This window comes from Eleginops maclovinus, chromosome 4 (assembly GCF_036324505.1).
Source record: "Eleginops maclovinus isolate JMC-PN-2008 ecotype Puerto Natales chromosome 4, JC_Emac_rtc_rv5, whole genome shotgun sequence".
Lineage (NCBI taxonomy): Eukaryota > Metazoa > Chordata > Actinopteri > Perciformes > Eleginopidae > Eleginops > Eleginops maclovinus.
In genome coordinates this window covers 2089366-2230856 of record NC_086352.1, presented here as the reverse complement: position 1 = coordinate 2230856, position 141491 = coordinate 2089366, and the positions used below count along the sequence as shown (strand labels likewise).

Here is a 141491-nt window from a genome sequence, read left to right as displayed (position 1 = left end):
AGAGCACACACAGTGAAATGTGTCCTCTGCATTTAACCCATCCTAGTGCTGGGAGCAGTGGGCAGCTATGGTGCAGCACCCGGGAAGCAATGGGGAGGGGGGATTGGAGGTGTCCGGTGCCTTGCTCAAGGGCACCACAGCAGGGCCTAGGAGGTGAACTGGGACCTCTCCAAGTAGCAGTCCACTTTCCATATTTCAAGTCTGTTTGGGGACTTGAACCGGCGACCCTACGATTCCCAGTCCAAGCCCCTACTGACTGAGCCACTGCTGGACAATAGTGGGGTTAAGGGAAAGCGGCAAAAGAAATGGATAACAAATTACAACCCTGCAACCTTTGTGATACATTAAGTGTAGTACTGTACAGGAGTGTGTGTGTGTGTGTGTGTGTGTGTGTGTGTGTGTGTGTGTGTGTGTGTGTGTGTGTGTGTGTGTGTGTGTGTGTGTGTGTGTGTGTGTGTGTGTGTGTGTGTGTGTGTGTGTGTGTGTGTGTGTGGTTAGTATGAGAGGCTTTCCACCTAGAAGACAATTTGCTCTGACAGCACATGTCAATAAAAACGAGGAGATAGGGTTAAAACAAATATGATGGAGGAGGAGGGGGAGGGGGAGGAAGAGGAGGAAGGGGGAGTTTGGTGCAAAGCCAACTCTGAGGTCACCTTAGTATTCTGCTTTAGTGAACCATCTCAGCATGCCCCTTTTTTATTGTCCCATGGGCAAAGCAGTAAACACCTGCTCTTCTTTTGTAATTTAACTCGATCTTGCTCGTTTTGAGCTGTCGTTTTTATAAGTGTTGACAATATTGAACCTCAAACACCAAAGAACCACAGCACTTGGAACAGGTTTTAGACAAGCCAAGAGTTTCACCGTTTTGTAAGTCGTCCAAATCAGCAAGTTTCCTGCAGTTGTTGCACTGTACAGTTTATCAGTTGTTCTGTGCTGTTATTGTTAAATGGTAAATGGGCTAAAGTATAAAGGGCTTGTAGAGGAGGAGGAGGAGGGGGAGGAGGAGGAGGAGAAGAAGAAGTAGAACGAGAAGAGGAAGAAAGCACTTTATTAATTTCCCCCCTCTGTAGTGTTTACACACATTGAACACAGAGAGGGTACATGCTCTATATGTCCTCTGCAACAGTAATGTAGGACTAATGACTGACAATTACTTGTGTCCAGGCGCTGTACGAGCCTCCAGTATCTTCCCCATCCTGAGTGTGATCCTGCTCTTCATGGGGGGGCTGTGCATCGCTGCCAGCGAGTTCTACAAATCACGCCACAACATCATCCTCAGCGCCGGCATCCTCTTCGTCTCTGCAGGTAGGAAGGGAAGGAGGAAGAGGGGGAGGGAATGGCAGAATAAGCAAGGTATTGGTGTGAGGGGGGCAACAGTTCAGGAGGAAGATGAAGGAAACAATTGGCGTAAAGGACGGGGAAAGAGATGACCTGTACGAATGAAAAATATCTTTCATGGAAAAGGAAAAAAGAGGCATCTTCAGAAAGGGACTTTTTCTTTTGGAACATATTTTCCTTTGGTGCAAATGTTTGGAACCTGATGTTAAACATGTAAAACTTCAACCTGCAATCATAGAATTGTGTCGGGCTGTAAATGCACCCCAGGGACTTGGCTTGGGAACCAGAGGACCCCGGTTCAAGTCCCTGAGGTGTCCCTTAGCAAGGCACCGTTCCCTACACTGCCGGGCGCATTAAGGGTATATTCTTCTTCTTCTGAAGAGGGACTGATTTACCTCTTTGGTGGTAATGTTAGCGTGACCTGATGAATCTAAGTCTACTGATTGACATAGAGTTGTGGCGTGGGAAGCGTTACCTCGACAAAAAGCAATGGGATGTTTCCATTGGATGTTGGTTCATCGCAAAAACTACCATTTCTATAACAGCATAAATGCAATAACCGGAATTCAAAGTTACTAACAACACGTTAAAAAAACAGTAGATGGGGGACAGGAAGCGCAGACATGGTGCCTCATATGCAGGTTTTAGGATTCATTCCAGCAGCTCTCTAATGACACATGCACATCATTCACAGGCATCTTAGTTGTGAAGCAACAGAAAATATAAACGTGGTGCTATGGGACCACAGCGTGGCGCTCATTTGACCGACAGGTGATGTCTTACGCAGCTTTCAATGTGTGTAGCTTACAAAAATCACCTCAGGAAGAAGAACAAGGAGAGCTCAGGTTGTATTTTTTTGCCAGAGCATTTTTGTGTCTTTGTGAATGCATGTGTGTGTTTGTACTGGTTCTGGGCCATGGCCTACTGTGCTGAGCTAGATAACTAGTTCCCCTCCAAGTCAGAAGTGAGAGCTGCACTTCTCCCTCTCTCCCTCTCTTTCTCACCGTCTGTGTCTGTCTCTCTCGCCCTGTTGCTAGGCTAAGAGGAGACCACTGGGATTACACTCTAAAAATAAGGCGTCCCTGATAGTCTCTGCTTCTGATCCATCTCAATCACAGTCCTCACACCTCAGTCTAAAGCGCCTCTCTACACTGAATTGTTTGGACTGTATATCTATCTGTCCTTTTTGTCTTCCTATCCCTGTGCTTACTTTGGGCTAGGCACAGACAGAGTGATGATGGATGTCAAGAATGACAGCTGATCAAAATAAGGGGAGGGATAGAAAAGTCGAAAAGCAGATGAAAAAGATGGCAGGGAATTTGTTGGAGGTAGAAAAGCCGAGGTGGGTGAACTACAGAGAAATACATGTGAGGCTGAATCTGCCCCTGTTTGCATCTCAAAGCAGGAGAGAGCTACAGTTTGGGGAAAAACGTAAAAAAGAACGAGAATATCGGTGCATCAAATGGTGCAGGAATGAGTCGTGAACCCGGAAATGAGGTAGCATTTTAGCGCAGCAGGTTCCCTCGTGTCAAACTCAATGTTTTCTTTGAAAGATTTTTTGGTTTGAAGCCTGAAATAAGGCCTGTGGTTATCAGACATGAAACATGTCAGTAAAAGCCCCCGCTAAAAACAGCGTTCATCACGTCAAACGTTAGCCGCCTTTAGCTTAGCTGTACCTAAATTGTGAGCTAGCAGCAGCCTGGATGTTCACCTCAAACTTCTAGGTACCAATTAACAAATAATTCAGCTGTTTTCTAAAAAGATCATCTCTGTTTGTGTCTGCTCTTTGCGCTGGTTTCTTCAGACACAGCCCAATCACTTAATGAGGGCAGGTACTGTTCACTGGGTTCTCCTTTTGGTCGTTTGGTGTGTTGGTAACATGTTGGCTGTGTTTAGTTTGGAATGTAACCTCCTTTGTTTCCTGTCCCAGGCCTGAGCAACATCATAGGAATCATCGTCTACATATCTGCCAACTCTGGGGACCCCTCCAAGAGTGACTCCAAGAAGAACAGCTACTCCTACGGCTGGTCCTTCTACTTCGGCGCCCTCTCCTTCATCATGGCCGAGATGGTGGGCGTGCTCGCCGTGCACATGTTCATAGACCGACATCGGGAGCTGCGCGTGGGGGCGCGGGCCGCCGACTACCTCCAAGGTGCGGCCATAACGCGCATTCCGAGCTACCGCTACCGCTACCGACGCCGCTCACGCTCTTCGTCCCGCTCCACGGACCCCTCGCACTCCCGGGAGGCGTCCCCGGTGGGCCTGAAGGCCTTCGGGGCGCTGCCTTCCACCGAGCTGTCCATGTACACGCTGCCCAAGGGCCAGACGGGCACCCCCACCTATAACTCCACGGAGAGGGACCAAACCTTCCTGCAGGTCCATAACTGCATCCAGAAGGACCTGAAAGACTCCGCTGCCAACCGACGCACCACGCCTGTATGAAACTGACAGACCTCAGACTATAACAGTATCAGAGGGATTTGGGGGGGGGGGGTGGTACAAATGCTTCACAGCACCTCAGATCAGTTTCTGTTTTAGAAAATAAAGGAAACTGCATAAAAAAGAACATGCATGATTTTCCCATCTACCATTGAGTTTTGAACATGTTTGTAAAGATGTAAGGGGGAGGATGGGGGACGAGGAGTTGGGAGGGGGGGTGTACGGTGGTTATCTGTGGAGTGGTGGGCCAACTTTATATTTTTTACTCTTCCTCAGTGTTATAAAAAGGGGACGTAGTTGCCCCTTCGGCCCCACCAACACACACACCCTGACCTCCCTTCAGTCCTCTCTTTAGTTGCTGTCTCTTCTTTGATTTCATTCTTTATTCGCATTAATACTGTGAACCGTTGCGGTGTGGGATTTTAGCAGGGAGCAAATTCAGGCCGCAAATAAACTGAAAAAAAACCAAGAAAAAAACACATACGTTAATATATGTATTGATTATATATAAATATATGAATATATATGTTAATAAATCATGACTAGACTTCCCTGGCGCAAAAATATCAACGAGAAAAAAGTCATTCAATCAAGACGTCGAGGAAGACCGAGGATTCTTCGTGGCTCATTTGACGGGCGAAGGTTTTCAGCCGACGTGACGAACTGATATCGGTTAGTGTTAGACGCGTTATTACTTTCACAACAACAAAAAATCGTTTGGCCTTCAGCCGAAACACTGGCCGCCATCTTTGTTTGGGTCAACTCCAGGTGAAAAAGTTGACCTCACTTCTTTTTTTCTTTTTTTGCTCCAAAAAAGGGGCGGAGCCAAGAGAGAACTCTGGGTAAAGGAGCATCTCTCAGCAAACTTGAAGAAGAGTGTGGACAATGAGACGTCACTACTGCCAAAGACAGAAAGTAGTGCGTGAGAAAAACATGGCTACCAGCGAGGTGAAGCTAAGAGACTCCAAAAAATTTACAATTTACATGCATGCCAATCAAAATCATCCAATCTGCTTTTAAGGAACCTATGTTTTAAACAATGATACCATGTAAGGGCAGTGGGGGTGACAAAGTAGAAGTTAATGTAACAGTACTGTGTCTATTTCAACTTTTCTTTATCTTATTTTTTGGGTACTTTTTGGGATGGGGCTTCATTACGCTTGAAACAAGAACTTTGAAGAACGTATCAAGGCTTTTTTTAAAACAGAAGAACAATCTTATCTTGCCTTTTTCCATTTAGTTTGATTTCCTCCGCTCCTTCGAACTCTCACACAGCCTTAGTCTCTCTTTCTTTGTCTCATTTTTTCTTGTTCTTTGGTTTTTGCGTTGTGTTGTTGTAAATGAGAATTTAAAAAAAGCGTAATGTCTTTCAAGGTGCCAAAACTGAATGATTCTGAACTTGGATGCATCAGGTCCTGATGACGAATAAAAATTGAACCCCCGTAGGGAACAGAAAGAGTGTTTGGTGTATACTGCTTAAGAACGAGAAGGACCAGCGATGTGAAATGGGTCGAGGGTCCTTAAATTAAAATGTTAATTTCACTGATTTTTTACAGGAAGTTGTGGTTTTCCAACAAACAAACTTTCTTCCAGTTTAAAAAATATCTGTGGAGAAGAGGAGATCATGATTGGAGTCTCTTTGGAAATGTCCAAGCAAGCTAACGGCTAATTTGCTAGCTCTCATAGAGGAGCAAGAGTTGCCGTCGATGAGGTTGAATGATTAGTTTGCTTTTCCGTCAGGCCGAGCTAAATCTGCTTCCGTGCATGGCTAACACCATCTATAACAAAGCCATAGATGGTAAGTGTGTTTTAAAATGGGACTTTAATGGTAACAGGGTCGCTAAGTTCCCCGTAAAATGGTATCATTACTCCAGAAATAGGGTGTCAAATAGGGCGTTGCTGTTTAAGGGTGTCATGTTCTCTCCAGAATTAAAATATCTTATAAACGAGATCAGCGCACAGGATTTCCCAGGCATGCACGCAACACAACTGATGAGGCAGCTGTAATATAACCTGCCTTAACTTCACCATACTGCTCAACATTTACCCACAGAGAGACCACTGGAATAGCTGGCTCTTGTTGGGCTAACGGTGGTAGAACATGCAGCACAGACAGGACTTCAGGGTGAAACAGTGTGTACCTACCTACCCGTTTATTAACACTCACACACTGTTTTAACCCATGGGTAAATATCCTGTAACATGAGCACTGTTCTCTTCCTAATTCCTCTTTCATCCTCCATTTGTATAAGTTTCCCCTCTTTATATTCGACTGTCATTCTATCTCCTCTCCATTAAATGTCAGATTCAACATCCACGTCCTGCTGCATGATCCCGTCTCTCCATCCTCCCTCCCTCCCTCTCTCCTCCCCCGTTGTGATGATCAAAGTGGCTGGCATGTCTCTCTGCAGCACTGCTGTGATCACTGAAGAGAGGGAGGAGGAGGAGGAGGAGGAGGAGGAGGAGGAGGAGGAGGAGGAGGAGGAGGAAGAGGAGAAACAGCGCCCCCTTCTGGTGTGGAGGTGCGTAAAGGAATTCCTCACATTAAACTCAGTGACCTCGACAAAGTGCATGACACGTAAATCTTCCACAGCCGTGAGCAGCATGTGTAATCAGCTTTCCCTCTAAGATTTACATCAGTAATATATACAGTGGTGGAAGTACTGTTACGTTCCCTATTAGTCTAAGGTGACTTAGACACTTCTCAGGTCTTTATCAAGTCCTAAGGGAGACAACTAGGGGGAGAGGGGGAGAGAGACACACACAGCATTTACAGATTCAGATTTGTAGCTAAAGCAAAACATATATCCACTAAAGAATAAATGAATAATGGTCAGATAATGTTATTTATTCCACTCATGTCCATGATTGAAAAAGAAAACCTGCTCCTTATTCAAAAAATTCAAGAACAATAATAGGTTAGGATATGCAGCCGCAGCAGTGTGCAGGGTAATTCATATTAGCTGATATTAATCGCATTTAGTATCATAGAACAACAACACTGGCAGCCTTTTTCTGGCCTCTATCATCCATTTTACTCTTTTTTAACCAGGTGTGCAGAAAACCTGTAGCAAAATATAAAGCGCCCACATTTCCTTTCAAAGATAAATGTAAAGTATCTCTGGGAGGGAACGTGCTGATTATTGTATAGATGGTAGAGAGTCAATGTGATGTCTTGTTTTATTTCTCGAAAACCAAACGATTTTAACTTTTGGAAAAAAGCTGGAAATGTACGGATTTAAGAGCAGGCGTTTCTGCATGACAAATTACATCCAACATATTTGCTAATGGTTTTTTTTGACTGTGTTCTTGTCCTTTACTCGACTTATATCCATGATGTGCCTCAAATAACCACAAAATGTGGTTTATTTGGAAGGGGATTTTTGTCTTTCTGCAGACCAGAGGAACAGCTGCTGCCTCACTCACCTGCAATTAGCTTTTTAGGTCACAAACAGTTAGGGGCTATGGAACACACACACACACACACACACACACACACACACACACACACACACACACACACACACACACACACACACACACACACACACACACACAGATGAAGAGAGAGAAAGAGAAGGACACCATGGTAGAGGTCAATTCAATCAAATTACTGTGATAATATGACTTTGCATAATTTACAATACTGCTTTAATTTGGTTGTATCGCTTTGGGGCACGTCTGACATACATTTGGAAAAAGAAACATGGGAAGTTACCACTTTGAGTCTGAAAAAAGCAGTTCCTGATATTGTTGCAAGCAAATGACCATAATTTGGTTATAAAAATCATTGTTTGCTGAGTTTTTGGTCCATCAAATCATCGTTTAGTTGACTGGAGCAGCCCAAAGACCGCTTGTCACTCCACATGGTTATTATCTGACACAAATTTGGTTTGCATCAGTGATCCTGGCAGAGATACAAAGAGACTCTGTATGACCGCTGACGGATTCAATATCTGTGGAAATGAAGAAGTCTCTCCCAGAGCAATAAGCAGCCGCCCACTCTCCGCCCTGAAACGTTATTAAGTGAAACTCCCAAGACGTGAGGCTCCATTAAAATGAATAGAGGAGACTGTAGCACACTGAGAGATATGAGAGTTTGTACCATAATGTCCATCTTCATTAAAGCTCAGGAAAGATTTTAGGTGCAGGGATGACATATTTCTGTGTTGGCTAATGTTGGGCTAAAGGAACTACAGCACGGTCACATGACTTCAGGTCTCCACCGCTAAGCTAAAGGAGGCTAATGTTGGGCTATAAAGGAACTACAGCACGGTCACATGACTTCAGGTCACCCCCGCTAAGCTAAAGGAGGCTAATGTTGGGCTATAAAGGAACTACAGCACGGTCACATGACTTCAGGTCTCCACCGCTAAGCTAAAGGAGGCTAATGTTGGGCTATAAAGGAACTACAGCACGGTCACATGACTTCAGGTCTCCACCGCTAAGCTAAAGGCGGCTAATGTTGGGCTATAAAGGAACTACAGCACGGTCACATGACTTCAGATCTCCACCGCTAAGCTAAAGGAGGCTAATGTTGGGCTATAAAGGAACTACAGCACGGTCACATGACTTCAGGTCTCCAGCGCTAAGCTAAAGGCGGCTAATGTTGGGCTATAAAGGAACTACAGCACGGTCACATGACTTCCACGTCTCCACAGCTAAGCTAAAGGAGGCTAATGTTGGGCTATAAAGGAACTACAGCACGGTCACATGACTTCACGTCTCTTCACGTCTCCACAGCTAAGCTAAAGGCGGCTAATGTTGGGCTATAAAGGAACTACAGCACGGTCACATGACTTCAGGTCACCACCGCTAAGCTAAAGGCGGCTAATGTTGGGCTATAAAGGAACTACAGCACGGTCACATGACTTCACGTCTCCACCGCTAAGCTAAAGGAGGCTAATGTTGGCTATAAAGGAACTACAGCAATGTAATGTTGGCCAGTAAAATGCTGAGTCATTCCTCATTATACCCATAATATATGCACATTAATTGGTACAAATGAAAGTAAAGGACGTTTTGTACTTTGCGATGCATAAAGCACCCTCATGTTCCTGGGAAAATACCAAGAAAATACAAGTAGACGCCCTCACACACACTCACACACACATCAGACACAAAAGGACAGAAAGAAAGAGAAGGAGAAAGATCCTAATGACTATAATTATGATCACCCACTCATGAAGTATGAAAACAACGACCTGCAATAACAATCTCAAGCTGTTTAATGGAGATAGTGTGAAGATTGGAAATTCCTTTCACAGGGGAGAAGATGCACATTAGGTTGTGTGTATTACCTTGTACCTGTTTGTATGTTTTAAAATCTAAATCAGGTTTATTTCCAAGTAGGTTTACAAACACAGGACAGAGACACTGTCCGATAACGAGGTGAAGCTTCACGGGTTGAACCTGCGCTCTGGTCCGAATGATGCAGCTGCTCTGAGAGGACACGGCTCTGACCTGGTTTCAATGGGAGACGGATAATCAGAGCAGTGATTACCGTGATGGCGCCGCACCGGGGGCTTTATTATGAAATCATGTGACATCTGAAACAACAAGAGGACGCTGACTGCTTTTATACCTGAGTATTCCACCTTGGAAAAATGGGATAAAACAAGAGCAAGGGACGGAGATGGAGAGCCCATCAAAGTCATATTGAGAAGCATAACAAGTGAAAGGGTGAGAGGTGATAAAGGAAGGGTGAGTTTGACCATTCTAAACCCTATCACCTTCTGTACATAGAGAGGGAACGAGCAGATAAGAGACGACACAACTGATCACATTATCGTAGAAAAACTACTTTACTCACATCACAATATCAAAGCCATTCTGACAGGCTCTCATAGTGTCTTTGAATGAAGGTGTGTGTGTGTGTGTGTGTGTGTGTGTGTGTGTGTGTGTGTGTGTGTGTGTGTGTGTGTGTGTGTGGGTTGGGGTCTATCCTGGACCCAGGTTCTGGATGGTCTCGCGGCGTTCCTGGTACAGAGAGTGGTAGGCCCGGGCTAAAGCGAGGAGCGGCGCATCACAGTTCTCCTTCTCCTTCTGCGGGGGAGACACACATGGAGAGAGTCCTCTAATGCACAGAGACAAACAAGCTCAAAATATTTAAATGTCCACGGTGAGAAACACGTACAGCTGACGTCTCGTGGTACTCCAAGCCCTGGCTTTCGGCCCATTCCTGAGCCACGGATGCCTGGACCTCCCTTCTGGTCGACAGGTCTGACTTGTTGCCCACCAGGACACCTGAGACACACACACACACACACACACACACACACACACACACACACACACACACACACACACACACACACACACACACACACACACACACACACACACACACACAACATCATGCTGTGGTGAAGAACATTTAGAGGACGTAGAGGTTGAGACCATGAGGTAATCAATCAGATAAAAAGTAGGGTCATTTTCTCATAGTCTCCTATATAATCTGACTTATGGCCACCTGCCTGATATCAGACAGAATGCAGATGAAGGTCATTTCCTCCTATCCTTTGCTTTACTGTATGTTAATGACCTCATTTTAGGGGTCTTAGGTTTATATTTAATGATATTGCTCTCTAGTTTTACCTTTTGCCTTAATCCCCACACCTGAGTCGGTCTGACGGTGCAGTTTCACCATGGAAATGTCCACAGAACTATCAATTTACCAATGTTTGACCGTCTGTACGTTTATTATTAAACGTTAAGGCGTGTTACCTGGAAGGTGTAGACTTCTGCAGTGCGCTCGGACTCTCTCCATCCAGTGGCTGCAGTTTGCAAACGACTGCTCACTGGTGAGGTCGAAAACCAGACAAAGCAACGACACCTCCCCCCACTGTGGAGAAGAGAGGAAGGAGCACATCAGCTTACCTCTTCATACTCCTGTGGCAAAATTACACTGAGTGTTGGAAAGTAAGTAAGAATGTTTACTCAGTTTTGAGGTACTTGACTACAGATTGAGACCATTGACTACTCAGAAAATATTTCACTGAGATAATACATGAAGTTGGAAGTAGGCGCATTTTCTCATAGACTTCTATACAATCAAACTGTGGAGTCGCCTCTGCTGGGCATTAGAGAGAATGCAGGTTCAATGCCCCTTCACCTTATTAAGGGGATCTTAAATGTGTTTAAATATGTTGTAATTTCCATTAAATATCATTACGTTAAAGCACATGTCATTTTCTCGTAGACTTCTACACAATCTGACTTGCTGGTCTACGACCCGGGTTTACTTTCGCTCCTCTCAGGGAACAAATTAAAGGAATGTTTATTGTATTTTTTATATATTTTAAAATGTTGAATTGGCTGCCAGTGTTTGAAAGTACATTTACTCAGGTCCTGTCTTTAAGTATTTCCATTTCATCATACTGTATACTCTTACTCCACTACATCTATTTTGAGTTTCCACTTAATTTGTAAGCTGCATTATTTATATCAGCAACTCATTTCTTGTAAACAAAACATAAATCCACCGTAAGATGTACTGTGGATGTATCCTTGGGGAAGATATTGAACCCTGAGTTGTTCCCGATGGCCAAAGGTGTGTGAGTGTGTGTGAGTGTTAGCTTCTCTAGAGCAAGTGGTGCTGCTCTGCATGAATGGGTGAAGGACTTGTAGTTTGTGAAGCTCTGAGGGGTCCAAAAGACCTGATAAAGAGCTTTAGAAGTACAGAACATTTCATATTTATGGATTAAGACACCTGGCATTATAAAAACAAAGCTTTACCTTTAACAGCTGCAACATTTATATGATTCACACGCATCACTAATTATAATCCAGTCATTTAGTACAACTATTACCCCAAAAATGTCCATTCTGCGGTTTGACTACTTCTACTTCTAGTACCCTTTGATGCTAATACTTGTTGTACTTTTCCGTACGTACAAAAGTGAATGCAGACCTTTTTTATATTACTTTATCTTACATATAAGATCCGATTACTTCTTCCACCTCTGATCGTACTCCAGCAGCCCCCCGAGTTTACACGTTTTAAATAAATACAACCTTATTTGAGGATGGTGAATTCTAACAGTTTCATGCAAACGTTAAAACTCTTAATGAATTTAATTCCTGACCATTTTCTCACAGGATTCCACTAAAGTCTGCTTCCCTGCAGAGTCCATGATGTAGAGCTCCTGGAGGGGGAAGACGAGGAGGTGTTATACATGAAGATTTCATCCAATCATGTTCCTGTTCTCTGTGGCGATGGCATTACGGTTCTGCCTACAATGCTGCCCTTATTGCTCACTGAATACAGATGAGAAACTAACAGTATTAATGCCCGGGGACGCTTCCTCCATGCAGAGTGATGGATTTCATTTCTCACCGCCCACCTCCTGTGATTTACTGACTTTTATAAGAAGAGGGGGATGAAGAGGAGACTCACCACGCTGTCGCCGGAGTCCGGGATGTGGACGCACTTCATCAGCAGATCCACTCCCGTCGTCTGCAGAACACACATGACAAAGAGGAGGAACATAACGCTGTTTATGTAACGAAAAGCTAACCTTTAGTTCATGACTCCTCTTTGTTGTGAAGAACTCTGTCAATCTAAATATGAAGAAAACTTTGGATAATTGTACCAGCTCAAGAGTTCCATTTCTGAAATAAGACAACTTCCTTCTGATTCTAACAGAAGCAATATCATCTTTTGTAGAATTGCATTTAATTTCACTTTTTAAATATACTTTAAATCGTTTGTTTTTTTATAATTTTGGGCCAAAGAGTGTTTTATTAGGGTGAAAGGGGGAGTCAGAAGAGATTCCAAGAGACATTGCCTGGTATTTTCCGTCGGATTGGGAATCAAACCTGCTTCCTTGGCAGCAGACACAGAATTGCCCAACACAGACTAAGATGTTGGTTTGTTCACCCAGTAAAATCACCCATAAACTCCAATATGTCCAGAACTCCGCCACCAAGACCACATCACTGCAGTCCTCCAAAACCTCCACTGGCAAACAGACTTTAAAATTCTCATCATTCAACAACCTGGCCCCTCCCCATCTCTCTGACCTCGTTCACTGTCTCATCCCCACATATTGCCTCAGGTCCGGAGATGCAAGCACCCTAAAGACCACCAGGACTGAGCTTTGGACCTGAGGTGGTCGGGCCTTCTCCGCCACATCAGACCACCCTATCATACCCCTTCAAACAAGCCCTCAAAACCCACCTCTCCAGACTTAAAACCCCTCCCCCACACCATTACTCTTTGTAATATTTCCAACTCACCAGATCCCATCGTTGCTTCTTTGTTTATTGATTTTAAAGGGACTCTGGGTATCTAGAAAAGAGCAATATAAATTAACTGTATTATTATTGTTATCGTTATTAAAATGACCAGAGTTTCTGTTTCTTGTAAAGTATACTTCAGGACGAAGACAGACTTTTTGTTAGTTTCAGGAAAGAGAATCTGTTGTACGCAGACTTTAAATGAAAGCAGAGGATACGATAAATAGGGTCTTCTCCCAGCTACACGTTTCTTCACAGGCCGGGAGATCTAACGGCGTGTTTGAGTGGACCGAACGTCTGCAGGCCGCCTCGCTGCTCTCAGATCAGCGCTGACCTTGAACAGGAAGCGATGCGAGGTCGCTTCACATCAGCAACAAATCTAAACTGATCTGAGCTCACACTTAATGCAAAATGCCAGAGACTCCTCACACGCCTCTCACACCAACATTTACCTGACACACACACACACACACACACACACACACACACACACACACACACACACACACACACACCATGACAAGGATTCAATAGCACACACACACACAGGATGCAGCAGCGGTGTAATGAGCTGCTGTGATGCACAGGAAGCCTCTCGCTGGAATGTCAATGAGGGCCTATTAGCAACAAATAAGCTCGGGATATTGCTAACGGGCCGTCTGACATTTTCAAAGCGGGACGTGAGCAGCATGGCCGACAGCCTCCGTTACCCTTCAGAAGCAAAAGTTGAGGAACGGAGGGATGAGCGTCTGTAGAAAGGACAGGCTGTTCTCGGTTTCCATCTGCAGCGAACACTTACAATGAAACCCTTTTCACCAAAAGGAAAGTTAAAATACAAAGTGCTCATCCCAGAAGCATCCGAAGGACTCCCTGGACTAAAAGCAATAGAATTTTTCCAATGGATTTTAAAATAATGCAGAAAATAGCACTTTTACAGTAGTTGTAAATGCATTATCCAGAAGTAAAAAGCTAATGTTGGGCTATAAAGGAACTACAGCACGGTCACATGACTTCACGTCACCACCGCTAAGCTAAAGGCGGCTAATGTTGGGCTATAGAGGAACTACAGCACGGTCACATGACTTCACGTCACCACCGCTAAGCTAAAGGAGGCTAATGTTGGGCTATAAAGGAACTACAGCACGGTCACATGACTTCACGTCACCACCGCTAAGCTAAAGGAGGCTAATGTTGGGCTATAAAGGAACTACAGCACGGTCACATGACTTCACGTCACCACCGCTAAGCTAAAGGCGGCTAATGTTGGGCTATAGAGGAACTACAGCACGGTCACATGACTTCACGTCACCACCGCTAAGCTAAAGGCGGCTAATGTTGGGCTATAGAGGAACTACAGCACGGTCACATGACTTCACGTCACCACCGCTAAGCTAAAGGCGGCTAATGTTGGGCTATAAAGGAACTACAGCACGGTCACATGACTTCACGTCACCACCTCTAAACTAAAAGTGGCTAATGCTGGGAGTGATTATGTTTAGTCGTCTCATTTAGACGTATTTCATGGGCAAATGTTGTCTTTCGGTTCATTAGACACTAGGAAACTATCAATATCCAAGTGTTTCAGGAACCTCGGTGACAAAGGTTAAGCCTCGGGGAAAAGATTTACTCTTTTAGTGATGAGAGAGAAGGTGACCAGGCAGACAGAAACAAAAAGGAATTATAAATGAATATTTCAGGACGATGAATATCCATGCCAAATGTGAACCTGATTAGTCGTTTTTGAGATATTCCATAACTTTCTAAATGTTTCTAACGTTGCAGTGAAAACCTGGCAGCCTCTTCGCTCTGGCACCTCTCTTTGTGCATTTCTGTACTCCTATGCAAGTGTGTATTCAACAACGGAGTGAAAAAGCATCAACTTCTTCTTAATTTAGGAAGATAAATTATTTGTAGATGAACTTTTTAGCTTTGTCTATTGCTTCCGTCACTGCCAAATGAAAAGGCTAACCCTAAAAACACATAGTATACTAATAACTCTAAATAAGAAATGAACAGTGAAGTGAACAGCTTCTAGGTTTAGGGAGATTTTTTCTCCCATGTTCGCCAAGTGAGCAACAAGTTAAAAATATGTCCTCTTATATCACGCGAGCGGCTCGGGCTTCAAATGGGTATTTTAAAGGTTGCATAGCAACAGCAGAGAGCGTGACCGACCAGCGATTTCCCATGAGCCTTTGTTTCAGAGCATGCAGCTCATAAAGATGAGTCTGCTGGACAGAGCTCTGATCTGCAGCTCCACTAACCTGCATGTAATGAACTATATGTACTCAAATACTGCCCTGAAGCACAAATCTGAGGTACTTTCTGTAATGATATCTTGATGGCAATACTTTTGTACTTCTTCTTCCACCTCTGTCTGCATGTCCTCTTCTTGGACTGAGACAACACTATGTGTTTAAATTATGCAGCAACACAATGTGTTAAGACTTGCCTGGAGTTCAGTGATATCCTAGGTCAGTGTAAAATAAAAATGCAGCACCTATTGCAGTATTTCTAACACTTTGTTAGTACTAGTCCAACATGAACAGACACGCACAGCATCACAAGCAAGGGGCTAAAGACCTACTGTACACTGTGTGTGTGTGTGTGTGTGTGTGTGTGTGTGTGTGTGTGTGTGTGTGTGTGTGTGTGTGTGTGTGTGTGTGTGTGTGTGTGTGTGTACACGCTTCTTAAGTACCTGTTCTGGTGGCTTTCCAGAATCCCGCTGTATTAATTATCGACGTTCCTGTCACCTCGAAAGCCCCGATACTGCTGACACAGCAAGGGCTGAACACACACACACACACACACACACACACACACCCTCCAGTGTTTACCCACTAACCTGATCTGTACCCTAACATGCTAAACGCTCGATATTAAGCTCACGATTGAATGTGTTCACTATATTCGTGATGCGTTCACTGCCCCTGCGTTCACTGCAGCGCTGCGTTCAGAGGCATGGGCTCAGACTGAGTGAGCAGTCGTATATCACAGCGTCAGGTTAATGGCACAGTCCGCTCCTGTGCAGATTAGCATTAATAATGCAGATTGGCCCGCTCTGCATCAGCACTAATTGGTCCGTTATGCTGTTTTGCACTTTGGTGATTTCCAGTAGACCTCAGAGACCTCTGCAGATCCTTGAAGAGCTGAAGTCAAGAAAACTTCACGTGGGATGTGATCGTTATTAGGAATGGTGATTTACAACGGGTAGAGGAAATGGCAAAATTAGCTCAAGTTAATTAAGATATTTTAATCAAAATCAGATTCAGAGAATTTATTCATCCCAGAGGAATTTGGGTTTTGTGACTTTTGGGAATTGTTCACCTCCTGTTCACTGCTGGTTAGGTGCCCTTGAGCAAGGCACCAAACCCCCCAATAGCTGCCCACTGCTCCTAGTACTAGGATGGGTTAAATGAAGAGGTCCAATTTCAAAGTAAAAGTAGAAGTACTCAGATCTTGTTCTTGAGTAAAAGTAGAAGTACTCAGATCTTGTTCTTGAATAAAAGTAGAAGTACTCAGGTCTTGTACTTGAGTAAAGTAAAAGTACTCAGATCTTGTACTTGAATAAAAGTAGAAGTACTCAGATCTTGTACTTGAGTAAAAGCAGAAGTACTCAGATCTTGTACTTGAGTAAAGTAGAAGTACTCAGATTTTGTACTTGAGTAAAGTAGAAGTACTCAGATCTTGTACTTGAGTAAAGTAGAAGTACTCAGATCTTGTACTTGAGTTAAAGTAGAAGTACTCAGGTCTTGTACTTGAGTAAAGTAGAAGTACTCAGATCTTGTACTTGAGTAAAGTAGAAGTACTCAGATCTTGTACTTGAGTAAAGTAGAATTACTCAGATTTTGTACTTGAGTAAAGTAGAAGTACTCAGATCTTGTACTTGAGTAAAGTAGAAGTACTCAGATCTTGTACTTGAATAAAAGTAGAAGTACTCAGGTATTGTACTTGAATAAAAGTAGAAGTACTCAGATCTTGTACTTGAGTAAAGTAGAAGTACTCAGGTCTTGTACTTGAGTAAAGTAGAAGTACTCAGATCTTGTACTTGAGTAAAGTAGAAGTACTCAGATCTTGTACTTGAGTAAAGTAGAATTACTCAGATTTTGTACTTGAGTAAAGTAGAAGTACTCAGATCTTGTACTTGAGTAAAGTAGAAGTACTCAGATCTTGTACTTGAGTTAAAGTAGAAGTACTCAGATCTTGTACTTGAGTAAAGTAGAAGTACTCAGATCTTGTACTTGAGTAAAGTAGAAGTACTCAGATCTTGTACTTGAGTAAAGTAGAAGTACTCAGATCTTGTACTTGAGTAAAGTAGAAGTACTCAGGTCTTGTACTTGAGTAAAAGTAGACGTACTCAGATCTTGTACTTGAGTAAAGTAGAAGTACTCAGATCTTGTACTTGAGTAAAGTAGAAGTACTCAGATCTTGTACTTGAGTAAAAGTAGACGTACTCAGATCTTGTACTTGAGTAAAGTAGAAGTACTCAGGTCTTGTACTTGAGTAAAGTAGAAGTACTCAGATCTTGTACTTGAGTAAAGTAGAAGTACTCAGATCTTGTACTTGAGTAAAAGTAGACGTTCTCAGATCTTGTACTTGAATAAAAGTAGAAGTACTCAGGTCTTGTACTTGAGTAAAAGTAGAAGTACTCAGGTCTTGTACTTGAGTAAAGTAGACGTACTCAGGTCTTGTACTTGAGTAAAGTAGAAGTACTCAGATCTTGTACTTGAGTAAAAGTAGAAGTACTCAGATCTTGTACTTGAATAAAAGTAGACGTACTCAGATCTTGTACTTGAGTAAAGTAGAAGTACTCAGGTCTTGTACTTGAGTAAAGTAGAAGTACTCAGATCTTGTACTTGAGTAAAGTAGAAGTACTCAGGTCTTGTACTTGAGTAAAAGTAGAAGTACTCAGATCTTGTACTTGAGTAAAGTAGAAGTACTCAGATCTTGTACTTGAGTAAAAGTAGAAGTACTCAGGTCTTGTACTTGAGTAAAAGTAGAAGTACTCAGATCTTGTACTTGAATAAAAGTAGAAGTACTCAGATCTTGTACTTGAGTAAAGTAGAAGTACTCAGATCTTGTACTTGAGTAAAGTAGAAGTACTCAGATCTTGTACTTGAGTAAAAGTAGAAGTACTCAGGTCTTGTACTTGAGTAAAGTAGAAGTACTCAGGTCTTGTACTTGAGTAAAGTAGAAGTACTCAGATCTTGTTCTTGAGTAAAGTAGAAGTACTCAGATCTTGTACTTGAGTAAAGTAGAAGTACTCAGGTCTTGTACTTGAGTAAAGTAGAAGTACTCAGGTCTTGTACTTGAGTAAAGTAGAAGTACTCAGGTCTTGTTCTTGAGTAAAGTAGAAGTACCAGAGTGTAGGAATACTCTGTCTCAGTGAAAGTATTCTAAATGTTCCTCCAGTGAAAGTAGAAAGTACTCTCCTCTAAATGTACTTAAAGTAGCGACAGTAAAAGTAGTCATTGTCTGATTGGTCCATTTCAGAATAATATCTCTGATATGTTTTATAATGATTGATCATTAAAGTGTTCTCAGAGCTGGTAAAGGTGCAGCTAGTTTGAATGCTTTGTATACTGCAGGGTAGCTGCTGGATTTACTGCAGGTGAACTAAAGTCTGATTTAAGGGAGATTATATTTACCATCATTCATCCTAATCTGCCTAGCAACTAAAGGGATTAAATACATGTAGTGGAGTAAAAGTACACCATTTACCTCTGAATTGTAGAGGACTAGAAGTACAAAGTGGCATAACATGGAAATACTGAAGTAAAGTACAAGTATCTCCAAATTGAACGAGTAAATGTACTGTACTTAGTTACTTCGTCCACCTCTGCTAGAAACCTCCGGTCCTCTGTACTCTGATACGGAGCACAGCCCGACCCCCTAAATCCTGTGACCTTTTGTTTTACAACCAGACTCCTCATCTGTGTGTGAAGTGAACACAGTATATATTTTGCTCCATATATCTTTGTGTGTGTATGTGTGTGTGTGTGTGTGTGTGTGTGTGTGTGTGTGTGTGTGTGTGTGTGTGTGTGAGTGTGCGTGTGCGTGTGTGTGTGTCATTTCACATTATTACCCCAGAGATCCACAGCAGAGTTAAAGCTCTCACCATGCTGTAGTTCTTCTGGAAGAGAGTCCCGTCACTGTGGAACATGTGGGAGAGAGCGCTCTTCCCCACCGCTGCATCGCCTGCACACACACACACACACACACACACACACACACACACACACACACACACACACACACACACACACACACACACACACATTCAATTAGCAGTATTTGTCTTATGTGAAATAACTGTATGGTCATGTGTTTGTGAGGCTAATAAACAAAATAGAGACATCAAACTGTTGCTATGTGCACACTGAACCTGATCAACCCTTAATAAATGTAAATAAAGACATGTTGTGTAGACCTGAGATAGTGTCAGACAGAAGACCAGCTATTCATCTTAATTTAACGGGTTAGTATCGCGTCTGTTAGCTCAATGCTAGCCCTGCTATCGTTAGCAGAGATAAACTAACTTTTAAAAACCTTACCGACAAGCAGACATTTCGCCCTGAGCTTCACCATCACTGCAGACAACTTCCGAACACGTTATAATAATTATTTAGTGACATTAAAGCCGCTAAATTAGCTCTAGTTTTGAGTTTGTTAGTGTCTGTTGTCAACGTTGATAGCTTCTTCTAAGCGTCTCTTAGCAACCAGCAGGAGAGACGTTTCATTGGTCCACAGCGAGGAGGTCGTACAGAGCGTGACGGGCGTCAGCTGTGATTGGCTGGTTGTGATGACGTGAAGGTTACGTGTATGAGGGTATTTTTCCCCTGAGTATGTCTTTCAGGCAAGCTGAAGAATATACATTTATTTAATGCTTTATTTTTAAATGTTGTCTTTATTATTTAATGCATTATTTTATATTCTATTTTTGAATGCTTTATTTTTAATTGTGTTAAACTTATTTGTTAAATGTTTTATTTGTTATTGAATATATCTTTATTATCTATTGCTTCATTTTTATTTTATTTTTTTATAATCTAATGTTTGTTTTCATCGTATTTTTCAATGAAATAATGCTTTATTTTTTAAGAAAATTCTCCTTTATTAAATGCTTCAAGTGCTCTTTTTCTTTAATGTGTTTGTCTTGAATGTATTGAAGCCATGCAATTAACTTTAAACAAAACACTCAATTAACCCACAGGAGAAAATTGGGTTATGTTACAGTTGCTCCATTTTAAAATGACAACAAAAGATGGAAAAGTTCTGAGACAATAAGAGATCTCCTTGTGGTTTGGGCACGTTTTGTGACATAGATATACAAACGTTGTTTTACCAAACCTCGGTATGACCACTAGAGGACGTGCTTTCATGCCTCTAATTGCAAATCATTTATTATGACAGATTTCATTTTGTTTAAACTGTTTTTAACATTATTATACACATTTCAGGTGTACTTTTCAGATCAAAAGTACAGAGTATTCATTCTTTACTCTTTTTCAATTGTTGTTTATTTTAATTCATTTTTAACATGTATTTCTTATGTGTCGTATTGCACTGTTCATTAACCTGCGATCTAAGCTTTTCCTAAATGACATAAGTATACTGTAGCTGTGTATATGTCATGACAATAAACCTTTGAATTTTGAAAATATTATGTGAAATTATGCCCATCTTTTACAGTGGGGCAAAAAAGTATTTAGTCAGCCACCAATTGTGCAAGTTCTCCCATTTAAAAAGATGAGAGAGGCCTGTAATTTTTATCATAGGTATACCTCAACAATGAGAGACAGAATGAGAAAAAGAAATCCAGGAAATCACATTGTAGGATTTTTAATGAATTTATTTTCAAATGATTGTGGAAAATAAGTATTTGGTCAATAACAAAAGTTCATCTCAATACTTTGTTATATACTCTTTGTTGGCAATGACAGAGGTCAAACGTTTTCTATAAGTCTTCACAAGGTTTTCACACACTGTTGCTGGTATTTTGGCCCATTCCTCCATGCAGATCTCCTCTAAAGCAGTGATGTTTTGGGGCTGTCGCTGGGCAACACGGACTTTCAACTCCCTCCAAAGATTTTCTATGGGGTTGAGATCTGGAGACTGGCTAGGCCACTCCAGGACCTTGAAATGCTTCTTACGAAGCCACTCCTTCGTTGCCCTGGCGGTGTGTTTGGGATCATTGTCATGCTGAAAGACCCAGCCACGCTTCATCTTCAGTGCCCTTGCTGATGGAAGGAGGTTTTCACTCAAAATCTCACGATACATGGCCCCATTCATTCTTTCCTTTACACGGATCAGTCGTCCTGGTCCCTTTGCAGAAAAACAGCCCCAAAGCATGATGTTTCCACCCCCATGCTTCACAGTAGGTATGGTGTTCTTTGGATGCAACTCTGCATTCTTTCTCCTCCAAACACGACGAGTTGAGTTTTTACCAAAAAGTTCTATTTTGGTTTCATCTGACCATATGACATTCTCCCAATCCTCTTCTGGATTATCCAAATGCCCTCTAACAAACTTCAGACGGGCCTGGACATGTACTGGCTTAAGCAGGGGGACACGTCTGGAACTGCAGGATTTAAGTCCCTGGCGGCGTAGTGTGTTACTGATGGTAGCCTCTGTTACTTTGGTCCCAGCTCTCTGCAGGTCATTCACTAGGTCCCCCCGTGTGATTCTGGGATTTTTGCTCACCGTTCTTGTGATCATTTTGACCCCACGGGGTGAGATCTTGCGTGGAGCCCCAGATGGAGGGAGATTAGTAGTGGTCTTTGTATGTCTTCCATTTTCTAATAATTGCTCCCACAGTTGATTTCTTCACACCAAGCTGCTTACCTATTGCAGATTCAGTTTTCCCAGCCTGGAGCAGGTCTACAATTTTGTCTCTGGTCTCCTTTGACAGCTCTTTGGTCTTGGCCATAGTGGAGTTTGGAGTATGACTGTTTGAGGTTGTGGACAGGTGTCTTTTATACTGATAGCGAGTTCAAAAAGGTGCCATTAATACAGGTAACGAATGGAGGACAGAGGAGCCTCTTAAAGAAGAAGTTACAGGTCTGTGAGAGCCAGAAATCTTGCTTGTTTGTAGGTGACCAAATACTTATTTTACCGAGGAATTTACCAATTAATTCATTAAAAACCAGACAATGTGATTTCCTGGATTTTTTTTCTCATTCTGTCTCTCATAGTTGAGGTATACCTATGATGAAAATTACAGGCCTCTCTCATCTTTTTAAATGGGAGAACTTGCACAATTGGTGGCTGACTAAATACTTTTTTGCCCCACTGTATATGTTTTTGCAAATATTTATTATTTTAATCAATTAAAGTATTTAAATAGCACATTATCAAAAAACACGTTTGTGTCAGTGGGCTTACAGATTACAGACATAATTGACAGTGCTAAAAGATGAATGAAAGTACAAGAAAAAAAAAGGAAAGGCAAGGTAGAATATGAAATACAATAAAAACAATAATAAATATATCTGTTCTCCTTTTTTTCTTCAGTTTTATTGAAAAATGTGTCAAATACAATCAGAAAAAGGCAGTTCACATAAGTGTTCATTAAATCAATTCAAACTGAGGGCATTATTTACAACAGAAACGAGTAAATAAATAAGAGGAAGACAAATGCAAACACAAAGTGGTCAGTCAGGAATGAAGGTGAGTTTACTTTAATGAGCCTTCAATAGAGGTGCTCTACTTCTGTCTGCAGACTCTGGAAGAGTAAAAAAAGCGCGTGACAATCCTGTGAGCAAAAGCTCGCACCCGTCAGATAACGTGCGCGTCCACGCTGTGCAGATACAGAGAGAGGGCATCATCACAACACCGACACTCAGCTTCCTCTGCACGGATATCTCCAGAGAGGACAGCGGGGAGTCTAGAGGTTAAATATTAATAATACACAAAGCAGCGGCGAGACATAAAAGCAGCCTCCATCCTCCAGGATCTCCAGGTGCCTGCCCGGTGCCCCACACAGCAGCAGCAGCAGCAGCGGGGAGGGGAGGTAGAGGAGGCCGACAGGAGGAGCACCATGGAGGGGATGCAGGCGTACGGAGCCGGGAAAGCTGGAGGAGCCTTCGACCCGGTCACCTTCTTCCAGCAGCCGCAGACCATCCTCCGCATCGTGTCCTGGGTGAGTTTGGTGCGGATCAGCTGCAGAGGCCACTTAGAAATAGGCTAATTATACACGTGCATACCTCAAATGGGTTTTATTTACCTTGTTTTTAGTTGATGGTGGTTAAAAGGCCGAGATTGGCTTCAAATCCGTGAGAAATAATAGCATTTAAAATGAGTTCGTTCTTACTTACAGATACACAGCTTTATAGTCGATCAGTGCTTTTAGATGTGAAGTATACGTGCATAAATGTCACAGTGGCTTTAAATGACCTTGTTATTCGTTTTGAAAGGTCTCAAACATGGAGAAATATGTCGGACATAATAGATATTTATTCTGTTGAATATAACATGAAAGACAGTAGGTCGTTTTTAATCCACAGATACATATCCCTTTATCCTGTAAATAATACTAATACTAAATAAACAGATGAAGTAGCTAGAATAAAACCATAGGAGTTTTTAAATTGGGTTTTGTGACACCTAAAATAAATAATACAAATACTATTTATTTCAAAATAAGTTAAAGGAAAACAATTTTGCAATAAATAGATCAAACTAAATAAAATTAAATACATATTAAAGAAATTAAATATCCAAAAGAAAGTTACATTAAAAGGGATAAAGTAGCAGAAATGTGCACATTGTTTTTATATAATGTACTTTATTCAGTATATATATATATATTTATGTGTACCGTAATAAGATATTAATGCTGAATTGCACAGTTTGAAAGGATTGGCATTGTAAACTTTATTTGCATTTTGGTTTATGTATGATCATTTGTGATGAAAAACATAGAAAAAGAGAGACAAACCAAGAGAAAATATTTAATGTTAATATTGTTTTTTAGTCTCTGCCACTGACAATCTGCCTAAAGCTGCATTTCTCGTTAAATCATTCCAGTAAAAGTGAAGTTCTGGGTGCAGGATGACGACGAAGGCTCACTTTTTGACGTCACACTGGCTGTGTGGGATTAGGACAAGATATCTGAACACTCATAGGAAGTTGTGTTTCCTTTATTTAGCTTTTTAGTGAAATGCACACAGAAATAGGAAAGGACATCTTTTACCGTCTTTACTGTAGGAACGGTTGAGAGCTGCACATGTATTCCTCATTTCTAGCTTTGTGCTTGTGTAGTCATGGCTATAAATGATGCCTAAAGCCCTTTCAATTTATGAAATGCTGGTGGTCGCAAACATGGACTCACTGATCCGTGCTTTAAAAATGCTTCCCAAGTCCAGAGAGAGGAACACTACAAAGAAGCTGTCACTTTATTTAAGTATAAGTAAATTCATATATTGTCACACCGAGACTCTTTCTGTCTTTGTGACTGAAGAGGGACTGATCGTCAACCTGACGTCCAGATAACATGGAGGGGATCTAAACGTGTCATAGGTGTGGAGAGAGGGTTTCTCTAAATGTGAGATTAGCATTTGGATCTGAATGTGAAGGAGAGTCATGTGGTGATCAGATGAACCGTGAAGGAGTTCATGTTGGAGCTTATAGAGTCAGGAGGTCAGGTCTCTGGTTTCACAAACGACTATGAGACTCAATGTGGGGACATGGTCCAAAATCAGTGTGTAGCGTCTCTACTTTAAAGAGTCCTCTCCTGCTGATGTTCAGGTGTATATCAGTATGTAGTGTCTCTACTTTAAAGAGTCCTCTCCTGCTGATGTTCAGGTGTATATCAGTATGTAGTGTCTCTACTTTAAAGAGTCCTCTCCTGCTGATGTTCAGGTGTATATCAGTATGTAGTGTCTCTACTTTAAAGAGTCCTCTCCTGCTGATGTTCAGGTGTATATCAGTATGTAGAGTCTCTACTTTAAAGAGTCCTCTCCTGCTGATGTTCAGGTGTATATCAGTATGTAGAGTCTCTACTTTAAAGAGTCCTCTCCTGCTGATGTTCAGGTGTATATCAGTATGTAGTGTCTCTACTTTAAAGAGTCCTCTCCTGCTGATGTTCAGGTGTATATCAGTATGTAGAGTCTCTACTTTAAAGAGTCCTCTCCTGCTGATGTTCAGGTGTATATCAGTATGTAGTGTCTCTACTTTAAAGAGTCCTCTCCTGCTGATGTTCAGGTGTATATCAGTATGTAGAGTCTCTACTTTAAAGAGTCCTCTCCTGCTGATATTCAGGTGTATATCAGTATGTAGTGTCTCTACTTTAAAGAGTCCTCTCCTGCTGATGTTCAGGTGTATATCAGTATGTAGAGTCTCTACTTTAAAGAGTCCTCTCCTGCTGATGTTCAGGTGTATATCAGTATGTAGAGTCTCTACTTTAAAGAGTCCTCTCCTGCTGATTTTCAGGTGTATATCAGTATGTAGTGTCTCTACTTTAAAGAGTCCTCTCCTGCTGATGTTCAGGTGTATATCAGTATGTAGAGTCTCTACTTTAAAGAGTCCTCTCCTGCTGATGTTCAGGTGTATATCAGTATGTAGTGTCTCTACTTTAAAGAGTCCTCTCCTGCTGATGTTCAGGTGTATATCAGTATGTATGGGGGAGATAAACACAGGGATTTTAGCCTTTGCAGACCATTTACATGCATCAAAACCTTAACCTGGACTTGAAAAGCTATGACTGTGACTTTGCTCTGATTAAGGTTTCTAAACCCAAACATTCAGCTGCATGTTTTTTTAAAAAGTGTGCTACACGGAGCGCTGCTTTAATTCATTACACCTATGGAATGAAATACCACATCCTTGCAACCAAAAACAAAGGAAGTGCAAAAATGCTGATTTAGGACTCACCCCCCCCCCCGTCGGGCTGCCCTGACTGTTGGTCTCAGGTATGTTGAGACGTCATGTTCCTGTGTGAGATGCTACGCTCCCTCAGCGTCACCCGAGCAGCAACAGGTCTCCATAGTAACAGCCGCATCCAGTGTGTGTGTGTGTGTGTGTGTGTGTGTGTGTGTGTGTGTGTGTGTGTGTGTGTGTGTGTGTGTGTGTGTGTGTGTGTGTGTGTGTGTGTGTGTGTGTGATGCTGGGAGAGGAAACACTTTCAACATTAAGGGATGGTGGGTGTCACATAAAGGAGGTGACAGGTGGACAGGGAGATAAATCCTGCTCATAAATCACAAATTTGACTTTGTGATTTAATGACTCTGCTTTTATTAATATATGAGAAAATAAATAAATAAATACCCTGAAAGTAAATCATGAAAACAGAAGTAGTTTAATATAAATGTTCACATTCTACTTCAATGTCCCGTATCGTACATTACAGTATCATGATGCTATTTATTTATAGGGCGCTGACACGTTCAAATGCAGTATTTCCACTGGAAAGTGGGCAGGGCTACAATTTCAGACTATATATGTCTAGAACAAAACCCCTGGTCTAATAGTTTCTAATTAAAAAAATGTAAGGATTTGATTTATTAATTGAATTAAACAGGGTTCCTACAGATCCTTGAAATCCGTGGAATTTTGTGAATGTTAGGGAGGAAATCGTAGTCTTAAAAACTGGAACATCAGACACATTAAAGTCATTCATGTGGTGCAAGAATGTGTCTTTATACTCCATATGAGCGTCTGTAAATCCTGCTAATCCATACAATAACACCTCTCAGTGTTGGAACAGTAACACACCTTGAACTCGAGGGAATAAAGCCTGGAAACTCCCTGAGTTTAGTGTTTAGGAAGGCGGGGTGAACTGTACTCACAGAGCTGAGTTGAGATCTTTTCCCCGCTGGTTCTGCTTTTGATCTGTGTTTTTTACTTTTGAAGTTCCGATGTTTGCCTCTTCTGGCTTTGAGCGTCGTTCTGCTACCGTTCGAGGATCTGGGCGGATTCCATCATTCATGAAATCATTACGCACCTAAACACAGAGTTTAGTTCTGCTGTAGCGCTTCATCTACACTGAAGACGCCGCTTTACTTTCCAGATTGTTTCGGCCCATTGGGAGAATTCAAAGATCCAAGGCCGACAGATATAGAGATGCAAGCCCGCTATGACGGCCCAAACTCTTCCATCAGGTGCTAACGAGCTGCAGCTTCAGAAAGGATGCAGATATAGAAACTCATCTGCAGGAGCTCTTCAACTCATGCAGCATCTAGAGAACATTCAGCAGAGGAAACATGAGCAGTTTACTGAAAGCTGCAGAAACCAAACGCTGCATCCTTTCTGAAGCTGCAGTGCGTTCTTCCAGCCAAGAAAACCCCAACTTTTATTCAACATTTGCATTGAATTACAAAAAGAAGCTCGAGTAAACTAAGCTGTGATGACGAGGAGCATTTCAGAGGTCAGGTGATTTAGTAATTGGTGAGTAACTATTTGAAATTAGCAGCACAAACACACTGCAGCACATTCTGTCAGCTCCATGCAAACAGGAACACACACACACACACACACACACACACACACTTCATGCCTGCATGTCAGAAGTCAAACGCAGTTCAAAGCCTTTTTAAGTGCAGGTGTGCATGCTATAAAGGTCTTTAGATGCATGTAGTGGTCATGTTCTGTATATTCCTGCAGATGTGGAGAATAACCCGAGCCTTTCACTTGTTATATTTAGAAATGACTCCAGCGTAACACCCAGCTGTCTGTCAGATCTGACTGTTAATATATCTTGGTATTTGGCAGGTTGGTGCTAGTTTGTCCAGAAACTCTCCTGCTGTTTGATGGATGGATTGTATTTCCTTATGGTAAACCTCAGGGACATGACCCCTCATGTCACTTTGTGTTTAACTGGACGGAAAGATGTGCACGTCTGATTAGAAGCATGTACATCTAATTATTCCCGGTTATTGTATCCTGAAGTTTGAGCTTATTTGACGTCCCTTACAGTTTCCTTTTCCCAACATTACGGGGAACATCTGTAGGCTGCAACTAGGTGATGTGAATCGGCCGGTATCTCACTTTCTTGTGGTGTGTTCTACAGGTTCATGGCTGAAGTGAAGTCTTCAGTAGTTTTAATCAACTGCACCCAAAGATGTGAGCACATGTGCCGAAGTAAAAGCATAAACTCTTCACATGTAGGAAGCAGGAACCACATTACCAGGCCTCTTGTCTTTATAAAAGATACTGGAAGGATTGCTGTCCATGAACTAATTGATTAATTGACTAATCGACTCTGGATCAGACTCTGTATTCCCACTAAGTATGTTGATCAGAGTAAAGTATATAACATATTGTGCACTTGTGATATTCAACTGAAGCAAGGTATAAGACCTCCTACGATATAAACACATGAATGGAGACTTTAATGAACTCGGTTTCATTTCTGTCTCACCTATAATATCAGGCCTTTAAATTCACACACATGATGCCTGACTTTGACAGACATGAACCGGAAGTTTGCTGGAGTTTAATACGGAACTGAGGGTGATTTGACAGACACAGGAAATGGGTTGTGATCACATGGTTTGTAATCAATCAATCAATGAAGCAATGTTGCATTCAGACACAAAGCCAATGAAGAGACCGATGAAATCAAGGAGTTAAAAGAGGAATCCTGCAGTCAGAACATCTGTCACTAAAGAACTGGGGTTCAATACTTTTGATCAATAGCAGCAGGATATAACAAAGTATGGTTTGCCTATCATTGAGTTTTCACAGACTCCAAAGACTCACTCACTATGGATCGGTATTTGGGCTCGGCATATTTGAATGGATCAGCTGAAGTAAAGCCGATCAGGTGGAGTTACTCAGCTCTGCTTCAATATTTCACTCTGTCTGCAAGTAGAGTTGAATGTGTAAGAGTACTTAGAAATGGGAATACACAAATAATAACTCCATAACAGCCCATAATCTAGCTTGGCTGTGGCCGGACTCTGTGCCTCAGAAGAGGACACACTCACTTCCATCCATTGGTTTTTGGAGTCTGGTTTGAAAGCCTCTAAATTGTCCTTTTCTTTGGAACCAGAATTGTCACAAAAGGGGGAAGCTTTGGTCTTATGTGACCAACATCTGGGGGGGGGGGTCTGCTCCTGAAGACTGTGGATAAGAAATAGTAGTAGCATCAAATCAAATCAAGTGGGGGGTCTTTATCTCATAGAATTATACAACCCGCCCCTCTACAGAGTGTTAATGGTTTTTTCTATAAATGGAACAGAATTTACAAAGTGATGCCTGAAAACAATCTCTCTGCTGGTCAGAAAGGGTTTACTTAGTCCAGAGATATGGGGATGGGGTCAGATGTCTGGTCAGACGGCAGAGACAGCTTACAGAGAATACATAGGGGATGGATGTCCGGGGGGTCTGCGGTGGACGAGTGGCAGGCAGCAGGCTGACACTGAGACTGAGATTTCTGATCCTTTCTTTACTCTCCTTTTTTCTGGAGAGGAAGTAAAGGAACCGGAGCTCTGGATCTATTAGTTGTTGAAGGTGCGATATATGACTCAGCAGCTTTAAGACATGAAGACACTATTATTCTAATGCAGGATTTACACCTGAAAGTGGGCGGGGCTTAATATTTTGCGCCCTCATATTTTACTGGAAAAATCTTTGCATTTCTATAATTCAAGATGATCCCCTTGATATTTTTGAATCAGGAGCTTTAGTATTCTGATTTAGTAGCCCGTGAAAATAAGGTCTAACGAATGGGCTGCACCTTTATCCCGTCTTATCCACAGTTTGGAATAAATAAAGTACTTTTCTGATTTAGGATCCACATTTGAAGTATCTTGAAGGCCAAAAAACGTGATGGAGACGTCGCTAAGACATTGCTTTCAATATATATTCTTCTTCGTTGACCACGGTGATGGATTATACAACCAAACTAAGTCATATAGCTCATCAACGATTGAATGGAGACCAGTTGCATTGATGCTAACGCAGCTTTGACACTGCTATGGTCCTTTAAGATGAATAAAGCAGGCAGTGAAATTGCTCTCTTCATAAAGAAGCTGTAATTCTAGTTTAAAACACACACAAGTAAACACATGCCCACCCGTCCACATGGCATTTCCTGATTCTGTTACGCTCTGCTTTATAAGATTGAGGAAACGTCTGCTTCCTCGCTGCGATGCAACCCCCGTTTTCTGGAATCATCCGATCACGTCGGCAGTAATTGCCTCGACAAAATCAAACAGCGGGGGATAATACAATATAGCAGAGGAAAGGGAGGGAGAGAGAGAGGGAGAGAGAGGCATTCTGAGGAGTGTTTTAGTGTGAGAAAAGAGAGTAAATGTGGATATGAGTCCTGTGATTACATCTGTCTCATTGTGCGACTGCTGCAGAAGCTCCCCTTCAACTGCGGTTTGACAAGCTCTCTCTCCATCTCTCCCTCTCTCTCTCTCTCTTACACACACACACACACACACACACACACACACACACACACACACACACACACTCCCATTTCATGAGCAGCTGCTGCCATGGTGACAGCAGCAATCAGGTATCCCCACTCCAGACAATAAGCCCACACACTCTCAGTGTATAATATCCTGCAGCAGAGATGTACAGAGGTGCAGGAATGGGTCGGAAATAAAGCCCGGGAATGAGTCAGCATTTTACCACTTCCTGTCTGGATGTCAATGGTTTTCTGAATGTGGTTTTTGGCTCTCATTTCACTTGGGAACCTTCCTGATCAAAACGGACAATTCCACTGCAACCGATCCGTGATACAAACCAGCTGACAGAGGTCCCGCCCCTTAGCCCAAGTACAATGTACAATGTGCTGGAGCGCTGGCCAATAGGAGCGTGAGTGTTCCATTGTGATGTCACTATGTTCCAGAAGTAAATGAAGGAGTCCAATGGAGATGTTTCAGGCGGGGGAAGGGGGGATTGTGTTGTAGAGAAACTCCCTCTGGAGGGAACACGGGGATTTTAGCCTTTGCGGACCATTTACATGCACCTATAGAACCACTACAGGAGAAGGACACCAGTTTGCGCTCATGTTGTCAGTAAAGATTTCTGGTGTTAAAATGTGAAGGTGACTCATTTCACTGAGTGGATGAGTGACTCCTCTTTGCTTTCCTCCATTGCCGGTATTTCATTTATACTTCAATGTGTTGAAGGCCAAAGTCAAAAAGAGCTCGAAAAAATGCAGCGCCATGGTCTCCCTTTGTGTGTGTGTGTGTGTGTGTGTGTGTGTGTGTGTGTGTGTGTGTGTGTGTGTGTGTGTGTGTGTGTGTGTGTGTGTGTGGCTCGATTGTCTGCTCATCACAATGGATCCAAAAGAAGGCAGAACAGCAGCAGTCACAATCAGCCAGACTGCACTCATCACTCAGGTGTGTGTACAGATGCTTGTGTAACCTCACAACCCTGAACCGCACAACCGTGTAATATACATCTTTCTTTTCGAGATGAAGTAAGCTATCAGAATATGTACGCTGCAGGGGCGTCACATTGATGTCCGAACAGTTATAACACCATGAAAACGATCTATTTTAGTCGAATTTGTCTGTGGTTCCAAAAAAAGTGCATTTTTATGACTATCATGGGCTGTGTGTGTGTGTGTGTGTGTGTGTGTGTGTGTGTGTGTGTGTGTGTGTGTGTGTGTGTGACAATAGTTTAAAGTAAATAGATGATTAATTCAATGTGAAAGTGTGCACGGTTTTCACGGATCCTTGATATCCGTGAACGTTTTTCAACTTGAGAGGAGGAAAAACAACGCCTTGAACGATTTGAAAATAACGTTTTTGAGTTCATATATTCTCTGCAGATTAACATCGGCGAGCCTCTGTGGTTCTCATTATCAAAGATCTCATGTTCCTGCACTCATTTCATAAGATTTGGGGAAATTAAGCCCTGAAAACCCTTGAATTTGACATATAAGAAGGCGTGGGAACCCTGATTAAACTAAACCGCACTATAGAGTTGAGATTGCATCTTTTTTCAGAAGCAGTTCTGCGTTTAATCCCCTTTAAATATTTCACTTTACAGCGAAAATCGGAAAGGGAGATACAAGAGAAAAGGGATTCTGTTGCATTCAAACACACACTCACACACACACACACACTCACACACACATACACACACACACACACACACACTCACACACACATTTCTGCCAATCAGCACACACTTAATGTTCAATTTGTAAGCGAGCGTCTGCTGGTCATAAGACTTGAACCCCACGTGGTGCGTTCACAGTGCCGGCTTTCATCCCGGTAGCAGAAGAAGCCTTGTGACCCGTCTGCAGGATAACAGGGTGAGGAACCTTCCCCCCCCCCCCCCTCCCCTGCACCTGAAAGACTCTCATAACCACAGCATTACAGCTAGAAGGAGTGGGGGAGGAGAGAGGGAGCTATATCACATGATACCTTTCATGGCTGCTAAGTAAGGGAGGAATGTCAGGAGCAGCGGGTTCAGAAGGACAGGGATTTTAGCCTCTGCAGACCATTTACATGCATCAAAACCTAAAAAAACAGGAGAGGGGAACCCATAAAAGCAGAATAAGGCCTCTTAAAGACAAACTAAGAGTAGCTATTCTGCACAGAGGAATCATGAGCTGGAATTTTGGAGTCATAGCGAGCAGGCACGACCTTTGTCTCCCCCCTCCTCCTTTGTGTTCTGCCTCTCTGATCTCCACCTCTCTCACCCCTCCCTCTACCTGCATCCTCTTTCATTAAGGCGAGATGATGGAGAGATGAAGGGACTGCAGAGGGAAGTGTTGTGGGGCTGAAAGGGTTTGGAGGCGGTGTTATTTTTAGACGGCTTGCATCATCATCCCTCCCTCCCTCCCTCCCTCCCTCCTTCGCTTCCCCCTGTCTTATCCCCCCTCATAATCAGCCTTGGGAAAAATGAGCGCTAACGCTAACAGAGGCACCGAACCGCACACACAGATGAGTGTGTCCGCGGCTCCACACACTCCAACATCCAGGTCACACACATGATTCACACACAGACACACACACACACACACACACACACACACACACACAGTCCATCACATGAGGTCTTTGTGTGCTCACAAAAGTCGCTAATGCCAGAGATACACTCTTTTCTTTACATTGAACACGGTTCGAAGAGGTCAAATTATCCAACGCATTCGAACAAAGTGAAAAATAGAAGTCGTTCACGATCATTATTTGTGAATCAGAACTTTCTTTGAGAAGTAAAATGCTAATTATTGCAAACAAATATTAATATATCATATATGGCAACCCATGTTTCTGCAGAATGAGCACTTCTTTTAAAACTTTACTACATTTTGCAGCAAAAAGAACCCATTTCTGGTGACAGCAGTGCGCTTCATGTTGTGAGTAGTGTTGACAGAGTGACTGGTTACACACTCTCCGGGTGTTTCATTAATGCAGGAGAGTTTCTGAAACAAGGACAGCAGCACCTGCAGGGCGGCCGGTTTCTGACACAGTTTGGTTTTCCTCTGGGAAGTGAATAAACTCCCCACCAGGGAGCATCTTTCCCTCTCTGAGCCGTCACTGCAGTAGAATACGCTTCGGTTTGGACAGAAGCTCTGGGTTTGAAAACACTCTTCAGGGTTGCAATTATATTTGCCGTCACATGGCCGAGCGCTGATTCAATTACTGAGCTTCTTTCTCCGGCTGTGAGCAGAAACCCTGCAGAGTGATGGTCCTTCAAATGAATGCACACTGCAAAGAGTGTGTGCGTGTGTGTGTGTGTGTGTGTGTGTGTGTGTGTGTGTGTGTGTGTGTGTGTGTGTGTGTGTGTGTGTGTGTGTGTGAGGTTGCTTCATTAATATAAGTGTTATCAAAACTGCAAAATGAAACGGTGCAAAGCGTTGACTCCTCTTCCCTTTCTTCTATATTAGTTTGAACTATCAAGAGACATTAAGAGTGTAATAGAATAACAGAGCTGTTATATCCATCATACTCCCCCCCCCCCCCCCCCCATTATGGTCAGGCTGTCAGTGGGAGTTCACTCTATTGTATTATGGTCTGTGCTCTCCCTTTGTACTGCTATCATCTGTCACACACACACACACAGACAAACAACTGGGTATAAACTATCCAAACAACCCGAGCCTCACGCCTGACTTTCACTGTCTCTATCAGACACACACACACACACACACACACACACACACACACACACACACAGGCTGCAGAGTAAGTACTTCTACTAAGGTTACAGTTTTAATTCAGGACTTGTAATGGAGTATTTTAAGACCATAGTATTTCTTCTCAAAGGATGTGCAGACACACACACACACACACACACACACACACACACACACACACACACACACACACACTCCTTGTTTTCCGGCAGACCGAAGCGTCTCCCTGGAGGTTTGTTGTGCAGGTTTGTCGGCTGGCTGTCTGATCCGCCGTTATCAGCCGAAGAACAAAGTGGATGCTGCTCCGCTCTGCAGGGAGGAACACTGGCGCTGTGTGTGTTCTCACACACACTGATGCCGAGCGGAGGAGAGACGGATTAGATGGTATCTTAGTAACCTGCCTCGCTTATTGACTCCATTTTGTAGCCCGCTGTGTCTCCACGCCTCAAGGCAAGAACAGACAGGAGAGAGGAGAGGAAAATAAAGGAAGGAGACGTATATGGATATAGAGTGTTCAAAATAAATCATTCTGTAATTGTTACACAGCACCACACATTTCACGATTACCCCACCCAGCGTTAAACACCCAATGACATGTGTTTATTTTAAATATTCAATGTGAGATACTGTTCCTTCTGCATAACGTGGTGCACTTATTTCTGTAGAGGATCCTCAACCAAAAGTCTGGTGCAATTTTATCCAGGATGAAAAAATAAAAGACTTCTACGTAAGACCACCGCTAAGCTAAAGGAGGCTAATGTTGGGCTATAAAGGAACTACAGCACGGTCACATGACTTCACGTCTCCACCGCTAAGCTAAAGGAGGCTAATGTTGGGCTATAAAGGAACTACAGCACGGTCACGTGACTTCACGTCACCACCGCCAAGCTAAAGGAGGCTAATGTTGGGCTATAAAGGAACTACAGCACGGTCACATGACTTCACGTCACCACCGCTAAGCTAAAGGCGGCTAATGTTGGGCTATAAAGGAACTACAGCACGGTCACATGACTTCACGTCACCACCGCTAAGCTAAAGGAGGCTAATGTTGGGCTATAAAGGAACTACAGCACGGTCACATGACTTCAGGTCACCACCGCTAAGCTAAAGGCGGCTAATGTTGGGCTATAAAGGAACTACAGGACGGTCACATGACTTCACCTCACCACCGCTAAGCTAATGGCGGCTAATGTTGGGCTATAGAGGAACTACAGCACGGTCACATGACTTCACGTCTCCACCACTACTAAAGAAGGCTAATGTTGGGCTATAGAGGAACTACAGCACGGTCACATGACTTCACGTCTCCACCGCTAAGCTAAAGGAGGCTAATGTTGGTCTATAAAGGAACTACAGCACGGTCACATGACTTCACGTCACCACCGCTAAGCTAAAGGAGGCTAACGTTGGGCTATAAAGGAACTACAGCACGGTCACATGACTTCACGCCCCCACCGCTAAGTTAAAGGAGGCTAATATTCTTCGTGGTGATGTTTAGCATAGTCCCATTTAACACCTGTAACACAGATTTCAATTGAGTAATGTTACCATATTAGCCTAGCGTCGTTGAGTCTTGTTTTTCTGTAGCATAGTGAGCTATTAGTGATTGTTTGTTGCGTCAAAATAAATCAGCACTTATAAAGATCCAGACCGCTGTAGCGCTGTGCTGTTTCATTGTTGGTCAGAAAGTGCATATATTAGCCTTCCTTATCTTGAGCTTCAACCACCACCATCAGACTTGGATGCCTAGCTTAATGGCACCATAGCAACTTCCAGGAGGTGAACTAACAGCTCTCAAAGACCCAGTCCATAATCTGTACTTTGTCTATACTTTTATACTTGAACTCAGGAGCAAAATCCATGAAGACCTAGCTACTGCTGTCTTGGAAATAGCTCATTTTCAAAGCTCAGTGTGAAACAACGTAAAGACAACACATGCAGGACCTTCGTTCAATAGAGGAATGTGGAGAAGCGTGGAGCAGAGAGTGACTCCGCCCACCAAAGACTGGCCTCTTCTTGCAATTGATAAAATCAGCATTCCATCTCATGCAGTTCTTTTATTAAGCTCTCGGAAAGGATTTGATACGGTCAAGAGACACATGAGGTCTGTATCATCCATCAGCAGCAATTACCGCCAAACCCACATTCACACTGTGGCAAAGAGACAGAGTATTAAAGCTGTCTTTGAACATGTATATATATTTGACTCGATTAAAAGGTCGTTAATGGCATCTACTTCTGAATTAAGAAAGAAATGATCGGATCTCTGTCACTGATGTCAGTCCTTGTTAGTGCCTACAACCATCCGGTTAACAATTTTACATTTCTATAGATTTTAGTGCATGTAAATGGTCTTCAAAGGCTTAAATCCTATGTGTTCACTCCAACACACTGGACACACATAGTGATATGAACCTGGACATACCATAATTTGTCCCCTTAAAGCCAAACAGAGCTAGGGAAGAAAGAAGACCTTCATTTGCAGTCAAATCTGGATGGATGATGAAGAAATGCAGTGGATTGCTTAATGCGATGAATGTAGTTTTGACACATCTTTAGTAGATTGTTGGGTGTTGGGAATCTGTCGGACTAAAGAGCAGAGATGTTTCTCCGTATTGTAAGAGAAAGCCCTGAGGCGCATTGAGCAAAGCTGTTAGAAAAATGCCCGTCATTGGTAAATCTCCCTCGAGGGTGACGTGACATTAAGGGCTGACAGGGTTTCCTTGTTTGTAAATTACCCGCTCGCTCTAAATATAAACTCTGACGACAGCAGCTCTTTGAGGCTGTAAAGAGACTTTATGAAACATTACAAAACATCTGCAGAGTTCAGATTATTGAATGAAAAAAACACTTGGTTATTATGTTACCACACACACACACACACACACACACACACACACACACACACACACACACACACACACACACACACACACACACACACACACACACAAATATTTACTTTCAACCAAATGCATTCAGATTACTACAGTTGTAGTGTGAGTTAAATTCAGAGGTGTAAAGTGACTAAGTACATTTACTCAAGTACACTTGTTATTTCATTTCCTGTTACTCTGTACTTTTACTCCACTACAATTCAGAGGTAAATGGTGTACTTTTACTCCACTACATGTATTTAGTCCCTTCAGTTGCTAGGCAGATTAGGATTAATGATGGTAAATATAATCTCCCTTAAATCAGACTGTAGTTCACCTGCAGTAAATCCAGCAGCTACCCTGCAGTATACAAAGCCATTCAAACTAGCTGCACCTTTACCAGCTCTGAGAACACTTTAATGATCAATCATTATAAAACATATCAGAGATATTATTCTGAAATGGACCAATCAGACAATGAGTACTTTTACTGTCACTACTTTAAGTACATTTAGAGGAGAGTACTTTCTACTTTCACTGGAGGAACATTTAGAATACTTTTACTGTGACAGAGTATTCCTACACTCTGGTACTTCTACTTTACTCAAGTACAAGATCTGAGTACTTCTACTTTACTCAAGTACAAGACCTGAGTACTTCTACTTTACTCAAGTACAAGACCTGAGTACTTCTACTTTACTCAAGAACAAGACCTGAGTACTTCTACTTTACTCAAGTACAAGACCTGAGTACTTCTACTTTACTCAAGTACAAGACCTGAGTACTTCTACTTTACTCAAGTACAAGATCTGAGTACTTCTACTTTACTCAAGAACAAGACCTGAGTACTTCTACTTTACTCAAGAACAAGACCTGAGTACTTCTACTTTACTCAAGTACAAGACCTGAGTACTTCTACTTTACTCAAGTACAAGACCTTAGTACTTCTACTTTACTCAAGTACAAGACCTTAGTACTTCTACTTTACTCAAGTACAAGACCTGAGTACTTCTACTTTACTCAAGTACAAGACCTGAGTACTTCTACTTTACTCAAGTACAAGACCTGAGTACTTCTACTTTACTCAAGTACAAGACCTGAGTACTTGTACTTTTACTCAAGTACAAGATCTGAGTACTTCTACTTTACTCAAGTACAAGATCTGAGTACTTCTACTTTACTCAAGTACAAGATCTGAGTACTTCTACTTTTCTGTTTAAGAATGGTAAGTGTTGTGGAAGTGAATCAGAGTTATCTGTAGGGGTTGAAATGATTCGTTTATCACTGATGTCAGAACTTCCTTCCCTCTCTAACGGTCCCGCCTCTCCTCCTCAGGTCTTCTCCATCGTGATCTTCGGATGCATCGCCAACGAGGGCTACATCAACCGCCCCAACGAGGTGGAGGAGTTCTGCATCTTCAACCGGAACCAGAACGCCTGCAACTACGGCGTCTTCATGGGCTCCATGGCCTTCCTCTGCTGCTTGGCCTTCCTGGCTCTGGACGTCTACTTCCCCCAGATCAGCAGCGTCAAGGACCGCAAGAAGGCCGTGCTGGCTGACGTCGGGCTGTCAGGTAAAGTCAGGTTCATGCTGTTCATGGAGTTGCAGAGCAGCTTCTTTAGCTTTGTTTTTACTAGAGATTATGCTCCATGCATCACTGACACTGCAGGAATGAGTCCGAAAGCACTTCCTGGTCACTCGCCTGGATGTCAATGGTTTTCTGAATGTGTTTTTTGTTCAAAATAAGGTCTGTGGTGAACACAAGCTGAAGATATTTTACACAAATCTCTACTTTTTCACCCCTGTTTTGGTTTCCCAGTCTGCATGTATGAAGGCTAAAAGCTGTCCTTACATGGTACTGGGTTAAAAGAATCAGAGAACACAGTATTCCCTTTTTTTGAAGCCGATTTTCTCAGTAAAAGCCCCAAAATGTCCCACCCTGAGAGAACATATGAGCGTGTTCAGTCCATAGGAAAGACATGACAGAGATTTGTAGTTGAGTTATGGTCACAACAAAAGGAGAGGAGGTGAGAGTGGGATGATAAGGAGAGGAGAACTCTTCTGGTGCTAACTAGCTACCCAGGACGGAGGCTTCCTCTGCTTCTGTAAACTCAGACAGGACGACAGTTGAGTCGCTTCGTGAGGCGTTCCTGTCAGACAAAATGCTCCTTATTTTCGCCTCTCTTTGACTTACGCTATCTATCTGTGTTGGGATGAGAGTGGCTTTACACCCTACTGTAATAACGGAACAGCTGGTAAATGCTTGGACCTAAGCGTCAATTATAATGTTCTATTGATGCAATCTAAAATTAGACCCTCAATTAAGACCCTAACCCTAACAACCCAAACAAAGCCATGGTTTAATTCCTCAGATCTGTCAGGGTGTAACATGATTCCATTGATCGATGTCTAAAGGAAAAGGTGAATATTTGAAGGGATTTATTGCATTTTTGCTCAAACTTAAATGGAAGGACTGATACTTTTTCATGACTGTAATCTAAATCTCAGTAGTCTAAATGTGGTCAATCACATGCTTTCAGAGATTCCTTGCTAGATTTCTGAAACTCCAAAAGAAGTTCAGACAACATGTCATGTCTTCCATCATTCTTCTAACACTTTGCTGTGTCTCTTTCTTTGCAGCGTTCTGGTCCTTCATGTGGTTCGTGGGTTTCTGTTTCTTGGCCAATCAGTGGCAGGTGAGCAATCACGACGACAACCCTCTGAGGGAGGGGGGGGACGCCGCCCGGGCCGCCATCACCTTCTCCTTCTTCTCCATCTTCACCTGGGTAAGAGCCTCCACACTGGTGCACATTACAACTCAACACGTGGCCCCTGGTGGAGAAGGATGGTATGAGAAGCCACTGACAACTACAGAAATAATGACCCTCCATTTGGTAATGGATTACAGCCTCACAACTATGAGGATTTCCTGCCTTGCTCTGTTTTATTTCACAATGAAAGGAATATCTTTGGGTTTAAGACTGGGGAAACATCGAAGGACGGGATGGACATTATGTTTTCAGGTCGTCTGTCCATCAATGATTGAGAGAAATCCTTTCTAATAAGGCAAAAACTTCCAAAAGGTCCACCTTTTCTCAAGTATTGTGACGATTAGTATTACTACTTCACAAAATCGTGAAATAGGATATTTCTGGGACATTTAGTTCATTATTTTTAAATAGAAACATGATTCAATCCAGAACTACAGCTGCAAAAACTACTTGATTAAACATTATATTCATATTCTATTGAAACTGCTGTTTTCAGCCTCTCAAAGATGGAGCTTTCCGGGCTCTCTCTGTGTCATTTCATGTTAAAGTGAACAGATTTTGATGCTAGACTGACAAATCAAGACATTTGAAGACATCAGCTCGGGCTTTAAGAAACTGGGATGGACAATTGAAGTCTTTCTTATGTTTTGGGGTTTTCTGTACTTTCAACAACTCAGAAATACATCGTGGGAATTTAGGGACACAATTCAACAAGGATGAATTGGTTAGATGCAAAGAATCGTCAGCTAATTAATGTTGGAGTCGCAGCCCCACTGGACCTCCTCTCAATTCCTCCTCAATGAGTTCTTTAAAATGCATTGGCTTTGACTCATCTTCTACTTTGGATGTGTGTGTTCCTATAAACTCATGAGGCTTTATCCCCACAGGGCGCTCAGACCCTCTTCTCTATGGAGAAGTTAAAGAATGTGTCGTTTGAAGAGGAGTACACCAAGCTGTTCCCCCCCCAGCCCCATCAGCCTCTTGTCTGATTCTGTCTGCTTTCCCTGCTGCCTTAACCCTGTACAGCGCCTCTCACACACACACACACACACACATACACACACACACACACACACACACACACACACACACACACACACACACACACTCACACACTCCTCCTTACATGTTGCTGTTGGTTAAACCTTGTGTTCCTGATTATAATGACGATGTTGTGCAGGTGGGTTGATCACTCTGCACGATGACTCAACACCTTGTTGCCAAATGTGGAGAGTCTCGAGCGTTAAACACCCACTTCAATTCCTGCAATCCCTTTTGGATCCAATGCTCCCAACCCACCGGAGTTTAAAGTGCACCTCACCAAAAACGTTGAGAGAAAAAGTCGTCAAATGATGAAGTAAAAAAAGCATGTAAACAAAACGCTTTTACTGCATATCCACAGTTTGCAGGTCAGGAATGTGTCGAGGGTTTACGGAGGGATTGGTGCTTTTATTTGTAGGGGTAGGATTTGTTAGGGTGACGAAACAGCTCTGGTTAAAACTTGCTTGATGCTGAAAAACGTTTTGTCTTGCTTTCTCCTGACTCCATGTCTTTAAAGGAATAGTTCAAAATGTATTCGCAGATTCCACCGTTCACACTCTTTATGCTAAGCTAGGCTAATATAACCAAAGTCTGTCAGCTGCCGCCTCACATTCCAGGACAAAGATCTACGTGTAATTTCCTAAAATGTCAAAATGACCAAAACGAGGCTCCTTTCTTTATTTGATTTTTTATATCAGACAATCACCAACTTCCTTCAGATGTTGAAAGACTGAAGACAGACTGAAGACACTTCTCTTCTCTGAATCTCTTCAGCTTGTGACCTCATTTCAGGCTAACAACCAAAAACACATTCAAGAAACCATTGACTTCCTCAGCAGGAGACAGGAAGTGATCAAATGCTAACCCATTCCCCGATGTAGGACTCCACTCTTGCTTTTCTGTTTCCTGTAGGACTGACACTCTGATCTCGCTGAAACTAATCAGCAGTTTTTCACTTCGACTAATCAATGTTTCCTTCTCTTCCTCCTCCCCCGCTCTAACACTCTCCGCTACCATTGTCATCCATCTTTATTTCCATCTGCACTCCCTCCCTCCTCCTCCAAGGCGGGTCAGTCCTTCCTGGGCTACCAGAGGTACAAACTGGGGGCCGACTCCGCCCTCTTCTCCCAGGAATACACGGACCCCAGCCAGGATGCAGCCGGAGGCCCTTACACCTCCTTCGGGGGGGAGGACCTGGAGAGCCCCGTTGGAGGTGGGGGGGGGCCCGGCCAACAGCGAAGGGGCCTTTGACGGCAGCGGGGGGTACCAGCGTCAGGACTACTGAGGGAGATATAGTGAGGCGGGGTCTGGTGAAGTTACCCACAGTTCCTAACTCAGAATCCAAATGAAACGGCTCTTAAAATAGACGGTAAAAAAACTCTCAAATGTACAAAAACAATGAGAAATCTAAAATGGTAAAGGATACACACATTGCTAACAACCAGTAGCAAGTAGTCACATGACCGTAGCATGGGGAGATTTTTAAACACGGGTTGAAACACAGAAAATGCTACTGGGCCAGATCCGAACCCTGGTCCTTCCAAAGCCCAGTACACGGGCCAGCAGCTCTACCAACTGATCTATACAAGCCTTGAATGTGGTGGTGTTGTGTCTCGAAGCAACAAGTATGCATTTAACTGGGCCAGACGTTTGTGGATTTCACACCTTTGACATGTCAGTGATGTCATAGGAGTCTGAAGGATCTCTGAGGCAGAAACTGCAGGTCACTTTCCAGATTTCAGGAGAGAAAATATGTGGGAAGAATTGTGAGGCTTGCAGACAGACAGGTCAATGCTGGTGACCACATTGCCTTCATCCTCCAGCAAAACGACTGCGATCAGTGTTACACACACACACACACACACACACACACACACACACACACACACACATTTTAGCACAGGTTTTCTCTGCAGATTAAACTCCTTAAAGGTGCATTACAGGATCTCAAACAGTGGCATATCTGGCAACTAATTCCCTCACCTGTAAAACGAGAGAGTGTGTGTGTGTCATTTTTTTAACGTGTGGATATTAAAACGTGTGTGTTTTTGTCCTCTTGTTCCCCTGAATAATTTCTCGATTGTTGCCTTAGTGCAGACTGCCAAGCAAAATCCAAGGATCACAGACGACAGATTCCCAACGTGCACAGAAGTGGTTTTCCATTCAGTCCTTAAGCACATAACAAAAGCAGAACAGCAGAAGCATCTCCAGAAACACACACAGGAAACATAACACTTATTTATCCACTTTCTGCAAATCTACACACGATGCAAACATCCCGAGTATTTATGAACATGCATTGCTCCATTTTCTTAAAGAATAAAGTATAGCTATCTCTATAAATACATGTAAATCTATAATTCTGCATATTTAGAGTGTTTGTAAATGCTTCATTTTAGGGCATTATGTTCTGTATAAAAAGGTTCAATCAAAAGACAAAAGAAATGCGTTTTATTGTGATAAGCTTTCAGGGTCAGGAGATGCTTTTATTTTGAAATAATAAAATGTGACCAAATTACAGAAGTATATATACACACATATGTACTTCATACCGTACGACCGTGTAGACGTAGAGATGTGTGACGCTCCTTTTGTGAAGTCCATTTAAGGTTAGATTAAGACACAGATTGTGTACAAATGTATGTTTTGTTGTGATTTCAACCAATAAAAATAAAGGAAATACTGATAAAGAAACACATGTCTGGTGTGGGATTGTTTTATGTATTTATTTAATATATATATATATATATCTAATGATGATTTCTCTCCAAGTAGCAGATTGTAGACCCTGCGATTCTGCAGTGAGACCAAAAATAAATACAAATAATAATCAAAATAATTGAACAATAATTACTTAAATACATTTGTAATTTGAAATACCTTATGTAAACCAATTTTAAAAATAGACTCTTTACCATGTAAATTAAATCTAAATAAAGGAAGATCATTTTACCCATATATTCTACTTTGTTGAATTCTTTTTAAGAACATTTTAAAAAGTGAAAATCAGAATTAATTCTGGATTTTACAAGAAAAAGTTCAGATTTAATTTTATTATTAAAGTCTAAACTAATGAGTTAAAGTGCAGCTGTGATACTGAGCTGCAGTGAGACCAAAATAAATCAGATTTACTTGTTTATGAACAAATATATTTAAAATAATAATAATAATAAAACACTTCACCAACAAAATGAAATCTGAATAAATAAAACCTAAGTAAAGATTATTGTACCAATACATTTTGCTATCAGTCATATTTTAAGTGAATTAAAAGCAGAACTTGTCTCCATCTAGTGGCAAGACATTTGTATCTGAGGCACAATTTTAGTCCATGTAAGAGGGAAATAAACAGGCTTCAAAGGTCTGCCACACACACATGTTCTTACGTGTTGTGCTGTGATTATATTGTTGGAATGCAGGTTAATAAGAACATCTTCCTCCTCCTGTTGTTTCAATGTCAAAATATTAAGTATAAAATGGAAATGTTAAGAATAAATCCATAGATTAGGAGTGTTTATTACTCTGAAGCTTCATATTTATTCCCTTTATGTTGACTTTAATATCTGAAGGCAAAGTGTGTCACGAATAAGAGGAAACTGGGAACTCCTATTTTGTGTTTGGAGTTTCCTGTTTTATTTTGAAATGTTTCCCTCTGTTGAGTCACGTGTGGCTTTACTTCCGGTCTTTCGTTTTCCTTGCGTCTGATTGTGTTAACCCGTTGCCCTGTTTCTGCCTCCCCTCCCCAGCTGTGGCCTGTGTTGTGATTGGTGTCTTTGTATTTACTTCCTGCTTCCTTTGTGCTCCTTGTTAGCTGGTTGTCGTCCTTCAGGTGTCAAGTGCTCTTCATGTCCTGGATTTCCCGAACTTTGTATTTCTGTTAAACAGCTTTTATAATGAAAGCTCGCTTTTTGTTTAAAATTGTGCTGCGTTTGGGTCCTGCCTGCTCCTCTCCCCCTGACAGAATACACTTTATGGGTACATTTCTTCCTCTTTTCTTCCCACGGTCGCCTGTCCTTCGTGTTATTCCATACTATCACATGGTGGTTTACAATAAAAGAGAAGTGGCAGGAATCCAAAACTCCCCACTTCTTCTTTTCCTCGTAAGTATCGGCTTGAATGGTTTAGATAATGTCATTTCTGAGTAAAACAAGTCAACAGGAGTCAGACTCTGTGTGTCAGTGTGAGGAAGGAGCCTGTAATAACCGGTCAGTCTTCTTCCAACTCCATATATCTTCTGTATGTTTTGTCTACTTTTCATTGAAGTTTGGCATGTTTGGTTTGAAAATGAATAATATGTCAGACCATTAGTCACATGTATATATGAAGGTGTTTCTGTTTTTTTATTACAAGTCAGTAGATGTCTGGATTTGATCATTTTAACCCTTTAAAACATTAGAATAATACTATATATTCAGTAACAAAGCAGACAGAATCTTACAGTCTTTAATAAGTTAACTGGCCTCCAAGACCACAATATGATTTCAGTCGCCACCTTTACAATATCACATTAAATGGGGTGTTCTTTTGCTCGGTAGAGACCATGAAGAAGAGAGTAGGGTGTTCTCACAAACATTAGAAAACACTATCAAAGCTTTTAATTGCAAATTCAAGCAAAGAAATAAGAGACACTCTGTCCCTCGGATAAATGAGGAGACTTTCCATCCAAACTAAATCAAGCCATGACAGGCATCGTTTCGCTATGCCGAGGAATCAAGTGGCAAAGACCTTAAGAAAGGCAGACTTCCTCTTGAGTACAATAGACAAGGCAGGGGGTAATTCTAAAATGATCTGGAATCAGTTAGAACTATTCACTGGAAACAATGATAAGGACAGAAAAGTACTTTAACTTGAAGCCTTTAAAAAACCCAGCTGACGTAGCAGAAATGTTAAACCAGTACTTCATGGATCGTGTTGCTCAGTGTTCTTCCCTGCACACATTATGGCCACGATGAGACAGACAGCCGGCTCTCAGCGCAAGAAATATCCCTGAATCTGAAGTCATAACAGCGATTAGAACTCTTAAACCATCCAGAACTAAGGATGTATTTGGCATAGATAGATAGAATGGGAGGATGAAACCCTCTTTGTTAGTCACATACATGCACACAGCAGAGCACACACAGTGAAATGCGTCCTCTGCATTTAACCCATCCTAGTACTAGGAGCAGTGGGCAGCATGGACGTGGTCATGCTTCAAGATCTCAGCACAACACTATGTGGTCCTATTGCCAAAGTGATTAACCTCTCCTTCAGTCAGGGAATGTTTCCAAGTGTGTGGAAGCCGGCTGTAGTTATCCCAGTATTTAAAGGTGGAGACCCCCAGTCTACCTGTAACTAGAGGCCAATTAGTTTCCTTCCCACAGTGTCGTTGGGTTGTTGAGAAACTTGGTTCCTGAGCAAATCCTTTACCATCGAAACACTACTTCCTTTTCTCTGCATCCTTTGCAGTTTGGCTTTAGGGCAAAATACTCAACAGAACCCGCCAACTGTTTTCTCACAGAACAGGTCAAATGTGGATAAAGGTGGCGTTGTAGGAGCTGTGTTTTTGACTGAAAGGCATTACACCTATCTAAGCTTTCCTGTTTCAACTTTTCATCACAAGCACTTAAATGGATAGAACCGCATCTGTTTCACCGGTCTCAGTACGTCAGAGTTCAGTAATATATGTACATGGAAGCAATATGACAGAGGGGGCTAATGAAGTGAACAATGCCGCTTGCACCTAAATATTTGTAAAACAGTATGCGTGTTTCACCTGTGGTGGGCCAGGTGTTTTTGCATCGGGGGAGAGGCTACAGGTGCTCTGGGTGTAACATGTTTCTTTTGTTGTTTAGGATTATTTCGTTTTGGATAATTGTCTTGAAATGTTTCTTTAAGGTGACTAAAAACATCTGTCCAGGGACTACAGATGGAAAGTAATAATGCGCATTGTCTGAAGTTTCGTTTGTGCGTTTGTCGGTTTGTAACAAGACGAAGTGAAATGGTTTGTGGTACAAAGGGAAACCTCTGCTGCTCTAAATCAAGCACGGAAAACACTGATGGCGATAACAAGGTTTGCTCTGCTGCAGAGGGCTGATTGACAGCTTATTATGGTCTGTCTGCATATCAGCCAGCATGGTGTGTCTTTCATATTTTTGGCCAAATGTGCGGATTTCTGGTGGCTTTTTAAAACCACAAGGGGGAGCGTCAGTAAAACATGTCATTCAATCTGACACTCAAACTCAGCTGACAGGTTCACTCTAATCTACCCAGACCATAATAACAGCTGCTGCACAGGGAAACGAAACAGGGGTGTCTTCGGTTTGTGACGGAGGATATGTAGACTCTCTCTCTGATGTGAGACAGAAGCTCGTTAGCAGGCAGGTGTGTCTTTGTTGGGAGGGGGGGAGCTGGTTCCACTTCACAGGGAGGGAGCTGCTGGCTGATGCAGGGTGGAGTGATGGAGTGTATGGGTTCATTTCTAATGGAAATATTTCCCTTTTCTTATTATTTTGCACAAATACTGCCCCTCTGCCATTTCTATTAAAAAAAGAGTAAAATAAATATCTTTAAATCGTTCCCTTCAAGTTTGCAAAGTAAGGGAACATCCAAGATTCAAGCTCAAGATTTCAAAGATGTCTTTTATATGCATAATATGTATAGTGTAGATTCTGCAATGAACTTCTATATTATGCTTAGGTTGGGAGAAAAAAGACAAAAATGTGCAATCCAATTTGGCCAAAATTGACATAATTGTGCGCATCAAATGCTGGAAATAAGCAGGAAGCACGGGTCCATCGTGACCATGCACAGCCACGACATAGTAGGATCAGTCCTGCAGGTAAAGCGCTCTTCACTAACACCGACACATGCAGGTGGAATTGAGCGATAAGCAGGAATAAGTACACATGGAAAGTTAAGATGAAGTATTAAATACAAGTCCGGTATACTTGGACAAGGATGGATTACTGCACGGGCCTACCGGGCCCAGGCCCAGGGGCCCAAGGGCATAGAGGGCCCTGAAGCCCAAGCCTCCGCGCTACCATTTCAATATTGTCTCTACAACATACTACAATTAAAGGGGCCCTGAAGCCATTACATTGGTTACATTATGTAATATATCTCAATAGGGCCCCCCAATCATATGCCACGGGTTGTGTAATTAATTCATCCCTCATACGTTAAAGCCCCCCCCCCAATTAAATAGAATGGCATATGATAGGTCATATAGTGCTGTTGAACCACAGTTTATCAATGTTATTCATCCCTAATATCGGAAAAGGGCCCTTAAATCAGTTAGAATGGGGTAGGATATACCATAAAGCAGGGGTTCCCAACCTTTTGCAAGCTGGCCCCCCCTTTCGAAGGTTAGAGTATTGTCGAGCCCCCCCCCCCCCCCCCCCCCCCCCCCCCCCTCAACCTTGATGACGATGCATGATTTCAAGCAGTTTTCTTATGAGAGATGTGATCTGTGTGAGGTAGGGGTTTGAGCCCCTTGCATTGGGCCTGCTTATTGTTGACTTATGTGCTTATGTGTGTTCTTTGACTTGTTGTAAATCCTCAAGATAAACCTGAATGAAATTCGACTGTGCTTTTAGCGCTACCTTTAACACCGCTGATTTGCGCGTGAGGGTGAAGTTAGCGTGGTGCTTCTTTGGGGGGGCTTTTCTCGTCGTCACAGGCCCAGGGGCCGAATGACTTTTAATCCGTCCCTGCACTTGGAGAAGTGTGCTTTAATGGATGTGAGAGAAGGCAGCTCACACAGCTCAGAATAAACGATACAGATGAAGGGTTTCTATGAAGCCTCTTTTTGGATGGAAGGTGTTACTTTTGAATCTTACATTTGGTCTACATCACACCTTTCTGTATCTTCTAACAATCACTTGAAAGACAGAGTGAAGCCCCATTGTTCAACCTACAGGGAGCTCACTTTCGGTGGTTAAGAAGCTGAGAAAACTGCCCAACCAAGAGAAGGAAGAGCGCGTTGGGGGTTCCCCCGTCGAGCACTTCTTGAAACATGGTTAATCACCAGTTAGAGAAACCACAGCGATCAGACCTCGTTCTTTCTGTACTCGGAAATTTTCCTCTACGTCATCTCGATGAGAAGGGAAGCAAAAGGATTTTACAATACATTCAGAGTGAGTTCACTGACAGCCATCAACCTGTGAGCACAAAGGTGGGTGCTTGTTTTATAATCTTTGGTTACCGTGTATGTTTTAAACGTTCTCTTTCATATGAATGAATGAGAGTTGATCACGATGGAGAGAGCGATAAAGAGTGTCCTCTGGTTGTAGAGATGATGAAGCGTCCTGATAATGAAGAAACCGCAGAACTCTTGTGATTACCAAACAGCAATTTCTAGTGTAATTACTACATGGATTATGAGGAACGAGAGTGTTGTTAAAAAACAGTGATGGGTAACAAGTTCAGCCATCGTCACATCTGTGAGCCTTTCAAAATAAAAGCTTTTTTAATATTTGCAGCATAACGTTGGGTAACATGTGAGGAAGTCAGTGAGGAAATCAGTGATGAAATATGGGTGAAACCTGTGTGTAATATGGGTGAAACCTGTGTGTAATACTCGTGTGATACGGGTGAAATGTAGAAAATGGCAATGAACATATTTTTCAAAATGTGGTTGCCATTAAAGGGTTAAACTTGTTATGCTGGTTTTATTAGAAGAACATCATAATGTATTCAGAAATATCACATGTATTTATATGTACAAAGTATACCTGTGACCACTGTTGCCACAGTTACCTTGAAAAAGAAATCAGATTACTGGTTTTAAAAGTAACTAAATTAGATTACAAGTTACTTTATGTTACTTTCACTTTCTATTTTAGTGAGCAAGGGGTTTGAATGCCTTATGTAAAATGTTTTTAATATATTACATAATTTAAATTTAATCAGAAAAATGTAATTATTAAAAAAATAGAACATAAATTATAATTGATATTTTGTTTTATTTTTTACAAACTCTATGTTCCCTAAATACTAAAAATAAATGCTGTTGGATGTTATATATTTTCCACTGTAAAGGGTAATGCTTACATGTAAACATCCTGTCTGGGAGGTTTCATTTAAAAAACATACCATTGTGGGAAGGTGAGAAAAGGTGGAGGATGTGAGAGACCCAGAGGAGAGTCTATTTCTGACATTTTCAGTATCAAATGTGAACGTGTTAACCAGAAACTGCTATATTTGCGTTCTCTGTGGGCCGATTTTGAGTATTGATGGACATTTGGATATAGAGAGCACAAAATAACAATTATTTATTCTACTGTGGACAATTCTTTTACAAATAAATAGGCAATCATTCCAATCCAAATGACTCAGAGTTCCCTAAATCTTCAAAATCGACACCAAATTAATCAAGATCAGTCCACAGAGACAAATATAGCCACTTGTTGTTTAAATTGGCCATTTATGAAGCTCAAGAAGTCAGATGGATTCAGCCTCCTCAATAAACCCCAAAACCTGACATAACACTTTGGGGTACTCAACATATCCGGGTCCACAACAGGACTATGAGTGTCTCTACTTTAAAGAGTCCTCTCCTGCTGATGTTCAGGTGTATATCAGTATGTAGCGTCTCTACTTTAAAGAGTCCTCTCCTGCTGATGTTCAGGTGTATATCAGTATGTAGAGTCTCTACTTTAAAGAGTCCTCTCCTGCTGATGTTCAGGTGTATATCAGTATGTAGTGTCTCTACTTTAAAGAGTCCTCTCCTGCTGATGTTCAGGTGTATATCAGTATGTAGCGTCTCTACTTTAAAGAGTCCTCTCCTGGTGATGTTCAGGTGTATATCAGTATGTAGCATCTCTACTTTAAAGAGTCCTCTCCTGCTGATGTTCAGGTGTATATCAGTATGTAGTGTCTCTACTTTAAAGAGTCCTCTCCTGCTGATGTTCAGGTGTATATCAGTATGTAGTCTCTACTTTAAAGAGTCCTCTCCTGCTGATGTTCAGGTGTATATCAGTATGTAGTGTCTCTGCTTTAAAGAGTCCTCTCCTGCTGATGTTCAGGTGTATATCAGTATGTAGAGTCTCTACTTTAAAGAGTCCTCTCCTGCTGATGTTCAGGTGTATATCAGTATGTAGTGTCTCTACTTTAAAGAGTCCTCTCCTGCTGATGTTCAGGTGTATATCAGTATGTAGTGTCTCTACTTTAAAGAGTCCTCTCCTGCTGATGTTCAGGTGTATATCAGTATGTAGTGTCTCTACTTTAAAGAGTCCTCTCCTGCTGATGTTCAGGTGTATATCAGTATGTAGTCTCTACTTTAAAGAGTCCTCTCCTGCTGATGTTCAGGTGTATATCAGTATGTAGAGTCTCTACTTTAAAGAGTCCTCTCCTGCTGATGTTCAGGTGTATATCAGTATGTAGAGTCTCTACTTTAAAGAGTCCTCTCCTGCTGATGTTCAGGTGTATATCAGTATGTAGTGTCTCTACTTTAAAGAGTCCTCGCCTGCTGATGTTCAGGTGTATATCAGTATGTAGTGTCTCTACTTTAAAGAGTCCTCTCCTGCTGATGTTCAGGTGTATATCAGTATGTAGTGTCTCTACTTTAAAGAGTCCTCTCCTGCTGATGTTCAGGTGTATATCAGTATGTAGTGTCTCTACTTTAAAGAGTCCTCTCCTGCTGAGGTTCAGGTGTATATCAGTATGTAGTGTCTCTAGTTTAAAGAGTCCTCTCCTGCTGATGTTCAGGTGTATATCAGTATGTAGAGTCTCTACTTTAAAGAGTCCTCTCCTGCTGATGTTCAGGTGTATATCAGTATGTAGTGTCTCTACTTTAAAGAGTCCTCTCCTGCTGATGTTCAGGTGTATATCAGTATGTAGAGTCTCTACTTTAAAGAGTCCTCTCCTGCTGATGTTCAGGTGTATATCAGTATGTAGAGTCTCTACTTTAAAGAGTCCTCTCCTGCTGATGTTCAGGTGTATATCAGTATGTAGTCTCTACTTTAAAGAGTCCTCTCCTGCTGATGTTCAGGTGTATATCAGTATGTAGCGTCTCTACTTTAAAGAGTCCTCTCCTGCTGATGTTCAGGTGTATATCAGTATGTAGAGTCTCTACTTTAAAGAGTCCTCTCCTACTGATGTTCAGGTGTATATCAGTATGTAGTGTCTCTACTTTAAAGAGTCCTCTCCTGCTGATGTTCAGGTGTATATCAGTATGTAGTGTCTCTACTTTAAAGAGTCCTCTCCTGCTGATGTTCAGGTGTATATCAGTATGTAGAGTCTCTACTTTAAAGAGTCCTCTCCTGCTGATGTTCAGGTGTATATCAGTATGTAGTGTCTCTACTTTAAAGAGTCCTCTCCTGCTGATGTTCAGGTGTATATCAGTATGTAGTGTCTCTACTTTAAAGAGTCCTCTCCTGCTGATGTTCAGGTGTATATCAGTATGTAGTGTCTCTACTTTAAAGAGTCCTCTCCTGCTGATGTTCAGGTGTATATCAGTATGTAGTCTCTACTTTAAAGAGTCCTCTCCTGCTGATGTTCAGGTGTATATCAGTATGTAGAGTCTCTACTTTAAAGAGTCCTCTCCTGCTGATGTTCAGGTGTATATCAGTATGTAGAGTCTCTACTTTAAAGAGTCCTCTCCTGCTGATGTTCAGGTGTATATCAGTATGTAGTGTCTCTACTTTAAAGAGTCCTCGCCTGCTGATGTTCAGGTGTATATCAGTATGTAGTGTCTCTACTTTAAAGAGTCCTCTCCTGCTGATGTTCAGGTGTATATCAGTATGTAGTGTCTCTACTTTAAAGAGTCCTCTCCTGCTGATGTTCAGGTGTATATCAGTATGTAGTGTCTCTACTTTAAAGAGTCCTCTCCTGCTGAGGTTCAGGCTGCTGAGGTTCAGGTGTATATCAGTATGTAGTGTCTCTAGTTTAAAGAGTCCTCTCCTGCTGATGTTCAGGTGTATATCAGTATGTAGAGTCTCTACTTTAAAGAGTCCTCTCCTGCTGATGTTCAGGTGTATATCAGTATGTAGTGTCTCTACTTTAAAGAGTCCTCTCCTGCTGATGTTCAGGTGTATATCAGTATGTAGTGTCTCTACTTTAAAGAGTCCTCTCCTGCTGATGTTCAGGTGTATATCAGTATGTAGTGTCTCTACTTTAAAGAGTCCTCTCCTGCTGATGTTCAGGTGTATATCAGTATGTAGTGTCTCTACTTTAAAGAGTCCTCTCCTGCTGATGTTCAGGTGTATATCAGTATGTAGCGTCTCTACTTTAAAGAGTCCTCTCCTGCTGATGTTCAGGTGTATATCAGTATGTAGAGTCTCTACTTTAAAGAGTCCTCTCCTACTGATGTTCAGGTGTATATCAGTATGTAGTGTCTCTACTTTAAAGAGTCCTCTCCTGCTGATGTTCAGGTGTATATCAGTATGTAGTGTCTCTACTTTAAAGAGTCCTCTCCTGCTGATGTTCAGGTGTATATCAGTATGTAGTGTCTCTACTTTAAAGAGTCCTCTCCTGCTGATGTTCAGGTGTATATCAGTATGTAGCGTCTCTACTTTAAAGAGTCCTCTCCTGCTGATATTCAGGTGTATATCAGTATGTAGTGTCTCTACTTTAAAGAGTCCTCTCCTGCTGATGTTCAGGTGTATATCAGTATGTAGTGTCTCTACTTTAAAGAGTCCTCTCCTGCTGATGTTCAGGTGTATATCAGTATGTAGTGTCTCTACTTTAAAGAGTCCTCTCCTGCTGATGTTCAGGTGTATATCAGTATGTAGTGTCTCTACTTTAAAGAGTCCTCTCCTGCTGATGTTCAGGTGTATATCAGTATGTAGCGTCTCTACTTTAAAGAGTCCTCTCCTGCTGATGTTCAGGTGTATATCAGTATGTAGCGTCTCTACTTTAAAGAGTCCTCTGAGTCTGAGTCTGAGTCTGGTCTGATCGATTAGCTGTGCGTGTCTGGAGTGATTGGTGAACCGATAGGAGAGGTGCCGGCCCCTATCACTTACACTGTGTTGGAGCGCTGACACATTCATGTTCTTTACATCAGAAAAACTTTGTGAAACAGAGCGACAAAAGAAGAGTCACTGCTGGATGTCAGTTTCTTCTTTTTATAAAAACCTGTAGCTTTCTGGGAACAGAAGGAAGTGGTTTGTGTGTGCGTGTGCGCGTGTGTGTATCGTAGTTTGTGGTTTTTGTGTGCTTTTCGGAAGAAAGTGAGAGAACAAAGTTTCGGCTTCTGAGTCCTGTGATTTGGAGTCCAAAAAGTCACTCTTGAAACCTGAATACAGAACTTATTATCAGAGAGAGGTCAGAACACAACGAGGCCACAGAGGCGTCTTCTCTTATGGTGTTCGTTCAGAGGGCTGCTTCCTCACTGAGGTTTCCTTATCAGTCGCTGACCATGTGACGTGAAAAGTTGAGCATCTGACTGAATGGTGTCATTGTGACTGTCATGAGCTTATTTCCCATCAAAGTTTACGACTTTTAGTTTGAAAGAAACACTTTATACTCCGCTTCCCATAATGCAACTTGATAGTGCATTTAGATTTGGTAGTGTTGGGCTCAGAAAATAGAATTTCTAGGTCATGTATTTGTACAAATTGAGGTTTTTCCACCTAAGCAAAACCAAGTTTCCGATGACAAAACAGGAAGTGATGTTCTGGGTGAAAACCCTAAACCTTGTCAAAATAAACCTGTGAAAGTCAATGTGCCTTCAACATCTCTTTATTATTTAAGGATCTTTAACCCACAAGTTCCTCCGACATGATTTAGACTTTGTGCCAAGAACTTCATTCATTTAGACCGCCTTATTCTGAAAATAGTGTCACTGTCTCTTTGGTCAGGGTTGGGGAGAATAGGACCCAAGTGCAGCAAAAAGCAGCTGGAATACAAAGTGGAACAAAAAGTGAACTTTTATTACAAAAAGCTGTAATATATAAAACTAGGGACTGAGGCGAAGTGCAACAACACGGAACAGTTTCAAAACAAAGCTATAAGAATCCAGAGGACAAGGGAGGGTAGACCAGGGAAATCCAGGACAGGACTCAGACCTGACACGGGAAAGATGACGACGAATCGACAAGGAACACAACGTAAAGCAAGACGAAATACACAGGGAGTATCACAAGACTAGACACAGCTGGGGAGGGGAGGCAGAGACACAGGCCACAGCTGACCACAAGGAGACAATCAGGCAGGAGGAAACTGGACCAGACACATGGAGGGAAAACCTTTCAAAATAAAACAGGAAACTATAAACACAAAACAAGGATCATGACCGTGTTTTGCTTCAAATTCTTGTTTTTATCACAAACAAAGGATTAAAATCGACGTTGGTCACACTCAGAGTTCTTAGACTGAATACAGACCATAATAAGGTAAACAGGACACTGATTTGTACAGAAAGGTAGTACTTCACACGCTGTTTTTCTCTCGAAGAGATTTACGACGTGATTGGTCAACTGCTTACAGATGTCCCGACCCTTAGCCTGTCACGTGCAATGCGTTGGAGCGCTAGCCAATAGGAGCGCTGCACAGTGATGTCACTGTGTTCCGGAACTACACTAAGGACCTTCCGCTTGAGCTTCTTCTTAAATATATGTACAATTAAATGACCAGTGTTGTGGGTAACTCTAATTATTTTTATCGAGTAACGAGTAACGTAGCGCGTTCGGTAATCAGTAACTTCGTTGTTTTTTTTTAAGTAATCCGTTACAATCCCGACTGCAGACTGCTTTGTGTCAGACAGTTCTGTGCCACCTGCGGATGTGTCAGCGGAGGCGCAGCGCTGTGATGCGTCTGTGCCCTGCTGCTGACCTACATTACCTGTGTGTGTGTGTGTGTGTGTGTGTGTGTGTGTGTGTGTGTGTGTGTGTGTGTGTGTGTGTGTGTGTGTGTGTGTGTGTGTGTGTGTGTGTGTGTGTGTGTGTGTGTCTCGAACCCCCGGCAAGATGGCAGAGAGGTCAGCGTGTTCATCGTGGAAGTACGCACATTATTTTCAATTCACCAGCGAAAAGGACAAGAACAACAGAACGGTAAAACGCACTCTCTGTGTTGTTGAAAAGCTTCTGTCGACCTCAAAAAATTCCACTTCGAATTTAAACAACATCTTGCATCGAAGCAGCACTCTATCCCGCTGGTAGCAAGGCCTGCTGAGGAGGACGACGGTGGTGCACCAGCTCCAAAGCAACAGCGTCTGAGTTGTGGCTCAGTACCCCCTCTGCCAGTGAGATTAAGAAGGTTGTCGCCGGTCATGTGGTTGAGGAGATGCTTCCAATTTCAACTGTGGAGTCTCCATCCATCCGTAAATGAATAAGTAAAATCCCAACGACACGTAAGCCAGAGGGAACAGTGCCGGACCGAAGAGTAGGCTACATGTGAGTTTAGGCCTGTGATACTTGAACAGTGTTTTCATAGTTCAGCTATGAGGCTACATTTGCCCGCTGTGTGCCAGTGAGCGATTTCATTGTTCGTTTTGTTCGGCATGTTTGTTAGATCGTTGATTGGTCGTTAATGTATAAATGGATCTGAATCTGCAACCTGTTGACCTCAGATTCTGTTTACCTCAGATTCTGTTGACCTCAGATTCTGTTTACTGAAGCGCACGTAAATGTATGCACTCATAACTGCATCATATCGGCTACCTGGGCTGGGTACCAAACGTTAGGCAACTCCTGAGTGTTGATCACATGATCTGTGATTTAAAAAAGCCATATAACTGACTGTTCTTGTTATCCTGCAGAGTTCATTTGGTTGGGTGATGTTATTCATTGTCAGGACGTCTCGGTGCATGTAAAGTAGGCTGTGTGTCTGCGTCAGTTAAGCTGCAGCATTACTTTTCGGTAACGCAGGAGTACTCTAACGCGTTACTTTTATTAATAGGTAACGCTGTAACGTAACTGATTACTATTAATTGATAGTAACGTTGTAACCTAATTAACTACTTTCCAAAGTAACTATACCCTACACTGTAAATGACACAGTATTCTATATTGTGTTAATGATATATTATGAGACAATATATCTCCATGGATTCGCCCCCTACTACCTTTCAATCACTAAAGAACTCACCTGTTCTCCACACACTTTGACCCCTAACCCACCCCAGTCCCCTGCCTCCACTCCTGCAGCTTTTTCTTTATGTTACTTTATGATTTCCCGTGCTTCGTTTGTTTGGCTGTCTGGCCTTACCTCATGTAAAGCAGCCTTGGATCCCTTGCTTTATAAATGTAATATATTATTTATTATCACAGTGACGACCCTGATTGACCTGCGCAGTACACTGCAAGAGAGGAAACGCCACAGAAGAAGAACAGGGCCTCTTTAGAAGTGGAAAAAGTTGACGTTTAGCTGCAGCTACAACACGTGTCTAACAGGATATATGGTGTTTACCTTCCCTTTTCTCACCTTTTTCTAACACATTTTTTCAGCCATAGCGAGAATAACTGTTTTCCTATAATGCATCTCACTGGAAAGATGTTGTGATACCAGAGTGTAAATGATTAGGGTTTCTGAGCATGCTATCTGCTATCTGATCACTGTTGTTGTGAGAAGAGGTAGTGACATGAGCAGGAAGTGCACCTGTAACCTTTTGGCTTCTCAGAAAAATAACTAACTGATGTTGACCGAGGGACTGCTTCCTCGGTACTCGGAAATAAAGAAGTAGCTTTAATTTAACAATTTGAACGTCCTGCAGAATATTCAGTGTTGTTTTGCAAAGAGAAGCTATTTTTCTCAGAGAGTCTGTGGGTGCTTGTAGGTCGCTTTGCAGTGGGCTGTGATAACCACAAAGCTGAGACATACCTGACACACACACACACACACACACACACACACACTCACACTCACACACACACACAGCTTTTTTCTTCCTGTTTTTGACAGAATCAGCGTGTTTTGTGTACCTGCAATGAAACAACCGTTCAGTTTGTATTGAATCGAATGTTTGCCTTGAAAAGAGAAGAAGCACACACATGAGATTTGACTTTTAATTCTGTGGGTGTGTGTGTGTGAGTGTGTGTGTGTGAGTGTGTGTTTTTTCAGTAAATGAGCAGCTCATTAGACGGGTAGAGTCTGACCTTTATTATCAGTTTTAGAGGAACAAGAGGAATCGTATCTGAATCTCTGACTACGAACAGAGGTGAAGATGACTTTAGTGCTTGCACTCTGATGAATCGTTGATGTTGTGTCTTTGTGTTCATTTTTGGGGATTTTTGAAGTCATTCAGTGTCCAATTTTAGAAGTGATGTGAGGGTGTACTGTTTGTGTTCTACATATTTAGTGTCATTGTGGTCAGTGTCTATCTGTTTGTAATAGCTTTCTGTCTCTCTTTAGGTATCTTGTGTCTTTTTGTGGTCATTCTGTCCCGTCTGTGTTGTCATGTCCCTTAGCTGTCAGTGTGTATCTCTTGCATGTTTTGTGTGTTTTTTCTGCTCTTTTTGTCTCTTTGTGTTGATTTTAAGTCTCTTCTATGTCTATGTCAGGAGGATGAGTATCTTTCAAGCTTTTTGTGTTTTTTAAGTCATTTCATTCTCTTTGTGGTGATTCTGTGTCCCATTGAAGTGGTCATGTGTCTCTTAGTTGTCAGTATGTGCATCTTCTAAATGTGTTTTGTCTCTTTGTGGTGATTCTGTGTCCCATTGAAGTGGTCATGTGTCTCTTAGTTGTCAGTATGTGCATCTTCTAAATGTGTTTTGTCTCTTTGTGGTGATTCTGTGTCCCATTGAAGTGGTCATGTGTCTCTTAGTTGTCAGTATGTGCATCTTCTAAATGTGTTTTGTCTCTTTGTAGTTATCTGGTTCCTTTTTGTGGTCATGCTGTGAACTCTTTTTGGGTATGTTGTGTCTTTTTGTAGTTGTTCCGTGTCCCGTCTGTGTTGTCATATGTTGCTGAGTGGTCATGTGCATCTCTTGCATGATTTGTGTCTTTTCTGTTCATTTCGAGTCTCTGTGTAGTGGGTATGTGCCTTTAAGTCATCAGGACGTGTATTTCTGAGGCCTTTTGCTTTTTGCAGTCATTTCCTGTCTCTTTTTTTAGCTTGCTTATGATATTTGTTGTTATAAAGTGTCCCATTGTGATGTCTCTTTGTTGTCAGGTTGTGCATATTTTGTCTCTTTTTGGGTTTTAAGCCATTCTGTTTGTCTTATGTAATCATGTGGTGTTCTTTTTATAGTCACCCCTTTTTATCCATCCTCTCAGCTGTTTCTGTCGTTGTGGTCACTACCTTTTCCTATAAAACCAGCCCCTACAAAAACCAACAGGTAGATAATGCCTTTAATGATCCCACTAAGTAAAATACCTAACCAGATAAAAGACGAAGACTTCAAAACACGCTGTGGTGTACGTTTGAGGTCAGGAGTTATCCTGGTAGATTAATCTTGATTAAATTCTGAGTAATGACCTTTTTAGAGTGTGAAGTCATCTTCTGCTAAATTAAGTTGTTTGCTTCCTGCTTCCTTCTGATGTCAACAGGACTTAACAGGAGTGAACCAGAGCTTTGAGGCAGACCCTGCAGCCAAAGGTAAGACTCTCAGATCGGTATTAATAATGTCGAACATGCAGGGAGTGGTGGGACTACATGAGGACTTTAAATCACATTAATTGGGACGCTGACATAAATTAACCACCTTTACATTTTTCATCTTCATTTAAATTTCATTTCATTGAATTACTTTCATATTTTGGGGGAATTTAAAAGGATTCCTTATTAATATTAATATGTTCTTATTCTTTGATCAGGGAGGTGTTTTCAATTTCATTTCATCATTTTTTATTTGTTCATGTAAAGAAATATGACTTCTGGTTCAGGGGAAACTCAACTCTTACTCTGTTAGAAATATCTTTATGTACTATACATATTTGGGCTGTTCTATTTATTATATTTACAAAAAACTGCTTATGATTGAAAGCATTTTCAACTTTAATTAGACTTAAACTTCTTTTTATTTATCATTATTTTATTTTACATGAATTTTTATTGATTTTCTATCGTTTTTGTTTTTTATTTTGGCTGTTTTTTATATTAAATTAGCTTCATGGTATTTCATGTTGTGTATTAATTATTATGCAAACAAAGCAATGCAAATGTCAGAATTAAGGCAGACATAATGATGATTTGTATTTGAACAAAGCACAATAAAACATCGGACAATACAAGACCATATGTTTAAAAATCAGACCATCCATGTGAGTCGATTTTAAGCTAAAAGACCAACAGCTTTAACCTCTTACCTGCAATCAGCCATAATGGGTGTTGAGCCTTTAAGCAGAACCCTGGATCTCTGCAAGGTGAATTATGTTCTCACTTGAAGTCAGTTAAATTAAATATGTTAATTCTGGCCTTCAAACGGATCATTCCAGATCTCGTCATCACTGGGTATACAGGTCATCAGGTGTTTGTCCGGGTCAATTAAACCAGATCACACCACCTGGGGCAGGATGTGAAACATTTGTACTTCTGCTCTCGATCACCTGTGCGTGATTCTCTATGTGTTTGTGGTTAGGGTGTTTTTAACACTCTGACACCCACCACACAAATAAAGAAGCAGAGCAAACACCCTCTCTGTGCGCAGGATGAGGAGAATGAGAAAGCAGTGAGTTCGGCCTCTGAACGATCCATCATCAAAGGCTTCAAACGCTGCAGACCCAAGGAAAAGAGGGAGATTAATGACGCCATAAATGGAGAGGAGTCTGAACCCCCGTGTGCTGTTCGTGCTTCTCGCTCTGCTTCCTGTCAGCAGAGCGGAAAAGTGTTCGAGTGTCCCGGATAAAAGTAAGTTAGTGTTAGTCTGTAAACAAAACTTACACATCTTCCAGGGGTCCACAACTGTTCATATCAAACATAAAAGTATTCACTTATTCATTGCTTTTATTTGTAAATGCAACATCACTAACAAATAAAATAAAGACATCAATGAATGAATACAAGTAATTCAATTAACAAGTAAAAACACTTCAACTACACTTATTTATAAATGTGGTTGAACCTGAACATCAGCAGGAGAGGACTCTTTAAAGTAGAGACTCTACATACTGATATACACCTGAACATCAGCAGGAGAGGACTCTTTAAAGTAGAGACACTACATACTGATATACACCCGAACATCAGCAGGAGAGGACTCTTTAAAGTAGAGACATTACATACTGATATACACCTGAACATCAGCAGGAGAGGACTCTTTAAAGTAGAGACATTACACACTGATATACACCTGAACATCAGCAGGAGAGGACTCTTTAAAGTAGAGACATTACACACTGATATACACCTGAACATCAGCAGGAGAGGACTCTTTAAAGTAGAGACACTACATACTGATATACACCTGAACATCAGCAGGAGAGGACTCTTTAAAGTAGAGACACTACATACTGATATACACCTGAACATCAGCAGGAGAGGACTCTTTAAAGTAGAGACACTACATACTGATATACACCTGAACATCAGCAGGAGAGGACTCTTTAAAGTAGAGACTCTACATACTGATATACACCTGAACATCAGCAGGAGAGGACTCTTTAAAGTAGAGACGCTACATACTGATATACACCTGAACATCAGCAGGAGAGGACTCTTTAAAGTAGAGACTCTACAGACTGATATACACCTGAACATCAGCAGGAGAGGACTCTTTAAAGTAGAGACTCTACATACTGATATACACCTGAACATCAGCAGGAGAGGACTCTTTAAAGTAGAGACATTACACACTGATATACACCTGAACATCAGCAGGAGAGGACTCTTTAAAGTAGAGACATTACACACTGATATACACCTGAACATCAGCAGGAGAGGACTCTTTAAAGTAGAGACGCTACATACTGATATACACCTGAACATCAGCAGGAGAGGACTCTTTAAAGTAGAGACACTACATACTGATATACACCTGAACATCAGCAGGAGAGGACTCTTTAAAGTAGAGACTCTACATACTGATATACACCTGAACATCAGCAGGAGAGGACTCTTTAAAGTAGAGACTCTACATACTGATATACACCTGAACATCAGCAGGAGAGGACTCTTTAAAGTAGAGACGCTACATACTGATATACACCTGAACATCAGCAGGAGAGGACTCTTTAAAGTAGAGACACTACATACTGATATACACCTGAACATCAGCAGGAGAGGACTCTTTAAAGTAGAGACTCTACATACTGATATACACCTGAACATCAGCAGGAGAGGACTCTTTAAAGTAGAGACACTACATACTGATATACACCTGAACATCAGCAGGAGAGGACTCTTTAAAGTAGAGACTCTACATACTGATATACACCTGAACATCAGCAGGAGAGGACTCTTTAAAGTAGAGACTCTACATACTGATATACACCTGAACATCAGCAGGAGAGGACTCTTTAAAGTAGAGACTCTACATACTGATATACACCTGAACATCAGCAGGAGAGGACTCTTTAAAGTAGAGACCCTACATACTGATATACACCTGAACATCAGCAGGAGAGGACTCTTTAAAGTAGAGACCCTACATACTGATATACACCTGAACATCAGCAGGAGAGGACTCTTTAAAGTAGAGACCCTACATACTGATATACACCTGAACATCAGCAGGAGAGGACTCTTTAAAGTAGAGACTCTACATACTGATATACACCTGAACATCAGCAGGAGAGGACTCTTTAAAGTAGAGACTCTACATACTGATATACACCTGAACATCAGCAGGAGAGGACTCTTTAAAGTAGAGACTCTACATACTGATATACACCTGAACATCAGCAGGAGAGGACTCTTTAAAGTAGAGACACTACATACTGATATACACCGCAACATCAGCAGGAGAGGACTCTTTAAAGTAGAGACACTACATACTGATATACACCTGAACATCAGCAGGAGAGGACTCTTTAAAGTAGAGACACTACATACTGATATACACCTGAACATCAGCAGGAGAGGACTCTTTAAAGTAGAGAAATTCATACTGAAAATAAACATAGTCTGACCTCTTTCATTTCTCTCCATTACTTCCCACAGATCTAAGCTGCTCCAGTGACTACAACGATACAATCACGTGTGTGTGGAACCGCACGTCCGATCTTTCAGACAGCGTGTGCACGATAAGTGCCCACAGTCATTTTAGGTGAGGACAGAAACATAATTAACATACATGCAGATAAAAACGTACTTTGATCTCAAACATCATGCGACTGAAGGCAAAATGAAATGGGACATGTTTTGTTTTACAGACCTACAGGTAAATATGCCAATAGATCCTGCACGCTGAAGCCTGTTGAAGGCAGACCAACGCAAATGATGTGTGACATGCACTTCGGTAGAAACGATAATGTGAGTCTGTTATCTCGCTTATTTACACGGCTATGAATTAAGTAAACAAACCCCTGAGGTCACAATATTATTACCTTTAAAAGGATTGTGTTGCCGCAAAAAAAAGGTCTGGTCTTAGTAACTACTATCATTAGCAACGATATGCTATCATTAGCAACTATATGCTATCATTAGCAACTTTATGCTATCATTAGCAACTATATGCTATCATTAGCAACTATATGCTATCATTAGCAACTTTATGCTATCATTAGCAACTATATGCTATCATTAACAACTATATGCTATCATTAGCAACTTTATGCTATCATTAGCAACTTTATGCTATCATTAGCAACTTTATGCTATCATTAGCAACTATATGCTATCATTAACAACTATATGCTATCATTAACAACTTTATGCTATCATTAGCAACTTTATGCTATCATTAACAACTATATGCTATCATTAACAACTATATGCTATCATTAACAACTTTATGCTATCATTAGCAACTTTATGCTATCATTAGCAACTATATGCTATCATTAACAACTATATGCTATCATTAACAACTATATGCTATCATTAACAACTTTATGCTATCATTAGCAACTTTATGCTATCATTAGCAACTATATGCTATCATTAACAACTATATGCTATCATTAACAACTTTATGCTATCATTAGCAACTTTATGCTATCATTAGCAACTTTATGCTATCATTAGCAACTTTATGCTATCATTAACAACTTTATGCTATCATTAGCAACTTCATGCTATCATTAGCAACTTTATGCTATCATTAGCAACTTCATGCTATCATTAGCAACTTTATGCTATCATTAGCAATTTTATGCTATCATTAGCAACTTTATGCTATCATTAGCAACGTTATGCTATCATTAGCAACTTTATGCTATCATTAACAACTTTATGCTATCATTAGCAACTTCATGCTATCATTAGCAACTTTATGCTATCATTAGCAACTTTATGCTATCATTAGCAACTTCATGCTATCATTAGCAACTTTATGCTATCATTAGCAACTTCATGCTATCATTAGCAACTTTATGCTATCATTAGCAACTTCATGCTATCATTAACAACTATATGCTATCATTAGCAACTTTATGCTATCATTAGCAACTTTATGCTATCATTAGCAACTTTATGCTATCATTAACAACTTTATGCTATCATTAGCAACTTCATGCTATCATTAGCAACTTTATGCTATCATTAGCAATTTTATGCTATCATTAGCAACTTTATGCTATCATTAGCAACGTTATGCTATCATTAGCAACTTTATGCTATCATTAACAACTTTATGCTATCATTAGCAACTTCATGCTATCATTAGCAACTTTATGCTATCATTAGCAACTTTATGCTATCATTAGCAACTTCATGCTATCATTAGCAACTTTATGCTATCATTAGCAACGTTATGCTATCATTAGCAACTTTATGCTATCATTAGCAACTTTATGCTATCATTAGCAACTTTATGCTATCATTAGCAACTATATGCTATCATTAACAACTATATGCTATCATTAACAACTATATGCTATCATTAGCAACTTTATGCTATCATTAGCAACTTTATGCTATCATTAGCAACTTTATGCTATCATTAACAACTTTATGCTATCATTAGCAACTTCATGCTATCATTAGCAACTTTATGCTATCATTAGCAATTTTATGCTATCATTAGCAACTTTATGCTATCATTAGCAACGTTATGCTATCATTAGCAACTTTATGCTATCATTAACAACTTTATGCTATCATTAGCAACTTCATGCTATCATTAGCAACTTTATGCTATCATTAGCAACTTTATGCTATCATTAGCAACTTCATGCTATCATTAGCAACTTTATGCTATCATTAGCAACTTCATGCTATCATTAGCAACTTTATGCTATCATTAGCAACTTCATGCTATCATTAACAACTATATGCTATCATTAGCAACTTTATGCTATCATTAGCAACTTTATGCTATCATTAGCAACTTTATGCTATCATTAACAACTTTATGCTATCATTAGCAACTTCATGCTATCATTAGCAACTTTATGCTATCATTAGCAATTTTATGCTATCATTAGCAACTTTATGCTATCATTAGCAACGTTATGCTATCATTAGCAACTTTATGCTATCATTAACAACTTTATGCTATCATTAGCAACTTCATGCTATCATTAGCAACTTTATGCTATCATTAGCAACTTTATGCTATCATTAGCAACTTCATGCTATCATTAGCAACTTTATGCTATCATTAGCAACGTTATGCTATCATTAGCAACTTTATGCTATCATTAGCAACTTTATGCTATCATTAGCAACTTTATGCTATCATTAACAACTTTATGCTATCATTAGCAACTTTATGCTATCATTAGCAACTTTATGCTATCATTAGCAACTTTATGCTATCATTAGCAACTATATGCTATCATTAACAACTTTATGCTATCATTAACAACTATATGCTATCATTAGCAATTTTATGCTATCATTAACGACTTTATGCTATCATTAGCAACTTTATGCTATCATTAGCAACTTTATGCTATCATTAGCAACTTTATGCTATCATTAGCATCATTAGCAACGGTCCACTATCATGAGCAACTTTTTGCTATCATTAGGAGGAGCTATTCTCAGTTTTTATTCTGAGCTAAGAAAGTGACTGCTGGTTGTAGAATAACATTTAGGGTACAAACATAGGAGTTGTATTGCTCTTCTCATCTATCTCTCGATACAGCGATAATATCTAAATGAAAAACTGATAGCTTTTAATCACCTTTATAAAAACACCTACACTCATTTCACTTTGAATTGTCCTATGAAGGTTTTTTTTTCTACTAATATTATTTTCTTTAATGTCCTCAGTTTCAAAGTACCTCTAAGTTCTCCATGAAACTGATCTGTGAGCCTGGTCAGGAGAGTGTGTCCATGGTCTTCATGCCAGCGTGTCACAGTGAGTACAATGAATAATATATCGCCCCTATATGTGACAGAATTTGTGAGATATTCATGATGGCCTAAAACAAACTACGTGTGTGTTTGATTCTGCAGTAAAACTGAAGCCTCCACAACAACCTCGTATCAATATCACCACCATTTCCTGGCACCCCGGAGTTCAAAAGATTAAGAACACACTGTATTACTACCAGCTGCAGTGGAAACAAGAGGACCAGTCGTGGAGTGTGTGTATACTTCTTGTTACTATGTTAGTGTGTCAATGCACAAATGATTGACACATGTTCACGCTGGACAGATCTTGGTTAAATAACGTACAAAAAGTATCTCAAGTAACACCACATGAACATCAGCTTACTCAACATCCACTCTTTTCTTCTCTGTCAGGATCCGTCAGTGCAGGAACACACAAAGGTTGCTCCCTATAGGTGGAAACAATCAGGGTCAGCTGAAAAACTGGAACCTGATTGGCTGATTCGAGGCGAGAGGTACGAGGCACGCGTTCAAGTGAAGATTTCCGATGAACAATACTACAGGTCAACCTGGAGTGACTGGAGCCCCACTGCATCATGGGTATCCACCGTCGGAGCAATGAAACAACCCCAATCATCAGGTAAAGACGGCCAAATTTGATCGAAACTCCTTGGGGGGATATTGGCTAATGGTTGCACAACCCCAAAAAACCAATGATTAGCTTAAACGTTCAGAGACACGTTATGCTTCAAAGACTTGAAAAAGTTGATTTTGAACAATAGGTGACATTTAAGTTTGCTACTTTATGCTTATCAATACTTCAACAATATGTACATGCACATTTAATAGCGTGCTATAAAATCACAGTCAAATAAGCTCTTACAGTGGTATAACCACAGGAGACAGCTGAGTATATGCTAATGTGATATGCTAACATGATATGCTAAAGGTGTAAAACAATGGTATTTGCTTACGGTATATGCTAATGTGATATGCTAACGTGATATGCTAACGGTATATTCTCTGTCCTGTGTTTGTCAGATCTTACTTTGCGTGTTTCGAGCCTTGTTGCCGTTATAGCAGCGGTGGTCGTGTTTCTGATCCTCGTACGATTTAAGACTGACAAAACCACCTGGTGAGCAACGGCAGAGAACTTTTCCAAGAGCTTAATCAACTGTTGCTCAAGAGCAATTAGCTATATTTGTTCTAACCTCGCTAATGTCATGGTGTTTGATAGGGTTTACATCGTGAAGAAGATCACAGGTCCGCCTCTCCCCAACCCGAAAGACTCCTTCCTGCAGAATGCAAACTTCCAGGTGAGCTTAAGAAATATGCTTTTCTTTCAATGAGCAAAGACAAACGCACACAGTTATGAATATCTTAACGTACTGCTCTTTGTGGATTTGTGTTTTCTGTTAGATTCCGAGTTTAATGATGGAGGGGTATTTCTCACACAGCTTACAAAGATTTGTACACAGCTCCGGCTCTTCCTTTTTTAAACCAAAGCTTTACAATTCAAGAGACATAAAGAAAGGAAGAGGAGAGAGAGACTGAACTCAGGGCCATATTATATCAGGTGTTGCATTAATTTGGTTTACAGCAGGATGAACGGCCCCCAGTCGAAACACATCAACCTTTATGATGCAAAATCACTAATCAAATATGAGCTTTTTACAGACCTTAGTGGTATGCTTCTTTCTACTTCGTCTCCACTGCATTCATCCGACAGCTTTCACAGATTCAGATTAATAGCTAATACAAACTATTAACCCACTCATTAATACATATGTATATACAGCCGCGGGAAAAAAGACCCCTTCAGCGTGATCCTGTTCTCTCGTTGTATTACTCATAGGTATGTCTTTGAGCTACATGACATTGTTATTGTATTCTACTGAGACTTGTTCTCTGTTGGAATTCAACACACACTGGAATGGCTGCCATACATGTACAGATAAAGATTGAAGAAACATTTGGAGTGGTCTCTTAATTATTTCCGGAGCTGTATGTGATTGGTTAAGATATCCAGCAGCAATATATAACGTCAGTAAAATAGATCCAAATGTGTTCAGAAAGCTCTTTATGTTTCTCACACTTTCTGTATCTGCAGCACCTCTTTTCACCCTCTGTCTGAAACCAGAGCCCAGTCTGCTTTGATTGCTCTCTTGTGATAAGTTAACTGCTTAGAGATGTCCCGCCCCTTAGCCTATCACATACAACGTGTTGAAGCGCTGAGGAGAGTTCGGTGCATTGAGCTGACATACCGTGAACCTCAAACACCAGGTTTCCTCCTTCACGTGCAAATCATGAATATGCATATCACAGCGAATTACAACAGTCCCTGTGTGTGACGTCACACACGGTAGTCCAGCCTCAACATCTGCATACACCAGCTGCTGGAAACACTAACGCTAACACTCACCACTCTGTAACGCTGCTCTCCAATCTCCGACCAACTGGCTGTTCTTCAGATTCCTCGGTTACCTCCTCCGATAAAGGCTCAGACATGTGAGGTTGGATGCCAATAGCCTCCATGGTTCATCTCTCACAGTTTAGCTAACTTCTCTTACTTCTGTGGGCTCTGAGGCAGCCATGGATTGCTCCTTGTAAACCAGCCAATCAGAGCAGAGCTCGTCATCATTATTTAAATAAGGCAATTCAGCTCGTTTCATTCTGGGACCAAATCATAGGGTTGTAAATGGGCCTGTAAAACCACATCTGGATATTTTTTGGATCAACCAAAGTTATATACCTTCTTTGTAGACATCAGAGAACCATTTCAAATACCAGACAGATGGTTTCTGAAGAAGAAAAGACAATGGAACCCTTACTGGTCCCACAGAGGGGAAATCTGACATTCTGCATTCAACCCATCCTAGTGTTAGGAGCAGTGGGCTACCATATGTGTGGCGCCCGGGGAGCAGTTTAGGAACGGTGCCTTGCTGAGGGACACCACGGTAGCACTTGGTCTTTCAGGGACTTGAACTGGTGTCTTTCCAGTTCCCAGGCCAAGTCCTTATGGACTTTTAAGTACTTGAAGTATATTTTACTATATTTTGAATACTTTGTACTTTCACTTAAGTCAGAATGGACATAACTTGTTGTTGTGTAATGTTCTGTATGTTAACCTCCTCCTCCTTCTCATGCAGAGTTGGTTGACTCCTCACTTCTTCGCTGAATCCTTCCACTCCCTCTTCGGAGCGGGGGAGATGGTCTCGGTGGATATCGTCTCCTCTGTGGACGCCGTGGTGCCGTGCAGCCAGGAGGTGGCGCTGCTGCACAAAATAAGAAGTGAAGTCATCCACGCGACCACCAGCTCCAGCTTCGCCGACCACAGCTACTCCAATCTCCTTGTCCATCCTCCTACCATCTCCTCCCTCACTGCAGGGAACCTCCTTCCATGCGTCGCCGATGCTCCTTACGGGCCGGTGGGGGGTCAGAGTGAAAGGGAACATGATGAAGACAGAGGGAAGGAGGAGGACATCCATCAGTTGCTCTCTAAAGGGAGCAGCAGCAGGGCTGTGCTCTTGGTTTCAGACTATGAGAAGGTAGAGGAGATGCAGGGGGAGAGAGGGAGGCTGCAGAGCTTAGATTCAGGTGTTGGCAGCGGGGAGGAAGAGGTGAGTCAGGAGAGCCTGGAGGCCGACAGTATTACTGTGGAGGAGGAGAGGGAGGAGGGGAGAGTCAATTTCCACAAGTCGTTTGGAGGCGGGGGAGGCATGCAGGTGGACTCTGATTATAAGAAGGTGCACCCGGTGGAGGAGGAGGATGAGTCCACAGACCTCCTGCTGCCTCCTCCTCCCTCCTGCTCCTCTCCCTCACTCCCCCCTCTGAGCTTCTCTAAGGGTTTGAGTCTGGCTCTGAAACCTGATCTCCTGGAGACAATGGCTCTGGTGTCCAGCAGCAGCAGGTCAGTGAAGCCCTCTGGTGACGGATACATGGCGGTACGACAGGAACAGAGCTGAAATCAAACAAATGATTGGATTACATTTTCCTCATTTTCTGAAGACAAGATCTAAACATGTTTCCGTTTTTTTTAAACCCCGAAATATCAAAAATCTGAAAAACCAAAAAAACATTTTAATCAGATTTCTCTTTTTTAGGAATTCTGAATTCTTATCATCGTTGTGTTTTCAAATGTTTTTAGTTTTCCAGAAAATCTCAGAATTACTTATTTATTGTTAAATGTTTAAATTATTACCTTCGGTCACATCCCAGAACATGTTTGTGAGCTGGCTCTAATCCTCTTCCCTACACCAGCGATGGATTAAGAGGCATTAATGCAAAAGACTCCGAAACATTTTCCCATTGCCTTTCTTTGTTGGTGTTTTGTTTGTTTTGGTTTTTCTGTTTTACATTCAAATGTTCGCTTTTAACATTTTGACCCAGGATTGAACCCAGTCTGAACCACTCAGAAATAATGACCTTCATCCAATATAGTTTTTGTTACATCATAGCTAACTTATTATGCGTTCATAACCGTTCAATCCTGGTGGAATTGTATTCAGTGCCTTAAGAATATAAATACTGCGTCCCAGTGTGCAGTACGATTGGGACTGGACGTGGATACCCTGTACACCACTGCACTTTGTATGCTGCTGCTAGATGGCCATCTTTGTATGCACGCAGACTTTCCCACTGGTTGGGTTTTATATATGAATCTCTGCTTGAGCTCGTTCCCTCTTATCTGTGCACAGTGTGTACGGCCTGCGCTCCCAAGGTATTATACAGATGTTGGTTCTCAAAGTGAGAACACAGCTGGGGAAAAGAGCTTTTCACTATGCTGCCTGGCATAATGTACAGAAGGACCTAAAGGAGCGAGAACAAACACTCTCGGTCGATGTGAATGCTCTCGTATCCCCTACTTGAAGTGGTTTTAATTTTGTTATTGAGGTTTATATCTTTCATCGGCACTCCGGATAAAGGATGTCTCAGCTGTATTCGCCCGCCTGTATTGTTAGTGTTGTAGTATTGTGGTTGCTGCCCTCTTGGCCAGGTCACTCCATATCTCAATGAGAGTTTCTACCTGGATAATATGTATATTTAATTTTGAAGGAGGTTTTGGGCACTGGGCCTGTTATTATAAAGTGGACACAGCTGGTGGTGGGATGGGCGCACCAGATTGAGCATGCGGTTTTTTCCCGGGAGAAAAAGCAGTTCACACTGAGCCGTTAAAAGAAATGTCTTTATTCTGTCCTTTAATCATTTGGTGTTTTTGTGGTAATATTGTAAAACATATAGAGTAATATTCAGTGTGTTTACCGATGTATGGCAGCTGTTTTACAAAGTACTGACCGTAAAGAGGATTTGTTGTTTGAGTAACATCTTGTATTGTTTTATAATTCATGATCATGACAATTGCTCTCAAAGCTGCAGCTATTTCCATTCATGTGGTTGCTTTCTCTGAACCTTGGCACTCACATATATTTTGAAGAAGTGTTGAATACAATAAACGAGAAAGAAACATTTGCTTTGTTTTTTTGGTTGACTTGATGCATGGAGCCTTCATGAGTCCAAAATGGTAAAAAAAAAAAACTGAATGAATTCAATAAAATATTCAGAAAGTGAACAACAGAAAACTTACTCAACAGCAGTGAGACGGAGAAACCTAATAATACAATAAGGTGATGATAAGAAGTCATTCAATTTCAAATAAATACATAGGAATAATTGATTTGATAATAAAAAATATAAATATGAAATAAATAATACTTTAAAAATACAGAAAGTAGATTAATAAATACACAAAATAATAATAAGATAATATTCATTCTAAAGAACATTTTCCATAAAACAATGAATAATTCCAGATAAAATAAATAAGAATAATTCATTTAATAAATCAATTAGAAATGAGATTAATAAATATAACCCAAAAGGGAATAAGTAAAACTATATAATACACATACACAAAACATTAATCCTTAAAAAGACAATTACAACAGAATGAATGAATAAAATAATATCAATGAAAGGAAATGTGCATTTTCCTCTCTTGGTGGGCGGATCCGCAAGATAGAAGCAGCTTCCCCAATGAATAGCTGCCTCAGGCTTCCTCTCTGTGCAGCCTGTTGGGATTTCTTGTTTGCATGGAGAGAGAAAAGAGCTCTGGGAAACGAGAGCGTAAACAGCCTTCGTTCCCCTTGGATTTACCTGTGCAGCATCACTGTTGCTAAGTGATGATCAGCGCACCTGTTCTACCTGCCTCACTGATGCTGCCGTCAGAGGGGAGAGTGCACGTAGTGTTAGAATCAAGCCACAGGTAGAGATTTCTTTTAACCTATCTGCGCCGAGCTTTGGGAAATATTGATTTGCTTTTTCTACCTTTGGACCTTCAAACAACGAGGGAGCCGCTCTGTTGGAGCAACATGTCCGTGCTAACCAGAGATGCTAAATAAAAGCTGCTGGATTGGAAATGCTGGAATATGATTTCTGAAGGTCTGAAACTCGTGGAGTGAGGAGATGGCACTCGGCCACGGCGCCAAGAAATCTGTTTCCTGTGAGCAGGGGGTCACACCTGCAACTCTGCACGATGGGGTCAGTAACGCTAACACTAGAATATGAAATATGAAGTCTCTCCACCAGCTGATATTTAGGAGTCAGTGTCCTCAGATTAAACCTGTGGAGCTTTCAGAGTAGAGAAAGGATTCTATAGTGTGCTGTGCTATCTGTACGCAAAATGCAGACATGGTTTTGAAAATCTGAATATTTATTTAAAGCGGAGGAAATTGGGTCTCATGACATTTGTTCTACTTTAGGTTGAAATAAAAACAAATGAACAAAGTAAGAACATATTTATACACACATAAGAAGTGAGAGGGAAAGTGTGCCCTAAATTAAATAAAGACCCTAGATAAAATAGGATGAAAGATTGTGTACAAACAAAAGAAGTTAAAGTTGCAAAAAAACCCTAAAATAAATTAATGAAATGAAGTTATTTATGTAAACATGTGCAGTCAATCACATCTCCTATAAAAGTCATATAAATATTCATCCAGACGAAGACACACAATACTGTCTCTTTAATTACCAGATGCTTTATTTGTTTCTGTTCTCCACAGGTACAAGCTGGAGGTCAAGCCTCAGCTCCGCCCACCAGGAAGTCCCGCTCCTGTAAGTATGTCCTGGCCTTCATCATCATCATCATCCTCGCTGCAGCAGGAGTCACGCTGGCCTGGTACTTCCTGGGTGAGGAGCTGTCTCTCTTTATCCTGTATGTATTTAATGTTGGTCTTTAGATCGGTACGGTATGTCCCTCATTGTAGTCCTGCCTGACACACATCTGCCATGACATTTAGCAAAGTGAGTCATGTTCCCCAGAGGATGAACCCTACTGACTTTTCCTCTAGCTCCACCAGCAGGTTGACATTCTGGCTTTTTAGTAAACATCTTGACAACTATTGAATGGATTCACCCAAGTTTTTGCCGACGGAGTCTCGAGGATTTGGGGTTTTGACGTTAAAATATCTTCAGCTTGTTGTTAACCACAGATCTTATTTCAGGCAAACAACCAAAAGCATTTCCAGACGAGGGAACCAGAAGTGCTGAAATGCTGACTCACACCCTGCACATTTTGCGTTCATTACTATGTTTTAAGACTTAATATCTTACATATTTCGTGTTCATCTAAATGTTATTGATCCTCAGAGTACAGGGTGTGGATGTGTGAGCCTCGTGTGCAGCAGCAGTACTCGGCCTACCTGTCCATCCTCAACAGGAACTTCTCCGCTGATCTGTCCTCTCACAGCAGCGCCGCCTTTAGAAGAGAGGCTAAAGGCGTGCAGAACATGGTGAGCAGGGACCCTGTACTGATGCTGCTGCTGTATCCAATGCAACTTTCACTTTGCAATCGAGCCATCATATAAAGATTCAATGACACGTGTGCAAACAGGTACTAACATGTTTCTGTCCTTCAGGTGAAGAAGATAATGGAGTGCTCGAGTCTTTGTCGTTACTTCAACTACACCACTGCGTTCGCCTTTGGGTATGTGCATCAACCTACTCAACACAGAGGGGAAAAGCGCTGAACTTAAGAAGTTCATTATGTTCCATTTCATTCTACCACATGCTTCCCTCTATAATGTTGAAGTTCTTTATTTTGGTATTTCCATTTTATGCTGCTTTACATCTACTTTACTTCATTTCAGGAAGGAAAAATACATCTGTACTGTGCCACATTTATCTGACAGCTTCAGTTACAGTTTAGTTTAAGAGCTTGCATTGAAAGAACACAGCTTTTAACACTGCTGAAGATTAACGGGTAATATAAATATTACAGAAAGGTAAGAACGAAAGGTGTAAACATGAATAATTTGTGTACCAGAACAGTCAAACTCTCTGAACAACATCATATTTCTATATAATATTTAATGATATTTCACAGAGTAAAGGTTACGCCAGAATGAGAACTTTTCTTATTGGTTTTTAAATTACATTTTGCTGAAAATACTTCTGTCCTTTTACATAAGTAAGATTTTGAATGCATGTCTTCAACTTGTAGAAGAGTATTTTGAAGTTAATGTATTGGTCCAGCAGTGGCTCAGTAAGTAGGGGCTTGGACTGGGAATCGTAGGGTCGCCGGTTCAAGTCCCCGAACAGACTTGAAAAATATGGAAAGTGGACTGCTACTTGGAGAGGTCCCAGTCCACCTCCTAGGCCCTGCTGTGGTGCCCTTGAGCAAGGCACCGGACACCTCCAATCCCCCCTCCCCATTGCTCCCCGGGCGCTGCACGATAGCTGCCCACTGCTCCTAGTACTAGGATGGGTTAAATGCAGAGGACTAATTTCACTGTGTGTGCTCTGCTGTGTGCATGCATGTGACAAATAAAGAGGGTTTCATCCTCCGATTCTATCTGGTTCTTCTTCCACCAATGACTACAGTTTTAAACCTCCTCACATTATTACTGTGTGCAGACGACACTCCCATTTACAAAGCATCAAGCTAAGACTCCTAAGGGCTATTTCAGTCGCAGAACAACTGGATGTGCAAACATTTTACATGTAAATAAGGACTCTGATGTACGAGTCATTTATGGTGCTGGACGGGAAACGGCCTAAATTGATGCTCACCTCGAAGCCCAGAAGTCTCCAAACATGTCAGATATCTCATTGTAGTCCGGGACTTGGACCTCAATTTTGAATTCTGTATAAATAATATCACCACTTTGAACACAAAGCCAGGCTGAGAGTAACTCATGTCTCACGTCTCTATAAATATTTGGGTCCAGAACCCTGACTTTCTTTTTCAAATCAACGCAAAAACCTTCATTGTTTAAAGCTGCTTTAGCGATGTTACATAAGATCCCAAGGTTATTAATATCATATTCGCTATAGCTAAAGTGTGGTTGTTTGCCATGAATATCTTAGGTCCCTCTTAATCTCCTTCAACTTTAAAACAAACCATATGCTTTAAAAGAAAGAGACATGAAGTGGTGCAAGAAAAAAGCAACGCTGCATTTCTGCACTTCTACCTTCAAAATTAAGCTGTGAAAATGTGCTTCGTTTCTGCAGCGAAGGCAGTGTCGTGGCTCACTTCTGGATAGTGATGTCCGTGCCGGGCAGCCATGTTGGCAGGGTCACTCTTGAGACCGGTGACAAGGAGCCTGGAGGAGGGACTGGGGGGAGCAGAGAGCCGGGGGAGGGCGAGACGGCCAGCTTCAGTGGATACCTTCTCCACCTCCCATCGCTGACCGTCACGGGTAAGTGTAAGAGAGTGAGTGAGTGTGTGTGTGTGTGTGTGTGTGTGTGTGTGTGTGTGTGTGTGTGTGTGTGTGTGTGTGTGTGTGTGTGTGTGTGTGTGTGTGTGTGTGTGTGTGTGTGTGTGTGTGTGTGTGTGTGTGTGTGTGTGTGTGTTTACCTAATGTTCGCAGGAGTCTCATTGGTAGTCACAACAGTCATTTCACAACTTTTTACATCTTCTAGACCATACATCAATGAATTGTCTTTACTAAAACATAAAATTGCAGCCGAGAATAACTGAAACCTAACGACAGGAGGTAGCTAAACTAGTGTTTCATGAAACCAATGCAACAGCGCACCATGGAAAGGGGCTCACTACATGTTTTAAAGAAGTCGAGGGGACAGCTACGCTCAGGTAGCCACTAAATGCTGTCATGTAGTATTAATTTGTCTCCAAGTAAAGCAGAAAGGGTGGTCCTCATTCCCCACCCAATGTCTGGGCCTCACCCTGGTGCTTTTACAGGAATGTGTGTTTACACTGATTTGTTTTATTTGAATTTTCTTTGTGTTCTGCTCCCGACAGAAACCGACTCCAAAGCTATAGAGCTTTTGAAAGCATCATTTGGTATCCCCTTTTATTTTTCATTTGCTTCTTAATTATTTATTTTTCTATCAATGTGTTCTCTTTGATTGAACTGTGATTAGCATGCAGCACAATGTGCACCACCTTCCAACATCTTTGTTGACCCAATATGTGTACTACAAGTTACTAATGCTATTATAATGATAGGGAAATGGCTGTTTAAAAAGGGGGTTGTGGATGTTCAAGTTCCATTGGAAAGTTGAAATCAAGTAATGTAAGTTTGAATCTTTTTTGGCATTTATTCAAATAAAAATCTACTTTTTAAATCCGCCAATGAGTTTAAGAGTTTGGAAGGTTTTAAGCAATCTTTAAGGGCACAATTAAAAATAATTCATATAAAATGAAAACTTTGAAATGGAGAGTCAAAGTCTGCTCGTGATTTCTGAAATGAAGGAGCTATGCATTTACAAATAAATGATAGCTGAAATGAGACGAGCGCTTTGGTATTTGTTAGTGTGTCAGTGCTTTAGTGGAAAAAGGGATCATATACATTTGTTTTATTTGGTTTTATTCAAGGCTCTAAACATCAAATCAAGGCGAAAATATGCAAACATTGACTCACATAATAGCAGACAAACATCTAACTACTGATTGTTTTCCCCATCCTCTCTACCAGACTGTTACCGTTACCAGAAAGTGGTCTCCACGGGCCCCCTGGCTCTCCGCGGCCCCGACATGCAGCGCTCCTCCTGCCTGTGGCATCTCCAGACGGACCCCGGCTCTCAGCTGGAGCTCCACATGGAGTGGCTGCTGCCGGAGTGCCGGGACCGGCTGGTGGTGTACGACTCCCTCACCCCCTCCGACACACACCTCATTACATCGTGGGTTTCATCAGATGTGTTCAATCAAAGTTGGACCTTAGTTGAAGCCTCAAATCTTTGAGGTTAACCTTTATTTTACCTACTACACTATTCCTTTCCCCTCGGTCCTCACAGTGTGTATGGCTGCAGCAGACATGAGCGGCTGGTGCGCGTCCTGTCTTCAGGAGAGTGGATGACGGTGATTTGGAAACAGGGTCTGTACAACTACAAGGACCCCTTCAGTTTGTCTGCACAGACCTGGACCCGCCGTGGTGAGACCACCTGAAGACCTTCTGTTACTAGTTTAGAAGAACTAGTTTAAAAGCAGCTTTACACACTGAGGAGAGAGGAGGAGTTTTAAGCTCAGGTTTTGTGGCAGAATGTATATTTTATTGTGTATAAATACACTGTTTCTCTCTGTTTCTCAGACTGTAACTCCACTATAGAGCTGAAGGCAAGTGTCGGGGGTCCAGGGGTCACTGAGGACGCCTTTCTTCCCCAGCTACTACCCCCCCGACACTAACTGTACCTGGAGCTTCACTGTAAGACTCATCCATACACAGCTCAGACAATACCAACGAAACCGACCTGCTTTCATTTTGTATTCTTGATTTGATGAATGGATGAATGGATGCTTTGCCTTCAGTGTATTTTTCTGTGTATTGCTCCTGTGTGGTTTCAGATGCCGGCTGAAGGCTTGGGTTTGTCTCTGGAGTTTGAAGGTTACGAGCTGAATAGAGCCGGCTATAATCAGGTCTGCACTCAGGGCCAGTGGATCATCCAGAACCGCAGGTAGGGTGTGCCAAATAATGAACAGATACCAGAAACGTCCTCTATCTATTTATAATTCTGTGTGTGTCTCAGTGTCAAACAGGAAGTGCTTCATAAAGGACATGATGTGCTGACAACTGTACTCTGGTCTGAACAACAGGGGGCAGCAGGGTCCTGTTAGAGCTTCATATACACTTTTTATGCAGGGCCTTTTTAAGTTAATTTAGAGGCATTATACATTTCATAGAAGGTGCATTTGTTGAGAAACATTGTCCTTTTATTGTGCCGTGTGATATTATTGTTCTGGATCTCAATGTTGCATGTTTGTCAGTATTGAATGTTATTGAAGGATGAAAATGTGTGTCTGTCCTCTCCTCAGACTGTGTGGTACTCGGGGTCTGCAGCCGTACACCGAGCGCCTCTTCCTGCTCCCCACGGACACCACGGTGGTCATGACGTCAGAGGTGTCAATCACAGGGCCGGGACTTCAGCTGCGATACCAAGTCTTTAACCAATCAGATCGTGAGTTGTGCACGAAGGAAGGACAGCCAAGAAATCTGGATAAATGAATTGCTTATTGAGTAACCTTTATGTATTTCTGTGTGTGTGTGTGTGTGTGTGTGTGTGTGTGTGTGTGTGTGTGTGTGTGTGTGTGTGTGTGTGTATGTGTGTGTGTTTTACAGCGTGCCCCGGTCAGTTTCTGTGCACCACTAATGGCCTGTGTGTTCCCGCGTGTGATGGAATCAAAGACTGTCCCAACGGACTTGACGAGAGAAACTGTGGTATTTATTTATTACCGATTTAATCAAAAAGTGAGAGAGCACAAGAAACCATGAGTGAAAGCTTCTGTGTGTGTTTGTGTGTGTGTGTGTGTGTGTGTGTGTGTGTGTGTGTGTGTGTGTGTGTGTGTGTGTGTGTGTGTGTGTGTGTGTGTGTGTGTGTGTGTGTGTGTGTGTGTGTGTGTGTGTGTGTGTGTGTGTGTGGCATAGTATGTGTGGCGCAGTACCAGTGTCCAGAGGACAGTCAGTGTGTGGACTACTACAAGGTGTGTGACCAACTCCCAGACTGCCCTGAAGCATCAGACGAGGTGAACTGTACTGAAGGTAACACACACATGCATGTACACACACACAAACACTCATACACACACACATACAAATAACACATCTTACACACACTTAGTGCAAAATCTATTCCTTCATTTTAATGTTTCACATTCTAGTGGCATTATTTTACCTCTTAGAAGAACCTCAGACCTCAGAAATGTGTGTGTGTGTGTGTGTGTGTGTGTGTGTGTGTGTGTGTGTGTGTGTGTGTGTGTGTGTGTGTGTGTGTGTGTGTGTGTGTGTGTGTGTGTGTGTGTGTGTGTGTGTGTGTGTGTGTGTGTGTGTGTGTGTGTGTGCAGGTGTGCAGTGTTCAGATATGACCTATGTGTGTGCTGATGGAACGTGTCTGAAGAAGCCGAACCCAGAGTGTGACTTTGTGGCCGACTGCCCCGACGCCTCGGACGAGAAGCAATGTGGTGAGCACACACACGTTTAATAACACGTTAATAACACGTTTAATAACACGTTTAATAACACGTTAATAACATGTTTAATAACACGTTAATAACACGTTAATAACATGTTTAATAACACGTTAATAACACGTTAATAACACGTTAATAACACGTTAATAACACGTTTAATAACACGTTAATAACATGTTTAATAACACGTTAATAACACGTTAATAACATGTTTAATAACACGTTTAATAACACGTTTAATAACACATGTTATTAACACGTTAATAACATGTTTAATAACATGTTTAATAACACGTTAATAGCATGTTTAATAACACGTTAATAACACGTTAATAACACGTTTAATAACACGTTAATAACACGTTAATAACACGTTAATAACACGTTAATAACACGTTTAATGTGTTTATTTGTCTTCATTTACTTTGTGATGGTTCATATTTGCGTCTACAGGTTTCTAAAGATGCTGTTGGACTTCTTGTGTTAATCGGTTCAGAGCAAAAAGTCAGACTGACTCAGAAAACTGAGAATCTAGAGGAAAAAAGGCAGGATTTTGAGATCAAAAGTCATGAGATTGAAATGTTTATAAAAATTCCAAATTTTGAGATTTTCTGGAAAACGGTCAGAACTTTGGGAACAGTCAGAGTTCTGAGGTTTTCATTGGAAAAATACATCTTAAAAATAATTAGTGGGAAACTCATGATTCAAAAAAGGAGATGATAGGGCCACATGAAACAGGAGATAGAATAATGTGCGACGTCGACATAGAGGGAAAAGATCTGAAAATGGAAAAAAAAGTCAGAACTTTTAGGAAAAAGGATATTTTTGAACTTATATTCTGAAGTTTAAAAAGAAAATCAAAAGGAACAAAGATTGGGAAACAAAGTCTCAGAATTAAAAACTGTTTATCGATCAGAGATTTTCTGGAAAACAGATTGAAATCTTTATAAAAATTCATAATGTTGAGAAAGACGTTTTTCAGGAGATGAATCAGGATTTGGAGATTTTCCCCAGAAATGTGAATTTTGTGATCTTCAGAAAAGTCAGATTTTTTTGAGAAAAAATATAATCTTTTAATTTAGTTTTGTTTCATTTTTTGGCTTTAGGAAGGATGACACTTGCTGGATTTACATAAAATAAAGTAATGTGTTTCATTTCTTTGAGCTGTTCCGGCCCTTTAGGCTCAGTCACTGTTCTCACATATTTGCACCTCTGACTTTGACTCCTGTGTGTTCAGACTGCGGCCTGCGACAGTTCTCTAGTCGTATTGTGGGCGGGACCAACGCCACGGAGGGGGAGTGGCCATGGCAGGCCAGCCTCCAGGTGCGGGGCACCCACATCTGCGGGGGGGCGCTCATCTCTAGCCAATGGGTGGTGTCCGCTGCCCACTGTTTCTATGACGACAGGTAAGTGCTGGGAGTAAGGGGAGGCAGATCTTCCTGGAAGATCACCAGGCTTTAAGGATCCGGTCTGTCACCTGATGCCTTTGGCTTCATGAATACTTTTTCGCATTCACTGGAATTGGGAACGTTTGTTACTGAAGAAAACCAGTTCTGATTCAACGTTAGACACCTCAATACTAACGATGTAACGTCTGATGACTTTAGAAATGAATATTTGAAATGTTGAAAGAAGTAGATTCAATTTCCCGCATTCTGGTGCATTTTACATTCAAAGGATCTCCCTCTTTCATGGTTTTCCCTTGGAGCCGGCATGGTCTGCAATTACTGACTACTATTATGTTTTGGTGTAGTACACAGAGGACTGACACTGACAACTTTTTTGGCACTTTATTTTCTTTTAATGAGCAAAATATGAGGATTTAAAAAATCAAAGAGCGAATTAGAACAGAATGAGGTCAATTTGAGGCAGCCCTATTTTAATGTCATGCAACAAAAAATCTCTTGAAAAAAAAGTTATGAGGAAACATAAAATGCGTACCTAGGCTCAGAGCCTATTACCATCAACCTTAGCCCTCTTCAGTGCCCTGCAGAACATACAACTATAACTCAATACAACCTTACAACCTGTTAAAGACCTGCTTTTACTATCTCCATCCTTTCCCCAAAATTGTTGATTTCCCTTTTTTTTGTCCTTTCATTAAATGTTCTATATCTCCTATAATCATATCTCTCCCCCCCTTATCTGTATCACGCCTACAGCAGGATTTTTACAGTTAGAACAAAAGTAAGAGATCATACAAAGGCTCCAAAAGTGTGACCTCTTTTGTCATTTGCAGACACAAATGACTGGCAAATCTCCCCTAAGTCAAGTTTGTCAAGGTGCTCCTGGTGGATGTGGCAAACAGCCACATTGTTCAAGCGCTTTTGAGACATTGAAGAGCGCAGCCACGTCTTAAGCCTTCTCAAGGCACTAAAACTTCTCTCAGCTTCTGCTGAGGAGCATGGCACAACAAGAAGAAGCCTGACCAACACTTCTACTTGAGTGAACAAACCTCGAACCTCTGGCAGCATAGCTCTCAGGGTATCCACCACTTCACTGACCGTGCTGCAGGATACTGAAGTTTGAACATTGCCAGCTGTACCTCCAAAGAATGCTGGTGTAGTTCTGGGTAAGAACTGACCACATCCACATCCTCCACCTTTCCAGTTATTAACACCCTTTCCAGTATGTTGAGTGTTTGGAAGCTGCTCTGGTCAAAGCGCTTTGTCAACTGGACCTCAACTACATCCAACATTTTAAAGAATTCTATTCTGTAGAACTCCTCAGGGGAAGTAGGTCTAAATGCAGGTGCATTTCCTGTGAAGCGCTTTGGGGGTCTCCGGATATGAGGAGTCTGGATAGCCTCAATGTCCAACTCCTGGATCATATCACAGGCTTGGGTATATATACGATGAAATGTTTCATCAGATCTCACATATTCTTTTCTGTTCATTCATTTTTGATTTGTTCCGCTCATGATGGTGCACATTCACATTCAAAACACGACTCTATTTACACATCATGAGCGAAAAGGAGCAGGGAGAAGAATACATCGTATTGTGCCTGCCCCTTACTCACAACATAAGTAAACAATCATCATAGATCAGGGGTGTCCAAACGTTTTTCACCGAGGGCCACGTACAGAAAAATATACGGAGAGCTGGGCCGCGTATAGAGGTGAACATCGCCTCATAAGTTAAGTTACAAGTTATCAAATGTAGGTGAAGAATGCGCAATACTTTCAAATGGTCTAAGGAAAGAACAGCCTACATCCCGTCCATCTTTAGGGGTTCATTCATTCTGTTGCAGCTCATTCCTTAAACCAGAAGCCGCAGATTGCTGAGAATCAGAGTAAACTTGAAGGTTACTTTTAAAGCTGGTTATAGAATCTATTTGATGAACTCAGATTTTTTAGAACATGTTTTAAATTCTAAATGACTAAAATTATTTGAAATTGGGCTCATTAATATATCTGAACATATATATCAGAGAAGTACAAAATACGACCAGCAGAAGTGTAATTTGTGGGCCATGTTGCATTATACTTTTAGAATAAGCTTGGGGCCGATTACAAATGGCCCCCGGGCCGTAGTTTGGACACCCCTGACATAGATGGTCTGTCAATTATAGTAACTTACAACAAACTCTTACAGTGAGGTGAGAAAAGAAGCAAGCAACATGTACACTAACTCACAATCAGCTAAGGAAACAGATGACCTGCCCCTTCACACAGTTTAGTGACTCTTCTTTATACTTCTTCTTGAACCGAAAAATATTTATACAACCTTTTAAATCCTTCTGTAGACAACTCCACAGATTACCATAACTGATTTATTGAGCCATTCGCAGTCTCACTGTACCGGCCGTGAGCACACGTAACACTGACTGTAACACCCCCCTAACTGTGACACATATCTGGCTGCTATACTTTTACTTTTGTGTATTTTGCAATTGTGTGCTTCTTGTATATATTGTTTAGTTTCTTGGTGAAACATTAAGCTGTCTTAGGCTCTTTCTGCTGTAACAATGCAGGTGTCCCCTCTGTGGGACAAATAAAGGGATTCCGATTCTGATTCTGATTCTATAGGTTGTCCTAAACCAATTAATGTTAACCTATCTTCCCCCCTACAGTCTGTACTCCCCCTCGGTGTGGACGGTGTACCTGGGGAAGCTCCTGCTGAACTCCAGCAGCAGGACTGAAGAAGTAGCTCGAGTTCTACGGATCCACCTCCACCAGTACTACGACTACGAGTCCCACGACTACGACCTGGCCCTGCTGAAGCTGGACCGACCCGCCTCCGCGCTGCTGGCCGGACACGCCCAACCCGCCTGCCTGCCCCCCGTGGCCCACCAGCTGGATCCCGGGCTGCTCTGCTGGGTCACCGGCTGGGGGGCTCTCCAAGAGGGGGGTGAGAAACAGGAGAGGGAAGGGAACTGTTGTTTGTAGTTGAATTGGCAAACTATAATAAGTTCATTTGCTGAGCGTTGTAGTTCAGTAACATTTCAAGTACTGATGCATTTCTATGGTTTGCTACTTCATACAGGTGATGGAAAAGGCAGGAAATAGGTTTCTGTCGGTCATTAGAAAGAATATTTTCTAGAGCAATTGTTGTCTTCAAATTCTAAGTCTACGTTTCTCAAAAGCCAAAACACTAAATCAGAGAAAAGCAGCAACTCTTTTAGAGGCTGGAATTAGCATTTAAAGACAAACCTCTCCTTGAAAAATGACTTCTGAGATAAGATTGATCACTGACCATTGATCGGTCAAACGACTGATCTTGCTGCTCTAGTTTGGTCAAATCTTGCCGACCAACAGTCGCAAAGATGTTTGCTAAACCAATAAAACAGCAGGTATCTTCCGTGAAAAAAGGAGCAGATTCTGGGGGTATTTTGGCTTGAAAATCAACGATTAATAAGCTCGTGTTTTTAAGGACCTATATACTGAACGTTTTCCTGATACCTTCCAGTAAAGGAATCAGTTTTATTAGTCTTTTCCATTTGACCTCAGCCTTTGGTATGCCTGGGAACAAATCCCATTGCCTCATTAACTGTTCAGGTTCATAAACATGAACCATTTAAAGATGGACTTTTATTTGGTGCTTTGGACTTAAAGGGTTATTTGATAAATGCTGATGTGCAATTACAGAATTAGTTTTGTTCTTCAGTTGTTTTTATTTCTCACAGGATGAACAGGTCAACTGTTTCCATTGGAACATGTATTATGCAGTATGAAGTCACAGAAAGTGGTTTGTTGTGCAGCCTGTAAAACCCCCCTGTTCACCTGCAGCACTTAAAAATAGCTGAAGTGCAAATACAGAAGTATAGTAGCTCAAGCTGAGGAAGCGATATGACTGTGGATTCTAACCCGAGCACGTTCATTCTAGCTATCTGTAGATTTAGGCTCAGGGTCAGGGTCAGGGTTAGGGCCAGGGTAAACCAATTTGACATAGGTCGTAGGGATTTACCTACAGGGATTTACCTGATCAGGCTTGTTCCCAAATACAAGCCCCTTGTCAGGAGACAGCCTACCACCATCCGGACTGTACAGCAGTGGTCTGATGAGGTGGAGGAGGAGTTGAGGGAGTGCTACAGGACGACAGACTGGGACATGTTTCAGAGAGTTCATGGAGAGGACATTAATGGACTCTCACAGAGCATCACGGACTACATCAGCTTCTGTGAGGAGAGCATTGTACCCACCAAATAGGTTCGATGCTTCCCAAACAATAAACCCTGATCAACAGGGACATTACAACCTGCTGAACAAGAAAAAAGGGCTTTCATGGCAAGAGACGCTGAGGGGGCTAGCACTCCAGGAGATACAGGCCTGCAGCTCTGACCTCTCCTGTCATGAAGATCTTTGAGAGACTGATCCTGCAGCATCTCAAACCCCTTGTGTGTGACTCCCTGTACCCTCTACAGTTTGCCTACCAGACCAACATCGGTGTAGAGGAGGCCCTCTCTACATGCTGCACAGAGCCAACTCACACCTGGAGAAGCCGCACAGCTCACTAAGAACCCTGTTCTTCCACTTCTCCAGCGCCTTCAAAACCATCCAGCCACACCTGCTCGCTGAGAAGCTGTCCCTGATGCAGGTGGATCACAGCTTGGTGCCTGGATCACTGACATCCTCACCAGCAGACCTCAGTATGTCAGGCTGCAGGCAGCCTGTCTGATGTGCTGATGAGCAACACTGGAGCCCCCCAAGGAACTGTGCTGTCACCATTCCTGTTCACCCTCTGCACCTCTGACCTCCGCTTCAACTCCGGCTCACGCCACCTACAGAATTTCTTCGATGAGTCCTCCATCGTCAGCTGCATCACAGACGACAACGAGGAGGAGTACAGGGCCCTGGTGGAGAACTTCGTAGGCTGGTGTGACAACAACCACCTCCAGCTCAACATCAGCAAGACTAAGGAGCTGGTGGTGGACTTCAGGCAGAGCACGAAGAGGTCTCTAACCCCCGTCACCATCAGGGGGTGGTACCACCTACAAGTTCCTGCACACCAAGGGGTTCACCATGAGACCCACTGACAGTAACCGGGCTGCACACCAAGGGGTTCACCATGAGACCCACTGACAGTAACCGGACTGCACACCAAGGGGTTCACCATGAGACCCACTGACAGTAACCGGGCTGCACACCAAGGGGTTCACCAGGAGACCCACTGAGAGTAACCGGACTGCACACCAAGCCTGCACTCTCTTTCTGATATACACATACATGTGGATATGTTTAAGAATACTCTCGTTACTTATCTGTAAATATTCTTTCGGGAGTTTTTAGAATTTTATTTTAGAACTTTTCATTTTTAATTCAGATTTGTGTTTCCCGTGTGAACCTGTCCTGTTTTTCCTCTCTGTTGCTGCTTAAACACTCACATTTCCCCACTGAGATTAATAAAGGTACATCTGATCTGATCTTATATTAAATGTGAGGGGAAGGGGTGAAGAAGGATGTGGGTGGTTGTCTTTTAGGCATTGTCTAATTAATGAGTATGAGTCTTTCCACTGGTAACCTTTGCCCTCTGAACTCCTCAGGCAGTGCCAGTAACGTGCTTCAGAAGGTAGACGTTCGCCTGGTCAGCGAGGAAGCCTGCATTCGCTCCTACGGACAACTGGTTACTCCCAGAATGCTTTGCGCCGGTTACCGATATGGAGACAAGGACGCCTGTCAGGTACAGAGAAGCCAACAAAACCACGAGTTAAAGTAAACTGCTCTGTGATTAGAGCCGAGCTATAAAGGGAGCAATTCCCTGAGAGGCGACACGACACATATCTGACGGTAGCTAATCCCAGGTTGCAGAAACAATGTGAGCTGTGGAAATGAACCAACATCAGTGCCCTAAATCCCTACTAGGCCAGATCAATGTGTCTCTTACAACTTTAAACCCAGTGTTTTGGTTTTAAAGCCAGCACATTTGGAGTCTGTTTACAGTGAAATGATTCATTTAGACCACCTGAACAGCTTCCAAATACAAAGAGAGACAACAAGCTTTAGAACAATGTTAAGCTATGGCTAGATGTTACCATAAGTTGTTGGTGGAGAACAAAACAGAGCAAAAAGAAGTGAATATTGGGCTTTTTCATTTGTTGGGTGCACAGAAACACAATTTCAAATGCTAATGTTGCTTCATGTTAGCTAACAAAGCTACTGTCTGCTGACACAGGGACTAGAAGCTGTGCTGCCCCCATGTGGAAACAAATGAAATGCATTTGGTTCAAATCAAAGCACATGTTCAGACGGTTTTTATAAATCATAAATGATAAAGTAATATATTTAAATTACACATTTCACTGTATTTAGTTTCTCTCTTTTAAGTCTAGCTGTATATCTGCCAAAAGGAACAACAGTTGAACTTCCTGTGCATGCTGAGAACATCCTGAAAGTCCTCAGGCTGTAGTACAGGCCATGGACTGAGTTTAGAAAGGCCTGAGTGGTCACTTAAATCTTCCACCCCTGCTTTTCTTCCTGCAGGGGGACTCGGGCGGGCCCTTGGTTTGCCAGGAGCCGTCGGGTCGCTGGTTCCTGGCCGGGGTGGTGAGCTGGGGAAAAGGCTGTGGGCGTGCGGACTACTACGGCGTGTACACCCGCATCACCAGGCTCACTGGGTGGATCCAGGAAGTCATCAGCAGCCCCTGAAACCTCCTCATCAGATCCTCAGAAAACACCTGAGAGGAAAACTCTGAAACCGGATTTGAGATTCTCAGACGAATAGAACTAAAGTCATAAAGTAATAAATGCTTATTATAATCAACCTTATTTATGCAGCAGCTTTCAGCACTGCTATTATAAAGTGTTCATGCAGCATGCAGTCAGACCTGCAAACTAGTGGGAAATGTTGGTGAAAATATAGTTTATTTTAGAAGTGATTCAGAGAAGCTACAGGAGTGATTGAGATACAACGACCGCGCTCAATAAGTGAATCATAAATCCCTTCTTTGAACTCACTCTGATCTGTATTTTCGAGCTGATACACTTAAAGCATTTCTCCCAAAGTAAAGCATATTTTTGTTTTGTATTAAAGTTTGCAAAATGCTCTGATTGTTTACAGTTTTTGCTGGAATGGTATACATAAATACACCAATGCAGGTCTACATCCACGCTGTGTTCACCGTGGATGTACAGCATGTGAGCGAGCCATCTCAGTTGAGCAGTCAGCTTCCTAACAGGGACGATTTGGGCGATTTGGGCGGCGCACTACCAACGGGGAAAAGAAGGGTTTGTTTCTAACACAGCAGCAGTCTAATCAGTGCTCTACACGTTAGGTCGGTCAAAACGTCATTATCCAATCAGACTAAAGTCGTGCTTCACATGGTCCCGCCCCTTTAGGTGCGATTTCAGTCAGGTTGAACATCGCCCCAGGGGTCTCTCATAGACTCTCATGTAAAATGCATTATTTCAAATATCAGAGCTTTCAATGCAGTCTCTCCGGGTTCCGGGAGGGCTTGCACTTACGCGCTTTCATCATACGTACCTGAGAAAAAAAGCGGGCAGCTTCTTCGATCAAGTCACTGACCATTCTCACTGTGTTGCCATCTAGTAGACACAAGAGGCATCTCTGTCTGAGTTCATCGTCTAACAACACATTGGTATGGTCTTGCCTAATGTACTTATTGAATGGGTGACCTTAATCATTATCAGAAACAAAAAATTGCCCCCCCTAAGATGTTTCTCAGGAGCCGCCACTGCTTCCTAACTGAATGCAGATGGTAATGTCTTGGGCTTTTATATAAACCAGAGCATTAGACACAAAGAAATGATTCAGAAGATGATGAATGTCGTGCAATCATAGAATAGAATAGTCTGGACTGCGGCGTTAGACAAACCAACCGACTGACGGCCCAACATGAGTCGGTCTGTGAATGACTAAATGAAGATGCAAGTTAAAGCATTTTCCAGTGGAAATAATAACAGAGGTCTATCGAGGTCAGACGTCATGGTGTACTGTTATTTGTCCAGTTAAAAAATACTGCAGGAGAAGGGGCGTGCAACACGATGTGTGTTTGGGAGAGAGTCAGTCTTCTAAACGGTTCCATGTTTTAAAGTGAGCAAGGTTACATCAGAGTATTTTTCCTCTCCCCTCCTCTCCTATCTTTCTTACTCACGCTAATCCTCGGGGAAGTTTCAATATGTGGTACTTTCCATTTCCAGTGTAATTGGTATTTTATTAGGCAGTAAAACACAATAACAGTTCTGCTCAATGAGGCGTAACCACAGGGCTCGAACCGGCCTCTGGGGGCCACAGGATCCATCCATCATGGCAGTTACCATTACTGCAATGTCCAGTGACTTACAGCATTTTCTGTGGAGCAGGTCCTAAAGCAATGGTAAAGGCTTGGCCTGTTTTGCTTCAGTCAAAGTCTAAATCCACATCCAGGAGTTTATTTTACTAACGTTGTCTGTTTGTGTTTGTGGTTTTCTCCTAAACTCACCAACAGTTAGCATCACATGAAGCCTCCTTTGCATTTCCAAACATAACATTTCACTTGGACTTGGATCTGTTGTGGGTAAATGTTATTAAGCACAGAACGGCCACAAGGGGGCGACACACCATACCATTTACACAAACTTTACAGACATGTTACCCATATGTGATTTTATCCAAGGTCACTTACATGAAGTGTCTCGCCCAGCGACATGCTGACTGTATTGGGGATTGAACCTTCACTCCCCTGATCCAAAAATCAGCGCACTAAACCACTGAGCCACAGACACAATAACTAGTTTCCACTTTTCAACTAATTAGACTATAGGCCAATTTGCAGGGGATGAAAACTGGTCTCATTTGTCAAACTGAGGGTGTTATTTTCCTGGATCAAGACTAACTAAACAGGGATACAGAATATATGCAGATGGTGCCTGCTACACAATAATAAGAATTACATCAACATTAAGAACATTTACTACCAACTACCCAGCTGACTGTAGGAGAGAGGAGAACCATTTAAGGCACTAGAAGGTCTGAGACCAGGCTCAGTACTTTGACGCGTGGAAGGATAAGAGTCTGCACTGAAGGTAAAGTTTAAGATGTTTAATGAACAGAGTGACACAAACAATAATACAGAGGGCTGTGTTCGGGTTCAGTGTGTGTGTGTGTGTGTGTGTGTGTGTGTGTGTGTGTGTGTGTGTGTGTGTGTGTGTGTGTGTGTGTGTGTGTGTGTGTGTGTGTGTGTGTGTGTGTGTGTACTCTAGGGGTTTCTGCTTCACATAAAAGCTTGTTGTGCCTGGTTACTCTCCACTGCTCCCCTGGGCTCCTCGTCTTCCTCACAGCGATGGGTTAAACAGCTGCAGGCAGAGTGTGCTTTCTGTGGATCAGTGTTATCTGGGGAGTAGTGGTTAGACTGGCAGAGGTGGGGGGTTGGATAGGGAGGGGCGTGGGAGTAGGGTGTGCAGAGGTTCAGCAGGAAATATGAGGAGAGGCAAGACAGACGGACGAAACACTTTCAACACTTTCTGCAGAATCTTACGAAGTAAATGCAAATACAGAGCTGGCAAAGGTTTTTATAGAAGGTTGGAAATCTACCTTGATTAAAAGCTGAAACACGATGTCATTTTATCAAAACAGAGTTCAAAAAGTGCATTTGAAGCTATGACAGGTAATGGCTGAGTAGCTAAGTTACATGCACGTCATCATAAAATACATCTACATGTCGACTACTAGCGCTCGGGAGATCTCACCAGCAGACCACGAGAAATCCACAGCAAGATGTGGTTTTAAGACTACTATAAGCACGCTGAAGTTGAGCTTCCTTTTCAGCAACAAATGCTGAAGCAATTTTAAAAACGATTCCCTAAAAACCTGCTTCTATTTTGAAAAACCAAACCTCATCCAAAGCTTTTTGTTTGGATGAGGTGGCGTCGTGTCAGCCCTGTTGTTTACATCAGGAAGCTTCTCTACTGTTGTCTGTATGTATATTAGGTCTCACTGTCTCCTCTTCCTCCTGCCATCTCTTTCTCTTCAAATATACAAATGCATTTATACCGCCCTCACATTTCCATCAAACACTGAACTACCGGACACTCTTCTGTCATGATTCATCCGTGTGTTATGTATTTGATTTTGTGTGTCTGTTTTGCTTTTGACCGAGGCAAGAACCAATACAAGTACTTCAAGAACATCCTCCATCGTTCTCTCCGCACAGAGGCTTTATGTCCCTCTTTGTGGCCCTTTATTTATATTCATGTGTGCATACATGAATATAAATGAGGGGCCACAGTAATATATGTATTACTGCAATAAATACAATGATCAACAATCTAAATAATTGTCTAAATGTCAGTTTTACCTTTTCATCTGTCATTTCCAAAGTTTCAATCTGCAGCAGATCAAAGTTTGCTGTTCACATTTATCTCTTGCATATTACTGACCATGCCAAAACTACGGGGCCAACAACAAAGAGAGACGCACACAGCTGGAGACCAGGGGACACTAAAGAGAGACGCACACAGCTGGAGACCAGGGGACACCAAAGAGAGACGCACACAGCTGGAGACAAGGGGACACTAAAGAGAGACGCACACAGCTGGAGACCAGGGGACACTAAAGAGAGACGCACACAGCTGGGACCGGAGCGCTGGGTGACGCTGGATCTGCTTCTTGCAGCGTCACCCTGCGTCTCTCTTTAGTGTCCCCTGGTCTCCAGCTGTGTGCGTCTCTCTTTAGTGTCCCCTGGTCTCTGTTGTGTTGGAGCTTCTTGCAGCGTTTGGTTTCTGCAGCTTTTAGTAAACTGCTCATGTTTCCTCTGCTGAATGTTCTCTAGATGCTGCATGAGTTGAAGAGCTGCTGCAGATGTTTCTGCAGGAGTTCTGATTTGAGTTTCTATATCTGCATCCTTTCTGAAGCTGCTGTTCCTCCTGATGGAAGAGGTTTGAGCCTTTAAAGCACGTTTCCACCTCTGGGAGTACATAAAAGTGAAATGTGCAAAAGCAGTGTTGAAACAGCCCCGAGGGATCCAGTCTGAAAAAGAAAAGAGGAAGTGACAGCACAGCGAAAAGGTACACAATGAGGGGGGAAGAATAAAAAGAGAAATATCGAAGAGACAGAGGGAGAGCTGGAGGAGGAGAAAGACTGTCTTTGAGGATACAGGATTTATAGGAGGAGGAAATGGGAATGAAAGAGACAGAGAGAATGGCCAACGGTTCACCACGGCGCCAATCAAACCGAAAGCATGACCGAGGGAGGAAGAGTAAACGATGAGAGGACAGGAGGTGAGAAAATTGGTTTGAAAAAGTGAGGAAGAGAGATGGAAGTAGGAGTGAGAGAGCGATGATGGAATATTACATCGTACCATGCTCAGTGAGATGTCAGAGTAGTCGATATGTTAGCTTTAGTTACTCATAAAGATGATGAAATGCAAATGGAGACGGTCAGATTGAATGCAAACTGTAAAGTAGCGGGCCAGAAAACCAAGACAATGAGCAGGAAGAAGCTAAACGCTTTTTGAAACAGAAGAAAAACTGCAGAATTGGAAGAAACTGAACGACAAATCATTCCTTTCTCGTACAGGACGACATTTAATCCATGTCGATATAAAAACAGGCATCACAGCAGCTTTAAAGTCATCTGGTCCAAAACACCGTAAATAACACAGGCTTTGTTGCCCTTAAACCGATCAGCCCAATGAACAAAGACGTGGAAAATCACATCTGCAGCCAAGTCCTGCTACCCTCTGATCCCGCCCAGCCTGCATACATTCAGAGCACTGCTGGAACCCCTTGAGACGAAGAAGGGGAACTTGGAGGAAACGTGGATTAACGTGGAACATATGGAGGCTAGAAGAAGGACAGAACAATGATTGCAGGAGCAGATTGTACGAGGCCCTCCTCTGGTACAGCGATGCCCCGGCTTTGAGGATTGGAAGATTACCGGCTCAACTTAAAGGCCCCTCGGCTAAATCAGGACTGAATCAGAGACTGAATGTTACCAGAGTCTTGTACCTCAAAAAAGTCAGGATGAGACGCTTTTTAACTCACTTCTGAGGTCTTTGAGTCTCCTGTCGCTTTGAATCATCCTCAGTAGAGTCATGGAACACCACAGAGTTTTTGAGTTGCCATTAATGCTACTATTGATGTCAAAATCGCCCCCAAACCAAGTCGGTCAGTTTTCACCCCTTAAATCCTGAAATACTTCGAGAACTGTTGGACCAACTGGCATGGAACCTTGTACAGATGTTGATGTTCTCCAGGGGAAGAGTCGTGATCACTTTGCTAAACCCCTGACTTTTCTAAGGATCGATTGTCAAATAGTATAGCCTCCATGGGTCAGGAGATTTAAACCAAGGCGATCCTCCAACTTTTCTCTCCGCATTTTTTCATGGATGCAATGAAACTCGGCACGTAAAAACATCTTCTCTTTACGCAGAATTTAAGTAACTGTTGATCCTCTGTGTTACGTGCGTTGGTGTGTTTGTGTTTCTCTCTCCCCCTCTTCTCCTAATGTCTCCCTCAGGTGTTCCAAGTCACTAATCAGGACCTGTGTGAAAGGCCTGAGGAAGTCTGTCTCCTCCCTTCTCCTCTGGGCTGCATGTGTGACCAGTGCAGTGTGGTGTGAGACCAGTAAACCAGCTGGTGTTTGGAGATGTGCTCCATCGTGTCTTTTTATACTGTTTACTTTTGTGAATTTCTTTTATAGGAAAGTTGTTCTTATTTTGTCTTCGGTTTGTTTTGTAACTTGGATAGCGATCCCTCTTTTCTTTGATTCATCAGATAATATCTTTACCCTTTGACCCCTAGATTATTAGGGAGCGTAACACTCTGACCTTTCATCCAAACCTTCACCAGGTCAAAGTTTACAACTCCTGCAAAAACCAATCAGCCGTTAGCCAAAGTGCTGAGTAAACTAAAATGATGACACAAACTTTATATATGCTGGTTAGCGTTTCCCTTCTGACATGCTGACCCCACCAGGGCCTGTCCTCCTAAAACATATTTTTTTATTTTAAACGGGCTCTCAGATAGAATCGGAGGATGAAACCCTCTTTATTGTCACATACATGTACACAGCAGAGCAGTGCCCGGGCTAGGGGAGCAATGGGGAAGGGGGATTGGAGGTGTCCGGTGCCTAGGAGGTGAACTGGGACCTCTCCAAGTAGCAGTCCACTTTTCATATTTAAAGTCTGTTCGGGGACTTGAACCGGCGACCCTACGATTCCCAGTCCAAGCCTCTACTTACTGAGCCACTGCTGGACCATTATGAATGGTAATGGATGAAGTGGTTCATTTAATGTCCGCAGAGCTTTATCAAGACTCCGTTTCCTGCATTTGAAACGCCATGAGCTCCTCTGAAGGTTTCCAGGGAAAGTTTCTGGGGTTCAAAGTGAGGTTTTGCAAGTTGAACAAAAGCCTCAACAGCACCAGAGCATCTGCTGCCAGCAACTAAAGACTCTGGGAATTCAGGTAAATATAAAATGAATCAGAGCAGAACAAGCAGAGCGTCTGCCAGCTCACCACTCCCTGCACATCACAGGTCTGGAGAACCACAGAACGGCTCAGCTGTGACAGGATCTCCACCTCCTGCCCTTTCCCTTTTCTAGTCTCTTGCACTCGAGTTTGATTTTGAACACAAACCCTCTCTCTGTGAATCTGTATGAGGTGTTCTGCAAAACGTTTCCCAGTTTGGCACAAATCAAGGATTGAACTCTTGAACTTGTGTGCTCAGCAACCCTGCCATAAATAAAGGTCTCTAAATAAAGAAGGTTTCCTGAAGGACTTTCCAGCTGCATGAAGGCTTTGGTTATGACAGGGTTTGTGTTGTATGCACCCTCCTCTAACAGTGCCCACTCGATGCAATCATTGGAGTCGAGGTCTCTTCCAAGGCCTACCCCTCAAAGTCTGCACGTTTGAAGTGAGTACTTAATTTAAACCAGCTGTTTTCATTCAATGCATTTGAATTGCCCGGTATAGAGTTACTGGAACTCTGCACAACTGCTCATTACTGTCCATCACACGCTTAAATCTAACACCGACCGAGCCCTTAATCCTTTATCCTCACCCTTAGCCAACTTTATAACGAACCCGATCCTCCCTTCACCGCCCTACCATGGACCTGACCTCACTTGGAAATGGCATTGATTTGAAACAGTGTGTCATGCTGCAGCTCAATAAACCAAAACTACATTTCCTCTTCACAAAACCCGTCCCATTAAAGCCCCGGATGTGTCAAAAGAAATATGCAACAAAACCTCAACCCATTGGTACAGTGGATCCAAACCAGGCTGATTATGCACAGCTTCTAGCTCTATCTGCGGAACGTAATCTACTGTAATGTGTGTTTATCTCACCAAATGCACCTCATGTTGTTGTGATGCACGGGGGGGGGGTGAAATGGTCCGCAAAGGTCAATGTTGATGTAACTATTCTACTAAAGTAAAACCAATTTCATTTTAACACAAACCAAATACTTTTCCTAAACCTAACCGTGTTGTTTTCCCCCCTAAAGTAAACCAGGTAGTTTCCAGTGCAGTTAGTTTTGAAAATATGGAATGTGCGGAATGTATTATTGCATCGACGCGGGCCATTATATCCAAAATGTTGGGAGAAATATATCTAACTTCTGCCAATATGAATCTCTGGATGTTTTTCCACAGCTTTTAAACTTTGAAGGGACATCCCACAACCCAACCTCCTACCACACACGAGAGGTCTGCCTCCTCTTCTTCTTCATGTGTATTTCATCATTTTTTATGCATACATTCAGAGTATCGCTGGAACTCCTTGAGAAGAAGAAGGGGAACTTGGAGGAAATGTAGATTAACGAGGAACATATGGAGGCTAGCAGCAGGACAGAACCATGATTGCAGGGGCAGATTGTACGAGGGCATTTCGTGCCAAGCGGGCCTCCTCTGGTACAGCGATACCCCGGCTTTAAAGATTGGAAGATTACCGGCTCAACTTAAAGGCCCCTCGGCTAAATCACAGACTGAATGATACCAGAGTCTTGTACCTCAAAAAAGTCAGGGATGAGATGCTTTTTAAAGAGCAGAGTCAACAGAGCTTGTAGGGCGGCAGTGGCTAAGTCTGTAAGGGCTTAGACTTGGGTCCAAAGGGTCGACGGTTCACATCCCGACCGGACCAAAATATGGAGTGAGCTGGTAGCTGGAGAGGTGCCAGCTCTCCTCCTGAGCTACTGAGCTACCAAACCCTGAAACTGCTCGCTGGCGCCGGGTACCTGGCATCCTCCCTGCTCTGCCATGTGTGTGGTTGTGTTGGTGCATGTATATCATCTGAAGAAGAAGAAGAAGAAAACAACATACTTTTATTAATCCCTTACAGGGAAATGGCTTTCTCTACTCTGTTGTGTTGACACACATTAAACACACAGAGGATATACATGCACAAACACAGAGGAAATACATGCACACATGCAGAGGAGAGGTGGCTGAGCAGAGAGGCAGCCAGGTACCCGGCGCCAGTGGCCTAGGAGGGGAACTGGCACCTCTCGAGCTACCAGCTCACTCCATATTTTTTTTTTGGTCCGCTGACCGGACGTGAACCGGCGACCCTTCGGTCCCAAGACGAAGTCCCTACCTATTGAGCCACTGCCGCCCTGTGCATGTATCCTCCCTGTGTGTAAACATTTTTATTTAAGGGATCAATAAAGTATATCCCCTTCTTCTCTCAGAGTTTTTGAGTTGCCATTGAAATCCAGAGATGAATCCTCCCTTAAATCCTGGAATAGTTCAAGGACTGTTGACCCAGTTGGCATGAAACCTTGTACAGATGTTCATGTTCTCCAGGGGATGATTCATGATCACTTTGCTAAACCCCTGACTTTCTTAATGTTGGTAGAAACATATTTAACCTTTGCCAATATGAATCCTTGGATGTTTTTCCACAGCTTTTAAACTTTGCAGGGACATCCCACAACCCAACCTCCTAACACACACGAGAGGTCTGCCTCCTCTTCTTCCTCTTCTTCCTCTTCTTTGTGTGTTTGCTGTATTTCATCATTGTTCACCTCTCTGGCATCTGCTTGGCGGTTCACCAAGCATAGCGGACTGACAGGAACAGAACAAGCTGAACACAGCCAGCAGGGGGCGGGGGAGGGGGGAGGTTTGAGTGATGGAGAACTAATGGAGGAGAGGGAGGGCTGTGAAAGAGAGGCGGGGAGAGAGCATGGGAAATCTGGGAGACGATTTACCACAGTGAAATGATATAAAGGGAAAGAGAGCTTCTCTCTTCCGTCCTTCCTTCCTTCCTTCCTTCCTTCCTTCCTTCCTTCCTTCCTTCCTTCCTTCCTTCCTTCCTTCCTTCCTTCCTTCCTTCCTTCCTTCCTTCCTTCCTTCCTTCCTTCCTTCCTTCCTTCCTTCCTTCCTTCCTTCCTTCCTTCCTTCCTTCCTTCCGAGGCGCTTTGCATAATATGGAGTCCGTTTACAAGTACAAACCCATCCCATAAAACTTCTCTTCCATGCATTAGCCGTTAATTGTGAGCAGACTTTCTTTCTTTTGAAATGATTACAGACCTACATTGTTTTTGTGGATCGTTATATGGATTTGATGTTTGCAGTTGCTATAAAATGAAGAGATTTGCAACTGAATACACTCTCTAATATCCCAATGTAGGTGGTTATGTACCATGTTGGAATACAACGGAGGATTTTGTTCATCTGTGTCGCAGGTGAAGGCGTACATTAGGCCCTCTGTTTGTTTTCCTGTCCAGCAGTGGTTCAGTCAGCAGGGGCTTGGACTGGGAATCGTAGGGTCGCCGGTTCAAGTCCCCGAACAGACTTGAAATACGGACTGCTACTTGGAGAGGTCCCAGTTCACCTCCTAGGCCCTGCTGTGGTGCCCTTGAGCAAGGAACCGGACACCTCCAATCCCCCCCCCACCCCCTATATTTCACTGTGTGTGCTCTGCTGAGTGCTTGTATGTGACTAATAAAGAGGGTTTCATCTTCTACTTTTCAAAGTACTTTTTGGCGCCAGAAGCAGGAGCTACTTGTGGGAAGCAACTGGGGTTTCGAAAGGATGGCCCAATTCATACCGGACTCTCAAAAGATTTGTTCAAAAAGATTTGCTCGTTCATTTTTGCACATCCCTATCATTCTGCCATTCCTCCTTAAGAGAAGAACAGAATGTGGGTCAGTGTCTACCTTGAGAAATATGTTACTTCATCTCTGAGTCTGTTGGGTTATCCCAGTTGTCTGAGCCTGCACTGAAGCATGCTGCAGGAACGCACTGTTACAGCACAGTGTGGTAACGAGCCGTCTTTATGGGGGCCTCATGGGGTGCACTCGCTGTATAATTAGCAGGTTTTTACAATCGCAGACATCCTTCCTTCAGGGTTTCAACCACTAAAGAGGAGTGACTTGTCCCAGTTTGACTTCCCAAAGGTCCGCTCATCTAATGGAATTCCCCCCTGGGAGGATCTGAAACTCTCAGAGAGGTGTTTCCTCTGGTGTTCGTGCTTTTGATGATTCCCTTTGCCAGGCTCAAAAGCTCTTTGGTGCACCTTTAAATATACAACAGTTTGTGGTACGCTCCAATACTCCAGGTCTTTCTGATGCTATGCAGTAGAGCTGACTTATTGCAGAAGTGGGCTTTCTATTCTTCCCGCATCTTGAATGTCCCTTGAAGGTTTCCTGCTTGTGTGAATGGCTTTAAATGAGTCATTTCCAGAGAAATGGTCTGAGTTCTTGAGCGTGGGAAAAGTGTATATGAATTTCAGCCAGTCTGAGTCATGTGATCTTGCTCTGTTGAGGGTGGCCGCTGCACCAAAATCCCAACACAGGAAGTAAAAAGCGAGGATGCTTTGTTCAACTAAAGCTCAGGACTGTAGAGGAACTGCATGCTCCTCCATGTGTTCAGGTGTGTGAGTGTGTGTGAGTGTTAGCTTCCTAGAGCAAGTGGTGCTGCTCTGCATGAATGAGGTGTGAATGGGGTACAGACCCTTTACCATTTAAACCTGTATGCATGCTTTACTTTTCCACTGAAGGTTTCCCACAGCATCTCTATCAATCCATGAAGCTGTCTGTCTGTGTCAAAGGTGCCTGGTTTTTCATCCATACACAGAGGCTGTTGAAATGCTGCTGTAATATTTCATGATATCCTCCGTGCACATGCATGGCTCTCTGGCTGCAGGACACCCAGATGTTTGATCTGGCAACATCTGCTGGACTCATTGTTAGGACATCTGGGGGGGAAAGCAGCATGTGTTTTACAGAGGACGATCCCCGAACTAACCGGGTCCTTACCCAAGTACAGTAAGTGAAACACTGCCTTTAAATCATTAGGAAAAGTAAATCTGTATCTGCTTTTGCTTATTTGTTGATATGTGCTGTCCTCTTTCTATTTAATACATAAGTATACGCTTTTTCCTTTTGCCTTTTATCTGCACTCTACTTGTAGTGCTGTAATGCCGTAAGTATTCTCCCTGCTGGACAAATAAAGGAACTGTATTTTGTATCTCTGATTCACTTTTTAAGAATGACTTCTTGAAGAGAAGCTCCTTTGCAGGTCCACATGTGTATTTTGTGCCTCTTCTGTGACACCCAAAGCTATATATATATATATACATGCACATAAACCTACAGGAAAGGGAGAACCCCAAGGAGCAGACTAGGGCCTCTTTAAATGATCTTGACGCACAGACGGAATCAGACGAGAGTGGAGTGAAGTGGCAGCATAACAAGGGAAGCTTTAGGAGGGATTTAACAGCTACAGGGGGAGTTTATGAGAAGTGACATCATGTACTTATTGTTTTTGGCATGAAGAATTGGGAGGCATGAGTCAAATGAAGTAGAAGCAGTTCAGTCCAGACTCATGGACACGTTGACCTGATTTTATGTCCGGGCGGTGACAGGTCCCTCATGCTCTCTGTAATAAAACCTGTGTTTAAAGCTAAGCTGTCTTTACACGCTTAAGTGAGAGTGATGGATGGGGAGTAAATGGAGGGGGAGTACAGGAGGAGAGGAAGACAGGGTTTGATCTTATTTCACATGGGAGGGAGTAGGAAGTGTGTGTGTGTGTGTGTGTGTGTGTGTGTGTGTGTGTGTGTGTGTGTGTGTGTGTGTGTGTGTGTGTGTGTGTGTGTGTGTGTGTGTGTGTGTGTGTGTGTGTGTGTGTGTGTGAGAGAGAGAGAGAGAGAGAGAGAGAGAGAGAGGTTTGCTCCTCAGTAGTTCCTCCTCTCAGCCTGACAGCAGCAGCCGGTTGTTCCTCCTCAGCTGGACCCCACCAGGTAAGAGAAACAAACACACACCCAATCCGACAACGACTCTATGACCGACACGGCTCTGCATGACAATCATCCTGAGGAGCTTTAAAACCAAACAGAAGTTGAAGGAGTAAAAGCCGGAGGTGCGTGCAGACACTCGAGGAGTTTTTAAAAAGTCGCCAACTCAGCAAATTTCTGGTAAAGTTTCTCCGAGAGCACCGGCTCATTAATACCCTCTGTGCACGCTGTGTGTGTGTGTGTGTGTGTGTGTGTGTGTGTGTGTGTGTGTGTGTGTGTGTGTGTGTGTGTGTGTGTGTGTGTGTGTGTGTGTGTGTGTGTGTGTGTGTGTGTGTGTGTGTGTGGTTTATACAGACCGCAGCAGCATGATAGACGGATGCTCGGGGTTGTAGACGTGGCTTCCTAACTGGATTCATTACGACTGTTGCATGTGTGTGCACGCTTTATTAAGAGGCGGGGAGCGCGCGGTTTATTATCATGCTGCACACAGGTTGGGGGGGGGGGTGAAGAGGGGGAGTAGGAGTGAGGAGGTCACACGAGGTCATGATATAATAATATTTGGCTTCAGCTCATGTGATGCACGGCTGAAACGTTGGAAGCCTTCTTTTTACTTCTGTAGTTCTACCCACACTGGACCGAGCTGCAGCAGGGATTATCCATGCAGGACTGTGGAAAGTAAACTGTTGCAGCTTTGCATTCATTGATATTATTTAATAGCTAATCATGTATTTTATGGCTGGTTTTATTCGCAGCAAATGTCTTAGAAGTGTCATTTTTACAGTAAAATAAGCTGTTCATGCTTTTATTTTGAAGGATGTTTTGGTCTCCGGGTGAGAAGGTATTTATGGGAGAAAGGTGGAGGTGGGAGTGGAGCATCAGATGTTTTTTTAACGGGGTAAGCCACAGGCGAGGCAGCAATGCAAAATAAGTAACACTATGATTGTAATTTTTGGATTATTGGCTCCCAAAGAAATAAACTACACTACCTGGACACTGGATCAAGACCTGGGCAAGACAACCGAATATTGGCCCCTTTGAGGATTATCCACCATATGGAGTGTATGTAAACTCCCTCTGATGGGAAGACAGGGAATGTTAGCCTTTGCAGACCCTTTACAGGCATTAAAACCTATAGGACACACCGGATGGAAGGGAAAGAAACACTAAAGAGCCAGGTAATCAGGTTTATCAACAACAAGCTGCAACAACCATCTGGTTCCCATGATTTGGTGAAGCTTTGACAGTTTGTAAAGTCGGTTGCAAAGAGCTTCTGTCGATGAATAATCCGGGGTTTGTGGGTCAAGAATATTAAAATGTCATTGAGATAAGTGAGCAGGGACATCCTCTGGCATCTGGCTGGCTGTGATAGTGGAGCGGACTCACATAGTAACTTATCATATTATCAGCAGAGCTCCAGTCGTTTCATTTTCTCACAGTCACGCTCCATCCATCATCCCAAACCCTGTTACCGTTCATCCAGGGCCGGAACAAAACCCTGGGAATCTCTGTGTGTTATCTCACAGACGTTTGCTTTTCTCTCTTATCCTCCTTTGGTTGTTGTTTCTCTTCCCCGTCTTGTTTTTTAGAGGATTGTTGTGACATATTTGTGGATATTTTAGAGCTTAAATGTGAGTGTAGATGGCATGGATGGAAGAGGAAAAGATAGAAGCTGAGATATATCGAGACAGAAGAAGGGAATAATAGGATAAGATGGAGCAGACCTCCAGGATTTATCTGCTGATTGTTTTGGTTGCATGGTCTTCAAATTCCTCTCTCACCGACTGCATTTCCCACATCACCCTGCTGCTGTTTTCAGCACACCACTGCCTGACCAGCATACCCACTGTTAGGGACGAGCTGGGAAACACAGTGACACATCTGAAGACTGCCTCTGAAAAGGAAAGCCAATGTGACAGTGTCTAAAACCTATTAATACTATATTTTCCACTGGCAAGCAGAGTTAATTCCACCTTTTAGCTCTAGTTTTGGTCTCCTCCTCAGGAAAGTCATTGTCTCTTTGGGTGTCAAATGCTCCACCTTGCTGCTTTATGCGAAACAATTCTAAAAACCCATTGTAACTTTAACCCTGCCTTTATCTAAGTGGCAGAAAGGCAGCTTGTGCAATCAAAAACACATCTACAACCGGACAAGACATTAAAACTGCTCAGTATGTGATTAATATTGCAAACACACATCATAGCAAACATCCGTACATCGGGTCTTGTGAGGATGCTTAGAGAAATGCTAAAATTCTTTACTTTTTGAGCTAGTTTTGTCTTATCTGACTCGGTGGGTTGGAGGTTGAATCCCCCCAGGATTATCCATTGCTAGAAACATATGCATTCAGATTGACAAAAGGCATTCTGGGTATAAGGATCCTCTGATGTGTTCTGTAATTCTAAATAATCACACGTAATGAAGGTATCAAATCCGTCTATAGATCTTCTACCGCTTATCCGAGTCGGGTCGTGACGGTAGCACTACCAGCAGAGGGCCCCAACTGTCCCTTTCCACATCAACCAGCCCTGACTGGGGGATTCTCCAGGCCAGCGTAGAGATAGAATCCCTCCACCTGGTCCTGGTTCTCCCTCTCGGTCTCCATGTTGGTCTCTCGAACACCTCCCGCCCAGGTGGCACCCTTACCAGATCTCAGGGTAGTCACACGTAACTCTTGTGACTTTTGTCAGGTTTTAAAAATGTTTGGTTGGTTGCAGGAAAGTGTGTCAGAGAGAACAGCTGGAGGTCAAGGTGTGCAGATCTGGGTTTCATCCTTGGAAATGTATTTGAAGGTGTCTCTGGCTGTGACTCAGGCGGAGAGAATTCAAAGCGTATGCTCAGGTTGTCACATCCAATCAGGACCTGTAGGTGATTGTATACGTATGGGGGGGGGGCCACAGGAAGGCCACATCTCCCCCACATCTGTAGATTCTCTCCCTGTTATTCAAAGGGTAGATCAGTCTGTGTACTCCAGGAGTTACCGCACGCTGGTATTTCAGCTTTCCTCGCATGGTCTAATTAGTGGTTTCCTGTAATTCCAAGAAACCCTTCAACGTCTGACAGACATTAGAAGTGGAGCACGCCTCGATGTCTCTATGTTTACAACAGATTTGTCTTTGTCTGATTGTTGTACATTAGTGCTAAATCTTCTCTACAGCGCTACTGTTATTGTTATGCAACGTCCTGAAACCTGGCCTCTTCCCCACAGGAATGTGTTCTACAAAACAAAAAAACCCCAAAATGTTGGTTATGGTTGTTTTTAGGACGAGATTTATTTGAGACTTTGCAGATGTTTCTCTGGAGGAGACTCGTTATATGATGATGGGTTTCAGGGAGCTTTAACACCAGCCTTATTTAGTCCAGATGAACCAAACCCAGGAGCGCTTTGGGCGGGTCAGTGTGGGTGACTGTGACTCACACTCAAGCCTTCAAACCATTTATGTGCCAAGAAATGTTTTCTTCTCCTGTTATAGCGACTGGTGAACTAGTAGCCAATTAGCGCTTTTGCTACCACTGAACTTGACACATGTACTGTATGTTTGACCACAAGTGAGACACCAAGCAGTCAGTAAGCCTGCCCTCCCCACCTCTGGAAGCGAATAGGCACAACCCAGCACAGCCTGCCGTTTGGAGCCTTTCCTGTAACTGTTTAATAATACTGTGTAATAAGGAACCACAGCATCTTCACCAGGTCTTCTGGACCCCTCAAAGCTTGACATACTACGAGTCATTCAACCATTCACACCTCATTAATGCAGAGCAGCACCACTTGCTCAAGGGAAGCTAACACTCAGACACTCAGACACTCACACACACACACACTAACACACACACACTCACACACACACACACACACACTAACACACACTCACACACACACACTCACACACACACACACACACACACACACACACACACACACACACACACACACACACACACACACACACACACACAGCGTTGGCCATCGGGAGCAACTCAGGGTTCAGGATCTTGCCTAAGGATACATCCACATGTTGACTGCATCGAAACCAGCAACATTCTGGATGAAAGAGGACCCCACTCAGACGCCACAGTCATCCCTTGGTTGTTAATTAGGCCGAATGTGTGTCAGCTGAGCCGGAGAGACTTTGAGCAGAGTCTGGATTTGTCTTTTGCATGGTGGAAGTGCCTGAAATGTTTCCTTTCTCCAGCGTATTCATTTAAATATAGGGAGACATCAGAGGAGGAGCTCATAGCATAATAATATAACAGCATTACAAACACCTGACTGATCAATCATGTCCGTGTTGACCTCTTATGTAAGCAAAATAGTCAAGTTGGAAAACTAAAACCGACTTTTAGGTGTGACTCCCCCCTCAGAGTCATGTGAATGCAGCCTAACTTTACCCTTCTTCCTTTCTGCTCCCCCCCCCCAGGTTGTGACAGCCATGTTGGCGGTGTGTTTGAGGCTGCTCTTGCTCCTCCCTCTGGTCTGCTGCGTCCCCTCCCCGTCCAGATCCCCCACCAGACTTTGCAGACGCTGCTGCGAGTACCCAGAGCCGCCAGCAGGCACGACCCAGTACCAGATGCCTGAGGTCCGCACCGTCATCAACATGACCATCCTCAAAGGTACCAGAGCCCCGGTTAGCATCTGTTAGCCACCAAGTAGCATTTCGATAAAGTTGAATAATACTTCCTGTGATATTTGCAGTTCCCCAAGCATCATTTCAGTGTTGCAGATGCATGTTCATCTCAAATATCTGTGTTACCATCGTCCTGCTTCGAGCTACGTTTCAGATCTGAGCTTCTGCTTCTCCAGATGGTTGTGTGTCGGGCAAGGCGACTATTTATTCAGGAGAGGAATCATGTAGAAAAGGAAGAGCGCTGTTGAAGCGTACTCGTGCATTCATGGTCAAATTGAGATACAAAACCAATAATTGAAAGGGAAATTAGGGGCACTCAACTCTTAGAAACAACATGGAGGCACTTTAAAAAATCAATATGTTTTCCACATTTTTAAAGGAACCAGACAACCCAATAACACACCGAGCAAGGGTTCTGATTCATGCTCCATTCAACTGTTTGTTGTGTGTTTCTGAGTGTGTGACACAATAACAAAGAGGGTTAGGTCTGTGTTCGTGCTTCATTGTGCTGCAGAAGCGAGAGGGAGTAAAGAGAACGAGGAGAAAGAAAAACACTTGTAATCATAGCTTTTGAGGATGAATGTTACTTCTGTTTGGTGTCAGGTGTACGTGGGGTTAGGGGGGTCATTTACAGAAGGAGGGAACTTTGGGATTCAAGCCTGTGGGGACCAGTTACACTGCAGTGAAGCAGCCGTGAGGTGAAGATAGTGTGAGGAAAATCACAACGAACAAAGAGTTTCTGCATACTTAGTAATGCTTCCAGAAATGGCAATGCTCCAGTGAACTGGGTAAGCTTACAGGGTTGACTTTCAGTCTTTGAACACAAAAGATAGACTGGAATATCAATTTCACCGAGCATGTCTTGATCCCTGCAGTCAGATCTTTTATACGACCTCTTTAGGAACAGCAGAGTCAGATATCGGGATGATAATTATGCATTCATGCGTCCTTATATGTTAGTTCAAGTGTGTGTTCTAAGCCAAGGGGAAACACAGAGCGTTTGAACAAAGTGCCAAGAGAAAAGGGATTGAAGACTAAAAAGGACTGTATGATGTATCAGCTGGAGAGGGATCAGTGAGAACATGTGTCTCTGATATCCCAGCTTTAGCAGCCAACTGAAGACGAGCGGTCCAACCTTTGTGTCGTCACGTTTTATCTGCCGATCCTTTGATAACGGAACAAGTCTGTTCCGACCCGCGATCAACCCCCAAACTGCCGAACCGCATTCCTACTGTCATGGAAGAAAATGATGGACATGCAGGGCTACTACATCTGTTTTCTTCAGCAGGAAAATCCACAACGTTTCCAATGAGGTGTGCAGTGCTTTCATTGTCAGTAAGGGATCAGACATTTGTTGCAAGCTAAATCAACATTTGCAATCTTTCAAGGTTTCAAGGTTTCAAGGTTTTATTGGTCATATGCACAGCAGATACAGCGTATATGTTGGCAATGAAAATCTTATGTCGCGTGCTCCTCCAACAACTCAACATACATGGTGCAGATAAGATAAATAAAATAGTGAAAAAGAGAGAAGAATATTTACAATAACAACAATAAAGATTTGAGGATGTGAAATATATACATATGTGGAATACATTGAGAGTATTTAAACACGTTACACTGTGGAATGAGGAGGTATGGACAGATGCATATATTATGTATAACAGATGTATATGGCAGATATGTATAATATATAGATATGTGTACTATAAACAGATATGTATGACAGATGTGTATAATATATATATATATGTATGTGTGTACTATAAACAGATGTGAGTAGACATTCACAGAGCTCAGGAGTTCAGTAGTCTTATAGCCTGTGGTATGAAACTGTCTCTGAGTCTGGTGGTCTTGGTCCGGATGCTGCGGGTACCGTCTGCCAGACGGCAGCAGACAGAACAGATTGTTGCTGGGGTGATGGGGGTCCTTTAATATCCTACCGGCCTTCTTCCTACACCGCTGGGTGTAGAGGTCCTCCATGGATGGCAACTCCGTCCTGGTGATGTGCTGAGCAGTTTTCACCACCCTCTGTAGAGTCTTACGGTTGAGGGCGGTGCAACTGCCATACCAGGCGGTGATGCAGCCAGTCAGGATACTCTCAAACTCTTCAATTGTTGTTCAAGGTGTCGGTTTTGAAAATGAAAAGGCCTTTAATTGGAAGAAAGGGAACTTCAACCTTTAGTTTTGGGAGGTTTCAACCCCTGAGTCTGGGGACACTCATACGGGGGAAAAGCAGTGTTTACTAAAAGCTGCATAAACCAAACGCTTCAAGGAGCTCCAAACACGACGTTGCTTCCAACATTAAATCATTATTTTTGCTCATGAGGTTTTTGTTGCCACATTTTCTTTTCTCATAATTTTCCATTTTTGTCTTCAACCCTTTCTCCTTTTGTCCCCAAATGTTATTTTTCTGTCTGCGACTATTTTTTGGGACTGTCATGATCGGGACCAGTAACCAGGGGTCCAATATCTGCATTGACGACAGAAGCAGTCATGTGATCACATCGTTAGAATAAGACCAGAAAACATTTCAGGAGAACAACAACTGAGACAGAGACAGAGACAGAGACAGAGACAGAGACAGAGACAGCTTTAAGATCCTGAATGTCCCCCAGCGCTCCGGTCCCAGCTGTGTGCGTCTCTCTTTAGTGTCCCCTGGTCTCCAGCTGTGTGCGTCTCTCTTTAGTGTCCCCTGATCTCCAGCTGTGTGCATCTCTCTTTAGTGTCCCCTGGTCTCCAGCTGTGTGCGTCTCTCTTTAGTGTCACCTGGTCTCCAGCTGTGTGCGTCTCTCTTTAGTGTCCCCTGGTCTCCAGCTGTGTCCGTCTCTCTTTAGTGTCCCCTGGACTCCAGCTGTGTGCGTCTCTCTTTAGTGTCCCCTTGTCTCCAGCTGTGTGCGTCTCTCTTTAGTGTCCCCTGATCTCCAGCTGTGTGCGTCTCTCTTTAGTGTCCCCTGGTCTCCAGCTGTGTGCGTCTCTCTTTAGTGTCCCCTGATCTCCAGCTGTGTGCGTCTCTCTTTAGTGTCCCCTTGTCTCCAGCTGTGTGCGTCTCTCTTTAGTGTCCCCTTGTCTCCAGCTGTGTGAGTCTCTCTTTAGTGTCCCCTTGTCTCCAGCTGTGAGCGTCTCTCTTTAGTGTCCCCTTGTCTCCAGCTGTGTGCGTCTCTCTTTAGTGTCCCCTGATCTCCAGCTGTGTGCGTCTCTCTTTAGTGTCCCCTTGTCTCCAGCTGTGTGCGTCTCTCTTTAGTGTCCCCTTGTCTCCAGCTGTGTGCGTCTCTCTTTAGTGTCCCCTGGTCTCCAGCTGTGTGCGTCTCTCTTTAGTGTCCCCTGGTCTCCAGCTGTGTGCGTCTCTCTTTAGTGTCCCCTGGTCTCCAGCTGTGTGCGTCTCTCTTTAGTGTCCCCTGGTCTCCAGCTGTGTGCGTCTCTCTTTAGTGTCCCCTGGTCTCCAGCTGTGTGCGTCTCTCTTTAGTGTCCCCTGGTCTCCAGCTGTGTGCGTCTCTCTTTAGTGTCCCCTGGTCTCCAGCTGTGTGCATCACTCTTTAGTGTCCCCTGGTCTCCAGCTGTGTGCGTCTCTCTTTAGTGTGCCCTTGTCTCCAGCTGTGTGCGTCTCTCCTCAGTGTCCCCTTGTCTCCAGCTGTGTGCGTTTCTCTATAGTGTCCCCTGGTCTCCAGCTGTGTGCGTTTCTCTTTAGTTTCCCCTTGTCTCCAGCTGTGTGCGTCTCTCTTTACTGTCCCCTGGTCTCCAGCTGTGTGCGTCTCTCTTTAGTGTCCCCTGGTCTCCAGCTGTGTGCGTCTCTCTTTAGTGTCCCCTGGTCTCCAGCTGTGTGCGTCTCTCTTTACTGTCCCCTGGTCTCCAGCTGTGTGCGTCTCTCTTTAGTGTCCCCTGGTCTCCAGCTGTGTGTGTCTCTCTTTAGTGTCCCCTGGTCTCCAGCTGTGTGCCTCTCTCTTCAGTGTCCACTGGTCTCCAGCTGTGTGCGTCTCTCTTTAGTGTCCCCTGGTCTCCAGCTGTGTGCGTCTCTCTTTAGTGTCCCCTGGTCTCCAGCTGTGTGCGTCTCTCTTTAGTGTCCCCTGGTCTCCAGCTGTGTGCGTCTCTCTTTAGTGTCCCCTGGTCTCCAGCTGTGTGCGTCTCTCTTTAGTGTCCCCTGGTCTCCAGCTGTGTGCGTCTCTCTTTAGTGTCCCCTGGTCTCCAGCTGTGTGCGTCTCTCTTTAGTGTCCCCTGGTCTCCAGCTGTGTGCGTCTCTCTTTAGTGTCCCCTGGTCTCCAGCTGTGTGCGTCTCTCTTTAGTGTCCCCTGGTCTCCAGCTGTGTGCGTCTCTCTTTAGTGTCCCCTGGTCTCCAGCTGTGTGCGTCTCTCTTTAGTGTCCCCTGGTCTCCGTTGTGTTGGAGCTTCTTGCAGCGTTTGGTTTCTGCAGCTTTCAGTAAACTGCTCATGTTTCCTCTGCTGAATGTTCTCTAGATGTTTTCTGAAGTTTTTCTAAATCGTTGTTTCTGGAATTTGTTTCTCCTAATGGAAGTGTTTTGGGCCGTTGCACCTGTCGGCCTCCGTACACTTTAGAGCTGCTAACCCAGTGCACACAGGGAGTTACTGCTGGGTATGATGGGAGTACTGTAGTTATTGGTATAGTTGTTACCTTTCTGTACACACGAGGCAATGCAGCATTATATAACAGTGTAACTGTACTGCAGCTGTGCAATAAGGCCGGTCTCATCAGATACTGGCACTGAACAAGCATATGTGGCGTAAACACACAGACATACACACACACACACACACACACACACACACACACACACACACACACACACACACACACACACACACACACACACACACACACACACACACACACACACACACAGAAACATATGCATTGTTGTCATCCAGGAAGATGTAGGCAGTTGTGTTCTTGCAACACACACTCCTTTTTCTTTTTCTACCCACTGGAGAACAACACACTCTGCATTAAATGTGTGTGTGAGTGTTTCCACAAAGCTGCGATGATTGGATTAAGACTTTCAGGATCTCAGTCACTCAGCCAATCTGGTTTTTAAAGAGCCAAATCTTCCAAGAGAATGCAGAACCCACGGTCATGGACTATAAGAGACCCTGAACCCACACAGATTTGACATCACTGACAGCATTAAATCCCATTTACACGGCTTCGGTGCAGTTACAAAATGCACACTGTTAGATCTGGCCTTTGCAGTCAGTCCATCCAAGTTCTCACAGTGTGGAGGTGGTGCTGAGTGTGGTCAGAGGTGGGCAGATAATTTAGCATCTGTCCAGAGGATCATTGCTGTTTACCTCCGGTTTCCAGGACGCAAGGGAGGCTTCTTCCTGTGTGGTTTACGTGACCCAGAGGTGCCTAACTGTTGATCCTAGACAAAAGAGCAGCCACATGGACCTTAATATATAAAACAGTCACTTGAGAGCAGCGCTACGTCAGCGCCTGGGGAAATAACAGCAGGAGAGGACTTTTTTAAGTAAGGACACTACATACTGATATACACCTGAACATCAGCAGGAGAGGACTCTTTAAAGTAGAGACACTACATACTGATATACACCTGAACATCAGCAGGAGAGGACTCTTTAAAGTAGAGACTCTACATACTGATATACACCTGAACATCAGCAGGAGAGGACTCTTTAAAGTAGAGACACTACATACTGATATACACCTGAACATCAGCAGGAGAGGACTCTTTAAAGTAGAGACTCTACATACTGATATACACCTGAACATCAGCAGGAGAGGACTCTTTAAAGTAGAGACTCTACATACTGATATACACCTGAACATCAGCAGGAGAGGACTCTTTAAAGTAGAGACACTACATACTGATATACACCTGAACATCAGCAGGAGAGGACTCTTTAAAGTAGAGACTCTACATACTGATATACACCTGAACATCAGCAGGAGAGGACTCTTTAAAGTAGAGACACTACATACTGATATACACCTGAACATCAGCAGGAGAGGACTCTTTAAAGTAGAGACTCTACATACTGATATACACCTGAACATCAGCAGGAGAGGACTCTTTAAAGTAGAGACTCTACATACTGATATACACCTGAACATCAGCAGGAGAGGACTCTTTAAAGTAGAGACTCTACATACTGATATACACCTGAACATCAGCAGGAGAGGACTCTTTAAAGTAGAGACTCTACATACTGATATACACCTGAACATCAGCAGGAGAGGACTCTTTAAAGTAGAGACACTACATACTGATATACACCTGAACATCAGCAGGAGAGGACTCTTTAAAGTAGGACTGAATTTCTATCTCTAGATTAAAGACGAGCTGAGCTATTGTTAGCTTTACGCTTGTAGGCCATCGTCCACCAGAAAAACATTGATATTTAAAACACAAAAACGTCTTACGATGTGATTACTGTGCCATCAAATTCCGTCTGTTGTTATCGGTTTGATAATCAAAGAACCCTAGTGGCAGAAAATCCTATATTGAGCGTTAAACTTAGTTAGTGTTTTCAGCAAAATCCATTAGAATGATGAACGATGAACCTCTCTTAACTTAAGTAGAAGTAAAACCAGTAAGAAATCTGTGCCAAAAAGAGTTTGGTCAAGAACAACATTTCAGCCATCCCCCCAATGTTCCTGTCTGCACCTCTCACCTGTCTCTTCTCATCCTCACAGGTGATAAAGGAGACCGAGGCGATAAGGGTACCCCCGGGAAACCTGGTTTAGAGGGACCTCTAGGCAACCGAGGACCCTTGGGCCCTAAAGGCACCAAAGGCCAGCCGGGCGTCCCGGGAGACGCCTGTAAGATCCCTCAGTCCTCCTTCTCGGTGGGACGCCGTAAATCCCTGCACAGCGTGGACTACTACCAGGCGCTGGTGTTTGACACGGAGTTCGTCAACCTGTACGAGCACTTCAACATGTTCAAGGGGAAGTTCTACTGCTACGTTCCCGGGATCTACTTCTTCAACGTGAACATCCACACCTGGAACTTCAAGGAGACGTACCTGCACCTGATGCACAACGACAAGGAGCAGGTGATCCTGTACGCGCAGCCCAGCGAGAGGTCCATCATGCAGAGCCAGAGCGTCATGATGGACCTGGCTCTCAACGACGAGGTCTGGGTCCGACTCTACAAGAGGGAGCGGGAGAACGCCGTGTACAGCGACAACGTGGATGTTTACATCACCTTTAACGGATACCTGGTGGCACCGAGCATCCATTGAGACTGGGATAAAGGGGATCATAAGAGGAGTGGCAGAATCTCTGGGATTATTTGGTCTCCATGCCAAGAGGAGAACTTCACAGAGGAAGTTTGGTGCTTTTTAGGACATCACTTTCAGCCTGGACAGGAATATGTCTATGGGCCACGTGGGAAGTGTTTTTGGAGATCCGACCAGCAGTGAAAAAAGTTGATTGAAAGTCTTTGCTCTAAATCAGAATTCAGACTTTTTTCACAGAATAATTTGTTCTGGAGATTAAAGTTCAATCTCAGAAAAACGCAGTATTTCTAATCATTTTTGAAAAAAGTCAAATTCATAACTTGTTTTGGATGATTCCGACTTTTCTCAGAATTTGGTGAAAAAAATCTAAATCCTCTTCATAAGAAATACAGAGAAAAGAATCCTGACTTTTTACTCAGGGTTTTGACTTTAATCACTTTAATAAATTGAGTTGTTTTTTTAAATCATTGTGAAATTATAGAAACATTTCTGACTTTTTCTCAAATGTTTAACTTTTCTTCCTCAAAATTCAGACTTTTTTAATGGATTTTGTGAAAAAAGTCAAAATCCTTTTTCTTATCATTTGGAAATCAAAGTCGGGATTCTGACTTTTTCTCACTGCGGTTTTTAATCTCAGAATTTTGACCTCACTCGATGTTTTCTTCCTCCAGCCTTGATCTCTTCAAGAAAACGTTTTCCTCACATGCCTCCAAGGTGAAATGAGACATGGATATCCTGCATGAATTGTAAAAGTAGACCCTCCCCAGATACTTTAAATACTCTTAAATACTCTTGAGACCCGGGACCCCCACTGACACTGACTTTTATCCACCCAGAAAAGCGTTCATCATCACGCTCTTTTAAAATTGTAAATCCTGCACACGTTGCACGTTTCCTCTCCACACTACCTCTTCTCAATCAGCACAGCTCTCCACTTTGGATAGGGCAGATGTATTTGTCATATTACATTTGACTGTACTCAGTTGATTCATGTGTTATCATTGTCTTAACGTAGTTTTTGAAATAGCTGCTCTAGTTCTATTTTGATTATACATTGTTTTGCTCCTATGTCTTTGTTTTGCGCCACATACACAAAATGAAATTCCTTGTAAAAACCTTCTTATAAAACCGATTCAGATTTTCGATATAGTTTGTTAAATGTGGCCCCATTTACTTCCATTCTGTTCACCATTGAGGTATGTGAGAAAAGGTTTTCCTACAAAATGAAAGGAGACACAAGGTGACTAAGATATAAAATAACCTGGTATCACAGGAATCATCTTCAATTACTTCCCTTGCACTCAAACTCCTCTTTTGTACAAAGCCACTCACTTTTCCTACTTTCTGTGCCGGGCGTCTTTCCTCTCCACTCCTTTCAGGGACTTTGCATTGAAACACAAGTTGTGCCACGTATCAGGAATCCTGCCTCAGTGCGATCAGTTGTGTATATGTGCTACGAAGAGCTTCTGTAGTGTGTTCGGACAGATGGCTGTCAGACGAACCTTTCCTTCGTGCCTTTCAGAAGAGCTTTAAAGGGTTAGTTTCACCTAAAACACATCGACTTATTTCAAGCCAAGATTTCTTCTGACCCTAACCAGGTCGTTGTGATGGGGTTTCATGTAAATGTGAACAGTTTGAAAGTGTGTGTATCAACCGAGAGAAAATATGTGTTTCCTGTTGGTTCTTGTTGGAGAAGCTTCGACTGTTTTAGTTTACATAATGTTCCTATTGAAGGAGTTAAACCTCTTGAATGAAAGTAAAACAATCAGCACAGTTGGGTTTTTGGTGGACTGACCCTGAGTGTATGCCAGCATATCAAAATGAAAAAGGTGCTTTAATTCCCAAAGCAGGAATTCATTGGGATTTTGACAATTAACTCAGATGAGAGAGACTTCAAACTGCAGAGCGGTTTATGTAAATAGCTGTATAAAGGCTATTCCTTTGTCTGCACCTGTGGGCCACCGTACTTTATAGTCAATATGTGTGCTACCATTCCTGCTGTCAGGGCTGAACTGTGTGTGTTTGTGTTTCCTTCTTCACTAACCAAGTATCTCTTTGTTCTGTATCACTGGGAAACAAATGGACACTTGATTATGAAATATTAAACATTTTCAGAATGAAAAAGTGAAATCAGAGGCAGTGCTTCTTCTTTTGACCACAGAGCACATCACACTTCTGCAGAAAACTGTTCCTCTGCCTCCTAGTTCTGAACAAACGACACCATGTAGTTTAGGACTTGGCTCACAAAGTGCAGTAAATCTAAGAGGGAAATGATTAAATCCCCAAAATCATCAAACTCTGTACAATAAACTGCCAAACCAGCCAGCAGAAAGCCATCTCAAAGAGACGTCGGACGGATCTGCGTTCCTGCCAGCTCCATCTGTTTGGCCATATCTCCCCCATTAGCCGTAATGCCGTCCTGCGGGAGGCTCCGTCACAGGGAGAGCAGACTGCTGCGCTGTAAATACTTCAAGCCATGAATGAGTGGAACATCTCTGTCGGGAAACTGAGCGGGACATCTGAACATTTCCCTGGATCATCAGCGCAGACTGTTCCAACACAAGCTGTCCGTTTAACAAGCGGCGCTGCACTTAGCTGTGGAATTGGCCCAGTTTAGTTTGCTCCAACTAAGTTTGCTCAGCCTCAATATTACTCACTGGTCACATGAAAACATCAGTGTTAGGGAGCGTTAGTGGACGTGAATTCGATCAGGTGACGATAAGAAACACATCAAGGGCTGAAATGCCTTTAATTACGTTACCGAAAATCAATCAATTACCATCTTTCTTCCAACAAAGTCAATTTAACATTGTTGTCAATCTTCAGTTTGTGTGTACGGAGGAGCGGACGAAATACTGTTCCCAACAATCCAGAGGAATAAAAAAGTAGAAATATACAAATATATATAAAGTATGTATATAAATACACACCTAATTATACAGCCGCGGGAAAGAGACCACTCAATATTTCTTAAATCTTCATCTCTACGTGTATGGCAGCCATTCCAGTGTGTGTTGAATCCCAACACTGACACACAACTCCAGTATTTTATAGAATACAATAAATAAAACATCTAACTCAAAAGACGTACCTATACAAAACAAGAGGAACTGATGATGCTGAAGGGGTCTCTTAATTTTTCCCACGGCTGTATATACACATGCATAGTCAACATACACACACACACACACACACACACACACACACACACACACACACACACACACACACACACACACACACACACACACACACACACACACACACACACACACACACACACACACACACACACACACACACGTGCACACATTAAAAGACATAAATAAAAACAGTCAATATTTACAAAACAACACAGAAATAAAGTCACTTCAAATGTATGAGGATGAATATGTGTGTGTGTGTGTGTGTGTGTGTGTGTGTGTGTGTGTGTGTGTGTGTGTGTGTGTGTGTGTGTGTGTGTGTGTGTGTGTCTGGGGAGTGGGTGGGGGGGATGTTAAAGTCCAGGTCTAGTGGGAGGGAGGGGAGAGAGGTGGGAAGGAGGGGAGAGTTCCTCCTCCTGACAGCCTGGTGGAGAGAGTTGGTTTTTAGAATCCGTGTTTTCTGTTCATTTACATCAGAAACATTGCAAACGTTGAAACTGCAAACATAATCTGAGAGAAAATACGATTCCCTTTATGATTCTAGTCAAAGCTGCACAGAAACCAGCTTGTGTCTGTGTTTATGCTCACTTTGTTTCCCATTGAAAGAAACACGGTGGGCTTTTCCTTAATGTGCCCTCACTGAGTTGCTGCCATATCAACCCAACTTTTACAAGACTGCAGAAAACAAGTTGAGGCTGTTTCACTCAATCCAGTTAAACGATAAATAAGTGGCGTTAAATCTCCTGCAGTTACCCCTGCAGAGTGTTAACTCTAACGAGGTTTATGGACGGATGTGAGCACAGGCTCGAGCATTTCACAATCAGAAACTGTTTTATTGCAAAGGTTTACTGGAGCAAAGAACACTTGTGCTGCTCAGCTCGGGCGTAGGGATACATCATGTTTGAATGAATATTTACACAGTATTTTAACAAGCAAACCCTGCTGATCAGAATCAGAATCAGAAATACCAAATGTACTCACTACCACAGCCAAATACAATACAACATGAAGCAAAACATTAGGAATAAGAAGTATACAGATAGTAAATGCAACGTAATGGAATATTAGATAACATATAATATAAGAGTAGGATACAGTGTGCGTGTCGAAGGTCCCGTTCCACACCTATTTCATGGATATTGTGTTAAACTCTGATGTCCTCTGATCGAGTTTGTGGGAAATGCCTTGGATCGCTTATTTCATGCCATTCTAAAGTCTATGAAAAGCCTGGTAGAGAAAAGGCTGCTTGTCTCATGCATATTCAATATGTACATAAGCTTTGCCCTGATTGGATAAGCGCTACAGATGAGAACCCATCTGTCAACCTCCTGTTCCGTGTCACATTTTGTGCTGAAACTATGATATTTACAGACCTTGCATGGGTAGATTATCTCAGATAGGTATGTATCAATTATTCTTACAAACTAATCCTAATTTGCCGCAGCTGCTGTCATGGCGAATCCCCGGGTCTTGGAGTAGCAAAGGTCATGGTGAATCCACGTGGAGGTCATGTCAACACTGTTAGTAAAAGGTTGACCATTGCTCTCGTCACCTCAGCTGAATCAGAAATACTTTGCGTTGGGCTGTTCTTGTTCTCCACCAACCATATCTGGATATTTCTGCGGCGGTACGTTTAGCTTCCTGAAATGGAGTTATGTTAGACGGTGTAGTTGCTAGCTGCTTATTCTGACCAGATATGATAACTAGCTTCTAGCTAGTTCTACATTGACTGTTCATGCTAGCATTGACCAAATAGACTGAGTGCAACTCCAAACAGTCCAATAAAAGTGGTATACTTCCTGCAGGTGAAACGGTTGGCGACCGCCGTGATGGCACAGTTCCACTTTCAAAACCAACTTTGATACAAAGCCTCTTGTATTCCCCCAAAGTTGAGGAAGTCCTCTTCTTCAAAGTGCGACAAACACAGGACTGTTCTGGGACCATAGTGTTCTGGTATTCTTCAAAAATGACCTGTAGCCATGTATCCCTCAAATCAACATTCTGGGGCAAGGCATGCAGTGTAGAAGTTCTGTTCTGGCATTAAAAACACCGGATTTCGTTCTGCCTGGTTCTGTCAAAAGTTCTATGGGCGGTTACAGACCAAGTGGGCGCAGTCATGAATAATAATAAAGCTTGGCCACTGACGGAGACTTCAGATTGGCCCATATCTCCGCCTATTTTCTTTCATTGGCTATTGCATACAGCAGACAAGTTCCATAGTTTTCAAACCTACCATAGTTCATACACTCATATTGACCTGTCTAATGTCAAAACAACAGGGAAACACTTTGGAAGGTCCACTGTAGGTCCAGTTAACAGAGAGGCTATGGAGCAGTGAGAGGGGAATTATTGTGCAGTTATTTCAGAGGGCAGGAATGTGTTCCTGTACCATCACCAGCCACCTCCTCATCAGCTGATGGAGGAATGTAAACAGCAACAACAAGGCGCAGTGAAGCTCACGGCAGGTAGTGAGTGAAGTTTTCTTACATTTCTCGAAGAAGACAATCAACATGCAGAATTAATCTGTATGTAAACCCTGACACTTTACTCAGGCCGCATATCAATGTGATGCCATGTAGATGACAAGTGTCAGATGCAGTTCCTATTGTCTGCTATGCTGGGCGAGCGTCTGCTGTCTTTCTAAGACGCATAAGACATGACAATAAAAGCCGGGTGTTGGTGGATTAGGGAGTCAGTCAGTCAGTGAGTCTGAGAGAGAGAACGGAACAAAACATTCATAATGTTCATCCAGTCAAGCACAACAACAGAACACCAGAAACCAAGCAGGTTTTATCTTCGCCTCCTTGCACAAACCCAAAAATCCTGTTACACTCCGAGCTGAAGAAGAGCCCGGGTATAACGTACTACAACTAGTATTAGGAGCGGTGGAAACTGGAGAAAGCTCCTACCTATCCGAAGACTTTACTTTACTCTACTCACTCTTACTAATTCTTAATGCAACTTAGACTCTCCTCAGCTGAGTGGAGGACAGTGTTACAGTCCTGAGAAGGTCCTGGCTGTGCTTCTTCCGCCAGCGGAGCAAGACCTGACCCTTGTTCGGTCGCCATGTTGATTGTCTTCTTCGAGAAATGTGATTACCCATAATTCTAAGAATTCTGAAAAGTTACGAAAACTTCACAAACATTCCACGAGCATTCGGAATTCAAGATCCGTCGCTCGGACATGGCATCGGCCATTCTGAAAGGCGACGACTGTTTACGAGACGGAAATGTGCGTCGGCGCTAAATCGGCGCTCGGCAGTCGGCGTTTGATCGTTGAAGTGTGAACTGCTCAAGAGCGAGGTGAGAGACTCCCCGACGCCTCCCCGACGCCCGACTGATATCTAGCAAACTAAATATCTGGACCTGTCGGCGAGTCCAAATCCTGTAGTGTGAAAAGGGTTGTGCCTGGTAATGACAGCCAAGACACGGGGTGAGGGAAAGCCCCGGGGAGGAGCTGCACAACTTTCAAAAAAGAAGAAGCGTTGTCACAACAACAACAACAACAACAACAACAACAACACAACAAGTCGACACAGCTGCTTGAAACCTGATTTTGAACTGTAAAGCTGTAGCTAGGCTACACAACTCACTGAGGTTAACGTTAGCTGGTGTGCTAACAAGCTTAAGCAAAGTAACTCATTGACCGTTTCTAGGTAAAACATAATAACGTTCGAAACCCGCGTCATTTCCCGCGTCACTTCTCGCGTCACTTCTCGCGTGTTTTCGTGACAAAACGTAGTTTGGAGACCAGACAGACTCCTCGGGGGTTTCTCCTGGTGACAGATCGTGTAGTGTGTGAGCCCCTGTCGCCGTTCAATCGCACACCACAACGACTTCAACACTCCCGAGCGAGTTGTGTAGTGTGAACTGGCAAGCGATCGTACGACTTTGAAAGTGGTGTAGTCTGTGCAAGGCATAAGGAGGATAGATAGGGGATGGATGTCCGGGGGGTCTGCGGGGGACGAGTGGCAGGCAGCAGGCTGACACTGAGACTGAGATTTCTGATCCTCTCTTTTACTCTCCTTTTTTCTGGAGAGGAAGTAAAGGAACCAGAGCTCTGGATCTATTTGTTGTTGGAGGTGGAATATCTGACTCAGCAGCTTTTAGACGTGAAGACTCTATTATGTTCCTCTTCGCTCTGATGCAGGATTTTCACCTGAAAGTGGGCGGGGCTTAATTTATACCTGAAGTGACGTTAGAGCCTCAAGCTATATTTTACTATTAAACCCCTGAAAATGATTGGTATTTCTCCACATTTCATTCATTCATTTCAGTGATATGTGGTATGGGGCATGCTACCATGGGTGATCTGTTTGGTATTTGGAGAAAAACACTTCACAGACATGTTCTGTTCAGATGTTACAGGATGGTAACTTGTCCTGAGTTCTGTTCACATTCCATTAGTTTTACTTCAATAACGTCAGCTGGTTTTTACCTGCATGTCTGTTTCTGTCTTCCTGCAACTGTTTCACTTAGAGCAACTGGAAATCCCTGTATGATCACATTCCTCTGGTGAGGCTGGTTATGAAACTAGAGGAGGAGCTGCAGACAGGTGAGGGCGTTCAAGGTAAAGGATGGAGTCAGACTGCCAGACACCATTTTACAGCTCGACAGAGAGGACGAGGACAGGGTGAGTGTTACACCAGGCTCTGCTTTTTAACTCACATTTGATTTATGTCAGAAAATAAATCCAAGATAAAGAATCTGCCTCCTAGAGTCCGATGAGACTTTCTGGAGCATCACAGCTACATACCATGTGACAGCCTGAAGACTCTGCGGGATTCAAACCAAGCTCACCATTCTGAGGGTTTAATGTTGTGTGTGTGTGTGTGTGTGTGTGTGTGTGTGTGTGTGTGTGTGTGTGTGTGTGTGTGTGTGTGTGTGTGTGTGTGTGTGTGTGTGTGTGTGTGTGTGTGTGTGTTTGCCCAGTGTTACAGGTTTATCTCTCTGGAGAAGATGAGTGGTTTAAAAGCTGAGGAAGAGGACAGATCTCCAGTCTCCAGCTGTCTGTCTCTGAAGAGTGACGGGTCTAAAGTTATCCTCTAGACTTCAGGAATGAACCTGGACCCTCAGACACAGAGTAAGAGTCTCTACTGTAACCTGACCTGAAGAGATTCAGTTTCTGTGTTACCTGATAATCTCACCTGTTCTTTAATGATGGCAGTAAAGAAACTTGGTAGAGTTCAGCTCCAAAGTGTAATTGAACTCTTGATCCTTGGCATCCTCAGAGATAGTAAACAATCTACTACGACTTTCAGCAAATAAAATACCAACATGTAAAACGTTTCAAACATGAACTGTAGCATCAGAAACCAACAAGCACGACTCAAGAACTCTAGGAATGTTTGATCAGGTGAACAGTCAGAAGTCAGAATCTGCTCTTTAATGAACTAATGATGTGTGTAAAACATGTGTTGTTTCCACAGACAGAGAGCAGAGGCTCCAGACTCCAGCTGTCTGTCTCTGAAGAGTGACTGGTCTAAAATATTACCTATGGACTTCAGGAATGAGCCTGGACCCTCAGACACAGAGTAAGAGTTTCTACTGTAACCTGACCTGAAGACGATTCAGTTTCTGTGTTACCTGATAATCTCACCTGTTGTTTGATAACTACATGAGCGCAGTACATTTATAATCACAGTTTTAACAGAACCGCTGGACCTGAAAGGTAGAAGAAGAGCTGGATGATGATGGGAGTTCAATATCCCTGTAAGAGGAAAATGATGTAATTAAACAACTCCACGGTGGCAAAGCTGATGAGACATGTCATGGCTGACATGTCTCATCACCACTGCATGGAGGTCGGAGAACAGGAGGAGTGGCATGCCAAGGTGGTGTTTCCACTGTTCAAACAAGGTGAAATGAAATTTACTCTAAGGAGTTAGAAAGGATCGTCCTGCTGAAAGTCGAACCCCAGAAGTACAATTCTGAATCCGTCCTGATTGTGGAAGGACAAACCAGCTTTTTAGTTTTGCAAGAATCCTGGAAGGGGCCTGGGGATATGCCTATCAAGTACTCATGTGTTTTGTGGATTTTGAGAAGGCATATTATCGGGTTCCCCGGGAGATACTTTGCGAGGTGTTGCAGGAGTATGGGTTGAGGGTGTCACTGATCAGGGCCCTCCACCTTCTGGATGCCCAAAGCAAGAGCTGTGTCCCGATCCCGGGCAATAAGTCAGACTTGTTTCCGTGGAGGAAGGGGTCTGCAGCTTAGTCCTTCAGCACTCATTGGAACGAGTGTGAAGCGACTGGGATGAGGATCAGCACATCTAGAACTGAGGCCATGTAGGGAATGAGTGTTCACCCCAAGTGAAGGAGTTCAAGTATCTTGGGGTCTTGTATTTGAGTGAGGGAAGAGATGGGTCGAAGAATCGAATGGAGAGGGAGCTTTACCAAACAGAGAGCTGAGCCAGAAGGCAAAGCTCTTGATATAAAGCTCCATGTTCATCCTACCCTCACCTGGTCATGAAGGGGAAGTCTTTACCGAAGGAACCAGATTGCAGAAACAGCCGGAGGAAATGGGTTTTCTTTGGCATCTCCCCTTAGGGACAGGGAGAGAAGTTCAGTCTTCTGGGAGGGACTAGGATTAGAGCCACTGAACCTTCTAGTTGAAAGGTCACAGTTGGGGTGGTTTGGGCCGCAAGGAGGCCACCTGTGTGCCTCCTTGCGGAGGTTTTCCAGGCAGGTCCTTTTCCCTGCCCATATACCCCCAGTCTTGAGAGGTAGCGAGGCCTTTGATAGAACTGGTTACCCCCCGACTTTGGATAAGCGGTAGAACATAGATGGATGGATAAAGACCTCTATAATCTCAAACTAGAACTTGCCTCCTTGTTGTACGGTTGGTGAAATCCTCCACCACTGATGTAAAGTGCTGTAAAGGATGTGTTCATCTCCACAGAAGGAAGAGGAAAGGTCCTGTTCCTGTGGAGGAGCAGCTGTCCAGCTGTGCTTTCTGTCAGGACGTCCTGAAGGATCCAGTCTCTACCAGCTGTGGACACTGGTTCTGCAGACAGTGCATCACCTCATACTGGGAGCAGGGACCTCCATCAGGAGACCCCTCCTGTCCCCAGTGTGGAGAAAGATGCAGCATTATACAAAGTAAGTCTAAACATCTCTCTGCTGGTGTCTTTGGATTGTTCCTGTTCACTTTCATTACTCTCTCATGGTTCTTCTCTGTCAGCAGATGGTCTGCAGGAGGTTTTAGAGGAGCATAGGATCAGTCTGAGGAGGAGATGTGAACGTGTGACTGAAGGAACTGATGGAAGTGAAACCCTCCTCAACAGGATCTTCACTGAGCTCTACATCACACAAGGACGGAGTGAAGAGGTTAATACCCAACATGAGGTGAGGCAGCTGGAGACAGCTTCCAAGAAGGAGCCCCTCCATGACGCTCCAATCAAGTGCCAGGACATCTTTAAAGCATTACCTGACCAGCAGACCCACATCAGAGCGGTCCTGACCAACGGCGTCGCTGGAGTTGGAAAAACCTTCTCAGTGCAGAAGTTCACTCTGGACTGGGCCGAGGGTTTGGAGAACCAAGAGGTCAGTCTGGTGATCCCGCTATCCTTCAGGGAGCTGAACCTGATCAAAGCTGAGCAGTACAGTCTTCTCAGGCTGCTCCATGTTTTCCATCCAGCCTTACAGAAGGTCACAGCAGAGCAGCTGGCTGTCTGTAAAGTGCTGTTCATCTTTGACGGCCTGGATGAAAGCAGACTCTCTCTGGAGTTCAGAAACAGTGAGGTTGTGTCTGATGTCTCACAGCAGTCCTCAGTCAACGTGCTGCTGACAAACCTCATCAGGGGGAAGCTGCTTCCCTCGGCTCTTGTCTGGATCACTTCCAGACCTGCAGCGGCCAATCAGATCCCTCCTGAGTGTGTGGACAGGGTGACAGAATTACGAGGCTTCACTGATGCCCAGAAGGAGGAGTACTTCAGGAGGAGATCCAGGGATGAAGAACAGTCCAGCAGAATCATCTCTCACATCAAGAGCTCCAGGAGCCTCCACATCATGTGTCTGATCCCAGTCTTCTGCTGGATCACTGCTGCAGTTCTGGACCACATGTTGATTACAGACCAGAGAGGAGAGCTGCCCAAGACCCTCACTGACATGTACTCACACTTCCTGCTGGTCCAGACAAAGAGGAAGAAGCAGAAGTACCATGAGGGACATGAGATGAGTCCACAGCAGCTGACGGAGGCTAACAGGGAGGTTCTTCTGAAGCTGGGGAGGCTGGCGTTTGAACATCTGGAGAAAGGAGACATCATGTTCTACCAAGAAGACCTGCAGCGCTGTGGTCTTGATGTCACCGAGGCCTTGGTGCACTCAGGAGTCTGTACAGAGATCTTCAAAAGAGAGAGTGTGATCTTCCAGAAAACAGTCTACTGCTTTGTTCATCTGAGCGTCAGGAGTTCCTGGCTGCAGTCTACATGCTGCACTGCTACACCAACAGAGACACAGCAGGTACTGAAGGACTTCCTGCAGAGAGACTATAACAGCAGGTATAGCGAGGGATCAGGATTACCCATCCCTTGATATCTTCCTGCAGAGAGCCATGGAGAAATCCCTTAGAAGTGAAAATGGCCACCTGGACCTGTTTGTCCGCTTTCTCCACGGCCTCTCTCTGGAGTCCAACCAGAGACTCTTAGGAGGCCAGAAGGGTCGCAAAGACAACAGACCAGAAATTATCCAGAGACTCTTCAGAGGCCAGAAGGGTCGCAAAGTCAACAGACCAGAAATCATACAGAGAGCCATCAAGAACCTGAAGGAGATGAGCAGTGATGAAATCTCTCCTGACAGGAGCATCAACATCTTCCACTGTCTGACAGAGATGAAGGACCACTCAGTACATCAGGAGATCACAGAGTTCCTGAAGTCAGGGAACAGATCAGAGAAGAAGCTCTCTGAGATCCACTGCTCAGCTCTGGCTGACATGCTGCAGATGTCAGAGGAGGTTCTGGATGAGTTGGACCTGAAGGAGTACAACACATCAGAGGAGGGACGACGGAGACTGATTCCAGCTGTGAGGAACTGCAGGAAGGCAGAGTAAGTCCAGATGAGATTAACTTATAAATCAGTGAAGATCAGAAGTTCACTTCTTCAAATTAACACGATAACATTTCTGCTGTTTCAAACACTGAGAGCAAAATGAAGTGAACTTTATTCTATTCATTAGAATAATTTACATTCAGCCGTTTCTGCTGCTCTTCATATTCCTTTGTGTGATGGAGGCGACATGTCATCAGATGGAGGGCTTTAGAGGTTTGATCACAGCAGCAGTATTTCACAGTGAATGCATTTCAGTGATTATAACAGTGCTGGAGTTTCTTCATCATTATACCTGATCTGTTTACCACAACGCTCTATAGAGTACAGATCTGACAGGCTGAGAATGAACATAGAAACTCAGTAATATATGAAGTGGACTAACAGTGAATGTTCATCACTACATGATGATGTTTCTCATCAAATGCATGAAGGTAATATAATGTTTCATCTTCCTGTGAATAACTCTCTCTGTAATATGTGTCCTGACAGACTAGCTGCCTGTGGTCTCTCAGAGACTCACTGTGAAGTCGTGGCCTCAGCTCTGAAGTCTGACCCCTCCCATCTGAGAGATCTGGACCTGAGTATCAATGATCTGCAGGATTCAGGAGTGGAGCTGCTGAGTTCTGGACTAAAGAGTCCAAACTGCAGACTGCAGACTCTCAGGTCAGTTCACTGACTGTAGTTCATTTAGTATTTCTGTATTTAAAATGTGTCTGAGAACAAAGACGTTCATTTGTTCCAGTTTTTCCAAATGGTTGAATATGAATGAGAATAACAGAGAGGAGGTGAATGTGTGACGGACAGTGCTCCAGCTTCCACAGACTCACTCTGTGCTCCATGAGTCGCTGAAGATGCTGTCAGTACTGATGAGCTGTGTGAGGGAGAGGAAGGAGCTGTTGAAGATCTGAGGAGAGAAACTGCTGCAGAGACTTTGAGCTTGGATTATCATGGATCTACATCTTTCTGGACTCTGACCTCTAAACCTTCTTCAGCTCTGAACAGATTATTAAACCTTCAAACTCACTTCATGTTTTCTTTATTCAGTCTGAGGGACTGCAGTCTGTCAAAGATCAGCTGTGCTGCTCTGGTCTCAGCTCTGAAGTCCAACCCTTCCCATCTGAGAGATCTGGACCTGAGTTACAACCCTCTGCAGGATTCAGGAGTGGAGCTGCTGAGAGATCTTCTGGAGAGTCCTCTCTGCAGACTGCAGACTCTCAGGTCAGTTCTCCATCTCTCTGTGCTGAGATTAATATTTGCATCGTTTTTTATTACGCAGCCTGGCCTACAATTATGTTCAGAGTAACATACTGTAAATGCAGTGAACTTCCAAGGAAAATCTTGCCTGTCTGCCTTATTCAAGAGTGGGTTATTGAACCCGAAGCCTCTTGCTTCAGCCCCATAAGACCGCAGAGTCTTCCCCTCGATTCCTCGACTACAGTCTGGGAGCAGAGCAGGAAAGTTCAAATGAATGCCATCTTTGCTGTAACTTTTACACATTTAGAGCAATACAGTAGATCATTAACCCTGTGAGTTTCAGTGTTTGGGCAAGTCTGTTGAGTGAAACGTCCTCTAGAGTCTAGACCAGGTCCTCTGACTGTCAGGTGTTCTCAGCCAAGAGCAGGAAACTAAGTAATCGAAGTGGGGAGGATTCTCCTTGATCTTCCATTAGACTGTCCTAGTGATGTTAGCCTCTGAGGGATTAGAGCTGGCCCCATGTGTGCTTCACGTTACAGCTGCATCAGGTTTTTAAATAAATGAAATAAAAGTCAAATAAATAAATGTAGAGCGGACCCCAGATACTACACGTAACGCTATTCGTCTAAAGAGGTCTTGGTCGATCAATTTCTAATTAGTCTGTTGGTCGCATGAAGAACAACAAACACCCTCCCTCTGGCGCTGCATGGACTCTGTCCTCAAACTTCATTCAGCGCTGAGCCTGGTCATTGAGGTCATTGTGTCGGGCCGGAATCTAAAGTGTGGGATCATTACGAGTGTTTAAAGGACGAACCCGAGAAGGTGATTTTCAAACTCCTCGGGCAAATATTGGCCTTCCACATGCAGGCCCCCGCAGCAGATCTTAGCCGGTTTCATTGACTCGGAGCAGGTCTCTGAGTTCCTCATAGTATCAGCCTGGGAGGCTAGCAGCAGCCTAGTCTAATATACATCTATTTAGACCTATTATAACTCTGACCTCAGAAAAACAGAACAGTTTCATCTCATGATGAGGGGGTAATGTGCGGAGGTATTTCTGCCAAAAGTGCGTGTATGATCACCGATCATCACAGACGATTTCACATTATCGCTAACGGGAGGGGCGCTGTGTCTCATGCGCTAAGCTTGATAAAAATATTAATGATCATAAACGTACGACGACTAGTCGACTCATTGCTATAACTGACGACTACTCGTCTCCTGAAAACACTTTAGCCGAGGGCAGCCATAAATAAATGTTTTTATCAAACAATAAAGATTATATTCAGCCTCGAACTCACTTCATGTTTTCTTTATTCAGTCTGCGGCGCTGCAGTTTGTCAGGGATCAGCTGTGCTGCTCTGATCTCAGCTCTGAAGTCCAACCCCTCCCATCTGAGAGATCTGGACCTGAGTCACAACTACTACCTGCAGGGTTCAGGAGTGGAGCTGCTGAGAGATCTGACTGAAGAGTCCAAACTGCAGACTGCAGACTCTCAGGTCAGTTCACTGACTGTAGTTCATTTAGTATTTCTGTATTTAAAATGTGTCTGAGAACAAAGACGTTCATTTGTTCCAGTTTTTCCAAATGGTTGAATATGAATGAGAATAACAGAGAGGAGGTGAATGTGTGACGGACAGTGCTCCAGCTTCCACAGACTCACTCTGTGCTCCATGAGTCGCTGAAGATGCTGTCAGTACTGATGAGCTGTGTGAGGGAGAGGAAGGAGCTGTTGAAGATCTGAGGAGAGAAACTGCTGCAGAGACTTTGAGCTTGGATTATCATGGATCTACATCTTTCTGGACTCTGACCTCTAAACCTTCTTCAGCTCTGAACAGATTATTAAACCTTCAAACTCACTTCATGTTTTCTTTATTCAGACTGAGGACTGCAGGTTGTCAGAGATCAGCTGTGCTGCTCTGGCCTCAGCTCTGAAGTCCAACCCTTCCCATCTGAGAGATCTGGACCTGAGTTACAACCCTCTGCAGGATTCAGGAGTGGAGCTGCTGAGAGGTGTTCTGGAGAGTCCTCTCTGCAGACTGCAGACTCTCAGGTCAGTTCTCCATCTCTCTGTGCTGAGATTAATATGAGAGAGTTGTGTTGACTCTGAGCTGCAGACATCAGGCTGATATTACACTGATCCTCTCTGAGTATCTGAATGCTCAGTCTCCATCAAGGTTGAATGAATTATATAAAAGAATAAATGATTCTATTAAAACTATCAAACAATAAAGATTATATTCAGTGTTTGCCTTTTCCAACATTTCTAAGAAGGTCCATGATGCTGAAACTGAAGAGTTCAAACTCACTTCATGTTTTCTTTATTCAGACTGAGGAGCTGCAGTCTGTCAGAGATCAGCTGTGCTGCTCTGGCCTCAGCTCTGAAGTCCAACCCCTCCCATCTGAGAGATCTGTACCTGAGTCACAACACTCTGCAGGATTCAGGAGTGAAGCTGCTGATAGATCTTCTGGAGAGTCCTCACTGCAGACTGCAGACTCTCGGGTCAGTAAGGGGTCTCTGCTGGTTCAGCAGTTCTGTGTGGGGGGGTTGATGTGTTCTCACACTGAGTAATCCCTCCAGTTCTTCCTTCCAGACGTAGCCTAGCTTAGCACAACTCATCCTGCTCCCCATTCTCTGCAGCTTCTTATGTATTTGATCTCATTCTTCCACAAACATCATAATGTGAGCTTACAATGCAGATCCACATTTCAGTCAGTGAGCAGCTCTTTGATGGATATCCAGGATCTCCCAGAGGAGTGAGTCTGTGTGGTTCTCCTGTCCTGTGTTTGTTTCTAGAATAATGAGCAGCTATTTCCTGTAAGCTGAGAGCTGTGGCACTCAGTCGTAGTGTTTGCAGAGAAGATATGATGGGATGTAAAGCATGAGATCAGTCAGGACTCTGAAGCTGACTCAAAGAACAAACACTGATTTTAGACCTGATCCAGAACTGTTGGGTTGTGTTCATCCCTACAGGATCAGAGGAGAGACGATCAGAGCCAAGATCCAGAAGAGCTGTGAGTACTGAAACCATATCCTCCATTCATCAAGATATTCTACATTAAACTCTGATCTGAAATGAAACATATGGACCTGTTCCATCTTGTTTCAGCTCTCTTCAATCTTTGTAGCTGCTAATGTTTCTCTGTTCATGTTTGATGATTCTTTCTCTGCCTCTTCTTCCCTCCATCAGGAGACTCCGATGTGAACAGGAAGTGAAAGTGTGTGGGGGGGGGGGGAGGAGGAAGAAGAAGAAGATGAAGGAGGGGGGGAGGAGGAGGAGGAAGAAGAAGATGAAGGAGGAGGAGGAAGAGGGGAAGAAGATGAAGGAGGAGGAGGAGCAGAAGTAGGAGAAGGAGAAATGACGTGTGAAGTATATTTAAAATGGTTTCACCGCTGAATAAAATGGAATCAGAGAATCATAATCCATAACAGCAAAGAGCCAAAGACAGCTGATTTTCTGAACAAATATTACACTCTCGTCTCCCCCCTCTCCTCCTCCTTGACTCCTCTGTGTGCATTTTAGCGATTTCGATGTCCTTCAGCATGCCGTGTCTCGATCGATTTCCGGGTCAAGTCATGGAGGAGAGAGAAAGAGGAGGGAGGAGAGAGGAGACAGAAGAGAGGAAAGAGGAGAGAGGAAAGAGGAGGGAGGAGAGAGGAAAGAGGAGAGAGGAAAGAGGAGGGAGGAGAGAGGAGGGAGGAGGGAGAAGACAGAAGAGAGGAAAGAGGAGGGAGGAGAGAGGACAGAGGAGAGAGGAGACAGAAGAGAGGAAAGAGGAGGGAGGAGAGAGGAGGGAGGAGGGACATTGAGATGAATCTGTTGTGTCCAATTCTAAATGGCCAACGTCCTGAACATACCTCCAAGAGACTTTTTTCTCCGCCTACACATTATATACGGTGAGGAGAACAAGTATTTGATACACTGCCGAATTTGCAGGTTTTCCCACTCACTAAGCATGTAAAAGTCTATCATTGTTATCATAGGTACTCTTCAACTGTGAGAGACGGAATCTAAAAACTAAAATCCAGAAAATCACACTGTAGGATTTTTAAATAATTAGTTTGCATTTTATTTCATGACAGAAGTATTTGATACATCAGAAAACAGAACTTAATATTTGGTACAGAAACCTTTGTTTGCAATCACAGAGATCAGACGTTTCCTGTAGTTCTCGACCAGGTTTGCACACACTGCAGCAGGGATTTTGGCCCACTCTTCCATACAGACTTTCTCCAGATCCTTCAGGTTTTGGGGGCTGTCGCAGGGCAATACGGACTTTCAGCTCCTTCCAAAGATTTTCTATTGGGTTCAGATCTGGAGACTGGCTAGGCCTCTCCAGGACCTTGAGATGCCTCTTACGGAGCCACTCCTTAGTTGCCCTGGCTCTGCGTTTTGGGTCGTTGTCATGCTGGAAGACCCAGCCACGAGCCATCTTCAATGCTCTTACTGAGGGAAGGAGGTTGTTGGCCAAGATCTCGTGATACATGGCCCCATCCATCCTTCCCTCAATACGCTGCAGTCGTCCTGTCCCCTTTGCAGAAAAGCATCCCCAAAGAATGATGTGTCCACCTCCATGCTTCTCGGTTGGGATGGTGTTCTTGGGGTTGTACTCATCCCTGTTCTTCCTCCAAATACGGCGAGTGGAGTTTAGACCAAAAAGCTCTATTTCTGTCTCATCAGACCACATGACCTTCTCCCATTACTCCTCTGGATCATCCAGATAGTCATTGGCAAACTTCAGACGGGCCAGGACATGCGCTGGCTTGAGCAGGGGGACCTTGCGTGCGCTGCAGGATTTTAATCCATGACGGCGTAGTGTGTTACTGATGGTTTTCTTTGAGACTGTGGTCCAAGCTCTCTTCAGGTCATTGACCAGGTCCTGCCGTGTAGTTTTGGGCTGATCCCTCACCTTCCTCATGATCATTGATGCCCCACGAGGTGAGATTTTGCATGGAGCCCCAGACCGAGGGAGATTGACCGTCTTCTTGGACTTCTTCCATTTTCTAATAACTGCACCAACAGTTGTTGCCTTGTCACCGAGCTGCTTGCCTATTGTCCTGTAGCCCATCCCAGCCTTGTGCAAGTCTACAATGTTATCCCTGATGTCCTTACACAGCCCTCTGGTCTTGGCCATTGTCGAGTGCTTGGAGTCTGTTTGATTGAGTGTGTGGACAGGTCTCTTTTATACAGGTAAGGAGTTCAAACAGGTGCAGTTAATACAGGTGATGAGTGGAGAACAGGAGGGCTTCTTAAAGAAACACTAACCGGTCTGTGAGAGCCGGAATTCCTACTGGTTGGTAGGTGATCAAATACTTATGTCATGCAATAAAATGCTAATTAATTATTTAAAAATCATACGGTGTGATTTTCTGGATTCTCACAGTTGAAGAGTACCTATGATAAAAAATTACAAAATCAGCAGTGTATCAAATGCCTGTTTTCCCCACTGTGTGAGTACCACATTTCCTTCATCTGTGTGAAAGTGAAAGGGGGGGTTAACTTCAAAAAACAGAAGTGGGCGTGGCCTATAATATATTTCAGGCTAAATCATAAACCCGATTCAGAACTCTATTTTCACCAGCTGTGATTCGTGTGCTACATGTTGTGAGTCATTGAGTATCACAAGGACCCAAAGAAAGCTTTTGATTTCCAAAAATAATTATTATAATAAACCAATTTCAACTCTGCTGGGGACAGCTTGCGGGGGACAGTTTGCAGGGGACAGCTTGCAGGGGACAGTTTGCAGGAGACATCTTGCAGGGGACAGCTTGCTGGGGACAGTTTGCAGGGGACAGCTTGCAGGGGACAGCTTAAAGGGGACAGTTTGCAGGAGACAGCTTGCGGGGGACAGTTTACGGGGGACAGCTTGCAGGGGACAGCTTGCAGGGGACAGCTTGCGGGGGACAGCTTGCAGGGGACAGTTTGCAGGGGACAGCTTGCAGGGGACAGCTTGCAGGGGACAGTTTGCAGGGGACAGCTTGCAGGGGCTCGCTAATTGTAACTCGCAACAGAGCTACATCTATCGCTACGATTCCCGCCTCCAACCTGGCATCCATACTGCATTTAACACATGTACTGGATCCTTGAAGGAGGCAGGGCAACAACGGAACACGAGGCACAGAGAGAGAGCATCGCTGGCTATCAAGCTAAGGTAGCCGCCGGATCCTTACCAGATCATAGCACTCATTTGCTCTTCACATGCACAACATGATACATCATTACAGACATACTTATCTCAATGGTGCTATTCTGCACTTTGCACTTCACCATATTGCACTTGCTACTATTACACCTCAGTAACGACCTAAATATTCTATTCTGCCTGTCTATCTATATGTTGTGTTTACATCTGTGTGTACTACCAGGTTATATGTTGTGTGTCAATTTTTTACTAGCACATTTGGAGTATGGGGAAACGCAATTTCAATCATCTGTGTAATTACTTGTACTAATTGCACGGTCTGATCGACAACAAAGTTCACTCTGACTTTGATAAAGAACTCCTCATGACCTTTGAGGTAAAAACAAGAGGGCCGTTTCAAAGAAGCAGGGTTTACAAGGTTTACTGCCACTAGAGGAGATCCCAGTGCATTATGAGGACCCAGAACCTCCCCATGCATACAGGGAGTGCAGGGTATCTTTAGTACCTTATAGATATTGGCAATGGTATCTGTGTTTCTGAGCAATCTAAAGTGTTGATTTACTGGTTTGTGCACATTGTTAGAGCATGTTGTAACTGGTATGCCGTTGTTATAGGGATGTGATAGGCAGAACGAAGCCTCTGTCATTCCCACTTTCTGCCACAAATGACACCCTCCAGCTCTGCCTCAATTATTTTGTGACTCACAGAGTTTCATACCACACACAGTACTTCCAGTTTTAATTTAGTACTCGTTTTAAGCTTGGTAGAGAAGTTGTATCAGGCTAACAACCAAAAACACACCCAGAAAACCATTGAAGAGGAAACAGGAAGTGATGAAAGACTCATTTCAGGGTTTGGGGACTCATTCCTGCACTATTGTATGTTGTTTTAACAATAAAATCTGATCAAATCAAAGTGCCTTATCCTTTGAACCCGACAGTAATACCCTCCTGTTGTGTCCTTCCCTTTTTCCATTGCAGTGTCTCTCTGTGTCTCCCCCCTCCCTCCCTCTTCTCTGTCTCCCTTGTAAAAGCCTTTCTACCTCATAATTGTGTAATGGCTTTTAGGAGAGGGCTGCCAGAGTGCTGGGGTGTACCCGCTGCCAGACACTGCTCCACGCTCTGCTGGCTTTATTTTATCTCTCTGCAAAGGTCATGAGTTGAACAAGCGGACTCAGGTCTGTGCAAATCTTGTCTCAAGCCAGTGGAGCAGGCCGGTCGATGGAGGACAGACGGAGAGACGGTCCGTAACATGATTAGGATTTTGGCTGAACCGCGGCACGGTTTGGTCGTCGTTTGAGAGATGTTAGAGGTTATAGTTCTGAGGAACACATTTCTAGGTCCGATCCGGTCTGATGATGTTTGTGTTTACCTGTGGAGAGGGGCAGGGAAGAGTAAGGCTGGTGAAGTTAGGAAGATCCCGACAGATTCCAGGGAACAGGAGAGAGGACAGAACGCTGATTGGTTGAAAGGTCAGCGGTAAACGAGGTTTGAATTATTTATCGATTGAGCGAAACGCGGTACGTGCCTGGACGTATAATAAGAACTGGATACGGCGTCGGAGGCGGGGCTTCGTTCATTCCTATGAGAGCTGCGCATTGGCGCTCGATTACACAATGGGATCAGCGAGAGCAAAACGTCACAAATTACCCATCATGCCTGGCTGTCAGACAGCATAGAGCGTAGACCTGATCTCGGCTCAGTAGAATAAATGGAGAGAGAAAATACATTTAGATTCAGCACAGTTTACAACTTTTAAAACCCAATGATTTAAAAGGGTTCGTACTGGGTAGTTTATCTAGTTTTAAGAAAATGATCCGCTGATTTACAGACGTCTCTTTCTCAATGTAAGCCAATGGTAAAAAGTATTTCTGGGCCGGTGACGTCACGGACTGACGCAAAAGCTGTAGAACCGCCGTTTGGCCACTACGAGTATTTTCCTCAGCGCGAGGGCAGCACTTCCAGAGAGTCGGGCTGCACCTCTCTCTCCATTGTCATCTGAACGCAACTTTAGAAAAACTGGACTTAAGTGCAACTAGATCACTGCGTTTGTATCTCAGTAGTATCTGAAGGCATTATGTGTTCATGCTCACTATTTGCTTCGACAAATCTGGAAGAATATCCAAGTGAGGGTGTTCAACACAGACTTCAGGATCAGGCACCGGAGGATCTTCACCAAACTCTTCTCCCTCATGAAAGACAACTGAATTCATGTTGAACATCAGAGCGATATGTGAAGGGCATGTTGCCTGCCTACTTGTCGCTCCAAATAAAATATGAACAATGAATTAAGTCTTGGGGGATCCCCCTAGCTGCAATACAATAGATGTTATCAAATCCTGTACGCTTTTCCCTGGCAGAGGAACATGTAGGGAACAAACCCCTCTTGGCTCGGACAGCTCTCTCCATCAGAGGCTGATTTAGTTGTTTTCTGAGCCAGAGAAGGCAGCCGACAGGGCGATCCTGGAGGAAACGGATAAGCTTCCCGCTCTGATCCAGGCCCCGGTGCTCTCTCCGGGCTACAGAACAACATGCCTCCTCCTCTCCTAAACACCCTCCCCAAGTCCAGTTCTTATCTCCGGGCTCAGTGTGTGGTGTCGAGCTGAGAAACAGGAAACTGATTCCTTGGCTGATGCATGAAGACTTCTTCGGTGCCCTCATATTTGGGGGGTTGCCGCAGACGAACGCCTGAGCGTCTTTAGACATCTTTCGGACACCGATAGACTCCTATGCACAGGATTTATTGGTTTCACCTCACCTGTCCTCATGTCATTTGCATGCATTTAAAAGCGGTCTGTGTTCTCAAACCTGTATGAACCTGCCATGTCTTTCATCCATGAAGTCTAAAGTCCCTTTGGAAATATCTAACTTGAGGTCATGTGATGATAGCCCTGTGGGAATCTGCAGCTCATGTTCCTCTTGAGCAGTTACTTTCCTTTCTTCTGATTAGGTTAGAATAATCTCAGGTAAGTGCAGTTTGTCTTGCAGGATGTGAAAGCTTTCAGTTGAATGTGGACCGAACAACCGAACTGAGGGTGTCGGAAAAAGCTGGGTCTCAGTTTGCTTCCAAGTTGGTGCTCTGTTGAATGAAAGCAAACGAACCACAGGAGCTTGTGATTGCAGATTTGTGATTTTTGCATGATTTAAGAAGTTACTAGTATGAGGAAATGATGGCGTACTTGGAAGAGTGTTCTGCAAAAGAGCCCTTGTTCTTGTTTGGTACCTTCAGTCCATTCAAAACTATGAGACAGCGACCCATGCATACAATAGAGCTTTGGTACAGACCTGATTCATGCCTCTCTATAGTCTTATTTTACTGATGAAAATAAAGCATTCCATGTTTGCAAACGCTTCTATCCTTCATTTTTGTCGTCATTCACTTTTGGTATTTTATGACATGTTGGGTCTGTGAAATAGTGTCATAAATATAGACAAATAATCCAAGCCAGGACGAGATCAGTGAAGGAAGAACTCATGTCTTCTGACTAACGAAGGAACATTAAACAAAGCTTAAGGAGGAGTGCGGAGGCTGCTTCTGACAGTCAAACGTCAACGTGTGAGGTTACAGCGGCCGTGCTGTACACTGGCATGAATGTGGTTTGAGCTCGTTATTGAGCCCAGTGCTATATTGAAGTGGGGGGGTTGTACCCTGTTAAGAGAAAAATGCATTCAGGAATAACTGTAAGGGAAAGCACTTCCTGCGCAATTTTGCTCTCTTTCTTCTCCTCCTTCTTCTCGTTATCATCTGCTCATAACTTCGCCGGCTTCCACTGCACAACAACTTAGAATGAAACCGTAAACGCTGACTTCGGTAGCATCCATGTTTACTTCCGTACACTGCGTGCATGTCTTTGTTATTGTTCTTATGCGCATGCGGGTCAGTTCAGGACCGTGAGCAGTCCACACTGGAGTCTGATGTAGGCCACATTTAAAAATAATGTGAACAGCCAAACAAAGACATTTGATCTGAGCAAAAGATCCGACTCGAGCATTCAGACCTGCAGTGTGAACGCGGCCTAAGGGAGAGCAATCTGTCCTGAAGAAGAGGAGGTAAAGCAACACTGCCGTCAGCTGTGTGACAAACCCATGAGATTATTTCCTGCAATAATCCAAAAATCACAGGGAGAAATCCCATTGGGTTTTTGTAGAGGGAACCCCTGCCGTCCTCACTTCTTCATCACCGCTTGCCTCTATAATCCCACAACAAAAGCACGGCAGTATCGAGGTCACAGCGCCTTCAGAGGAACATCGACATTCTGATCCAATGAGAGACTTTCCAGCTTATCCAGATCCACTCTGACTCTGCAAACTGTTTACAGCCTGTCTGACCTCCAGAGCCTGCTCCACACAACAATGGAACTGCATATGCAATAAACACACACACACACACACACACACACACACACACACACACACACACACACACACACACACACACACACACACACACACACACACACACACACACACACACACACACACACAAAAGTTCTAATTTAGTCCTGCACACAAATGACGAGCTGGCCCAAATTTAGTTTGGTGGCAAATTACAGAGTGGTTTGCCCTAGTTACTCTAACCCCACCCTGTGCTTTCCTGACACACACACACTCACACACACAAAGACACACACACACACACACACACACACACACACACACACACACACACACACACACACACTGTGGCCTGATTTCACCTTCATTTTAGCGGTATTTCCGCTCAATCTGAGAGTCATGCTGAACGGTGAGAGAGGCCAACCCAAACCAGTATGGATTCAGCAGCAGAGTGTGCAGCAATGGGGACGATGCACTTTACTTTCTGCTGTACTGGGAGTTCAAGATGTTCGTTCTGTAAGGGAGTTAATCCATTCCCAATGCATTGTGGGATTGGCCCTCATTGTGAGAGGAGTTGAATCATGCCAGATAAACATGACCTTTTTCTATGAATAGGCCTCTTTAGGGTCTTTTGCTTCTAAAACGTGTCTTTCTTTAAAACTAGAGTTTATTTTCTTAACTTTGTCTATTTGTTTTGGTAGATTTCTACTTAATTAAATAGAAAATAGCATGAAATAACCTCATCTGCATTGCATTGCTTTTAGACATACCTTCATCCCAATGTTAGTGATGGACTTGGGAAGTTTCATGGGAATATATTTAACATCTAATCTCATCCCCCTGACGTAGTGTCCCATACCTAATTCCCCCCCAGCTTCTGACGTAACCCTCTGACGGATCTGGTTCTTGGTTCTTTCTCAGCAGGTTGTTGGCTCTATAAACACAGCAGTTCATGAAGGAAAAAGTGGTTCACAATTCGGCACCGGCCCTGGACCTGCTTTGGTGGAAAAGGGCTAAAAGACATTCATATCACATGTCAGGCGGATGTTACACGTGTTGCTGTGCCACGCTGGAGTCATTTCATCCTCCTTAAATTGAATTTTTGCCCCACCGTTCACTTAATTTTCCACCTCTGTTCCTCAAACATCGCTCACTTACTGTAATCCTTGAGAAACAGCTTCTAATTGAATGGTCATTAGCCGCTGAGATAGTGACGTGTGCCTTCAGCAGTTAGGAAACACATTACATGGGGATGAGATTAACCAAACTGATTGGTCCTGACTGGAAACCAATGCAGCTTTTTTGGGACAAATCTGAAAGGAGTGTCTTGATTACGCTGATATGAACCTCTATAAATCATGCCTACATTTGTTTCTCTGTTGCTTTCTGCTTTTATTAGAAAGTGCTCCCATCTCTGCCAGCACCCTGCATATCTGCTGTCTGTCTGCTGCATGCAGCAGTGTGCATATAGACATTTAAAGACCCTGACTTTATGCCTCATTGTCTCTTAACTTTGGAGAACAGCAGCAGTGCATTCCTGGGTGTGTGTGACCAGTCCTCTGTGGCTGACCTGGCTCTTAAACCAGACATTAACTGGATGTTTTGGACATAAAGTCTGTCCCGCCCTCCAGCCCGCTGAGTGGAGTCATGGCCTCAATAAACATTTGTATGTGTCCATTTTCTGTCTCCTGAAGATGCAGCTCTGCAGATGAGTGTGTGGAGATTAAAGGAATACTTTGTGTTTTTATTTATTTTGGTTAAAAGTCATAGCCAGAAAAATATGTTCCTTGTGTGTTTGGAGTATGGTTACCAAAAACTATGAAAGGGTTAAAGCCGTGAGACAGAAAGGTGTCAGCGACCTGTCAATCACATTAGCCCCACCCTAAAGCATACTGTGCTTCATCGACTGTTTTATAAGTGGGACCAAAATGTACTAAATAGCTACGTGCTGCGTTGAAGAAGACTTACAACTACTGAGCATAAACTCATCAGGAAAATGTTGACTGAGTTAGTAAATCAACAGAGGAGTAGGAACATGTTCTCATAGACTTCTATACAATCTCCCTCCAAGCGCCCCCTGCTGGATGTTGGAGAGAATGCGTCTTTAAGACCCTAACATTACCTGTAGTCACTTCTCCCTGGGTTTAGGAAGGTTTAGTCTTGCTTCCCTGGAGGCTCTCACAGTTTCACAGCCCCAGTAACATCAGTGATAAGAAGTTAGGCTGGATTAGTAACCTAGGACCCCTCCCCCGGGTCTACTGTAGTTCTGGTTAGTTTTAAGGGAATTTGCAGCACGTTGGAGGAATGGTGTATGCCCTTTGATCAGGCCCTGGGTGTTGTTGGAGAGCTAATAGTACAGCAGCTTTAATCCGGCGATGGTATCGGTTCAGAGCGCCGGTCGATGCTCTGCAGGCTCACCTTTAACCATGTCTCAAACACTTCAGTGTACCTGCGGTAAAACCCTCTGCGGTAAAACCCTTTGCGGTGAAACCGTCTGCGGTAAAACCCTCTGCTGTGAAACCCTCTGCTGTGAAACCCTCTGCGGTAAAACCCTCTGCTGTGAGACCCTCTGCTGTCAAACCCTCTGCTGTCAAACCCTCTGCGGTAAAACCCTCTGCTGTGAAACCCTCTGCGGTAAAACCCTCTGCTGTGAAACCCTCTGCTGTAAAACCCTCTGCTGTGAGACCCTCTGCGGTAAAACCCTCTGCTGTGAAACCCTCTGCTGTGAAACCCTCTGCTTTAAAACCCTCTGCAGTAAAACCCTCTGCTGTGAAACCCTCTGCTGTGAGACCCTCTGCTTTAAAACCCTCTGCAGTAAAACCCTCTGCTGTGAAACCCTCTGAGGTAAAACCCTCTGCTGTAAAACCCTATGAGGTAAAACCCTCTGAGGTAAAACCCTCTGCTGTAAAACCCTCTACTTTAAAACCCTCTGCTGTAAAACCCTCTGCTGTGAAACCCTCTGCTGTAAAACCCTCTGCTGTAAAACCCTCTGCGGTAAAACCCTCTGAGGTAAAACCCTCTGCTTTAAAACCCTCTGCTTTAAAACCCTCTGCGGTAAAACCCTCTGAGGTAAAACCCTCTGCTGTGAGACCCTCTGCTGTCAAACCCTCTGCGGTTAAACCCTCTGCGGTAAAACCCTCTGCTGTGAGACCCTCTGCTGTCAAACCCTCTGCGGTAAAACCCTCTGAGGTAAAACCCTCTGCTGTGAGACCCTCTGCTGTCAAACCCTCTGCGGTAAAACCCTCTGAGGTAAAACCCTCTGCTGTGAGACCCTCTGCTGTCAAACCCTCTGCGGTTAAACCCTCTGCGGTAAAACCCTCTGAGGTAAAACCCTCTGCTGTGAGACCCTCTGCTTTAAAACCCTCTGCAGTAAAACCCTCTGCTGTGAAACCCTCTGCTGTGAAACCCTCTGCGGTAAAACCCTCTGCTGTAAAACCCTCTGCTGTAAAACCCTCTGCTGTAAAACCCTCTGCGGTAAAACCCTCTGCTGTGAGACCCTCTGCTGTGAAACCCTCTGCTGTAAAACCCTCTGCTGTGAAACCCTCTGCTTTAAAACCCTCTGCTGTGAAACCCTCTGCTGTGAAACCCTCTGCTGTGAAACCCTCTGCAGTAAAACCCTCTGCTGTGAAACCCTCTGCTTTAAAACCCTCTGCTGTGAAACCCTCTGCTGTGAAACCCTCTGCTTTGAAACCCTCTGCTGTAAAACCCTCTGCTGTGAAACCCTCTGCTGTGAAACCCTCTGCTGTGAAACCCTCTGCTTTAAAACCCTCTGCTGTAAAACCCTCTGCTGTGAAACCCTCTGCTGTGAAACCCTCTGCTGTGAAACCCTCTGCTGTAAAACCCTCTGCTTTAAAACCCTCTGCTGTAAAACCCTCTGCTGTGAAACCCTCTGCTGTAAAACCCTCTGCTGTGAAACCCTCTGCTGTAAAACCCTCTGCTGTGAAACCCTCTGCTGTAAAACCCTCTGCTGTGAAACCCTCTGCTGTGAAACCCTCTGCTTTAAAACCCTCTGCTGTAAAACCCTCTGCTGTGAAACCCTCTGCTGTGAAACCCTCTGCTTTAAAACCCTCTGCTGTGAAACCCTCTGCTGTAAAACCCTCTGCTGTGAAACCCTCTGCTTTGAAACCCTCTGCTGTAAAACCCTCTGCTGTAAAACCCTCTGCTGTGAAAGCCTCTGCTGTGAAACCCTCTGCTCTATAACCCGAGCATCATCCAGCCCTGACTCAAACCCCTCAGGTGTACTGTCCGAGCATTACAGTTTTATAAAGATCCTTATTCACACTCTCTACTTCCAGAGGAGGTACTCTGAGCTTCTAGTTGAGTAAAAGTAGAAGTACTCAGATCTTGTACTTGAGTAAAGTAGAAGTACTCAGATCTTGTACTTGAGTAAAGTAGAAGTACTCAGATCTTGTACTTGAGTAAAGTAGAAGTACTCAGATCTTGTACTTGAGTAAAAGTAGAAGTACTCAGATCTCGTACTTGAGTAAAGTAGAAGTACTCAGGTCTTGTACTTGAGTAAAGTAGAAGTACTCAGATCTTGTACTTGAGTAAAGTAGAAGTACTCAGATCTTGTACTTGAGTAAAGTAGAAGTACTCAGATCTTGTACTTGAGTAAAGTAGAAGTACTCAGATCTTGTACTTGAGTAAAAGTAGAAGTACTCAGATCTCGTACTTGAGTTAAAGTAGAAGTACTCAGGTCTTGTACTTGAGTAAAGTAAAAGTACTCAGATCTCGTATTTGAGTATAAGTAGAAGTACTCAGATCTTGTACTTGAGTAAAGTAGAAGTACTCAGATCTTGTACTTGAGTAAAGTAGAAGTACTCAGGTCTTGTACTTGAGTAAAGTAGAAGTACTCAGATCTTGTACTTGAGTAAAGTAGAAGTACTCAGGTCTTGTACTTGAGTAAAGTAGAAGTACTCAGGTCTTGTACTTGAGTAAAGTAGAAGTACTCAGGTCTTGTACTTGAGTAAAGTAGAAGTACTCAGGTCTTGTACTTGAGTAAAGTAGAAGTACTCAGGTCTTGTACTTGAGTAAAGTAGAAGTACTCAGGTCTTGTACTTGAGTAAAGTAGAAGTACTCAGGTCTTGTACTTGAGTAAAGTAGAAGTACTCAGGTCTTGTACTTGAGTAAAGTAGAAGTACTCAGATCTTGTTCTTGAGTAAAGTAGAAGTACTCAGGTCTTGTACTTGAGTAAAGTAGAAGTACTCAGGTCTTGTTCTTGAGTAAAGTAGAAGTACTCAGGTCTTGTACTTGAGTAAAGTAGAAGTACTCAGGTCTTGTACTTGAGTAAAGTAGAAGTACTCAGGTCTTGTACTTGAGTAAAGTAGAAGTACTCAGATCTTGTTCTTGAGTAAAGTAGAAGTACTCAGGTCTTGTACTTGAGTAAAGTAGAAGTACTCAGGTCTTGTTCTTGAGTAAAGTAGAAGTACTCAGGTCTTGTTCTTGAGTAAAGTAGAAGTACTCAGGTCTTGTTCTTGAGTAAAGTAGAAGTACTCAGGTCTCCTCTTGTCTCTCATGTTTATATGAAAAGTTTAAATATATTTTACTTCTTTTTTTAATAGATTTGTTACTTTGTTCTTTTCATACTCTGAGAGTTTGCTTTAATTGTACAGTTTTTATTGACCATGTTAACCTATAACCTAACTTATGAGGCAGTATACCCCCCCTCTACTGAGGGGCCAGTCCTGTCTGTATGTGGCCCCCAGTGAAAACAGTTCTGCCCCCCTGCTGTAAACATGTGATGTTTAGATGTTGTAATGAAACGTG

At 43.1% G+C, this 141491-nt stretch overlaps 6 protein-coding genes and 1 pseudogene across 22 annotated transcripts in view; 6 read left to right on the top strand and 1 right to left on the bottom strand.

The window, feature by feature from the left end:
* The window catches only part of LOC134862768 (voltage-dependent calcium channel gamma-2 subunit-like), a 52935-nt gene extending 47722 nt beyond the window's left edge, over window positions 1–5213 (top strand). Inside the window, exons 3-4 of the mRNA XM_063880848.1 lie at window positions 1165–1305; window positions 3269–5213. Of these exons, the coding sequence (XP_063736918.1) occupies window positions 1165–1305; window positions 3269–3780 (653 nt within the window). The 3' untranslated portion in view covers window positions 3781–5213. The remainder of the gene's footprint in view (window positions 1–1164; window positions 1306–3268) is intronic.
* Window positions 5214–9219: 4006 nt separating this feature from the next.
* Window positions 9220–19735, bottom strand: ift27 (intraflagellar transport 27 homolog (Chlamydomonas)). Of its 5 annotated transcripts, XR_010165547.1 has the most exons (8): window positions 19569–19735; window positions 19100–19212; window positions 12176–12235; window positions 11865–11924; window positions 10504–10621; window positions 9914–10023; window positions 9590–9822; window positions 9220–9240 (listed from the first exon to the last, which is right to left on the bottom strand). XR_010165547.1 is itself a non-coding variant. In XM_063880877.1 (7 exons), exons 1-7 carry the CDS (start codon window positions 19600–19602, stop codon window positions 9718–9720), a joined length of 600 nt encoding a protein of 199 aa, XP_063736947.1. In that variant the 5' UTR covers window positions 19603–19735; the 3' UTR covers window positions 9558–9717. The 5 variants fall into 5 exon arrangements, 4 of the variants coding, with proteins under 4 accessions (XP_063736947.1, XP_063736948.1, XP_063736949.1 ...); XM_063880877.1 differs by lacking the exon at window positions 9220–9240 and having other exon boundaries at window positions 9558–9822; XM_063880878.1 differs by lacking the exon at window positions 9220–9240 and having other exon boundaries at window positions 9558–9822; window positions 19133–19212.
* A 3094-nt stretch (window positions 19736–22829) lies between these two features.
* LOC134862783 (synaptogyrin-1-like) lies at window positions 22830–43451 on the top strand. Its single transcript, XM_063880875.1, has 4 exons — window positions 22830–23155; window positions 38281–38518; window positions 39586–39731; window positions 41823–43451. Exons 1-4 carry the CDS (start codon window positions 23054–23056, stop codon window positions 42006–42008), a joined length of 672 nt encoding a protein of 223 aa, XP_063736945.1. The 5' UTR covers window positions 22830–23053; the 3' UTR covers window positions 42009–43451.
* Window positions 43452–44891: 1440 nt separating this feature from the next.
* LOC134862733 (uncharacterized) lies at window positions 44892–71466 on the top strand. 7 transcript variants are annotated; one of them, XM_063880787.1, is made up of 11 exons: window positions 44892–44962; window positions 59166–59214; window positions 60266–60465; window positions 62716–62821; window positions 62928–63027; window positions 65935–66022; window positions 66121–66251; window positions 66412–66637; window positions 67039–67132; window positions 67235–67313; window positions 69147–71466. In XM_063880787.1, exons 3-11 carry the CDS (start codon window positions 60372–60374, stop codon window positions 69960–69962), a joined length of 1734 nt encoding a protein of 577 aa, XP_063736857.1. In that variant the 5' UTR covers window positions 44892–44962; window positions 59166–59214; window positions 60266–60371; the 3' UTR covers window positions 69963–71466. The 7 variants fall into 7 exon arrangements, with proteins under 7 accessions (XP_063736857.1, XP_063736856.1, XP_063736860.1 ...); XM_063880786.1 differs by lacking the exon at window positions 44892–44962 and adding an exon at window positions 48793–48912; XM_063880790.1 differs by lacking the exon at window positions 44892–44962 and adding an exon at window positions 48812–48874.
* An 829-nt stretch (window positions 71467–72295) lies between these two features.
* LOC134862721 (transmembrane protease serine 6) lies at window positions 72296–87904 on the top strand. The gene is given in 19 exon segments (XM_063880752.1): window positions 72296–72534; window positions 73059–73185; window positions 73645–73787; window positions 73914–73981; window positions 75508–75695; window positions 76259–76300; window positions 76935–77139; window positions 77254–77390; window positions 77547–77572; window positions 77574–77660; window positions 77801–77910; window positions 78269–78411; window positions 78573–78671; window positions 78879–78992; window positions 79295–79411; window positions 80658–80826; window positions 83495–83772; window positions 86405–86541; window positions 87342–87904. Coding segments are annotated over 19 exon segments (2430 nt in total). The 5' UTR covers window positions 72296–72459; the 3' UTR covers window positions 87507–87904.
* Window positions 87905–99938: 12034 nt separating this feature from the next.
* On the top strand, window positions 99939–113997 carry c1qtnf6b (C1q and TNF related 6b). Of its 7 annotated transcripts, XM_063880864.1 has the most exons (4): window positions 100721–100929; window positions 101005–101209; window positions 104450–104642; window positions 111323–113997. In XM_063880864.1, the coding sequence occupies exons 2-4, from the start codon at window positions 101180–101182 to the stop codon at window positions 111868–111870; spliced, it is 771 nt and encodes a 256-aa protein (XP_063736934.1). In that variant the 5' UTR covers window positions 100721–100929; window positions 101005–101179; the 3' UTR covers window positions 111871–113997. The 7 variants fall into 7 exon arrangements, with proteins under 7 accessions (XP_063736937.1, XP_063736936.1, XP_063736939.1 ...); XM_063880867.1 differs by lacking the exons at window positions 100721–100929; window positions 101005–101209 and adding an exon at window positions 99939–100040; XM_063880866.1 differs by lacking the exons at window positions 100721–100929; window positions 101005–101209 and adding an exon at window positions 100000–100214.
* A 5971-nt stretch (window positions 113998–119968) lies between these two features.
* On the top strand, window positions 119969–128514 carry LOC134862797 (protein NLRC3-like; annotated as a pseudogene).
* Window positions 128515–141491: the final 12977 nt, after the last annotated feature.

Coding starts and splice junctions, on each gene's coding strand:
- c1qtnf6b (XM_063880864.1), top strand. CDS start 101,180: ATGGAAGGGAAAGAAACACTAAAGAGCCAG. Junction 101,210..104,449: donor AAGAAACACTAAAGAGCCAG/GTAATCAGGTTT, acceptor CCCCCCCCCCAG/GTTGTGACAGCCATGTTGGC. Junction 104,643..111,322: donor CAACATGACCATCCTCAAAG/GTACCAGAGCCC, acceptor TCATCCTCACAG/GTGATAAAGGAGACCGAGGC.
- LOC134862783 (XM_063880875.1), top strand. CDS start 23,054: ATGGAGGGGATGCAGGCGTACGGAGCCGGGAAAGCTGGAGGAGCCTTC. Junction 23,156..38,280: donor TCCTCCGCATCGTGTCCTGG/GTGAGTTTGGTG, acceptor TCTCCTCCTCAG/GTCTTCTCCATCGTGATCTT. Junction 38,519..39,585: donor GGCTGACGTCGGGCTGTCAG/GTAAAGTCAGGT, acceptor CTTTCTTTGCAG/CGTTCTGGTCCTTCATGTGG.
- ift27 (XM_063880877.1), bottom strand. CDS start 19,602: ATGGTGAAGCTCAGGGCGAAATGTCTGCTTGTCG. Junction 19,213..19,568: donor GGCGAAATGTCTGCTTGTCG/GTAAGGTTTTTA, acceptor GTGTGTGTGCAG/GCGATGCAGCGGTGGGGAAG. Junction 10,622..11,864: donor TGGAATCCTGTGAGAAAATG/GTCAGGAATTAA, acceptor TCTTCTCCACAG/TGGGGGGAGGTGTCGTTGCT.
- LOC134862733 (XM_063880787.1), top strand. CDS start 60,372: ATGGAGAGGAGTCTGAACCCCCGTGTGCTGTTCGTGCTTCTCGCTCTG. Junction 62,822..62,927: donor AGTGCCCACAGTCATTTTAG/GTGAGGACAGAA, acceptor TTTGTTTTACAG/ACCTACAGGTAAATATGCCA. Junction 66,638..67,038: donor GAAACAACCCCAATCATCAG/GTAAAGACGGCC, acceptor TGTGTTTGTCAG/ATCTTACTTTGCGTGTTTCG.